The sequence below is a fragment of the Xyrauchen texanus genome, chromosome 3 (assembly GCF_025860055.1).
Source record: "Xyrauchen texanus isolate HMW12.3.18 chromosome 3, RBS_HiC_50CHRs, whole genome shotgun sequence".
Classification (NCBI taxonomy): domain Eukaryota; kingdom Metazoa; phylum Chordata; class Actinopteri; order Cypriniformes; family Catostomidae; genus Xyrauchen; species Xyrauchen texanus.
The window spans coordinates 48117534-48261712 of record NC_068278.1 but is presented as its reverse complement, the minus strand read 5'-3'; the positions used below and the strand labels follow the sequence as shown (position 1 = coordinate 48261712).

Sequence of the window (144179 nt, the reverse complement as noted above, 5' to 3'; positions counted from 1 at the left end):
GGGCAGGGAATTATGGGAATTGTAGTTTATGACAATTGACTAGTGAAACACGGGGCAGACAACAAGGGATCGTGACAATTTTGAATGATCATTTATCAGTTCTTAAAGGGGTCATGACATACTCTTTTTCTTTTTTTCAAAGTCAATCAGAAGAGAATTAACCAATTCCACAATAAAACAACTACATATCAGGGTTCACACATAACGCACATAACGTGAATGGAACTGGTTACTTAAGGTTTTGCGATTGGGTTAAATAATGTTTTAACTGCCCCATCCTGCAATAACAGTTCCTTTGCAAAGTTTGAATCATATTGTGACTAGTTTTGCAAGCAATACATGCTAAAATTAGCCAAAAACGCATACAATCCACACTGAAATGTTCTGAACACACAAATGTAATACAATCCATGGTGAAACAATCCTGCACTGATGCGATCAGAAAGTGTTTAGCCATCCTTTGCTCTTTTCTGATGTTCGGATGCTTCAATCGGCCAAAGCAGAGATGCTGGTCTTCACAGGTACGACATCTCACAACTCCCATGTCTGTTTACATTCAGGATGGCTTGCAGTTCTCTCAGCCAGTGGATGAGTATTTAAATAGAGCAGAACAGATGCTTCGTTAAAATTTGTGTTTGTACCACTCTTAAAATGCAGCACACATCACTGTGAAACTCATCAAAATGATCAAAGACGTCCATCTAGTGAGGGGTACTCAATAGGTGGACTCTGGTCCTCATCCGGCTCGAAGGACAATTAAATCTGGGCTGAGATCTAAATCTTTTTGCTAGTTATCTGACACCTGGCTAAGTGTAAGTGTAGGCGTACACGCACGGAACAGGTAAAGCACGCTCAGCGCTAACGAGAAATATTTCTCAATAAATCTTACACCTGGCTAAGTGATTGTGTAGGCATACGTGCGGAACGGGTAAAGCATGTCCAGTGCAACATGCTTATTCCCATGCTGAACGTGCTTTATTTCCACTCACACACGTTGCCTCTCCCTGCTGCAGCACATAAAGCCTGAACTGAACATAGTTGAAGGTGTGGTTATTTTAACAACAGTAGCAGAGACACCGCTATAAATACTGGCATCTTTCTCTTAAACACACTGCAGAAAACAAAAATTAAGCAAAGTGAAACTATCTTCATCTGTCCGATGTGTGATTCAGATGGCTAAGCCAGGTTTGTTTTAGGACAAGTTAATGTGCTGCATTTAGACTATAATGTTTTTTTCTGTCTAAATTTAGCTTCATTGATCAGCATGTTAGCCTTTCATAATAAACAAACAGATTTTTGTTTTGATTTTGTGAAAATTAATCATAGATGTCATCATGGTATGGTTGGCAAGGAAAGCCTATTTATACTTAAATTAAGCAAACAGTATTTTTATGCTTCACTGTTGTTATGTAAATTGTTTTGTTTGTTTGTTTGTTTGTTTGTAGATCCTCAGTTTAAGAAAAATATAAAAATGGTCCATTCAGACTTTTACATTTTTATAAATGTTCTCTCAGGGGATATCCCTGAACCTCCATACAGTATTTATTCCACATCTATTTTTGTCCTTGTTAGACCCATTTTTCCAGTTGTCCCACTACTGACTGTAGTGTACACCTTATGAAATCTGTATGAAATCTTAAAGCATTGTATAGCCTTCATTCCTCAAAACAATGATTGACTGATGAGTTTCTAGAGAAAGCTCTTTCCTTGTTTCCCATTTGTACCTAATATTGACCTTAAGACATGCCAGTCTGTTGCATACTGTGGCAACTCAGAAACAAACACCAATACAATGTTAAGCTTCATTTAACAAACCAAATAGCTTTCAACTGAGTTTGATTTAATGGCAAGTAATTTTCTGGTCCCAAATTTGCAATTTAGCATGATTACTCAAAGATAAGGTGTTGCACTGATTGCTGATGGAATGCGGCCTGTCTAGATTTGATCAAAAATTACTTTTTTCAAATAGTGATGGTGCTGTTTTTTACACCAGTAATGTCCTGATTATACTTTGTGATCAGTTGATGCCACTTTGGTGAATTAAAGTACTAATTTCCTTCCGAAACAGCAGAAATCTGTACATTATTCCAAACTTTTGGTCACCAGTGTGTGTGTGTATATATATATATATATATATATATATATATATATATATATATATATATATATATATATATATATATAATTTATTTGATTTGGTGCCATCCTCCAAAGCACTTTATGTTATGCTTTCTCTGATTCAAAGCATTGTTTACCGCCTTTTCATTCAATACTGAACATACATTTCGAAACTTAAAAAAGTGGTTGACTTGTGGAGATGTGCATTCGTAAGGAGAGAAGCTTGGATTTTCTGTTCCAGTAAAGGTAAGTTAATATATTTATAGAAAATCTGATTGTTTGTTATTGATCCCAAGTCACTGATACTAGGTCATTGTTTCTGGTTAGTCTGAGGCTATGAAGTGTTGATCTGGCAATCATGTTTTTCTTGTATTATTCTCTGTCTGTTTTATAGTTCTAAAGTTTGGGCGCAGTGTCCGTTTAAAAAAATAATAAGAAGAATCTTGTCTGCCGTGTCAATGTTACATTTGCCTTGTGCATTCAGGTTAAGATTGTTGTCTTTGGTGGTCAGATTAGTTAATTACTGCTGCCCATTCCATTCATTCTGAACTGTGGGAAGAGTGACGTGTGAGGCCTATGATATCAAAACATAAATCCTGCTAGTAACTGGCAATCATTTTATTTTATTTTTTTGCTGTATGTCAAAAAAAGCTATTCTGGCACTATGGTTCATTGAATGATTTAATGGACATATACATGCTCAGTCCAATATATGACTGTGACGGGGCGGAGGGCTGGGCCGGGTCATGATTTTACACACCTGGTCCCTTATCAGGCTAATCAAGCCTCCGAGAGGTTTTGGCCGACTGCGGACGTTGGTGCGACAAAGAATGTTTACAGGCAGCTGTCCGTCCTATGTGTGTGTTTGTGTCTTTTGATTTATTTCTTCATTAAACTATTATTTATATTGGCAAGCCGGTTCTCGCCTCCTTTCCTCTGTTCCCTTTCCAATGACAATCCTTAATTTGTGTGATGTGACCAATATTACTGAATTTAAAACAATTTGGTCATGAAGTTTGCCACTGTGACATAATTGTTGCCATTGACTGGTGGGTTCTACGGCAACAATGTATGTCTATAACATTTCCACGACATTACACTCAACCGTATAATGTGTTTTGAGCACAGCGTTTAGTAATGTGTATTAAAAATCTTTGATGCTTGCACAGTCTCAAAGCTCATGGCACGTGCCTGATATATATAGTATAGATGCAATATAATAAATGCAATTTCAAGACATATTTATTGATGGAATGGATGGATTTATACATTTTTAAATGTGACCAAAATGATGGTAGGTAAAAAAGAATGATAAATATAATTTGCATAGGCAACATCTAGGCAACATCTGTGGTATCCAGTAGTTCAGTAGTATTTTAGTTGAGATAATATTTTATTATGTTTGATTATATAGTGCATTATATTTTATCTTTAGATTTAATATTGGATCCAGTATTATATAATGATGTGAGATGTGCTATGTAGTGTGGTGCTGTGTTGTGTTGTGCTGCTGTGCTGAGCTGAGCTGAGCTGTGGCGAGGGCCAAGCTCGGCTCGTCACGCTCTGCTTGTCTGTGTGCACAGGCTCCTGATCTCTGATAACCCAGATGTATGCGTATTCAAATGGGAGCAGCTCCAGGCTTCCCCTTGCAAATAAGGGGCCATCCACATGTATTGTCACACAAATTAAAAACGGACGTTTGTCTGGCGGATAAGAGTCTGTGAGAGGTGGGTGTGTGTGTGTCTGCGTGAGAGAAAATGAGAGAGGGAGAGTGAGAAAGGTGTGGACACACTCCAGTCAGGACTCTTTGATGTGCATGCCCGTTGTCCTCCTCCACTGAACCTTGCTACTTCCACTTCTTCCTGCTGCTGTCATCTCCGTCCCTTTGGGATAAAGGAGGGGGAAAAAAGACAGAAAGTGATTTTCTCCACACCGCCACCTGCATTTGAGAGCCTTGAGATATCTGTTTTTTCTCTCTCTCTTTCTGAATAAATCTTCCCCTTTTTTTCCTCTGTTGGCTTGAATCTTCAGCCGTATAAGCCAGTTTGATCCTTCCCAATAATAAAAGTATTCCTGGCCAGTCTCTGTGAAAATGGGTTCAGCACTTTAATTAACAGCGCATTCAGAGCTCTGAATAAAAGCTTCGTGAACACACTCCTGTGTGTGAGCAAACACACACACACACACACACACACACAGTCCTCTTTGGTCAGGTCTTCTGTCAGTTCATATGACACTCGGCAGTGAATTTGATCTACATGTTTTTCTAAATAAGGAGGTTGGGCTGTCCTGCAGACAGAGTTTGAAGTCCACTGTCTTTGTATGCATCTATCTCTTGTTTTCTTTACCCTACCCTCAGGTAATTCTTAAATCCCACAATCTCACCCCTTCCTTTATGTGGCTGGTATCTGTGTGTTTCCAGCTGTGTGTTTGTGGAACATCTCTAAAGCTGGCTATAGTATAGTGGACAGAACCACCTGGACACTAGCAAGACGTGTCATAGAGATTAGACTAGGCAGCAGAGGCATATTTCATTATGATATACCCATTCCTCTCTTATTGAATAATGATGGTGACAGTTCATCCAATGTATACAGCATTTAAATGCATGTCCTTTTACTGTCATCTTCACTCCAGCCCTTGACACCCTGCATGATTTGAATGTTTTCTCACCCCTGTTCAGGGGGGCTATTTCCCATGAACAACTTTTGTGGAGCATTGTATTGAGATTGGCGAATTAAATTAATATTAGCTGCCAAAAGTGTGTTGTCTCAGCACTAAATCAGTGGTGAATGTTTTAATGACAAACTCTGCACTACCTAGAGGGTCATTGGCGTCTTCTTTTTGGCATCACACATAAAGCACTTTTCAACTACTGGGCTGAACGAGCATGGTTTTGAGCACGGTGAGTAAAGGTTCCATTAGCATTACCTCTTGAGCGCGGTTCTGTTCAATATGATTTCAAAGCATACCTGGCCTGGATTTTTTAACAGTAGCTAACTGTAGGACAGCTGGTGGAACGGATTTGTGGCATGGCAACTCATGATTGGTGAATTCCTAAGTCAATCCATTATAATCCGAAACAGATCGGTACTAGCCCAGATCAGAACGGAATGGCATTGCTTGGCCCGATGATGGAAAAACAGATCAGCCTCAGATTGATTCAGTGACCGTCTAATGCATATTGTATATTGACCAAAATCAAGCTATAGTCAGATTGGCTGACCTCTGGGTGTCAGGTGCACAAGTTTTAACTGGGTAGCTACATTGAGCGCTTTTGAGGAAAAAATAAATCGCCAGATCTACCGATATTTGTGACATCAAATCTTTGATATTCAGTTATTCAGAGTTTTGTTTTAGACATTTTGTAACAAGTAAACTAGATACAGTTTTTACAGTCACTTTAGAGATTTGCTTTTCAGCAGTCACTTTCACAAAGACTCAGCTTCATCCTCTCTCTCTCTGGACTGGGCCATTATCTCCCCTGACTCTTACTGTGAACATAGAAATGGTAATTAGTCACAATTCATCTCAGGTGGATGTACTTACCACTTTCTCTCTCCCCAGAAGGGTGCTCGACCATGCCCTCACCTCCACACTGCGTTATGTCTGTGAAATAATCTGTACTCATTACTTTTGGGTGGACAAAAATGTCTACAGCATTATGCTAGTCTATTTTCCTGGAATCGTCAATTTTTGAATTTTCTTCACCTAAATGGCACATGAAACCACAACAGACCTTAGTTGCTCGCTTAGCATGTCAGTCAGGCAGGTTCAAAACCTCTAACTTATATGTAATTCCAACTTTCATGTAAAAACTACACACAAACCACAAGTAAAGGCTTTAGTTGCCCACAAATGTCACATAGAATCATGTTGAACTCATGTTGAAAGGATTCTCAATGGCTCGAAGCTAACAATGTGCATAACTTAAATTTTTGAGTATACTACAACTGTGTATGTATTTAAATTATTTTCATCATAGATAGCGAGCTGTCCTTTGCAAATTTAGGTGCAGGAATCTAGGAATTCTAGGAATCATTATAGCTGCTGTTGGGTACTGACTCGTGTGTGGGCTCTTTTTTATGGTAATTATTTGGTTTCACCACTCAAAGAGTTCACTGAACTGTTCCTAATGGGAACTCCATTTTATCTGATCTGTTAAGAAACTAGGCTTGTGCCACAGTTAAGTCTTTATGTTATGCTATTAGCCTTGATTTCTAGGTTGTTTGTTTATATGGTGTAGTGACAATAAATAGATTTTATTTGATATTTCATAAACAGGGTCCTGACCCTTTATGACCAATTATTTTCTATGACTTTTTCCAGACCTTTCCAGTCATTTGTGATCACTGGATTTTGATTCAGACCAGTTTGCTAATAAATCATTTAGAACAATTTGTAAACTGTTTAGACCAATTTAAAAGAACAATCACTCCAAACCACATCACTTAATTGGACTTCACTAATTAGTTTTACCCTAGACATGCTCTGCACAAGAATAATATATAGCCGAGAACAAAAATAATAATAATTATATATATATATATATATATATATATATATATATATATATATATATATATATATATATTATTTTTTCACTAAAGAGATTTTTGTGACTCATAAGATTTCTTAATAAAGCCCTTGAAGGAGGACTATTTTGATCAAATCATCTTTCATTAGGCAACCGACTGAAAATGTAACAGAGACAGCCACAGTCAGAATCAGGCTTGACATGAAGCACAAAATAATAAGATGCCACTTCCTGGGACCATGACCCACCGCACCTCTCTGCCAGTGACCCCTCTCTGCTCAGAGACCACAAAGACCATGAGGTCAGATTTATGAAAGCACTTAATAGAGTTCCAAATGGGAGGAGTATGTAGATGTAAACATGCCAATCACAGCAAAAGGTGTATAAACCACCACTGATCTCACAAAGACAATTGTTCCAGCATCCCAACTTTACCTTTAATTTCCAATCTGGGCAACATTTCCCAAAAGCATTGTAAGCCTAAGTAGATCGTAGAAACCATTGGTAATGCAGTAAAACCCTTAATATATACTCACTGAGCACTTTATTTTGAATGCTTTGGTCCAAATAAAGTGCACAACATTGTCTTCTGCTGTTGTAGCTCATCTGCCTCAAGGTATGATGTTTTGTGCATTCTGAGATTGCTATTCTGCTCACTACAATTGTACAGAGTGGTTATCTGTGTTACCATAGACTTTCTGTCTGCTCAAACCAGTCTGGCCATTCTCTGTTGACCTCTCTCATCAACAAGGTATTTCCATCTGCAGAACTGCCGCTTACTGGATGTTTTTTGGTTTGGCACCATTCTGAGTAAACTCTAGAGACTGTTTTGCATGAAAATCCCAAGAGATCAACTTGAAAAAGCAGGTGTACAAGTGTTCTTAATAAAGTGTTTACTGAGTGTAATTTTGCAAAAATATTACCTCAGTCATGTAGTTTTCATGAGATCAGGCCTTTCATTTTATAGGTAGTTAAATCTCATGTTTGCGCCCATTTCCAAACAGAAAGTCATATCTGTTTACTTGTATTGATAGTACATAAGCACACAGATATGTATAATATAGCTAATGAGCATTTGTGTAATGGTTGTTTAAAAAAACTTAAGGCTTTTAATGGATTGAAAACTTCAAATGAATGCAGTGATATTATGATTTATTAAAGTAATCACAAATAATTGCATATATTAATATTTACTCAGAAAATCCTCCAAATGAAAATTATTCAAAGACATTACATTATTGTGGTGTTAATGTAAAGCATTCATGGTAGTTCCATTGTATTCTTTGAAGCACATTGCAGTACCATGTAAACAATGTGATGTTTTGGTACATGTGTACAATTTATAACATGATATAAATATTTCTGGGTATTACTATCTGATACCATTATTGTACCATGCTATCATCACATTACATACTTACTAGGGCAACTCCTCACTCAATCACTGGCAGTTTTGAAGGCTTTCCACACAAAATATCCCAACTGCAGTGTTGATAGCATTAGTAAAGTAGGCTCTATATACTGTATGTGCTGTGTGTGGTTTTACTGTTGCTGTGGTCTTTGCAGGTCACAGCGGTGACGTTTCAACACTAATGGCATAAACACAATTAACCGATGAGAGTGTGCATGACATAAAGCCATGCATCTCAAAACCCCTCTGCAATGTGTGTATGCGTGCTTATGGGAATGCATAACAAGCTTGGCCCTCGGTGTGTATCGAGAGGCTCTCAGCAGAAATGTAGCAACAGTGGTGATTTATCTTACACTAACCTCACAGAGTGGCACACAATACTGCCACCATCTACATGCTGTGTTTATGTTGCTGAAATACAGCAAATTGCCAATAGGCAGCCTGAATATACCACATGTAAACAACAATGCAAACATGCACATTTTATTTCTCTATAATAATAGAATGTATCTACAGAGATGTAGAAACAATAAGCAAATGCTATTTGAACATTTGCAAACATTACAAATGCACTTTCCCTGTTAGCCTTAGCAACGGTTTAAATTGCATTAGATATTAAAGGGATAGTTTACACAAAAATAAAAGATTCTTACATGATTTTCTCACCGTAATGCTGTTCCAAACAAATATTACTTATTTTATTTCCATGGCATACAAAAGTAGATAGCAGAATGTTAGGGATTGACAGCTTCAGTCTCCTTTCACTTTTATTTATAAAAATGTATCTTCTTGCGTTCCATGGAGGAAATAATGTCATTCATTGAGTAAATTACGACATAATTTTCAGCTTTGGGTGAGCTAACCCTTTAAGATTTGTTTATTAAGTTTATTTTTTCACCTCATTGGCACGCAAAATATTTGTTCTTGTTTTAAGCCATATGAAATAGACAGATAGATAGATAGATAGATAGATAGATAGATAGATAGATAGATAGATAGATAGATAGATAGATAGATAGATAGATAGATAGATAGATAGATAGATAGATGGAAAACAGACAAATATACGGATGGATGTATGGATGGATGTATGCTGACAGACAGACAGACAGACAGACAGACAGACAGACAGACAGACAGATAGATAGATAGATAGATAGATAGATAGATAGATAGATAGATAGATAGATAGATAGATAGATAGATAGATAGATAGATAGATAGATAGATAGATAGATAGATAGATGGAAAACAGACAAATATACGGATGGATGTATGGATGTAGACAGACAGACAGACAGATAGATAGATAGATAGATAGATAGATAGATAGATAGATAGATAGATAGATAGATAGATAGATAGATAGATAGATAGATAGATAGATAGATAGATAGATAGATAGATGGAAAACAGACAAATATACGGATGGATGTATGGATGTAGACAGACAGACAGATAGATAGATAGATAGATCGATCGATCGATCGATATTCCTATTATCTTTCATAATTTTGCTTCTTAAGAAAATGTATGTTGTTTAATGTATGTTTAGAAATTATTATTATTATTATTTGAAAACAACACAGAAATCCCAGCTCTGAACTTACTCTAGACGTTTGCTTGGAGCTTTCCATCATGGCACGCTAGCATTCAGGAGATTGTCTGCGTCCCATATTTCAGACAGTTTTCTCGGTAAAAGGGCTGAATGTGCGAGCGGGCCTGAAGGAAGACAAAGCACTAAACTCTAAGGGTTGTTTATAGGGAGTTTAATGTGCTCTTCCTCCACACCATTTCGTTTGTGCTGTCTGTCAGAAACCTGGAGCACTTCAGTTTGACACAAACTAAGAAAGCATGACGGCTGCGCTATTATATACGCACATAATCTCCTTCCTTCAATCATATTATTTATTATATATATCCATATTTCTCACAAATCACATTGCAGCCTCTATTTAGTAGAGCGAGAGAGAAAGCGAGAGATGGAGAGATGGATGGATCGAGATCCATTTGTCCATTTTACACCTCTCAGAATTTTCGTTCTATGTCTCTCCCTTCTAAAATAATAGTTTCAACCCATACAAAACATCACTGAATCCTGTTTGCCTGAATTATGCTCCCCTAACCTGCCTGTAAATGGAAAACCAGCAATGCACTGAAAAACACACATTCGATCTGATTTCACAGGTTAATTACATTGTTTTTTTTAAGGATGTTTTTAAGTTTATTCAGACAAACAAATAATGCTCATCATTTTGCAGATAATTAAATGGACCTCGACTAAATGAACGCCCCCTCCTGCACTTACCCTCCATTTCCAATGAAAAAGGGTTCATCTTCACAATGTTCAAGTGTTCTTAACTTTGACAAGTGTCATTTTAAAAAACATTGTTGTCATGGCAACGGCAGACTCATTACAGTTAATTCCCGAATTGCTAACTGGAGCTCTGATTGTTCAAAATTACCTCAGGGATGTGGTTAACCCTTCAGATCATGCGGCCCATTAGTCGCTACTATTCATAAAGGCCTCTAATTTAGCACAATGCTCTTTAAATTCACTTCTTCACCCCTCCTTTTTCTCCCATTTTCTACTGGTCCCCTTGCATCCCAAAGACCCATCAAGCAGTTTGTAATCAAGAGGCAGTTGCCATGGTAATTAATCGTCGACTTTTCTTTCAGCAGGTTTTAGAGAGATGGGGTTTGATGTTTGTTTGTTAATGGGCCGGTAAACAATAGGACTGGAGTCTTTTGTAATCACCTTTATGGATTTTTCTGCAAAAGGCTCCATCGCTTAGACTAAACCCGCACTGTTTCTGAGAGAAGAGGATGATGGACAAATCTGATTTACAGAATAAACATTAGACCTAGACCATGTGGACACAATTCTGATTCTATTCATTTTCAGGACATTTGCAGGACTATTCTCTCAATCAACTTTTTTTATTCCCCAAGAAAGTATTGGGACTGTGTTTATTTTTGGCCTTTTGCATCTATTATGGTAACAGTCAATATATAACAGGAAGTGATGGGGCGAATAGGAGTCGGCCTGTTTATACCTGGTATTAAGATGTGTTTTAGGTAATCTGAACAATCATCACAAGTGGACAGGTAAGATACATCACCATTTAATGTACACTTGGTCGTAATATGCATTTCATTTGACCACTTGGGTTCGGATTGCAAGGGGAGGGTTTCATGATGGCATATATCACTCATTATGTCAGTGTACCTGTATTACTGCATGATGATGAAGGGCAAAAGAGTAAAAAGAGAAAAAAAATGCACAACATTTTCGTTATATTTGTATTTCATCTGAGCAAACATGAACTTTCAGTTAGAATTCTGAGTTATTTTAGTGGAGTACCCGTACTACATGTAGACATTTCATTAAGTTTTCGCTTTTTCAGATTTTCTGCTCGGACTGTTATTTCCAGCTAAATCTTCAACTAACTGGAAAAGTTAAAAACTCTTGTTTTAGCGCAGCGGTTGATTGACAGTGCTACTGTTCAAAAGGATGAGCGTTTACTAGGCTTGGAATCAATGTCTTTTTCACACACCGATAATCAGAATATTTTTCTGATGATTATCGATATATATAGAGATTTTTCAAATATAAATAGGACTACCCATTGCACAATTGTCTGTGTTTTCAAACCTATTTCTCAAAAAAACTTTGCTAAGGTGTAAAAGGCAGGGTAAATTAAAGGAGGTTTCACACGAAGGTATCTGGCAGACGACATGGCACTTCTAAATCTAAAATTCGAAATAATTTCTTACTATGAAGGAACATACACAGTGCATAGTTTTCCATTAAATTGACCCAAATCATTATCAAAGGCCAAATATTATTATCTCATGAACTACACTTTCATTCTTAAAATATAAAAACATGCTTAACTTTTGTGTGTATGAATCCTATGCAAGGAACTCTAAAATACCCACCAAATGTTGTGATACCTGTGCCTTGCATCCTGTTTCAGTAAATGTTATATTACCCCTTTGCAGTCTCCCAATGCTATTATGCCAGACATTCGAAAGAAGCCCAACTAAGTTATTTGGAAACCATGCAAACTAATTTAAATGTCAGCTAATGTTAATTTATTGATGGTTCAAAAATATGTAGATAAAATAATGTGCCAATCAATAATGTATATATCAGTATTTCAGTAGTTTACTCTATGAGCCCAATGTGGTTGAAGTGGACAAATCTCAAAACTTAGTAGTTTAAAAATAAAGTAGTTTATGATGTCAACGTGACTCACCTCGGTTCATAGCTTCATGTAATCCACCCACTCCTTAAACTTTGATAGGTTAGAACTGTAAAAAGCGACTCTGTAGCGACCCTCTTAAGTATTTGCACTATGGTGCCACATGATTTTTGGGGAAAACTTTCACAAATTTAGTACATTAAATATCACATTATCCGCTTATTACATTGACCAATGTGAGTGAAAAAACTGAAGACGGGTAAACAAAGGAGGAACATTTCTGCAATAGGAAAAGAGTGGATTGTGCCTCTTGTGCCAAAACTGAGACCTGCAATGCTTTAAATGAATTGCATTTGGACACATTTCAGATCATAAATATGTGTGAAATCAAGCTTGTGTAGCTAGAATCATCTGCATTAATAACTGTTTCGAACCATAGGAATCATTCAAGAACTTTTTCAGGCACATAGGAACTGATGTCACAATCAGGCACGCCCCTGTGTGTGTGTGTGTGTGTGTGTGTGTGTGTGTGTGAGCATGTATTTATCACTTTGTGGGGACCAAATGTCCCCATAAGGATAGTAAAACCCGAAATGTTTGACCTTGTGGGGACATTTTGTCGGTCCCCATGAGGAAAACAGCTTATAAATCATACTAAATTATGTTTTTTGAAAATGTAAAAATGCAGAAAGTTTTCTGTGAGGGTTAGGTTTAGGGGTAGGGTTAGGTTTAGGGGATAGAATATAAAGTTTGTACAGTATAAAAACCATTATGTCTATGGAAAGTCCCCATAAAACATGGAAACACAACTGTGTGTGTGTGTGTGTGTGTGTGTGTGTGTGTGTGTGTGTGTGTGTGTGTGTGTGTGTGTGTTTTTGTGATTTACGAGGACAATTTTGTAAGTTACAAACTGGTAATTACAAGGTTATTATGCTATAAATGTGATTTATGAGGACATTTCTAGTGTCCCCATAATTCAAATCGCTTAAAAATCATACTAAACAATGTTTTATTGAAAATGTAAAAATGCAGAATGTTTTCTGTGAGGGTTAGGTTTAGGGGTTGTGTTAGGTTTAGAGGATAGAATCTATAGTTTATACAGTATAAAAGTCATTATGTCTATGGAAAGTCCTCATAATGATAGGTAGACCAACATATGTGTGTGTGTGTGTGTGTGTCTGTGTGTGTGTGTGTGTGTGTGTGTGTGTGTGTGTGTGTGTGAGAGAGAGAGAGAGAGAGAGCCCTTTGAAGCACACACAGCTCAAAGGCCAGGGAGGCAATCTGAGAACTTCACAAGCACAGGATAAAATTGCCTTGAACCCAGAGGTGCAGGGAAAGAGCAATTTGTGTTCCATCTGTTCGGGTACTACCTATTAAGGACATGGGTGCTCTATGCCTGAAAGTGAGAGAGAGAGGAGAGAGAGAGAGAGAGAGAGAGAGAGAGAGAGAGAGAGAGAGAGAGAGAGTGCAAATCCAATTATTTCAGTGTAGTACCACACTTTTCATTTTGAGGGGCAGAACGTCTTTGTTTTGTTGTTGTTGTTGTTTTCTTAAAGACCAAGCCTCTGTCATGCTCTAGACAGGAAATCCTCTCACACTCTATGCATTATAGTGCATAGGGTATATAGTATAGGTCAAGAATAAACTGTCTGCTCAGTTGCCATACACAAAAATTGGAACCGGAGGAGAGAGACACAAGTGAAGAGAGAGAGGCAGTCCTTAGTATCGTTCTTAAACCTTGTGAACTGCCCTCCAGAACCAACAGAGAACCAACCTTCCTACCCTAAACCTTAAATCTAACCAATAGTGTCAGAAAAAGTTCATGCAAGATAATAATAAAAAAATGCAATTGCTGAAGCAAACACTCACTTTTGTGGTGTTTCTTTGACACTTTCTGACCATGTGTCAACACGGGCTCTTCAGGAGTCATACCCCTGTCCTTTCCATCGCAAGTACAATGCTTTATTTTTTTTAGCTACCATGCAATTTGGTCAAATTTTAACAAGCTTGTAAAGGTAGTTGGTTATGTAATGCAAACATGAAAATATATCACATTACAAGTCATGCACTGTTGTAAAAGGTAACGGGGTGAAAAGTAAGAGTTAATAAACTGATAATCTGGCCTTTTACTCATTATTTGTGTAAAAGTAAATAAAAGTAATAGTTGTATATTTCACCAGGAAACTGCCTTGATATGTACAACAAGCCATGTAAAAATGATTAGGTATAGTAATGTGATTATATGAGACCACGTTGAATCTAAGGATTTGATACTCTATTAAACAAAATACACTCCTCACAAACACTGGGTAAAACAATCCGATCAATCTGAAGAGAGCTATTTTTATGACATACAGTGTTGGTGCATATGTAGACTGTTACATTACTTACTATGAGGATCCATTTTAGTTAGGATGTGTCTTAGATCAACATGATCACACAGGAAGTCAGCATGTTGTTTCAAAGAGTTCCAGTATACTAGGATCGGCCACATTATGCTGACTCACTGACAAGTGCCATCTCCGATCATCGGCTCCAGCGTGTTTTCCTTTTCTTGTGGTGCGACTGGAAGTGCATTGCATCAACAGAATGGGAGACCCAGGTTGGAATCCCACAAAGTTATTGCGTTTGCATGATCAGTGATGAGCGTAATTCGGAGGTTGCATTTTTTTCCCTCTAGCATTACATTTTTACTCCTCTCATGGTTTGGAATTTGGGTTGGGGGGCTCAGTTTATAAAATATACATTCCTCTTCACTGTATTACAGCCTGTACAGCTGAAAACAACAGCCGCCCCCGTGGACAATAAACCCAGTAAATGGAGCTCACACATGCCCATATGCCCAATAACACTTACCGCTTTGGCCACTTAGGGTAGTGTTTTGAATTTTTGCTAAAGAAAAGTCAAACAACTGTTTCAGATTTCACTGTGTGATCAGTCTGCTTAGAAGGCAGCAGCCTGTGTAAGCAATAGACAGCAAGCTTTTTTGTCATTAAAGATTTCTCAGACATTAGTGATGTGAATGGATCGGTTCTCTTAACATTTTACCCTCTTTTGAATTAACATATCACTAGCCAGGAGGGAAGTAGGTTGCCTGGGCAACGAATTTCGCCATTTGCAATGGGATCAGAGTTTCAAACTGTGAGGATAAAACCTTTAGCATTGGGTAAAAGACAGGCCTAGATGCTCTTACACCTGTCAGAGCCTCCAGAGAGAAGGGAAATCGAGTGGTGGAATTGCTTTGGCAGTTGATTACGTGGCCTTAAAAATAACTGAGAGATTAAAATGCTGCATAAAGTCACTCGCCTAAAATAAATCTTATTTTATCTGATGTGACTGTAGAGTTCTGGCTCTTTTCTCAGTAGGAAGTCTCTAACGATCAGTGATGGAAACAGAAAAGACCTGAAATCCAGCGAGTCTTATATTCGTCTGGTCGTCTGAGCGAGCAACGCCTCAGACTTCTAGAGATTCTGTGCTAATCAGCCGGTTCTCGCCAGGGAACAGTCACTGATGAGCGGCACTGCAGATTAAAATGATGCATGATTGTAGATTGCAAAAATCTTAAAGTGTCTAACATTATAGCTCAGCTGCACAATAATTCCCCACACCCCATGGTTTGGAGGCAGCCAGACAGGAAATGCTGTTTTTGGCAGCGTCTCCAGTCCAATCACAGTCACATAATGACAGTGACATTCCTCACCTTCGCTCAGAGGTGTGGGTGTATGTCTATGTGTGTGTGAGTTCTCAGCAAGAACCCAATTAAAGGATGTGGGGGGAAGGATTCCTTGACCCAGCCCTGTATTAGTGAATGACAATAGTAGCATTGAGAGAGACGTGTCTCCTGACAAACTGATTTCCAGGTGCTAAATAGCCTGCAACACCTTAACTCCTCAGGAAAGGAGGAGAGGAGGAAAAGGCTGGGAAAGAGAGAGGTGGGGGTCTAGTTTAAAGGTTCTTTATTGGCATGATAAATGTTTGTACATTCGTATCGCCAAAGCATATACAGCTTAACTTTATACAAAGGAATATAGAAATGGTGAAGATTACAAATAAAGGAAAAATTAGAATAAAAATAATAGTAATAATAATTTTTAAAAAAATAATAAGAAAGTGCAATAGTCAAATTGGAAATAAGTTGAGTGATGGAGACACAAACTCAGGTCAGATCACTCATTGTTTCAAATAAAGTAGATTTCCATCCAACTATTTTTATGCACATTTTGAAATGGCGCATAAGAAATCCTCAATGGAAATGCTTGAAACGTGACTAACCTCTCAAAATTAGCTTAAAATTGTATGCGCTAGGAGGAGGTGGATTCTTAGAGTTTCATATTAGTTAAAATGTGCATTAAGGTGATGGAAAAAGTTTATTCACAAAACATTGACGTATTTGACCATTCGTGTACGTATTAGGAGTGTGCAATAGCTTGATGTGACTTTCCCAACTAAAGGACAGACCTTGGCACACAATTCTTCAAACATAGCTCTTGACATTCAGAAGTGTTTAACCCACAGCTGGGCTTTAAAGTGTGTCCTCACAATCTGCCAGAACAGTTTTGAGCATGTGTGCTCCCAGGTGTGCGGAGGTTGGTGGCATGCGAATATTGCATCCATTTCAGCCTTCATTATATCAGATATTACACTTCTTCTGCGGCATCTCCGGCAGCATTTAATAAAGCATGGTATAATTGCTCCAATCCTGCAAATAAAACTCCCCGAAGCAAGGAGGTCGTTCAGCTGCTCCAACATGGCAAGACGGCTCCCTCAAGATAATGCGTATGTAGTAGTGGATAGAAACGCGATACAATTCTTATTTACTATAGTCGAACAAATTTCGATGGGAAACCATTGTCTGTTTCTTGCACCTTAAAAGCTTTGAGTGAGGAAAATATCTGAAAAAAAGTCTTTAATTAATGATCAGCATTCCCATCCACCATAAAAGTCAGATCTCGACCTGCACTCATTTAAACATTAAAATATTGCCACCTCAAGAAGCGTTACGACAGCTTTGATGTCAGTCAGATGCCATTGGCTCTTGTTTGTCTTGTAAATGTAACTAAATTTATTGTGACAAAATTTACCTGCCTCTTTTTTATTTTTTATAAGTGGTTGGGTGTAGGAAATAGGATAGTATAATGGAAATAAACTAATGTAGTTATTAGTATAAACATATTCGGTTAAGCATGTGTGATAAACATGAGATTTTCGCACCTATGACAGAATTATCCAAATTGATGTGAGAACGAAATGACAAGGAAGTTTTCACAATGGAGGCAAAAAGTAGTTACAGTGACGTCTTTGTCATGAAACTGCCCTGTCTATCTACTTGAATAGAGAAAGCCTGACATCTCCAAAACTGTTGGATAACATTCAAATAACATATTTAAAATCATCAATAAAATCTGACAACAAGGGCATTTTAAAGTGTGTTCCTCAAAGGTGCTGTAAGCAATTTTAGCTTTTATAAGAATTTCCACAAGCTGGACTGTTGGATTAGCCATGCCCCCGCTTTCCAAAATCCTGCACTCCAAAGATAGTAAATGAGCTTTGAGACCAATATCAAGCAGAAATGGTTGTTAAAAACAATAGCAGCAAAACCAAAGCCCTCAACTGACAACTGTTATGAGCAACATGGCATAAAAATGACATTAGGTCTCAATAATTTGCTGCTGCAACAACACCATGAGAACGTGCAAAATGATTGACAGGCAGAAAGCGTCAGAGACAGCAGCCTGCAGACACATTTTAGTTAGTCTAGTGCTGTCACAGAGACAGGTAAGATATCTCACAACACTAATTTCATTAATATCTTTCAGGGAGTAGGAAAAGTCTTTGGATACCTTTGCATGAAAACAAATTGCTTACATCACCTTTAATCTCAAATCAAGCAAAAAATACCCCACAATTGGTCAGGCTGGCCCATCTAATGCACCTGCGCATTCTCAAGTTAACTGACAAGCAATTTTTGTATATAAAATGTTATTGGCTCTTAAACAATAAGGTGGAACTTCTAGTCCTACATTTATTTGCATACGAATGACCAGTTTCATATTCATAATGTCACAGCTTGAGCTCCCATATCAAGAAGGGCAGTTTTAAAAAAAATTGTCCAAGTTTCAAATGTGTGGTCTGAGATATTAAGAGAGGCAGAGGAGGTGCAGGAATGTGGACGGATAGGCGATTAGCAGCAGCGGTGATTTGCAAGGAGGGTAGCTGGCTGCTTCTAGTGCCAGCTTTGAAACAAATGGTGTTTTAACGCAGTAATACAGTAAGACTGGAGAGATAGGGATTTGCACACAAAGACTGACTGCCAGATGGGAGAGGGAGGAGAGACAGCCAACCTTTAAGAAAGCAGAGGGTGAAGAAAGACAGCAAAATGGCAAGTTTGATTATTAGATAGGCTGCCCAGGTTTAGGAATAATGGAACTTCAAGAGGCATTAAACAGGGAGATTTTCAGGTCAGAAATGAGCAGGTGCCTCATTGCAGTGTTTTGGAGATGGTGGATGTGAATATTGAATACTGTCTCTGCAGCTGAGAGAGGGAAAAAGAAAGAGTGGTAAAATGAACATGTACAGTACATTGAAAAGAAAATGGGGGATGGCATTAGGGCAAATGGAGTAGCAGACAACAAAATTGCATTGAGAGGAATGTAATGCATGAGACTGAGAGTGAATGAGAGAAGCAGGCAAACTAATGGGCACATGGAGACACCAGCACCCCCCCCAATCAGCCCAGAGCCAAGTGACACAGTGAACCATGGGGAGTGGAAGAGCAAGCATGGAAATGAGCACCTGGAGCTTATTTATCTCAAAACTTCTTTCATCTCACACTTTTTATGGCATAACAGGAGCTTACTAGAAATAAAACCACTTTGTGAATCAATTATGTCCCTGGAATGGTATCTGGACTACTTAAAGCTCTCCATCCTGTAACTTTACTAATTGCACAGCACTTCTTTCAGCTGGGCTCCCCCTTTAGTACTGATTGCATGTTACTTCTTTCTCTCTTTCAGTTTTTTTTCTATTGGTCTGAACTGCCTCTTATTTGCCTTCTCAATAAGCACATACAGTATTCTCATATATGGGGCAGGTAGTTAATAATGCACATATTTCTGACCAAGTGTTTCATACTGAAAGCAGAGAGACTGTGACATTTCTTGATTTATTCAGGTGCAAACCTATTCTAAGAAAAGCATTCTAATAAAACATAATTTTGAGGTCATAAGTTCACAGGTTCCAAGAAAGAATACCGCCTTTTTGTGGTTCTGCTAAAAGCCTATTTCATGAATGGAATTAATAAAAGTTCCATTTGATTGTAATCTGACACACAATTTATACATTTAAAAGAGTGCAATGAGCATAAGACTACCTAATTTTTGTCTCAAAAGGCAAACTGTAAATAAGTTGAACTTTAAATTGCACAAAAGTCCATTCAGGAATCCTGCATTGACGACACAGGGGTCTGATTATGAGCACTAGAATAAGAATTCTTCTTGAATGTGATCAGACTCCCATTTCATGGAGCAGGAGTGGATACTAATAGGCAAAGCAGGGCAGAATGTTCCTCATTTGGACTCTGAATCTCTCCTACAGTAACAGTCTCTTCCTGCATCTATCATTTTTAAAAACTGAAAAATAAACAGCGAAAAAGATGATGACGCTCTGGCAGAGAGAGAGAGGGAAGGAAAGAAAAAGCACTTAAAATCCCAAATGGCAAAGAGAACCTGTCAGAATTAATGATGCTGCATGAGGTGAGAAAGGAGGTGCGAAATTGGTCAAAGCCGAATCTTCTCCAAAATCACACATGATCAGTCTTCCTTTACCTGACTTCAGTGAGGGACAATAATGATGCACTTCAAAAAACACATGATCATGGATCATAATAGTTGAGAGGATTAAATGCTTGAGATAGCTTAAAATACATACATGGACTTACAGTATATACCGTGATCCCCAAAAGTATTTTGACATTTAAGTCATACTTAAAATGTATGAATTTCATTGCATTGCAAACCATGTGTCATCTGCAAACAAATGCTGTTAGACCAATTTCTCTGGATATTTGTACCCTTCTGGTCCCAAAGTCATTGTAGTAGATTTAAAAAATCAGTTCCCCGTCTGTCGCTCATTTCAACGTTGTGTCGAGTGAAGCGACATTAGGGGACTTTCTTGAAGGCCTCGGTTACCCCTCTGAACTTGAAAAGGCCAATGCGAAATTGGCAGACAGAATTTGCATGTCCCTCCCCTTATACCCTTATACCATATGGGTATAAAAGGAGGGAATCATGCATCTGTCCATTCAGATTTCTTCTTCAGAGCCGAACGGTTGTGCGATCAGTGAGCTGAGATCACTTACTGTTCCACTCACCTCTGCAGAGCTTACGCTGTTGGATCTATGGTGCATATCAGCGGCTTTGTCCTTCTCTGCATGGCAGTGCAGCTTTGCCCCTGGGCGCTTCGACAGTGCTGCTAAAAGAGAATATTTGTTTATTTGTCTAAAATAGCAAATATGCGGCTGGCGTTGAACGTCCTTTTCAGGACGTGTCTTTATAAAGATGCCCTTCCGCCCCTGTGTAGTTCCTGGATGCGGTCGATTTCTCTCCGCTCCTGACAGTCACAGGTGCTGCCTCATGTGTCTGGGCCGCGATTACACTGAGGCGGCACCTGTAGGATGACTTCGTCACTGACCACTAAAGCCTACAGCGCCACTGAACAGGCCGCCTCCTCCCTGCATGCCATGGCCCTCCTGCAAGTTCACCAGGCCAAGGCACTCAAAGATCTGCACTTGGGTAGCCCTGACCCCAAAGTGTTGCAGGAAATGAGCTCTGCGACTGACCTCGCCCTCAGGGCCACAAAGGTAACAGCGCGGACACTCAGGCAGGCAATGGCCACCTTCGTGTTTCAGGAGCGGCATCTATGGCTGAACCTGGTCGAGATGTGTGACGTAGACAAAGCACGCTTTTTCAATGCCCCCGTCTCCCAGCTCGGTCTATTCGGCAACACCGTTGACAACTTCGCCCAGCAGTTCTCTGCAGTGAAGAAACAGACGAAGGCCATTTCCCACCGTACCAGTGCGGGCCGTGCTCCATCTGCTCACCTAGGGCGTCCTCATGCGGCTTCCAAATGTCAGGCAGCTCCACCTCAACCTGGGCCCAGCTCTCAGCCCCAGCGTCGAGCACCCCGCAGGAAGCACACTTCCCCCGTCTCCCAAACGTCCTCGAGGACCCAGAAGTCTCCCAAGCGTTCCTGAGACGGATGACCCAGGGAACGAGACATTTGCTCTGGAGCTGGTAAGCAGACCACTCCATTCCCCGGTGGAGGGCCGGGAGGAGAATCTTCAGTTAAAGTTATTTCTTTTGCTGCGGTACCCACATTCTCAATAATAGAGCAATTTCCTCTTTCCCTGGGTCACCTGGCCCGCAAATGCCGTTCTCACGGCAACCCGGTGCCACACTCCAGCAGTCCCGGCACCGCAGACCTCTCGCCTGCTGCCCCCCGCCCGGCCGGTTCTGATGAGTCCAGAGGACGCCTAAGCGGGACCTGCTCCTCAGTCACTAATTCGCCCCCTGCTGGACTCGTACGTAGAACTCGGGAATGCGGAAAGAGGTGATCACGTGCGCTCTTTTTCTCCAGGAGAGTCCACTAGATTTCCACTCCCTGCATGTTCTTCCTCCCTAGCCCTCTGGTCCTCGAATTCTGCGGAGGAATTCCCTGACTAGATCCACTATGGGTACTAAAATTACTCTGTACTGGAATAGGTGCTCCACAGGATGGGCCCTTGTGGATTAATCCCCCTGTGAGTATTTTCCGCGGTACGGTATTTTCCGCGGTACGGTCTCCCTACGGGAGACGTTGTGTCCCCCTGGCCACGATGCTGAAAAAAGCAACTGCTTTGGCCGAACCTTATTCTCGGCTCCTCAGTGCAAAACTTGAATGGACAGACGCATGATTCTCTCCTTTTATACTCTTATGTCCAGGGGAGGGACATGCAAATTCTGTCTGCCAATTTCTCATTGGCCTTTTCTCAAGTTCAGAGGTAACCGAGGCCTTCAAGAAAGTCCACTAGTGTCGCTTCACTAGACACAATGTCTCATTCCCTCCACCAGGGAATGGAGATTACAACAGTAACCTAGATGCTCCCCTCATGTTCAGGGTTCCCATGATCATGGAAAACCTGGAAATATCAAGAAATTTTACAATTGTATTTTCCAGGCCTGGATAATTCATGGAAGTTGATCAAATCTTAAATGTATTGGAAATTACTATAGCAAATGCATTTTTCTAATTTTCCTCTCCTCTAAAATTACAGTATCTCATCACCTAGATATTATACTCTTCAGATCAAATGGGTTTTTGCACAAAAAAAACCTAGACTCAGCAAATGTACCAGAACACATATGTCTCGAGATGCATTTCATATATTGCCTTTGTTTTTAACTGGCACAGCATCTAAAAAATGCGCCATTCCTGCATGTGACACTGAAGAAAACAGGTCAATATTTAAGTCCTTTCTTCCTATAAAGTCTCCTCCCTGTCCAGTAGGTGCCGATATTCATGAAGAATGTGAATCGACAAAACCAAAGGAGAATTTGGAATTAAAAGTGGACATTGATAGTAAAAAAGGACTTAAATATTGATCTGTTTATCGCCTACACCAATCATATCTCAGAAGATATGGATTAAGCCACTCGAGATTTATGGATTACTTTTATGCTGCCTTTACATTCACTGAAATATTCTTCTAAAAATCTTTGTTTGTGTTCTGCAGACGAAAGAAAGTCAAGCACATCTGGGATGGCATGAGGGTGAGTAAATGATAAGATAACTTTCATTTTACTAATTAAATGTCATTTGGTGGATGGTATCTAATTAATTTTTAAGAGTCACTTAAGTGTCTAAATACATTTTGGTGTCTGCAACTGTAGGTACCCACCATAAATTGTACCCATAAAATACTAGTTAATTTTTATAATTAATGTTAACCATTCTATAACAACAACATTATGGCTGCTGTCAGACACAGAGATCTCTCATGTTGTCAGGCACACTAATGCTCTGTCCTCTGTCTCTGAGTGCCTTTAAAAAAGGCAAGCATGATGTTGACACATGGCTTGGTGAAAAAAGCCTGAAAGGCTTGTTCCTGGCAGCTCTGTCCAAATCAGCTGTTGATTACAGAGACAACTGGCTATTCTCTGGTGGCTTCTGTCAAAACACTTGGTGTCTGAAAGAGTCTTTTCTGTGGGAGGACAGTCTCTGTGCTGTGATCTTTTGTTCAGATCTCTGGCCATGCAGTTGCAGTGACTTGGGAGTCGTTTTGCATAAGGGGATGGAGCTTTAAAAACATTTTAACTGCTTTATTTTCAGCCCAGGTGGAAGAATTACCCTTCACATGCATAGATAAAGGTAATCCAGGCTGAATATACCTTTCCACACAGGATGGTCTTATCTCATCAATATCCCTTCATTATCTTGCCTGGATCACACCTGTCCCTTTGTTCTGCAAAGGAAAGCCGGGGGAGTAAATCACTTTTAACAGATTCTTCAGGTAAGCAGACCCACCGGAGCCAGCATAGGCCTTCACACCCAAAGATTTAACACTCACGCAAAGCCAAAATCCTCTACAGTGCAGCTCTTCAGTTATACTATCAGGGAACACCATGTCATTGTCCCAATAAAACGCTGTATCTCCATTTTCCATCTCAAATGCAAACTTAGCCTATTATAAAATGTCACTCTAACCAGAGCAGCATATAACACCATCTTCTTCTCTCTTGAAAGGGTGTTATTAAGATAAAATAATACGTTAAAAAGATTAGTAGCAGTGGAGCTATTTCAATATTGAGAGACTAAAAGCACAGTGGTGCCTTACACCCTGTCCTAACCAGGTGTGATGCAAAGTTTCCAGCAAGAAGTTATTTGTCTGTCCACACTAAACTAGAAAATGCTGGCACATGCATTTAAAGGAATATTCAGAGTTCAATACAAGCTCAGTCAACAGCATTTTTGCATAATATTGATTACCATAAAAATGTATTTTGAAATTCAATCTAAACCAAACATGATATTACAAGCAGAATTCAATATAATTTAACAAAAGTTACCAAGGTTTTTCATGAATGAACAAGGCTAGAGGAAATAATATACAGTTGAAGTAATTTAGTGTAATACCTGAATTAACAGAGTTTCAAATGTGCTTGCTTAGAGATGAGATGAGCTGATTTTTTCCAATTTATCCAGCAAAATTTTATCATTACTGGACACGTTGGCCAGCACTAAAACTCTGGTGTTCAATGGCCACTTCAATCATGTTAAAAGCACTGTCTAACTTTGTTTTTCATGTGCTTCATTCTAAATGTTCCCCTGCTTTGCTACATTGATAAAATGCTCGGCAGATGTTTTAGCATAATAGTTTATTAAAAGGGCCATATAAAGACACGGGTTAACGGCATTAAAATTGTGGTGTTAAAAGAATATTGCATTAACGTTTGATTAACACGTTAACTTTGACAGCTCTAGTTTTAAAAGAACAATTAATATAAGTGCTTTTATACAATTATAAGCTTAACATTTCTGCCTTTAAACCCTCCAAAAATGGGTCCCATTCACTTCCATAGTAAATGCCTCACTGTAACCTTGATTTTTTAATTTCTTTAAGAAAATGAAAGGACGAGTCAAAATCAGTTTTGTGGTAATCAGCATTATGCCATAAATGCTGTCGAATGAGCTTAACATTTATTGAACCCGGAATTTTCCTTTAATGTACAGTTAGTGGAGCAGAATTTTGGACCAATAAGATTTCTCAGTGGGCAGAGTTAGCTAGCATAACATTTTTGTCTGCTTTTTAAAGACAAAAAAAAATAAAATGTGCGACATTGCACAGCCAATCAGAATGCATTTGAAAACTACAGTAGCCCAAACGCCTCAAGGTTGACGTGTTGTATATTCTGAGATGCTATTCTTCTCACTGCAATTGTACTGCATTGTCTGGCCATTCTCCGTTGACCTCTCTCATCAACAAGGCATTTGCGTCCACAGAACTGCCACTCACTACTTTTTGGGGGGTTTTTTTGGCACCATTCTGAGTAAATTCTAGAGACTGTTTTGAGTGAAAATTCCAAGAGATCAGCTCCATTACCCAAACCAGCTATCATGCCACAGTCGAAATCACTGAGATCACATTTTTCCCCATTCTAATGGTTGATATGAACATTAACTGAAGCTCCTGACCTGTATCTGCATGATTTTATGCATTGCACTTCTGCCACACGACTGACTCATCAGATAATCGCATGACAAAATAGGTGTGCAGTTGTTCTTAATAGTGTACGTTTTCATCATAAACTGTAATTCAAGGTAAATTATACTTTTACATACATATTTTACCATAACAAAATTACATGTATTGTCTTAAAATATAATTTCAACAGTTTACAATAAAAGTACATGTATTGTTTTGGTAAATATACATTTTCACCATTTACTATAAGGTAAATCATACTTTTTACAACTAATGTACAATTTTTACCTTAAAATTACATGTCTTCTTTTGATAAATTAAATAAGATTTCAATAGTTTACAATGAAAGTTCATGTATTGTCTTAAATATAATATCACTTATAAGTATAAAAACATATTTTAACAATATTTGAATGTCAAATTGCATGTGTTGTCTTGTTAAATAATGTTTTTTAAATCACTTAACAGTGTTTTACTGTAGAATTTTTACATTCTATTTAAAAAATTTTAACAGTGTAAACATACAGTGTATTAAAGTAAAAATGTATAAAATGATTCCCTTTTCAATGTGTTATTGCTATTGACAAGAACACCATATACTCCACAGGTTACATTTTCCTCCCAATAAATGTGTTCAAATAAAATGCTGCTCACAAACACTACAATTAACTGTACTTGTGTTGCTGATCTCCATGGAAAACATACATCTCACTTTGACCTTTGCTGTTGTGCCTGAGGCCACACAGCAGCAACAGCCACATGCAGAGGTTTGTGTGTGTGTGTGCATGTTTATCCTGCATTGTGGGGACCAAATGTCCCCACAAGGATAGTGTTATGTATACCTTGTCTTGTCTCACTGTTGCCCTTTGTTTGTCCTTTTTGTCACATTTGTAGTTCCTTAGTTTTCACTTTTGTCACCCTTGTAGCTCCATAGTTTCCTTGTTAGCTTTCGTGTTCTATGTTCATTGTTTTCACCTGCCGTCGTTAGTTTGCCATTGGTTTCTGTTTATTACCCTGTCATCTTGTTTGAGTTCTGTTTGTTCATTGGCTCCCGTTTTCCCATGTTCATGTATTTGTACCCGGTTGTTTTCACTCCCCTCTGTCAATTGTTGAATGTTGTTAGGCCTGGTATGTGTTCCCTGCCTGAGTTCTCAGTGTGATTTTCATATTGTTTAAGTTTCCTGTTTTCCCATTGTGGGTTTTTTCCTTTGTGTTTATTTGTTTGTTTGTTTAATAAAGTAAGCTGCATTTAGATCCACTCTCCTCGTATGCCTTCGCTGCCTCCATTCGTTACAGAACGATTGACCGCAAATGGATCTAGCGGCTTACTGCAAGGAGCCTGTGCCCACGCCTTCCACAGTCAGCGAACCTGTGCCCACGCCTTCCACGGTCAGCGAGCCTGTGCCCACGCCTTCCACGGTCAGCGAGCCTGTGCCCACGCCTTCCACGGTCAGCGAGCCAGCGCCTGTAGCCTCTACCGTCCCAGAGCCAGCGCCTGTAGCCTCTACCGTCCCAGAGCTCCGCGGCTCATCCTCCTACGGCGTCAGCCTCTCGAGGCCCCCGAGCCTTCTAGGGCTCCTCTTCCAGAGTTTCCCAGGGCTCCTCCTCTTGAGCCTCCCGAGCCTTCCAGGGCTCCGCCTCTCAACTCTCTCAAGTCTCTCTCCGGGAGCCTTCTAGGGCTCCTCCTCCCGAGCTTCCCAGAGCTCCGCCTCTCGTGCTTCCCAGAGCTCCGCCTCCCGAGCCTCCTACGGCTCTGTCCCCAGAGACTCCAGAGCCTTCTTGGGCTCCGCCTCGGCCCCGCCGTCCGCAGCTCCGCCTCCTACGGTGTCAGCCTCTCGAGGCCCCCGAGCCTTCCAGAGCTCCGCCTCCCGAGCTTCCCAGAGCTCCGCCCCTCAAGCCTTCCAGGGCTCCGCCTCTCAAGCCTCTCGAGCCTTCCAGGGCTCCGCCTCTCAAGCCTCTCGAGCCTTCCAGGGCTCCGCTCAAGTCTCTCGAGCCTCCCAGGGCTCCGCCCCTCAAGTCTCTCGAGCCTTCCTGGGCTCCGCCTCCCGAGCCTCCTATGGCTCTTCTCCCCGAACCTCTTACGGCTCTGCTCCCAGAGACTCTAAAGCCTCATATGGCGCCGCCCTCCTCGGCTCCGCCTCCCGAGCCTCCTACGGCTCCGCCTCCAGAGCCTCCTAGGGCTCCGCCCCCAGAGCCTTCCAGGCCTCCGCCTCCAGAGCCTCTTAGGGCTCCGCCCCCAGAGCCTTCCAGGCCTCCGCCTCTGGAGCCTCCTGCGGCGCCACCTCCATCGGCTCCGCCTCCAGAGCCTTCCAGGTCTTCGCCTCTAGAGCCTCCTACGGCGCCACCTTCCTCGGCTCCACCTCCCGAGCCTCCCACGGCTCTGCCTCCTGAGCCTTCCTCGGCTCTGCCTCCTGAGCCTCCCACGGCTCTGCCTCCTGAGCCTCCCACGGCTCTGCCTCCTGAGCCTCCCACGGCTCTGCCTCCTGAGCCTCCCACGGCTCCGCCTCCTGAGCCCCCCGAACCTTCCTCGGCTCCGCCTCCTGAGCCTTCCTCGGCTCCGACTCCTGAGCCTCCCTCTGCTCTGCCTCTTGAGCCTCCCACGGCTCCGCCCCTGATCCTCCAGAGCTTTCCATGGTTCCGCCTCCCTTGGCTCCGCCTCCTGAGCCTCCAGTGCCTCCCTCAGCTTCGTCTCCAGAGCCCCTCTCCGCTCCACCTCCAGGACCTGTCCCTGTCCTGAGGCTGCCTCCCAGGCCTCCAGGACCGGCCCCTGTCCTTCGACTGCCTCCGAGGCCCCCCAAACCTGTCCTTGCCCTGTGGCCAGCTCCCAGGCCTCCTGAACCTATCCTTGCCCTGTGGCCAACTCCCAGGCCCCCTGAACCGGTCCCTGTCCAGTCCCCCTTGGACTGCTGGTCTGCCCTCTGTGCCCCCTTGGATTGCCTTCTTGCTCTCGTGTCCCCCCTGGTCTGCCCGTCTGCTCCTGGTGCCTTCTTTTATTTTGTTTCTTTTATTTATTATTTAGGATCGTCTGGAATCCGATCCTTTGAGGGGGGGCTCTGTTATGTATACCTTGTCTTGTCTCACTGTTGCCCTTTGTTTGTCCTTTTTGTCACTTTTGTAGTTCCTTAGTTTTCACTTTTGTCACCCTTGTAGCTCCATAGTTTCCTTGTTAGCTTTCGTGTTCTATGTTCATTGTTTTCACCTGCCGTCGTTAGTTTGCCATTGGTTTCTGTTTATTACCGTCATCTTGTTTGAGTTCTGTTTGTTCATTGGCTCCCGTTTTCCCATGTTCATGTATTTGTACCCGGTTGTTTTCACTCCCCTCTGTCAATCGTTGAATGTTGTTAGGCCTGGTATGTGTTCCCTGCCCGAGTTCTCAGTGTGATTTTCATATTGTTTAAGTTTCCTGTTTTCCCATTGTGGGTTTTTTCCTTTGTGTTTATTTGTTTGTTTGTTTAATAAAGTAAGCTGCATTTAGATCCACTCTCCTCGTATGCCTTCGCTGCTTCCATTCGTTACAGATAGTAAATTTTGAGATGATCTACCTTGTGGGGCCCAGCCAGTGGAAATGGCTTATTAAACATAAGAAATTATGTTTTTTTTTTTTAAATGTAAAAACGCTAAAAGTTTTTTGTGAGTGTTAGGTTTAGGGGGTAGTGTTAGGGGATAGAAATGATCATTAGATCTGTATAAAATCCATTAAATGCATGGAAGTTTGTGGAGAGTCCCCACAATGATATTAAAGTGTGTGTGTGTGTGTGTGTGTGTGTGTGTGTGTGTGTGTGTGTGTGTGTGTGTGTGTGTGTGTGTGTGTGTGTGTATTTATCACTTTGTGGGGACCAAATGTCCCCATAAGGATAGTAAAACCTGAAATGTTTGACCTTGTGGGGACATTTTGTCGGCCCCCATGAGGAAAACAGCTTATAAATCATACTAAATTATGTTTTTTGAAAATGTAAAAATGCAGAATGTTTTCTGTGAGGGTTAGGTTTAGGGGATAGAATATAAAGTTTGTACAGTATAAAAACCATTATGTCAATGGAAAGTCCCCATAAAACATGGAAACACTACGTGTGTGTGTGTGTGTGTTTGTGTGTGTGTGTAATACCTGTGACCCTAAATCCGACTCCCTATTTCTCAATCTCATCAGATCACATCAGCAGCTGTTAGCTTGATATCTATTTGCCCTTGCCCTCATCCGTGCTCTCCATCATCACAATGCCCTCTCACTCTCAATCTCCCTCTCTCCTAGTCTCTCTCTCACTCACTCGTTCTCTTTCTGTGTCCTCTGACCATCTGACACCTTTCGAGATCCTCCTGTGTTGGCAGACAGCGCACGTTTCACCTGGCAGCGGAATTCAGTAATCCAGCCCTATCGATGGCAGATAAATCAATGTTATCTCTTTTTCCCATGCCTCTGTTTCCATCGATTTCTCATGGTTACCTTGCTGTTTGTGAAGACTTGAATCTCGCTCAATTAAACTGCCTTACTTCGCCCAAGGAATAAACTGAAACACAAGGATTAGGACTTCACAAATGACAGAGCACGTATTATTCTGAGTCAGATGGAAAGGACAGCGAGATGGAGAAAGATTAAGGAAGAGTAAGAGAGGGTGGCATCAGTTCTGATTCATTCCACAATTCAATAAAAAGAAAAACCTGTGATTAAAAGCACAAAAAGACACCACTAAGCACTCTCAGAGCAGGAATCACATTAAAACTTTTAATTCTCCAGTAACAAAATATAATATTACAGCAAACCATGAGATAAAAAAACAAGTCAAAAACCATATGTGCAGTATGTCACTTTAATATGTCATTTGATGCATAACATGCCCACAGGCTTTTTTTAAAACATTAAGATTTTAGATTACAATTATTTGAATGTGTATTTAACATTTTAGATAGTTTATATTTTAGATGCTTTAACTAACTGGTCACTTTCTTTGAAGTTTTTTTTAATGACCTTTATTGTAGTTCATTTTAAAGGGATATTACAGGTTCAGTACAAGGTGGGCTCAGTTGACATCATTTTTAACATAATGGGGAAAAAAGGTTTTTCTTTTTCTTTAAAATAAAAATCCCAAAATCAAGGTTATAGTGAGGCACTTACATTGGAAGTGAATGGGGCCAATTTCTTGAGAGTTTAAAGGCAGAAATGTGAAGCCTAATTTTATACAAGCACTTAAATAACTTTTTCTGATTAAAACATGTTTATTATTTGAGCAGTAATGTTGTTTAAATGGTTGTTTTTATGGTAATTTGAGTGTTTATGGCATGGTTAGTAAGTGATTTTATCTCACAAATATCATGTTAACATGTATTTTGTTTACATCTTGAGTATTTTAGTATTTTAACCAGTGGTGGGACATGCATTTAAAGTCTAGGCCTTCAGTGTGATTCATGCCATTAAGAAAACACAGTTTTACAATGAATAAGACGCCGTATGCCTTTGGGCATCATACATTATGTCGCAGCTAACTAGTAATAACAATTGACATTTTAAAAACACATCCACGCATGAAAGCCAGAACTTGAAACGACGATTAATGCTCAAGCAAGCCTAATTTTAACTGCAGCATGACTGTTTTGTGAAATAAACATCTCACGAACAGACATTAAAAAATTATAATTTTTCATATGAATCTACCAAGGAGGTCTATAATACCTGGAAAAATATATCTAATAATATTTGCGATTTAAATGTTGCATGCAATTAATTTCGTTTCTTCAGGGTACACGGTTATGCTGCGTTCCATTCAAGTTGGATGTGGGATATTCCAACTTGATATCTCCGTCCATAAATGCATTCCATTCCCCGATATTCGGAAGATATCATGAAGATATACAAAACTGCAAAGCTCCTGTTAGCTTAGCAGGGGTTTGACTCTCAATATGGGGCTTTTCCACTGCACGTTACAACTCAACTCAACTCAACTCTGCTCGCTTTTTTGGGGTTTCCCACTGAGGATAGTACCTGGTACTTGATACTTTTTTTAGTACCACCTCGGTCGAGGTTCCAAGCGAGCCGAGCCGATACTAAATGTGACATCAAAATCCTGCAGATCACTGATTGGTCAGAGAGAATTGTCACTACCAGCGTCACTGGATTTCCGACACGTGACATCAACCTGCTAGTTTTAAAGTTAGCAACAGCGATAACAGTATAATTGTTTGTGCGCGAAACCATGGCATGGTCAATAAACAAGGTGCAGACGGTCCACTCGATAGCGATGAGCGAAACAAAAAGGCTCTCAGGAAGTGTCTCAGCTGTTGGCCGCACGTGGCTACCACCGGACCTATCAAAAGTGTAGGGAAAAGTAAAAAATGTTTTAAAAGTGACTACAGAACCATCAAGGAAAAGTAGAAGTGGTTCGACCAAATGGACGCTATCTAAACCAGTGAGCGATGGGAGGGAGAGTGCCCTGGACTCAGCCACGATTCATTTTGTTACGTTAACTCTATACTCTGCTAAGCTTCACTTTCTTTAGTTGACCAGCTACTGAAAGATTGCTTCTAAAACAACCAGGCCAATTTAACTGTTACACTTGTGTAAAATCAACATGCAACAACTGCTTTATGCAGCAGAATGAGCTAGTAGCTAATAGCTAACAGTTATTGTTTTGGTCAGTTTGTGTCATGTTTAAGATGATGTCAAGGCAGTAGAGGTGGCGCAACTATAACCATCATCCTATAATCCCACCCACGTCGAGGGGCACTAAACTGCAATGGAAATGCAAACTCAGAAAAGTAAAGTGAGTAGAGTTGAGGCGAGTCGAACCATAACGTGCAGTGAAAAAGTGCCATTAGAGATGTCTCCTAGCAACCCAACTGATAAACAATGCTGCAGCGCTAGCATTTGTGCTACAGGTGTATGATTATCAAAAGAGATTATAATGATTTATACACATTTCTGCAAGCGTTTGTTAAACAAGCTTTAATATCATGCAATGTGGAAACAAACTCATTTATCGATATTGCTTAATAAAGTGAATGTTTATCACTTACTTTGTATATCTCAGAGTGTCGACATGTTTGTGTGACATCATGCACCTGCATATCGGCGAAATCGGAGTTGAGAATTTCTGCACGAGCCTACAAGTTGTAATTCTGTCTTAAAGATGCATTCCATGCACTTTTGTAGTAGGAAGTTGGAAAATCCGACTTTCCGAGTTGAATGGAACGCATCACTACTTTTCAAAACTTGATCCGACACTGAATGCTCGAGCAGCCTTAATTTACACTTAGACAACTCCTGATGTTGCTATAACAATGCAAACAGCACTTACCAATTTACTTGAAGTGAAAATCAGTCCTCCTTTCCTGTTTAATAAATTTAGCAATCACACGGTCAGGCAGAACATCTGGTGTTTTTAAATCCATAAGGATCTCTTTCTCAATGGCAATACTAACAGTGATGGACAGTCGACTGCTCAGACAGCTTGATTTTATGCTCTTCGCTTTCAAATTACATATCTCACCTAAAGCATGATTGCGTCACTCAAGGCCAGCTAGAAGGCCTAGACTGGGACATATCCTAAATATCACACCCACCAAGAACAAATACATCAATCTGATTGGCTGATGAATCTGACAATTTGACTTTAGATACCTTTTCATTTGCACTGTTTAGAATTCGCCACTGATTTTAACACAGTGTTTCACAAACTTTTTTGCTGTTAGTCCCCCACAGCACCAACAGTAAGGCTCAAGGACCCCTTCACTGACACAAAACCAAAGATATGTACCAAAGGATAAATATTATTTAAGGGTATTATTAATAGGATGGGCTCTATAGCAGCTTCAATTGACCAAGGACCGCCCATTTAGACAGAAAAGCCATCTAAATGACATGATAAGCGAACAATCACAGTCAGTTTTGTCATTACAGGATGCTTAGGGGTGGGGTTTAATGTCCTTTCCGTTCTTTACAGTCAGTTGTTAATCAAAACAACAACAAACAAACATTTAAATCTAATAAAGAAGCTGTGCGACTTGTTTTAAATTGGAATGTAAATATTGTAAATAATGCAAAATTATGCATGTAAACAACATAAAGGCAATGCTACAAAATACTAACAAATTGTATGTAAACTTCTGTTCCACTTTTCTAATGAAAGAAATAAAGCTAAAATAAATAATTCTATTATTCTGACATTTCACATTCTTAAAGTAGTGATCCTAACTGACCTAAGACAGGGAAAGTTTTCTATGAATAAATGTCAGGAATTTTGAAAAACTGAGTTTAAATGTATTTGGCTAAGGTGTATGTAAACGTCTGACTTCAACTGTTTGGCGATTGTTCAGGATTTGGGTCTAATTTTATGGAAAACATGTGAGTTGGGCTCAGTGGTGCAGCAGAAATTTGAGCAGCCTCCAGAGTCGTAGGTGGGCCCGCCAGCAGTGGCAGCAGCAGTGTTCGTATATTCATAGAAAACAACTGTTTCGAATTTTAGAATGCGCCATGTCGTTCACCAGTATCGTCCAGTGTGTGACCCACTTTACAGTCTCTTCAGTGGGTTGTACTGTTGTTTAAATTGTTTTAAATCATTCCGCTGATGAACCATTGGGGGAAAAAACATAATATATATATACACTCACCTAAAGGATTATTAGGAACACCATACAAATACTGTGTTTGACCCCATTTCACCTTCAGAACTGCCTTAATTCTACGTGGCATTGATTCAACAAGGTGCTGAAAGCATTCTTTAGAAATGTTGGCCCATATTGATAGGATAGCATCTTGCAGTTGATGGAGATTTGTGGGATGCACATCCAGGGCACGAAGCTCCCGTTCCACCACATCCCAAAGATGCTCTATTGGGTTGAGATCTGGTGACTGTGGGGGCCATTTTAGTACAGTGAACTCATTGTCATGTTCAAGAAACCAATTTGAAATGATTCCAGCTTTGTGACATGGTGCATTATCCTGCTGGAAGTAGCCATCAGAGGATGGGTACATGGTGGCCATAAAGGGATGGACATGGTCAGAAACAATGCTCAGGTAGGCCGTGGCATTTAAATGATGCCCACTAAGGGGCCTAAAGTGTGCCAAGAAAACATCCCCCACACCATTACACCACCACCACCAGCCTGCACAGTGGTAACAAGGCATGATGGATCCATGTTCTCATTCTGTTTACGCCAAATTCTGACTCTACCATCTGAATGTCTCAACAGAAATCAAGACTCATCAGACCAGGCAACATTTTTCCAGTCTTCAACTGTCCAATTTTGGTGAGCTCTTGCAAATTGTAGCCTCTTTTTCCTATTTGTAGTGGAGATGAGTGGTACCGGTGGGGTCTTCTGCTGTTGTAGCCCATCCGCCTCAAGGTTGTGCGTGTTGTGGCTTCACAAATGCTTTGCTGCATACCTCGGTTGTAACGAGTGGTTATTTCAGGCAAAGTTGCTCTTCTATCAGCTTGAATCAGTCGGCCCATTCTCCTCTGACCTCTAGCATCAACAAGGCATTTTCTCCCACAGGACTGCCGCATACTGGATGTTTTTCCCTTTTCACACCATTCTTTGTAATCCCTAGAAATGGTTGTGCGTGAAAATCCCAGTAACTGAGCAGATTGTGAAATACTCAGACCAGCCCGTCTGGCACCAACAACTATGCCACGCTCAAAATTGCTTAAATCACCTTTCTTTCCCATTCTGACATTCAGTTTGGAGTTCAGGAGATTTTCTTGACCAGGACCACACCCCTAAATGCATTGAAGCAACTGCCATGTGATTGGTTGATTAGATAATTGCATTAATGAGAAATTGAACAGGTATTCCTAATAATCCTTTAGGTGAGTGTATATATATATATATATATATATGTTAGGCCAACATTTTTATTGTTTACATGCATAATTTTGTATTATTTACAATATTTACATTTAAATTTAGAACAAGTGCTAAAACAGCACTGTCTCTTTAAGACTACAGTTTAGCACATATTAACGAAAGTGACATCGCACAACTTCTTTATTTTTATTTTTTGTTGTTTTGATCAACAACTGACTGTAAAGAACAGAAAGGATATTAAAAGAGATATTATGACAAATGGATTGCATGGATCTCACCTTTGAATGTGCATTAAACATGTCTCCATTGATCATTGAATAAATATTGGGGGGTGTACTTGCTTGTTTTGATTATTGGTGCGGGGGGGGTTACCTCCCCCCATCCCCCAAAATCTACACCAATGTTAGTAAGGAATATTAAAATAGTCTTATGATATGCATTTTACTATACTAGATCTGTTTGCAAGAACTTTAATCATACGGTCATTTCTCACTTTAAAATGCATCTTTTCAGCCAGTGGGAAATTACCCAGTGTAATATGACATTTGACACATTTGTTTTGTCTTGCGAATAAATAATTAATTAGTTTTATGTGTACTCACTGCTGGATACATTCTTTATTGCAAATTGCGTCCATTCTAATCAACTTGGGCAAACATGTGCAGAATGTTAGTTGAGTCATCTGCTTATACGGAATCAAAAGATAAAATGCTCTCCCACATGCATGTCGTAGCTGAAGCACAATTGATTACCGATGGCTTGTTCTCAGAATGATTGCATGGTTATTAGGTAGGAGAGAGTGGAAATGAAAGAAAAACAAGCTTATGTATTATTAATTCAAGGGTTAGGATCAACATTACAGACTATAAAATTCAAAACAGCAGAAGCATTCTGTTCTATTCTCCTTAATGCTCATATGAAACAGACTGACATTGAAAATAATTATTTTAAGGCAAGATGCAATAGGATGATCTGATGGGGAGAAGCTGAAGACCTGATGGCCTAAGGAAGGATTTTGACAGCAGACTGCAGCTCTGACTAAAGCCTTTCCTACCTTTCGCATTTGAAATCAACCCAGCAGAATCTCTCACAGCCTTGTAATATAATATTATATGAATTAATAATATTGATATGAGGTTGCAAACAGCACTGCAAACAGTGCTTAATGTTATCGAGAACCTAAAAGAGAGTGAATTTTCCAGTCAAAATGCATGCACTTCAAAAACACACACACCAGCAGAAATGTTTAAAATGGTTCATTCTTCTCTGCCAACTCTTAGCAGTCAACCGCCATAGTTTTGTCAGTTAAGAAGTTGATGTGTATTGTGGTGTGACCAGGGGTGTTTAGAGTACAGAAAAATCATACTCAAATAGAAGTACTGTTACTTCCCAAAAAATTTAGTGTGAGTAGATTAAAAGTAGCTGTCCTAAAAACCACTCAAGTAAGAGTAAAAGAGTAGCTCATTTAAAAGTACTCATGAGTTGTGAGTATTGAGTACTGAGTTGCAAAACCAACGCCCCATTACAATGAACACTCTATGCCAACTTTTAAAATACATCACTTATCTATAATAAGCACTTCATGAATCTGATTACAAAAAATAAAAGGGAGACATGATAACAGATATGAAAAGATTAAAAAGTAATTTTCAATACACTGATCACCATTTTAAATCATAATGTATGAAACAATAACATTAAAATCAGTTTATGTGTAGGGTCTAAATTTCCCTTAATGATGACAGAGCGTTATTGTTGTGCATAAAACTTGTTTAAACAATGCAAGGAATGCCAAAAAATGCTTAATAATCACTTGGCACATTATGTCCTGCACAATAGAGGAGGTAGAGCAGGCGTGGGAAAAGCTGTTTGGTACAGGGGCTACATCATGCTTAAAAAGGAATAATTCACCCAAATATGAAAATTCTCTCATCATTTACTCACCCTCATGCCATCCTGGATGTGTATGACTTTCTTTCTTCTGCAGAACACACATTAAGATTTTTAGAAGAATATCTCAGCGCTTTTGGTCCATACAATTAAAGTTAATCGGTGCTAAAATATTGAAGCTCCACAAATCACATATATCAGCATAAATGTAGTCTAATCCATGTGCCTCCAGTGGTTTAGTCTTCAGAAGCGAATTGATAGATGTGGTGAGAAACAGATAAATATTTAATTCCTTTTTTACCAATTCTTCTCCCTGCTCAGTCAATCTCCACTTTAAATTTCACTTTCTTCTTGTGTTTTTGGTAATTTAAATTATTTATGCATATCACCACCTACTGGGCAGAGAGAACAATTTCTAGCAAAAATTGACTTAAATATTGATCTGTTTCTCACCCACACCTGTCATATCAATTCTGAAGTCATGTATTAAACCACTGGAGTTGTATCTATTACTTTAATGCTGCTTTTATGTGCCTTTTGGAGTGTCAAAATATTGGCACCCATTTACTTACATTGAATGGACCTACATAGCTGAAATATTCTTCTAAAATGTTTTATTTGTTCTGAAGAAAGAAAGTCAGACAGATGGCATGAGCGTGAGTAAATGATAAGAGAATTTTAATTTTTGTGTGAATTATTTCTTTAAGTAGCTCATGGGGGGGCCACATTGTCCTCCTTTTCAGATACAATTTTCCACATTGATTTAGTTCTTGTATCTTTTAAGCCAATAAATTGTTTTGTTCACAATTTTCTGAAGTTTATGACTGGTGGAATGTTCAGCTGAAATATTGCTCTGCAAATGTTGAACTTTTCTATCTTAATAAAGGCTAAGCATAATTATAAATTATTTTATCATCTCTACTTTCCTGGTAAATTATTATACCAATTAACACACACTCTATATCAGGCGGCAGTATTATAAAAAACGAACAATCATTTCAAAAAATATAATTATTAAAAATGTCACTGTTTTATTCTATTACATTAATACTTTTAATGCTACCCAAGTTATTCAGCCAAAAGTAATGAGTGGTTTTCTTATTTCCTTGTTAATGTTGTTTGGTTAATAGCCTTTATATTACACAGCCTACTAGACAGTGCTCAATTCGGTTACACGTACACTTCAAGTCCAACATTTTGATACACTTTTTGTCCAACTGTTTAAACTCACTTTAGATATAAACGATTGTGTTTACATTAAATCCTCAACAAGACGAGCATTGGCAGAATTATAAAGTGTATTTGACCATTTAGGCATGTAACTGCATTGGTGCTCTCGGAGCACACATGCATGTAAAGCGTTCAAACATTAGCCGCCTGTCAATCAAACAGCACGCAGCTACAGACATCATGCAAATAAAATGTCAATCTTTTATATTTAATCTAGATACACCAACCGCTATTGATGTAATGAACATCCCTGTTCTAGTGTTAAAACATAGGCTAAATATATAAAACTACTCAAAAGTTTGATCAAGGACATCTATCTTTTTTCCAATAAACATCTAGATCATTTTATTGCCCAGCCCTATTGACAACATTGCATTAATCTCTCACAGCAGCCCAATAATCTCAGTGATACATAGTTAAATTACAAGCTACGTTATAGACACACAGAATCTAGTAAGCAGAAATATTAAATATACCTCTATGTTTCTTCAAATTAGAGGCAGGATTAACGATGATATCTGGCTTGAGTAAGTTAAACTCATATGACACAGTCAAGCAATTGGCCTTTTCACTGTGAAAATCACTTCCAGGTGCGCCCGAGGTGTTCAGATGTAAACTATGCTTGAGGCATTCTCCAAAACTATAACAGTTGGCACCAGATCTGCAGCTGCCGTTCAAGTTTTTTACGTGTGATTTAATTTGACGGGAGTCACAAGACTCTCCCTAGCCAATAATGTTGATAGATAAAAATAAAATCAGGATAGGGAAGTAACGAACACGGACGGTGGGAAAATAGCGGAGTAAAAGTACTGTTACAGCACTTCAATTCAAGTAAAATATAAAATGTTTAAACTACTTAAAAAAGTACAATTCCTGGGGAAAATAGTTCATTACAGTTACCTGAGCATTTGTAAGTCGTTACTTTAGCTGATAGAGTTTAGGGGTGAGTGTAATGGCCTGCTTTTTAGTGCACCCACCTCCCATGCTTGAGACCCCGGTTCGAGTCCCATACGGAGTGGGTAGAACAGGAGTGTCCCACTATACTCCATCTAAAACTATTTTAAAAAGCATGTGCTAATTCTTTTATAATTATGATATATATTAAATTAGAAAGCACATGGAATATTTGTCCTTTTAATTGTCACACAGGATCCTTTAAAGGAATATTCTGCTTCAATAAAATTCAAGCTCATTTGACCGCATTTGTGGCATAATGTTAATTATGTGCCGAAGGGGAGAGTGTGGTCCGGCCGTGAGGGTGCATACCTGGAGCTGAGTAGCTCAATCAGTGGGAGGAAATGGGGATGCCAGAGAGAGAGACACACACACACATGGAGCTGTGTGTGTGTGTGTGTCATTGAAGTTTGATATTATGTTCCAGTTCAGTTTGATGTTACGTTATTATTAAAGTCTTGATAAATGTTGATCCAGTTCCTGCATCCACCGTTCCCAAACCCTGTTACACTAATGTAATGCAGTTCAGGATGGGCAAGGAGGAGGCAGCAACTGGCTGAACAGTCAATGTAAAGTTTAATGATATAAATGAACTTAAAACAACATAATACATTAGGACACACAGACACACATGCAGCACGGCCACGTGCATCTTTCTCTCTCGAACCGGCATCTCTGGCTGCCCTTTATCGTGCTCTCCTACTGATCAGCTGATTCGGGGAGAGAGACGCTGCCCTTCTGACCATTCTGTCAGCCGGTGGTCCACCCCTCCTCCTGCGAACCTGGGGGAGAGACGAGCGGAGACAGAAAGATAGAGAGAGAGGAAAGAGAAAGAAGAACTTGCTCACCGGCTCCTGGACGCACTGTCGCCTGGTCCTCAACCACTCCTCCACCATCTGGCGGTCGCCAGCTCGCTCCTCCCCGGCAGACGGCAGTGAGTCCTCCGGGCCCTGCATTCCTCCTCCCTCCTGGGTTTCGGCACCAATGTAATGCGGTTCAGGATGGGCAAGGAGGAGGCAGGAAATGGCTGTATGCTTTTGTGGCATAATGTAAATTACCACAAAAATTATTTCAACATCCCTTAAAAAACATTAAAAATCTCTTTCAAAATCCACTTTTTTCTTTAAAAAAAAACAAACAAACTTGAGGTTAAAAGTGAGGCAATTACAATGGAAGTGAATGAGGAAAATTTTGGGAGGGTTTAAAGGCAAAAATGTGGTTTCTAATTTTATAAAAGTATTTACATTCTTCTGTTAATACTCATGTATTATTTGATCTGTTTCACTTTGTATTATATTACCCTGGGATACGATTTAAAAAATACATAAAAAAAAAAACTGTTACTAGGCTTCTTACACAGCTGAGGGAGTGACACAAACTTTGGTCTGTTTCTCTCTTCTTACTGATGTTATCCAGCTATGTGTATATTTTATCCTCTTTTGCAAAGCCGTGCAAGCATAATCATTTATTTTTTCTTTTGCTGTTGTAGCAAAAGAGGTAAGCAAAAATTTAATTTAGTGTGGCTGTAGTTGGCTTTAGTATAATGATAATATAAAAGCCAATATAAAAGCCAAATATTTAATTTAACTAACATGTTGTCTTTATATAATATCACACTAATTTTCTCACTGTAAAATTGGGTCTTTAGACATAAAAATATAAAGCTGGCTTTATGTTTTAGGAAGGGGTCCCTAGCAAGGATATCATCATATTTAGGTGTCCTTGGTATCAAAAAGTTTGAAAACCACTGTCCTAATAAGCGCACTTTCTAACTTGACGTTTGGTCGCTGATAGCGTAACCATGGTGGCAGCCCTCAATTACCCATGATTGGCCGATCCGTGGGAATATTTAAATCTGACCTGTGCGCTGATTGGCTGATGGGCGGTCTGTGGAGCTGTGAGAGTCTGCACCGTTCCGGGTTATTGTCAGTCTCGGCAGCTCGGCGCAGGGGTGAGGTGCATTGCCTATGAGCGTTCCACAGAGCTGCGGAATATAGACGAAATAGTGATTTAAATAGATTAATTCTTGGCTGGTGTAAATGTGAACAAGAACCTTAGCCTTTGGAGTCCTTCAGCGGAATAATTAAACGGACATTGGAGTTGATCGCGACCAAAGGTTTCTGAGCAAAGGGATGAAGAGAACCGCTGGAAGCGAACGGTGATTTCTCTTCTGCGGGATTAAACGGCGTATATTCAATTCCTGCACCTGCTCTTCAATTAAAGGAATATCTTCTTAAACACCACCGGAGCTTTTCATCACATACCGAGGAGAAAATTATCCCTCTTGATTGTGTAAGCCAAAGTCAGTTCGCTGTTTGGATTTAAGGACATTACCAAATCTGAGTTTATTTAATTGGCAAAGCACTTATTTATTTACCGGATTCGTGTCAGCTGTGGTATTTAATAAGATGTTTTTACTGGAATTTGCAATTTCCTACTAAACTTTAATCGGAGATTATTCCAGCAAGTAATCGGGTAAAAAATCCTGAGCGACGGAATCATTTGCGTTCGTTCAAAACGCAGTTAACGGACTAACGGCATTTTTCAGGAACTGCTCCGCATTCGTCTAGAAGTAAGATCGAATTCAGTAAAAATAAAAAGAGGAAATCTGGAACTCCACCTTTTATAGAAAACAACGGAAAAGTGCCCAACGATCCTGCAAAAGAGTCAGTTTTTGGATGACGTTTACCTTTTTACGCGCGTGACGTAAAACGAAGAATAAACTTATAAATCGACTGAAGATACCAGGGAGTATATATTTTCCATTTTATCTGAGGACTTTTTTGTTTTATTCCTTCCCTCGTTCCCAAAGTCCCGTCGGCAAGAACCTGCATGGAAATCTAGTCAGCACCACAGAGCAATTTATGGTAAATACTTTCCCTTATTCATAATTTAATCTGTAATTCATCTTAACGCGAACAAATGCATCTATATCAGCTTTGTTAAAAAGTAGGCTACTTTGCTGACACCGCTTTCTCATAATTGAACGTCTTTTGTTTTAGAGAGAGGCTACACTACAATCAATAGTATATATAGCCTAACAAAAATGGACCACGGTAACTGTAGTTTCTGGTACTTAAATTGTTGTTTGTAGGTTACTGCGTAATCCTAATGAAGTAATCGGCCTATAGGGTCTCATTCAACCACTTTAAGATCTTTATGTGGATGTTATAGTTACAGCAAGTAAAATCCAATTTATGCTAAATGCGTGACTGTAATTTGTTAAGCAGACTGGAAGGCAGTAGCGTCTACTTTGAATGGGGCTGATTTTTAGAAATGATTAGCTTCATTTAAATAACGCTCTGAAGTGATATCGGAGGCGTCCTGTTGGGTCCTTGGCCGAAATTCAACCTTTGTTTCACGGTTTTAACTCAAAGGAAGTGCGGTAAAAATTGAGGTGTCGGGCGCTGGATGACACCAAAACACGCTATGATGTTTAAAAGTGTGCTGTGCGATTAAAGCCGCTGACTGAGGCGACAGGAAGAATGCTCTTAAAGCATAAAATCTGGTTACAACATGAAGACAGGCGAGAGAATCTGAATGAAAGGTGTGAAAGTCTTTGACAGAACCCTCGCATCCTAGTTTCTGCACTGTGTGTGTCAGTGAAATATGTCTTAATCTCTAAATTTGAATTGTGCTATGGTTGAAGATCTGTGCTGATAAGTGAAGGGTTCGTAGGTTTGAACCCCAACCTGGTTGGTAATCCATTAACCGTCACCAATGTGCCCTTGAGTATGGCGTTTAACCTCAGGTTGCTCCAGGGAGACTGACCCTGTAATAAATGCATAGCAAGATATTTTTGTATTAAAGCAAAATAACTAAATAGTTGTATGGCCTTTTGTTCAAAGATGCAAGCTGTCCATCTGGAAGGTGAGGTTGGTCGTCAACAGGTTTTCATGTAAAGCTATTATCCTAACAGTCGGCTGCCAGCTGTTCCTTCTCCATGCATCGCTTCCATCGTTCCCAAGAAATGACGTTTTGCATATTCTATCCCTTTGAAATCTAATCAGTGAATGGTCTTTTTAGGGACACTGGCTAAAGTACAGATTATAGGTTATATTTTGGCTTTGAACACAGGTCAGTTGGTCTAAACAACACCCCCATTTTTGCAGACTTTCTGGAATTTAGAAGAATAGTTATATTGACACATGCACAAAAAAAAAAAAAAAAACTTTCCTGAGAAATGTTGCTGTATACAGAGAACAGCGTATCGTTGTCTTTAAACAACTCCTATTTGACAAAAAAAATCCCCAAGAACTGAAATGTTTTCTGCTTTTACTGTCATTTACTTACAAGTAGGCCCCCTTTTAAATGAATATCATGGGTTCAATACAAGTTAAGTTTAATCAACATCATTTGTGGCATAATGTTGATTAGCACAAAAATGTGTTTTGACTTGTACCTCTTTTCTGGTTTACAGTGAGGCAGTGAGTATTTTAAATTTTGGACCTATTAACTTCCGCTGTGGAAGTTAATAGGTCCAAACTTTAAAATACTCACTGTTTCTAAAGTATAGCTGCAAGACATAAACAATAGTGTGTGTTAACATTATTTTAGCATGATAAAATTGCCTACTAACCTTTTCTGTATTAAATTTTGTAACATTGTAAACCCGATAACCCTTAAATAACACTAAAAATGTAGATTTATACATCTTTACATCTCAAATAATGCATGTTTTAACAGAAGAACTAATGTTAGTAGTGCTTTCATAAAATCATAAAAAATCAGCCCCTTTCACCTCAATTTGCGTGCCTTACTGTAACGTAGATTTTTGCTGGGTTTTTTTTATATAAACCTCGGACAAGTCAAAATATTATGTGTTAATCAACATTATGCCACAAAGCTGTCGATTGAGTTTAACTTCTATTGAACCTGGAAAATCGCTTTAAAACGAAATTACAGGTATCTTAAAATTGCACACTATGTAGTTCATCAAAAGCTTTAAGTTTAGATCAGTGTGGACCTGTTTAAAGGTTGTCTGTCAGAAAGGAGTTTAATTTCCCCCCATGCATTACAAAAAGTCTCTTGAGGCCAAGTCCCCCACTCCCCATTATTTCTCTGCTGCTCTCACTAATGTGATTGGCCCCCTGCTCCACAGTGGACGTTCCACTCTGCAAGTCATCACTCTGGAGGCTTAGGGCTCTGGCTTTTAGCTCGGATCCAGCATGTGGCCTTCCTCAGGGCCTGGCAGCCTCATTACCCCAGCAGAGTCCCTCACTCTGAGGGCTGCAGCTCCCTCCACCCATGGAGACAGCACCTGTCAAGGAATATGCTCACCACTCTATTGAATAAAACATTCGGTGATGTACGAGTGGAAAGGTTCACCTCCGGGGGCCAGAGTTGCCTCATTTCCTACTCCTGCTGCACATCCGTGACCCGCTGAGCAAATTGGCCCGGTATTAGCTCTGCGGCTCGATCTCGCCTAAACAAATAGAGCTTCCAGCATAATGCTAATCTCAACTGAGCTGAGTGTGTGTGGGGGAGTCAGGGAGATAACTGGTGGGAATATGGTATGGTCTAATATTTAGGTCACTGAATGGCCTTACTGTAGTTTCTCATTTTTCTATAGTTTATTTAATTTTTTCTTTTTGTCAGTTTCTTGTTGTTGTTGACTTTGTTTTTAGCTTCTAACTTGGTCACATTGGTGGGTACCTGGTAGAATATTTGTTTTGAGAAGTGGAGTGTTCGAATCAGACTTTTCCTCAGAGACAACTCTGTGGTATATTATAACAGCAGAGGTAGCCTTAAAAAAGGATTTGCAATAGAAAATTGCTGTCAATAAGTTTTGCAAGGACATCATGCCCTGAAAGCCATCCATAAATGTTTTTTATTGTATCACCATCAGCAATAAGTTTTGGCTTGATATAGAAGTGCAATTCAACCTCCACCAACTGTATTGAATGAGAAATATCTTAATGAGATTAAATCAAGAGTGAATTTACAGAGGTATGAAGTTGAACTCATACCCGTTTTACAGTTTCTGCTTCAGCAGCAGATGTTGATGGATAGTTTAATTTTGTAAAGATATTATTAAAGAAGCGTGCACTGTTCATTTGAATATAGAGATAAATGTGCAGATTGATTGATTGATGGCCATGAGCTGAATCACTCAACCGTTCTCTTATTAAAACTAGAGCTAAGGGAGAGAGTGAGAGTTTCTCTCATGAATATCGTTATACTTGTATAACTTTAATTTCCTGCTTTTTATATTTATCGGTATTTTTCTATTTTTGTCCCAGTAAGATTTTCTGGTCCTATTATCGAACCTAAAGCATAACTGGAAGACAGTAGGATATTTCTCATTGGAAATAAATAACAGAAAGGAAAAAACTCCAACCGGCACACAGTGCTTTTTTCCCCCATTCTTCTACCATAAATAAGCTTTTCAAGTAACACCGCTTTTGGAACAGCACATGGCCTAAAACAAATGCTCTTGCAAAATACCTTTCCTTTTCCTGAGGGATTTGTGAAACAGTTAGATGGATGGATTGGGCAGGACATGGTCCTTTAACTTCTCTCTCTGGAGTGTCCTAACAGTGGGTCATTAGGTACCAACATCTCTCTCCCCTACTGCTAGGGACACAGTCTCACTCACTCACATGATAGTTTTGCCCCATAACAAGATCAAAGTATAATATCTTAATGTATAGGGTTGGGAACCCAGAACCAGAGCAGGATGATTTTCATTACTTTTGGTTCCGTTAATGGTTCGCAATAACCTGCTTTCTGGTGTGCGTGTAAATGTAGTCATTGTTTCCTGTTTTACCATTCAGCAGAACTGTAACACCGCTATTGAATCAGCAGTGCAAAAGCACAGCCAGTGTAGAGCGATTCCGGAACAAATTAATCTTTGAGCGATTCTTTTGAATATATAGCACGAAACCTACAGTGTACAGTGTATACACAACAGACCGGTGTAGTGCAATTCTCAAATGTCATTTACCATGTCCAGCAGTAAATCAAATAAGATATTGTATTGAAAGAATGGAAACTGCTAAGGAACTGGAAACGTTAAGAGGAATCGGAACCGGAATCATTTAATTCCTTATGAGTCCAATCCTTCTGTACATAAGCACATTCATTCAATGTAGTTTCTTTTGGTTCATGGAATTTTTGCACCCCCTAAACTTAATTCCTTCAAGATTGTTTATTTTCTGATAATGTGCAGCAGGTCATTGCCATCTGAACCCATGGTTGCTCTGTTTGTTTTTTGAGGTTCAGTTGAATTTTAACGAGTTAGGGGAGGGGGTGAGGGAGGACCTGACGTGGACCTTGTCCCAGATTCAGCCTGTCAAAATGGCATCCCTGATGTCCACGCAGTAACATGCAAAAAAAAGTGTCTAAACTTTCTGGTTCCTTTCACCTTCACTACCAGAATGGGACTCCATCTTGTGCTGTTTTGAAATCACTAGTACTTTAAAAAATTAATAGACCAATTTACTGCGGCAGCTGAGAAACATAGAATAGAAAAGAATGTCAAAAGAAAAATCTCTTTGTTAGTTGTGAAATTGCAGTGAATGGATTGTGAAAGCTCCTGTCTCGCTGCTCTCCTACAGAGCTCCTCCTGCAAGTATTGAGTGTAAAGGAGATGCCATTGTTCCGGAAGAGCTATTATATCTGTGCCCCTGGTAATCCGCAATTCCTATCCTCTATCCCCCACTCCAGTCTCCAAGCCGTTCGTACTATGCTAATGTTGCCAACATCTGTTAACACGCAGCACCTGTGGTGGAGACTGTTTGATTTTCTGCTTTTCTCCCCTGTTGATACATAAAAGGCTCAGCCCACATTGCTTTCATAGGTGATATTGATTAAAAGTGTTGGGAAGAAAATCTAAACGTGGATATGTTGTCAAGATTCACCGCTCTAAATGGAATTTCTGGATAACGAGTATTGTTGTTGTTTACTTGACCGTTGAGATGCTGCAGTTTCAATTTCGGCAGCTTTGTCCTCATCCAGATAAGATGCAGGCTGCGGTTTGTTGATTTGATGATACTGAGATCCTCCCCCTTTGACACCTCAGCAGCTTCAAGGAGATGATGATAACACCACTTATTCAGCATCTTCTTTGCCTTCTAAAGTAATTCTTTCAGATAGTTTGGCCTTCTAAGTTATGTTAAAAAAAAATCTCCTCCTCTATTACTCACTGGCAGTTTGAAGATAGACTAAAGCGATAGTTCATCCAAAAAAGAAAATTCTTTAATTTACACATGCTCATGTTGTTTCGGAAACCATATGACTGACTTTTCTATCTGGAACACAAAAGGAGATGTTAGGCAGAATTACTGCCTCATTGCATAGAAAAAGGTGCAATGAAGGTGAATGATGACTGAGACTAAGGCCATGTCCACACTTATCCGTTTAGGATCAAAGTATGCAGTTATGGTGAGCATTTTTGAAATGTAGAATTAGGAAAAATGCTGTTTAAGTGAGGATGAGAGTCGTAAATGTAGCAAAATCGATGCGTTTCAAACTGAAACGTTACTGTTGATGTGCTCTAATATACTGCCTATACACCTATGACTGTGTGGCAACACATGGCTCCAATGCCATCATTAAGTTTGCTGACGGTACGACGGTGGTAGGTCTGATCACTGACAATGATGAAACGGCCTACAGAGAGGAGATGCACACTCTGACACACTGGTGTCATGAGCACAACCTCTCCCTCAATGTCTGTAAGACCAAGGAGCTTGTGGTGGACTTCAGGAGGAAAGACAAAGAACACAGCCCCATCACCATTAATGGAGCACCGGTGGAGAGAGTCAGCAGTTTGAAGTTCCTCGGTGTCCACATTACTGAGGAACTTGCATGGTCCGTCCACACTGAGGCTGTTGTGAAGAAGGCTCACCAGCGCCTCCTCTTCCTGAGACGGCTGAGGAAGTTTGGAACGAACCACCACATCCTCACACGGTTCTACACCAGCACTGTAGAGAGCATCCTGACTGGCTGCATCACCGCCTGGTATGGCAATAGCACCGCCCACAACCGGAAAGAGCTGCAAAGGGTGGTGCGAACTGCCAGAAACATCATCGGAGGTGAGCTTCCCTCCAGGACATCTATTACAGGTGGTGAGGCTGTTGAGAAGCTTTGAGGATCATCAGAGACTCCAGCCACCCGAGTCATGGGCTGCTCTCACTGCTACCATCAGGCAGGCGGTATCGCAGCATCAGGACCCGCACCAGCCGACTACATGATAGCTTCTTCCCCCAAGCGGTCAGACTTTTGAGCTCTTGATCTCTCATGATCAACAATCAGCATTGCACTTTTTTAATTATCATCTTGTATCACACACTGGACTGTCAAATATATTCTCCCCAATTTTATATATATATATTTTATATACCCTTACCCTTATTTTTTATTGTATGTGTATTATATATTGTAAGTATTGTTTACTGTACATTTGTATATTGTGTTGTGTAAGTATGTGTACATTTGTTATGTAAATTGTGTTGTGTAAATATGTTGTTTATTGTAATTGGTACTGCTATGTTATTCGGATTTGCACACAAGACTTTCACCTACTGTTGCACTTGTGTACACAGTAGTGTGACAATAAAGGGATTTGATTTGATTACATCTCCTTTTTGTGTTCAACTGAAGAAAGTCAGTCATACAGGTTTGGAACAACATGATGTTGAGTAAATGTTGACAGAATTTTCATTTTTGTGTGAACTATCCTTTAACACAATTCTCTTTTATGGCTTGACTTTAAACAGTTCAAAAAAAGTCCAGTCAAACTCTGTTTGAGCATCTGAGGGATTTATTTTTTTTATTTCTTCAGGGTGAAGGACATACCTGTGGACATGTTTGTCAATGAATGGCTCTTCGTGCAGAGGAAGAATGGCAGATTAAATGGTGTATGAATTCAAATCCACTTCTGAGCCTTTGAAAAGACGGCCTTTGCTTCAAAGCTAATCATACTAGAGAACAGGAATCATATCAGTGCCACTGTTTGTAAACGGACCACAGAGCTCCTTTGAAGGGCAAATCATTCTTCCTAAAACAAATGGCTGTGTAATCGGCCTCCTGGGCAGATTGATTTCCTGCTGGTGACAGAGGGAGAACTGCTTGGAAAGTGGCCCTGCAAGCTGCTCCTAAAGTACTAAAAAGTTTGCCTGGGCATCAATCATTGCGAATTACGGGTGTGTTTTGAAATAACTTTTCTAGAGAATTCATAGTGCATCCTGTTCCCTCTTGTAAAAGGAATAGTTTAATTTCATTGAGTTACTACTACTTGTATTCAGTTACAGACTTCACTCCCTTCACTATTGTGTCTCTGCCAGATAATTCACTGAAAAGCTTTCAGAGCAGCTCTGCTATATGCTTTTGCTGATGCTGTTGTTCTTTACCCCATTTTTGCAACCGATTTGGGCAATATCCTGACTCCAACTCCCGCACCCTCCCATGGTTCATTTCATCATTGTGGCATGCTGTAATGAAACCAGCACTGCAATCCAAGGCTGTGGTGTTAAGACTATATTTCTGACCATTTCTTAAAGAGTTAGTTCGTCCAAAAATGTAATTTTTCATCATTTACTCACCCTCATGTTATCCGAACCTAAGTTTTGAAAGAATGTTCATGCTGCTTTTTTTTTTTTTTGTTTGTTTTAAAAAAAAAAAAAGCTTGTAGGGACAAGGTACTCAAACCTAATACTAAGAGCATCTGAATGCTACTGAAGAGGAAGATTATCAGTGAATTTTTTTAACATTTTGGCCTTTCTCGTTCAAAGCTATCGTATGGCTTCTGAAGACTCGGAACATGGTACACAAGACACATGACCACATTTATGGCGCTTTTTTGTGCTTTTTGGAACTTAATGCTTTCATTGTATGGAAGAGTTACGCAAGCATTCTTCATAATTATTATTTTGTGTTCCATGACAGAAATTAAGGCCACATCCCCACTACACATTTTAATATGAAAATGCTTTCATTTTGTGTCGTCTTTCCTGTTTATGCCTCACATCCTGTTTTTCTATCACCAAAAACTGAATACAATTAAGTGCATGCGCAATAAATTTGAGACATAAGCATGTGCAATTTTTATACTGCAGCAAACTGCAATTTTATCATTTGTTTTGGTAACAATGTACAATAAGGTTCCATTTGTTAACATAAGTTAACATAAGCTAACAATGAACAACATTTTCACAGCATTTATTAATCATAGTTAATGTTACTTTCAACATACACATTTTAAAATTCAAAAGTTGTACGTGTTAACATTTAGTTAATAAACTTTGAACTATCAATGAATGATTGTATTTTTACTAACATTAACAAAGATTAATAAATGCTTTAAAAAATATATTGTACATGAAATATAACTTTTTTATTTTTACATTTAGAGCTCTCTGATGTTTAAATCACCATTCTTATCGGTGCACATCCTTTATACACTGATGAGATCTCTCTTATCAGAATGCAGTGGGCAAAAAAAGGTACCAGAGAAATAATCAAACCGAAATCTAGAAAGTGAAGAAAGAAAATCAAAAAGGAATAAAGAAATAACTGACGCTATCATCGAACACTTATGCAAAAACGTAAAATGTTTCTGATGCATATATATATGCATAAGGCCAAACATTTGCCAAAATTGCTATTAAAATCTTAATCGTAATATCATAAAAAAAAAAAAGAAATTGCTATTTTTTTTTTTTTTTTGTTCATATTGCACAGCCCTACTTTGGAAAACATTTATGTTATGAAACCGAGATCAAAGTTTTCAAGCAGAACAGGATTAGTGTGGATTGTCATATGGGTTTGGAACGACTAGAAGGTGAATAAATGATGGGAGGATTAAAAATTTTTTGGGTGAGCTATTCTTTTTAGAGAAAAACGGCCTGTTGTCTGTCCTGTGTTGATTTTTTTACATTTGTACCCTGCGTTTACATAGGTGTTATGTCTGTCAAGGCTCGAACCCCATAGCTTATCTTGGATCACTATCATGCTCCTGTCAACCCCTAAACTGTCAATCCTCTTATTATAAAGAACGGTTCACCTGTTTGTACTTATGGACCTCACTGATCAGACATGACACATGCATAAGATATGGCCTTACTGCAGCACATAACAAAGTGGCTGATGTTCTCATGGAGTGGAAAGTTCTACTAATCCCTCAGGAGGGTTTGACATGCTGTGATGGAAGTCAAAGCTCAATTATATGTCTTTCAGTTGTTCACCGTTCCAATAGTATATCCTCATTATTTAGACTATTGAAAGAGACATAAACGGCAAATGGGCTGTGAAAATCAAACTGTTGTTATAACTGTGTTCGAAATTATTTTGTGGAGGTTCAATAATTAGACATATTTTTGACTGTATTTACTAGTAAGTTTGTCTGGCAGACGGAGTGACTAAAATCAGACTCCCTCTGTGCTCCTGAGTCTTATTTTTTTAATGTTGTAATGGGCAGCCTTTAAAGTTGGGAAAAAATTGCATGCTTGTGTACACTGTTCCAACATATTAAAGCTAGTCAAATGTAGTGAAAGCCATAGACTGCGACCTGTTTACAAATCCTGTTTAGTTTACTGGCAGAGAAAATGGGTTTTGTTATGCGGTGTGGTTCAAAGTTTAAAGTATTTAATTATGCTCTCAACCATGTCCGAAAATAAAAATTAAAGGAGCGAGTTTATGCTCCCTTTTGCACATTCAAATTACACAAAGTGGATTTACGTAAATCAAGGTGGTCAAAACGAATACCACTGTCATTGCATTGATTTGGATAGCCCTCACACACACACACAAACACACTCACACGCAATCTGTTGGTACAGGCTGTTTCCCCATAGAGGCGGTTAGTCAACTCTTGTAGTGTTGTCAGAAGGTAATGAAATTTCCACAGACTGCAGAAAACAATGCCTACAGCCTCGGCCGTGTGCGATTAGCAATCCCACACCCCCCACCATCGGCTTCACACTGTGTGTTGGGAACGCAACGGGGTGTAATAAAAACTTGAGAGATTTGTATCACGATTGCCAGGCCTAGACTTGGAATTGTTAATGATGTTAATGGGTCAGAATACAAAATCTCATGACCAAATATCCCTTCGATAAGTTTGTACCACTTCAGTGGACTTTTTTGCCATGTTAATATTGTTTAGAGGCAGTGGCAAACACCAAAGCACACGGCGTAATGTAATGCCATTATTGCTGTACAGCACTCTGCCACTGTAGGCTAGTGTTTCTGCCATCTTCTGCCAATGTTATTGCACTTGTCTAAAAGTTCTATACCAACAATGATATTAGGCCCCCAGGCGTCTACTTTTCTGCATGCCTTCCACTGCTCGAACACAGGATGAAGACTGGACACATACACGCACACACTTTTTCAACCAAAGCTCCTGCTTTATTACCTCCTGCCTGCTGCTGGAATTGCTTTCCTCCCTCGAGTGAGCTGGGCATAGGCAGCTTTATTGTATTAACCTATTTGTGTGTCAAGAACGATTGCGCCACTCTTTATCACTGTTTGTATTTGGGGGTTGACAGATGAACGGTCACCTAGCTCTCCTCTGGGGGATAAAGAATAGTTGCTAAGCAATTTTGGCCACCCCCCAACAACCCTTCATCCATAGTAATCACTTTTATCTCTCAAAAATGTCATGTATAAATATGAGTCCACACAAATCCTCGAAAAACCTACATAATGGCTCTTTCATTTATTTCATTGGGCGGGCCTATAAGAAGCTGTTTGATCACAGACCACCTGTTTGCTTCCAGACTAATCAAAATATATCTAGAACTGGATTAATTCTGAGTGGTTGGTCAGAGCTGTGGTATGGTGGGTAGCGTGTGTGCTGCAGACTCATCATGCTATGGTGCTTGAGGTGGGGTTGCTTTATGTTGTTTCCTATTACCCTTACCTCTCTCAATGTTCTATACTGTCCAAAAGTTTAGATATTTTTTCAGAACCAATGTGCATCTACAAGATTGATGCCCTAGTGAAGAGTTAACTGAAAACTATAAGGCCTGGAGGGGTGAAACCATGCATCAGATACATTTAACCGGGTTAAGATTCAACTTTATTATCATTGTGCAGAGTACAGAGCCAATGAAATGCAGTAGTTTTCACATATCCCAACTAAGCTGGGGTCAGAGCGCAGGGTCAGCCATGAAACAGCGCCCCTGAAGTTGATAGGGTCAAGGGCCTTGCTCAAGGGCTCAACAGTGAACCGTGCTTCAGATATATTTAACCGGGTTTAAGGCATCAGCGCACAATATGTAGAGCGCAACGGTGCCCATCCACATTTTAGTATGTCTTGCTTCCATATGTATTTTTCTCTATAGGGATTTCATAATGCAATTCTAAGCCATGAAATAAACCAACCAGCTCCAAGGTGAATCACATCATTACAAACTTCGATTTGAATCAAAAAAAGTATTTGAAAATCAGACCAAAAGCTACAAGACTGTGTAATTCATGTTTTTAATGAGGGAAAGAACTACAGTCCCATAAAGCAACGTGAGTGATGTTATTGAATTAAAAATGATGGAAAAACTTGTGCCATTTGCAATGTGTCATGGAAGTGGCCTGTCGCTGCACTGCTCTTTTGCTAAAGGTTTGAAAGTATATGTCACTGTGGAACAACAATGGGTGTTTTCAAACCGGGATGGGCGTATTTCAACTCTCCAGTGAAAGTAGGGAAAATGTAGAAGGCAAATCGTGGAAAGTGGTTAAAAAACTCCCATTCTGGTTTGAAAATGACCACTGATAGGGAAACACCTGTTTTTGTTCTGCCTATACACAAGTCTCGAGGTTGGTTTGCCATGATTCTCTGATTGGTGGATTTTCCACCTCATCATGGATAATTAAGTACTTCAGGAATTCTTCCATTAAACACAAATTTTTTTTTTTTTAATGAAGTAGAAATGCCGTGGACTGATGGCTTCAGCAGAAGCATGGACCATTAATGAATAACCTTGAAGCACATGGTAGGTCTGTCTGTAAAGGTTTATAAATTATTGTTAATACTCCGTACCCCAGTGGAAAAAGAATTAAAGGGATTTTTACTTCTGGAACCAGACTGTTGCACTCTATTGAAGCATGTACATGACCCTCTAGGACCACATCTTGGACCACTGTCCTTTTCAATTATAGAAGTGCAGAAAGCCCCAAAAAGTGAGAAATGCTGAAAAAAAAACAGAGAGTTTGTAGGTTTAGAATCTAAAAAACCTGTTTTTCTCTGTGCTGTTACATTATCTGTCTTGCAATGTTGATCCGTTACTGCTTTATCTAAAAACCCTGATCGTACATCTTCCTGTCAAACTTTGGTCCTTGCTATGACAACAGCCTTGAAACTTGCTAGGAAGCTAGAAGAGAGCATTTTCAAAAGAGCTTTTATTGTTTATAAAATCCCATGTTTGCTACCTCTGCTGTATGCATGATTGCATGTACATGTGTGTATGTGTGTGCGTTTTTTATGTTACCATCTGTGTCTGACCCCAATTTACACACTGCATTTTCCTGGAAAAAGTCATTCATGTTCTTTTAGAGTTTCAGTCGTAATTTGTGTGCGGCCAATTATATTTCTGGCTTTGAAGACTTTCCTCTCGCTTCTCCAGGTTGGGACGAAAATTAATTTTGAGCTTCCCGAGAGCCTCAAAGCCCAAATTAGTTTCTGATTTAAAAAAAATCAAGGACTTCATGCTTTTAATTTTACATTTCAGTTTTGATTCCTTTTGGACTTAGACTTAATTGGAGTTTGAGCCACTGCAATGATGCCGAAAAACAGATTCAATAGTTTTTACTGCTGGAAATTTTAATTTGTGGCTGTAACACGGACTGTTTTGTTTTTAAGATTAATTCTGTCTAGTTCGGAATCAAAACACACTTCCAGAACTTGGTAATGGGTTACTCAGTTGTGTTGGTCTGTTATCTGCCTGGTGTTTACATTACTTTGCATGCACAAGTTATTTGTTATATTGATGGGTAATTATTAAAGGATATGGCTTAATTATTGATAAATATCAGTCAGAATCCTCTGATGGTTCCAAGTTCATTGCTTTTATTTTCTTCTTTAAGCTCTCCAGGGACCCTTAATTGCAATTGCATAAATAAATAGATTGGGTGTTGATATAGAAGCAGGTCTGATTTTAAAGGAAGCCATCATCTCTTTTGATTTGTGTTCCAGGTGATAACAAAACAATGTTTCAATAAAAGCAGCATGAGTGCTCAACGAAACTGTAGCTGTTGGATTTCATTTTGGAAGTTTTGTATGTGTTGTGGAGTTCTGTCTGCTCATCTTGTCCCTCGCTCAAGCGGCTCTGCACCGATTCCATGAGATCTGTCTGCGAGACCGTCTGTGACAGCTCTGCTGTTCATGGAGTCAGAATGCAGACATGCTGAAAACACAGCATACACGTTCTAACCTCCCATGTGTGCCTCTGGAACATCTGTCCAGCTGTCAGCCTGTCTTAGCCAATCAGATCCTGCTTTGGGCAGTAGCTGTGGAAGTGTAGCTGGAGGTTTGTGTGTTTGTGTCTGAGGAATATGAGAGTGTGTTGGAGCATTGCTCTTGTGCTTTTACACCAAACATGCACACACTCTCCCTCTGTGCCTGTTAACCAATAATGTGCAGAGATGTGAACGCCAGATGGTACCTAATTTTTCTCTGCTTTTTTTATTTGTATGATTTTTTTGTATTAAATTCAAATTGTCAACTCCCCTTATTATTTATAAGGGAAAGAGTTTGGCATTCGACATAATTATGTTAGCAATAAAATCAGTAAAGTCAATCTTTTTTCCTCCGAAGTTCATTTTAATGATTAAGTTGAACTGAAATGATGAAGTTGTTAATGTTGGGACCATGAAAAAGCAATCTTTGACAGTCTACAAAACTGATTTTAAAAGCATTGTGAAAAAAGGCAATACTAACAAAATACTTGTTTTTACTATAAAGAGCATGTAAACAAAATGTAGTAATGATAAATTGATGAACCACTTTTAAACCCGTTCATGGAATCAAATTGTTCAATTGCATTGAAAAACTTCAATGACTCTGACCTATCAGTTGTAGTGGCATGTGCTTAAATGATTAACAAAATATTTATTATACTGGAAAACGAGTCACATCAACAAATAATTTTTTGAATCTGTTCTTTGAAATGAACCCATTCTAGTTTCAAGTTCCTCTTAAGCTATGGTCACACTATCCAAGTTTCCAGCAGTTTTCAGTTGTGTTCCATAAATCAGTCATAATCTGAAACGTTTGAGAAAATTCTGTTGATGGGTGTCGCATCCTTGACCATTAGTAAGTTGTTTCAAGTCAGTTAGTGTGCCCAGTGGCATAATCACAGAGTGTGTTTTATATATATATATATATATAATGTGTATATATATATATATATATATATATATATATATATATATATATATATATATATATGTATGAGTAAACGATTTTATCACACTAAAATAATTTTTCGAAACTGTATTTTAGCATTTATGGACTGTCCCCATTCACTTCCATTTGTAAGTGCTTTACCGGAACCGCGTTCGATTGAGTTTAACTTGTATTGTACCTGGAATATCCTTTAAACATTCTTCCCCCTCACGGTAAGAAGAGCCATGTGCGCGACTAGTTCTTAACATGCACTATCTCTTGGCTGTGAGATCATAGCTCTTTCTTGTGACTGCCTCACTGAGAGACTCCTGGTCTGAAGCTCCCATCCTTCATCAGTGGCACAGAATGACACTTCAGATAAAGGAGGAGAATTCTATTTATGTCTGCCTGTAAACAAAGCCCCAGTGAGGGAGAGCTAATGGCCTGGAACTGACGAGAGCCTGCAGGGATATCTTACTCTCCTCCCTCCCTCTCTTGCTGCTCTTGTCACCCGCTTTTCTCCTCTCCCTCTGGTCGTGGTGGTAGGGGTGTAGTAGATGGAAGAATCAGGCTGAAAGGAACCGTGTTGAAGCAGTCAGTGTTCTGATGTGAGGAGAAAAGCTTTCAGGTCCTCTGTCAGAGAGAGAGAGGAAGACCAGAATCCGAGAGACCGGAGGGAAATTTCTCTGGGAAGAGACTGTGTAGCGAGAACAGCTGTTCAGAATGTACTCTCTTTTTCTTTGGCCCCATCTCTAGGTTCAAATCCACTGCACATCAAACATTTAACACTCACTTTTACATCAGTTTCTCTAGATGTTGTACCAGTGATTTATTTTGTATTTTTTTTAGAAGCTCTTTTTGATCTTTGAAGCCCTTCAAGTTCTCAAAGATTGGCATAAGGAATTTAATTTACCATGACATATGGTTGGGATCGCATGCTTAAAGTATAATTTTGATTGGTCCCACATGATTTTACCAAACTCTCACATTCTTTTTTTAACAGATTAATTGCCATCTTTCTTTATAAATTATGTTTGATTGATGTTTCCTACAAGGTGACAGCTGTTGGTTATAGGGGAATGCTTGATTGATCCACACTGATGGAGCAGAGACAAGCCATGAAGTTCTTTTATTGAGTGTCACTTACGACATGTCTTGAAATGGCAGACTCATTCTGTTCTTCATCTCTCTTGCTATTGACAGACTTGTGCCGGGTATTGAATCTGGGATTGTTAAGCAGACGTTCGATAGCAAGTCTTTGTTATGATTGAACGGCTGAGACACCATCTTCTCAGCAAATCCTGAATTCCGAAAACTTCTCCCCTCCCTACCGCTTCACGTCGATACGTTCGCTAACCCCGATGACAAGCAAAATGCTGGCACTCATGACTTTTTGTTTTGTCATTCAAATTCGTCCCATTGATGTTGACAGCCTTGATTGACAGGCAAAATTCAGAGAGTAGCGATAGCAATCAGTCCTCATCAGCTGTATTTGTGACCATGGACAATAGTTTCTCTTTCATTTCTCCCTGGTTTTCACACTCCTCCCCCGTCACAGAAAACTCAGACGATTGCATTTCTGTCACGACAGAGGGCTATTAATCTTTTAAATCCGAGCCAGACCTGAGTAGCATTGTGTTCAGGAAACTGAGAGCTCTCTGTGTAGACCACTTTGAAAGGGCAAATGGGGGGAACGGAACAGGTTTGTTCTTTTGGTAAAAGGAGAAACCAAACACACAATATTAGAAATCCAATCTTTCAGAGATTGATAGACAAGCAACATGCAGATGGTGATCTGATTATGAAATCAGGCTGGCCGCTTTTACCTGATATCCCTTAGGTCATTTGCTTGCTCTCGCTCACTCTCATCTGTCCTGTTAGTCCGTTTGGTGTCACTGGGTGTATTTTTCATATAAGCCCACATGACACTTTTTAACCTTTATTTTATTAGAGGAAGGTCATTTGCGCAGTCTCTGCTCTTTTGAAAGGTCGTCGTGCTGAGGTCATGGGTTTAGGCCAGAAGATACAGAATTGCTGCGGTCAGGCACCCCTGGAGCAAATCATGTGAGTTCATTGCTTCGCTCAAGGGTTAAACAGCAGTGGAAAAAACAGACACATTAGAATCAGCACACTGCTTTTTAATGTTAACGTCACATGTGTTCTTTGAGGAATGTGAACCAGTAACCCTCGTGTTACCAAACTTTGTTAACTAGATTTTCTGAAGGAAATGTGAGTGGAGGTTTCCCACGCAAAACTCGCCACCACAGAGCTTTGGTTTTGAGGGTGGTTGTTAAAATATTTTGGGTGGTTTCTAGGGCATTGATATGTGGTTTCCTACTGGTCCAAGTCAAAAGAGCCAATCCACAAGTCTCTATGATATTCTAGTCTCCAGATATGACTCTGGTCCCTCCTTCAATGTAAGTCTATGGGAATTTTCCCCTGCTGTTTTTATCATCTGTACAAGGCATACATGTTTGTATGTCAGAGCTCTTAAATTATTAGTGGTGCAGAAGTTACCTGTCGACGTACTTGGGGTTAGGGATTTAAACCATCCCCTTACCTCAAGTATGAATAGTAATTTGCTGTGTCCAAATTTGTTCATTCCTTAAAGTGCATTCTTCAGTTATGCAGGTGAATCCTGTGACCCGAATGTATGACATGGTAACATCTGTGAAAACAGTTTACTCTGGTTTTGTTAAACTACAGTTTAAACTCCGGGAAGGATTGTCACAATATCAATATTTCAGTATTTGGTTCTGATACCAGTGAAATTTCAGGATACCACAGCAAAAATGGGCATTATGCTATTTAAAAAGTTAAATATCAATGTAAATAATAAATGAAAACAATTGCATGTTTTCCTATCAAATGTTTCTCAATTATGTAAACATAATTTTTTTAATTTATTTCTTAAGCAGGGCCCAATGAAAATCTCTTCAAGTCTAATCAAATTAATTCATAAAACCTTAATCAAATTAAAATAGAACAATTACTCCATTGCATTTTTTTTTATCAAATGAAGTGCTGCTTTGAAGATCCACACAGAATAATCTAAAACACAACATTGGTCTTATTTTTTGTCAAATAAAGTGCTTTACAGCAGAGCATCACAGTATAAATGAACAACTTTTATTCAGTGCAGAAGCACTGTTGTTAGTGAGATATTGCTTAAGTATGATGATGATGATGATAATGAGTACAATTATAGAATATATTCAGAATGCTGCAAAATAATTTGATTAAACATACCTGTTGTATGTTGTAGGTCATCCGCAGGAACAACTACAACACTACTAATCATGTCTAGACAATATAATTTTTTTATGTTTTTCATGTTAAATGGCAGACAGTTCTACTGCTTTTAACATACTATGTAGTAGGGCAGTATGCATATTCAGATGCAGGAAATACTACAGCACAACTAATAATGTCCAGACAATATTATTTTTTTATATTTTTCATGTCAAACAGCAGACCGTTCAGAAATCAATGCTAACCTTTCATGCGAGTACTACCGCATGGCCACTGACACTGTTTTTTTTTCTTCACAAAACCAGCAGGCAGTCCTGCCGAAAAACTCTTGCTGTAAATGAAGTGCCATCTGGTTGGGGGCTTAAAAAGTGTAAAACTAGTGAGACGATGAATAAACAGTATTTTACAGTTTTTTGTGAAGGAGAGTTTTTAATGTCAGTTCAAACATGCTTCTTTTAATTGGTTATTTGATATTTAGAAGACACTTTTAATTCAAAGTGACTGAACACTAATTGCAGGAACAATTCCCCTGGAGCAACATGAGGTCAAGCGGCTCATTCGAAGTCGAAATGGTAATCGGTTTCTCTGGAACTTTCCATTTTATACCTTCCTGGAATCACTCTGTTTTGTCTCAATGTCCTCGGCTCCCCTCGGCCCCTTTCCTCCAATTAGGGTGAGGTGTTCAGGCCCCCACCTGGGAAAATTCGATACGGTGAGCGGAGAACTCGAGACAGAGTTGGCTGGCCACAGTGGTGCACAGCGATGTGCTTGCTACTCGATAGTGGTTTCTCCCACTGACAACTCCAGGATGAAGCTCCATTTACTTTCCAGAAAGCATGTTTTTACCATGCAGGACTCCCAACCAGGGCAGATAAGTGGGAGCTGAACTTCTCATGCTGTGTGTCTCCATTGGTAAATAAAGAGTCATTGTAACAGTGTATCAATTTATTTATCTGTGTTTTAGAAACTTAAATGAGTAGAACAAGACAGGTTATTAGTAATGCTTTCTGATCCTCTGCTGCATGTGGGCTTTGATATGGCTTATATGAAATGTTTGAAGACAACATGAAATGGCATTAAAATTAAGCTAAATTTAGTTTCCATAATTTGATGTATTCCCTAGTAAAATGGAATATTCAGCTGCAAATAATGTAGGAAAGAACTTGATCTTTATCTGTCAGTATTTGGTTGGATGGTGAAACCTTGATGTTCTACACCAGTATGGAGGCTATAATATTTAGGGGTTCAAGCCTGGAGTGCTGAAAACCCTGTTGTATTTGCTCAGATATTTAGAGGTTCAAGCCCGAAGGAAAAAATTGTAAGATATATTATTATTTCTGTCCCCTAAAACTGATCGTGCAGACCAAACCATAGCACCTAGGGACATCAAACTTTGGGGAATGGTAGTATGGCTAGCCATACGCATGGACTCATCCTGATCAGCCAAAGATGTGCGCTAAAACAAAAATTCCCCTGAAATATTCCCATTTTCTCAACCTCCATGCAACACACGAAACAACCTAATAATGGTTTACCTTACAGCTGTTGTAAATACCTTCTGCTATCAATAAGCATCTCTCCATCTTCTGATAGAACATCTGCATGCCACCACAACACTGAAGTGTTACAAAGAACAGCACCAAAACATTGTGCACTGACAATATTTCTTTATTTGGAAATGCAAACTCATTGCAAAAAAACATAGGAGAGGTCTGGACTAATTAAAACAAATTGTTCATAATTCACATGTGTGTAAATGGTTGTATATTCTATTAACCTGGTTAATGTGACATCACTGTATGGCCGCGCCACCATGTTTATGCACAAAATTCCATGTACCTTCAATGTGCTGCGCTGTGGGATGCAGCAAAAGCCAGTGGAAAATTGTGTTGCTTTTTATAAATCTTGTAAAGATGATACTGCTGTTTAATTACCAGAGGGAAAATAAAAAAATTATTTTTATAAAGTTTGCATAAATAATAATTTATTTTTATTTTAAGTGACTTGGCTTCATATCGCCAAAGTCAAGCAAAGAGTACGGTCTTTACACATTTATTCAGACATGTCTGTTATCTCTGCACGTCTACTATATATATAACCTAATCTAGTCGAATACAATTTAACTGGAAATACACATTCATAACACCTAGACTGTATAGAGGTATGTCATAATTGTAACGCATTATAATAAATAAAAAGCTCTATAATATGAATGTGTGTGTGTGTGTGTGTGTGTGTATATATATATATATATATATATATGTGTGTGTATATATATATATATATATATATATATATATATATATATATATATATGTGTGTGTATATATATATATATATATGTGTGTGTATATATATATATATATATATATAGTACATATTTAATGTGTACACTAATATAAAATCAATAAACCACTCACACCACCAGACTATGTGAAACACTAATATGTCATGGTGTGTTCTTCATGAGATGAAAGCAGTTCTTACATTCATAGGGATGGGACCATCACAGATGTTTTGTAATATTTTTACCAAATCACAGAAGAAAACAAACATTTGTAACATTTTCTTTTTGGGGGGGGGGTCAAAAAAATCCAAGATCAAGCCAGCCTGGAAATTGGTCTCCCCAACTGGAATGCCCAGTTCCCAATGTGCTCTTAAGACGAATGCCACCGTGTCTGAGACAATCAGTGTATTTTATCACGTGTCATGTTGAGCGCATTACCACAGGAAGCTTCACACTATTTTTAATTTTTTACAACTATGGCAGCTGATGTCACTGAAACAGGTCAATAGTATTTCACAAATACAACTTTTCCATATCATATGCCAGACCTCTTCATTCTGAACAACTTACCCTCAAATGTCATTGTCAAAAAAATTATTTGTTACATATTTTATATTATTTAATCATATTGGTGTGGCCTCTTCAAAGAACCCTGTTTTCACTACATTTAGTGAGCATATGAGGAATATGTTTTTGAAAAAGCATGCAAAGTTTCATGAACATCAGGAATAGGTGATGCTATAACAGTCAAAAATATTAAAAACACTGTATTTTCCAGATGTTGCTGAACATTTCATTAATTTCTCTACATTTTAGGTGCTTATTGGCTGTCTGAATAATGCTTCATATATTGTAACACATGCACTCTAGTTGTAAAGTATATTGTATTAGCTAGAAATTGCTATTTGTGAGTTCAGTCTCTATAAAAGAGAGATTTAAACATTTAATTTAAATAAAAATAATAATAAAAAAAAATGTTTTTTAAAATCCAGTAATTACAAATGACTGAAAAGTCTTGCAATTTAATTGGTTTAAACATGCAGGAACCCTGGAATTGTGTTACAGGTTTACCTTTGGTCTTTATCAACATCTTCCCTTTCTTTTAACCAAACAATTTATTTGTCTAAATATTTGTGAATTTTCCCAGCTTGCCGATAAAAAGGCTGTTTGTTTAGATGATCCGCTGTCTGTCAGAAATCGTCTCATCTCTGCCAGCAATGTTTATTGTCCATTACGTCCAAGCAAACACTGCCACCGCTGATCTTGTTTGCTCTCCACACAACATGTCTTTGCTATGTCTGGATCATAAATGTCCATTCAAAGCTTTAAAATGCCTCTGCTCTCCCAAGCTCCAGACACTTGCTGCAGCTCAGCTGTGTGGAAGCATTTCTGCCCCCCAAACTCCCCACACTAACGCCCTTGCGGCTGCCCAGGCCCTGCTCCCCGTATTCAGACATCACTCTTGACTTCTCCAGCCATCCCCCATCAGGGGATGGATGCAGCAAGCGGGGAGGGTGCGAGCTGTTTGATCAGTAGCTTCTCCATCTGTTGGGCCTGTGGCTTGGGAGGGTGGAATTCATTACCATCTGTGGGGTGTATGGAGGGGACTTGTTGCCGGATTCTGCCTTAAATGGGGGCTCAGGGGCTGCGGTGCTTGGGTGGGGCACCCCCCCGCCGGTTTTGTCCTGGCTCCCTCATTGGCACACTGATAGCTGGCTGGTGTGTGTGTATAGAGATGAGAAGCATCTATTGTGTCATTCCACAGGCTCCCGGGAGACAGGGTCACCTTGTCCCCCACACAAACTGTGCCCTCTCTGGATATTTTGGCTGTGTGTTTTATACAAGGGCCAGAAACCCAGGCTCTGAGCACATCTATCTCTCATCTCACCCTTTTCAGATCCCCCCCTATTGAGAGAGAGAAAGTCTGGAGCAGGGCTTTCAAAAGGGGACATCTGAGACAGTTGCACAGTTGACATCATTCTTCCTGTGAGACACTGGAGAAGCACTGGATACGACTGTGCAGCTGAAATCTCCATAAACTGTCCTTTTAGAACAACTGAAGGCTGTGTATTCAGATTGTCAAAAACTGTGCTGCCCATTTAGGACATATATGATTAGAAAACATGAAATCAAATGTAACCCTGTTTTGGTATGCAAGTCTAACTTCCCAAAAACCGGTAAGTTTTCAGTTGAATTAAAACATTTACATGACATTTTAAAAAGACTAATTATTTGTTTTAGTGTGACTGAAATTGAAGTTTTAAAGTGCATGTAAACATACTGAATATGTTTGTTTTTTGCAATCAAATCCAATGCTTTGGCTTTGTTATGTATAGACTATATATATACTATTACGTTATGTTCCCCCTATGCTGTATTCAATCTACTACTAGTTTTTCCAAATAAGTTAAGACTTTCATATAGGCTGTGTTTTTATGTGTGCCAAAATTCAGCTTGTGATAGCAGTTGCTTTGCCTTGATCAGTGCAATATGACAAGGACTGTGGTCCTTGGAGAGACTCCTCTCTGATTATTTAGTGGCATTGGCTTCACCTGAAGGACTGATAGAGCGGCCCCAACTTCTCTGGCTGAGGGACTTGCAGCTTGAGGTCTCTTAGGGCCACTGATGCATTATTTCCTTTTTAATAGATGGCCCATGGAAACAAAATGTTCCAATCTGAGACTGTTTTTCTGAAGTTACTATCAAACTGACAAAGATAAAAAATAAAAAAAAATGCATAAAATAATGTAAGGAGGGTCAAGTGTGTGTCAACATTCTTATCTGTTTCTCTCTTATCAGCTTTGTCATTTCTTTGATCTCAAACGGCTCACATATATGGCTGACGGTTCACAAAAACTCCAGCTACAGCATCTTGTCGCGTAAATCTCAATTATTTTCAATTCAGCCATCGGAGGCCACAGCGCTCCTAAACGATCCTTTATTACCTCATATCTAATTGTGTGGCTCATTTAAGTAGCTAATCAAAGAGACTCACATATCCAGCAGCAAGGTTATGCCTGAAATCTTTCAAACAACTAGCTTGATGGCAAATCTTCAGTATCTTCAACTTTTGTGTCATTATAGGGACTTGTGCTGCATTCACATCCAGTTTGAATTACTGTAATTATGAGATGGCAAGATGAGATTCTAATGTTGTTGAGGGCATGACAGTACTTAATTACATTAAAATTATAGTTTACTTGAGTGGCTTAATATGTCTTTTGAAGCGATACAATAATTTTGGATGTGAAACAGAATTTAGCTCTTTATTTACAATATGCTCTGTGCATGCATCAAGCGCGAGGAAGTGTAATCAAGTTTTTCTCATGAACGCAACAATGAACTACTGATGTTTAGTGTATAAGGAGTTACATTTTTGTATGTTAGTTACCCAAATCCATTGGCATCGCTTCATTAGACCAGGATTAAATCACTTAAGTCCGATTTTATGTTGCCTTTATGTCCTTTTTTGGAGCCTGAAAGTTTTTGACCACACTGACACGTTGAATTTTATGGATATTAACACGTCATACATTTAGGAAAATATCTTTGTTCAGCAGAAGACGTCGTAAGCGTGAGTAAATTAGAATTATCATTTTTGTGTGAACTATTCTTTTAATTCACCCTTGAATTCCCTAAAAAATATTGAAGTGCATCGGGGAACAATGGCTTTAATGAAAAGACATGTAATATGGTATCTACATGTATGGTATATAACAACGGTCAAGTGGGAGAAGTTGTTGTTTTCATAAAATTCAGATTTGTACTATTCAGCACTTGTAATTAGGAGTTCATCAAATATGTGAATGTAATTTACTCAAACTTGTAATTAAGGAATTTCAATATGATGTGAATGCCTCTGCCCATATGCCAACCAAGTTCACATCTTGCATGCGTCATTAATGCAAATCCAATATTACTTTAAAGGAAGAGAACACTAATGCTTTATCTCAATTTTACAGACATTGAGGTTTTTCCTGCAAAAACCTCTGTATTAGCAACTAAAAGTCCAGTATTGCTTTGCCAGCACAGCCTGACACAGGACTGTGCTCTTCTTGGTGTTCCCAGAAGAAGCCCTTGATACTTCTGTGTATCTGTTCCTCAGCAAGATTGGTGAAGAGAGAGAGCTGTGGTGGTCACAGAAGTGTTCGTTTGCTCTTAATGGATGCCAGCCTCGGAGCCTTAATCTCCTCAAGCCAGCCTGGAGCTAATTTGAGACAAGGCGGATGGGTGTTTGCTGTCTCTAGGTGCTCTTCCCACCTCGTCTGCTTTTATCACGGTGTTGTAGCAGCCGAGGTTTGGCGAATAGAGAGAGAGGTAGTGGAAAGGGACATCTGCCTTTTGTGTCTCCTGGGTTTTCCACCATCTCCTTCTTTACTCTCAATTAACAAGATGTAAACAGACAGTGTTTGTCTTTGTCCACACTAAAGAGTCAGCCTTAGCAAGTGTGTGTGTGTCTGTGTGTCCAAATAGACACGCCTCAAAAGCTCTTTCCATCAGGTGGGGTTCGTTTGAGTGTAGGGCGGCTTTCAGTGCGGGGGAGAAAACTGCAGTGACAGCACAATGAATAAATTGAAAAAGGCTTGTATAGTAAATTGTCTACCACTGGTGACAAAGATTTGATAGGAGCATGCGGGGGCCACCGATGCTGCTGTCCCAGAAGAGCTGTGAATAACTGCCCTATCTGCGCGCTGCTTAACACACCGGCCTCGCGTGCATGCTTAAACATTTGTACACTCTGAAATATTTTTACTCTGCACAGATCAGAGCTCTGGGAATGTCCCTTCAGTGCTAATTTCGGGAATGGTGACATCCAGAGGTTTGTGTTTCTTTTTCTTTTTTACTCTGTTTCTTTTTGTGGGGGGGCATCCAAAACCGACAACTAAAGGGACCGTGGAAGTCAGCCAAACTCTGATGCACTGTATTATTGTGTTTTGCTGATTGAACGTAAGCGGCCATCAGTAAGCTTTTGTATAGCACTTAGCAGTGTTTGAGGGCTGTTTTGTCCTCTTATAAAGTTTTTAAACTCCATTACAGGATTTTCAGGGTTATTTCCACCATTCCTGGGTGTCTGATTATCCCTGAAAGTTGCGATTTTAATATGCTGGTAAGGACCAAAAATCTGCTTAATCTAAAAATCTGAAAACACTTGAAAACTGTGAGAAATATAATATGGGATTTGAAATCCTAGGGTTATTCTATACGGTTTGATATCAAACCTTAAACAGGTATGCGCACAACACTTGTGCGTACTGGGTAAGCCAGTAAGAAAGCTGGTTATGGTGTTTACATGCAACCTGGATTTGGGGTAATGGGCAGAATTCTTTGTGTCTATCGGTTAAACTGTTTATGCCCTTACCCAGACCTTACCTTGCACATTGCCGACTTTTTAAGCATAATCGATGTAAGATCATACATGTAAACACGCTCAATGACACCAAATAATTAGCTGTGGTCACCAAGGTGCTAGTTGTTTGCTAGTAGGCATCCTAATCGATACAGTTGCAGCTCCACTGTTTGCTCTCCCAGTGGTAATTGCCAGATTTCATAATTTGCATTAAGTTGAACTCCGCTCCACTTTTTTGTACCACCAAAAGTCTCTGTTGAGCATTTTGCCTTAAAATTCCAAGTCACTTTGAAAAGCAATGACTTCCGGGGGCTTCAGATCTCTGTGTTTATGCTGTTGCGGACATAACAAAATGTCACGCTCCCAGGCTTTTATGATTTCTTAGTCTAATTTCTTGTCATCTAAATTACAATTTAGAGTGAAGGCTGTCAGAAATCAAGTCCATCAACTGTGGATCTGTCTTCTCTCTGTTAGAGGTCCCTCAAGTCCAACTGTGAGGTCCAATTAAACCGAAAGGCCATTCATAGCTGCCTTCGACTCTTGAGTTTGTTTGTGTGTTTTGTTTGGGATTTACTGAGCACATACATATCCTGTGTGTGAGCTTGCAGAGACTGTACTCTCTGTGGCTTTTGCTTTCTTTGGCCTTGTTTTTTCTTTGATATACCGGGTCTTGTTTGGTCCCTACAACCAATTATGCAGCTATAAAAAACAATTAAAGAGAAACAGGCTTTTATAATTTAATCCTAAATTAATAGATTCTGTTAAATATGCATGAGCTTGACTTTATAGATGAATCTGGAATTAATGTCTATCAGAGACCCGACCAGGAAGGCACAGAGGAATGGGGACAGGGGATACAGGGAAAGAGGAGAAGAGATATCTTATCATTATTCAAATAGGATATTATTGCAGAGGCAGACTGTCAATGGCCAGACGGGATGACTGGTTTAATCATTGCAAATATTGAGCACATTTACTATGGCCGGGCAAGCTGAGACGCTGAAAACGGATCCAGCAGTCTCCCGGTTTGTCTCTCTTTTTGAGGACGAAGGTTGGGTGCGTGAATGGGAGGAAGATACGCTTTGAGCTCTGGTTTGTTTTTGGCCGGCCGTGTGACAGCTTAATGAGGAAGTTAAGGAGCATGCATTGGAAGGTCAGAGACTGCCGATCAGAGAGGGAGTCGTATATCTCCACACAAAGTCTCCTGACCCATATCCTGTACACTCAATCTGTCAATCTCTCATCAGCTCCGCTTACCCCACAGACGGGACACACATGGACACATACTGTGCTTTCCACACAAACAGATCCTTTCTTTTGGTCTGTTTACCGTAAATTCATTGGAACAACCCAGGCAAAACACTTTTCAAGGTCTTCACAAGTGTGAATTCCTGTGCCACACCTGTGAACCACCTTTTTATTTTTTTATGTAAATGGTAAACTGAAATGAAACTACATCCACACTAATGCATTTTCGTTTGAATGTATTTTCATTGGAAAGCGCATTGATTTGGCTACGTTTAGCTACCTCTCATCCACACTAGAACAATGTTTTTCTACAACGAAAATGGAGAGTTTTGAAAATGCCATTTTCAAAACAATGATGTTTGTAAATGCCAAACGGAGATTTCAAACAATCTAGGCAAAACCCCTTTGAAGGTCTTCAAAAGTGTTGTGAATTCCTATACCAAAATGGACACCTGCAAAATGCCTTTTTCCCCCATTATTTCTCATTTAAACTAGAACTGTGTCCACATTAATGCTTTTTCATTTGAAAGTGTTTTTGTTTGCTAAATTTATGCATCTTATCCACACACCAGAACTGCTTTGAAGTGGGTTTCTTCTGTGCGATGGGATTAAGTTAATTGCACATTGAGTTCTGTGTGGTGGAGAAGGTCAGTTGCCAGTTCTTAACTTCCAGCCTGACACTGCCATTAATCCCACAGTGGCAAACAGACTCTGCTCAGTACTGCTTGCAGGGAAAACACTTCATCTCAAGGAAGACTGCAAGGAGAAATAAAGAAGCTTATGATATATTAGATTATTTGGTGGCTGAACTTTTGCCTTGGAGGTGGGTGTGCTTTTCTTCTCCAGAAGTATTTGTTGGTAGTGTGTGGCATATAGGCAGAATGATTGAACGTTTCCGGTGGACAAGATTAGAGTAGACCGTGTGCCTAAGGACAGATCACAAATCACAAATGAGAACTCTTTAAAATCTCAGGTTTGTTTTCTAAAACGTAATGAGTCTGAATGGAGAACAAATGGAGACTTGTGGTTAAAATTCTAGTGCTGTTTTTCTACTGAGAAAAAGACCCCAGTAATTTCAGAAAAGGTCTTAAAATTGTGCTCAGTTTCCCAAAAATCCCGTGTCTGCAGTCAAAGTCAAAGATTTCAGTATCTACTCAAGCATTTCTGATTAAATTCTTTCAAGACCAAATTATTTGGGCTATGCTCACATACATTTTCTAGCTCTGTAATCTCATTTTACAAATTGCAACCAATTTGTTTGTGTTTTTATTTCAAAGGAGTTTTGAGAGAAAAACTTGATGCAAAGAAATAAATCAGTGTATTTTCAAGTTTGAAAATACACATGCACAAATGAAATTTGAGAGCTCTTGAGGGCAAGATTTAAAAAAAATTGTTTGTGAACCATTCCTTTAAAACTGTGATGACTCCTTTAAGTGTGCGTGTGTGTGTGTGTGTGTGTGTGTGTGTGTGTGTGTGTGTGTGTGTGTGTGTGTGTGTGTACGCGTGGTGTGCGTGCGTGTGTGTGTGGAGTGTGAATCCACCAAGCAGAAAGCTAAAATGCAGATTAAAGGAGGGCAGGAGGCCCGCAGGCACGATTTAGTGATAGCTAACCCCTTTAATACACAACGCATATCTCAAATTGCGTTTAACAACCGACTCAATCCCATCCCTCGTTTTCAACAGAAATGCATATTAATAGATTAGAGAACGGTTTTGTGGAAGTGTTCAGCAGTTTAAACTGAGGTTTAGTCTCCCGCTGGTCTATTTTATTTTATTATTTTTTGAAGTCAGTGTCCACATCTTCTTCTTAGTGTAATTTAATCCAAGGTTCTTTGGCTGTGGGCAGCATCTTCCTTCTGTTGAGATAAAGGTGTTTTCTTTTTAACTAATCCTCAGATTTCTCTGCTCACCGAGATACAGATCACTCTGCTGGGTGAAGACAATTACCAGCCTGCTTTTTCATGCTAATGCAATCTCTAACTAGATCTCTTCCCCAAAATGTGGAGGAGAGATCGGATGAGATAGGGAGATGGAAAGGTTTTTTTTTTTTTTAGATTAACATTTAATTATGTGCAGTTCCGCGTCAACTAAGCGGAGGGTCAGGAAAGGAGGGCAGCGCACAGTGGGAAAAGGGCAGGCGGTAATTTAAGATGCTGAACTCTGCTTAGGGACGTGTGTGCCACGATGAAGAGAGGGAGAGAAGGTCATAGGGCATGTCTCATCATAAGCAGGGTTTTGCATGACTGCACCTATTCTTGAGTGCTTGCATGAGAGGTTTAAGGCCTTGTGTTTGTTTTGTGGTAGGATTTCATGACATCATCCACGGAATAAACAGTGTTCTTGAATAAATGGATCGGATCAGAGAATCTGTCACAAAATAACTTTCCAAGCTTCTCTTGTGACCTCGTGACCGTCACCCTGTTGGTGTTGTTTTTGTGTCCTGTTCAAAAGTTGCATAAGAGACTTCAAGGCTAAATTCACATCGCAAACCAAAGTGCCTGAATCCGATTTCAATTCATTCAATTCAATTCATTTAGGTCAGGTTGTTCCCATGTCTTTTTAGCTGTGGCGTGTATCTGACACTTTTCGAAACAGACTTAAAACACCCAGTCCTGGCATATCCATCATAATATCATCAACAGAATACATAATATCAATATAACATGGCTCTATTTCTGAATTACAAAAGCAAATCGAGGGATAAAGTGACATCAGAGAAGTAATTTATGTATTGCAAATCTTTCCTAATTCTCAAATCACTCGACGAACCCTTCAATCTATATAAGCTAATAAATCTCAAATCAATATTTCATGTCAATTTATTCAAAACATTTTTGCAAGAAGTCTTGTAAAAAGTGGGATAACGAGCACTCATATGGTCATTTTCACATAATGAAGACCAACAGAACTCCGACACAAATCGGAGGTCAATATATCAGAGTCCAGTATTTTATTCTTCTCGCATATAACAATTTCAACACAAATCAATATTTTATGTTAATTTATTTATTTGGAAGGTAGCTGTGTAATATGCCGGATAATGTATAGTCAGTCGGTCATTAGCACAAAATTAACCCCCTTCAGGGTGATACCAGTCCCGATTACCCTGTCAGGGTTTATTTTTTTATTTCGAGCAGCTGAATGTATATAGCGCCTTACTAAGCATTCTATGCATTAGCATTAACATTTTAACTTTCAGATTTGATTTACCTTTCAAGGGTAAATCAAGTACGTAATTATGCTACATTTCTAAACAGATTGTGGTAAAAAAATCACATGAATTCTGAATGATTGTTCACATTGAAATCATATTGCCAAATTTAGACACATATCAGATTTACACAGTAAAATTAGACTTGTGCCTCATTGTTCTGCAGTGTTCACGTAGCACATGCAAGAAATCTTCGAATGACTACAGATATGACATTCGGTTGAGTGTCAGATCTGAGAGTTAATGACTTCACGTTGCGAGACAGTGTGTGTTTTTTTAAATGCTCTGCTTTTTATTTCATTTTGCAAAGCAGCTTTGTCAGCTGTGCCTAAGTCTGTTTAGTTCAGGAACACCTCATATAGTGATAGAAGGAGATAATGACCAATGATGGCAGCAGTGTTGAACTGGGACTCCTTTCTTTGAAAGCTTCTGTAAGCACAAGCTCTCACACGTGTTTTTTTTAGCAGTTACCTGTCTAAATGGGGACACACCACAGACTTCTATTGTTTTTCTATAAAGCTTATAGTAATCAGTAGAGTTGGGATACTCAAGTTCAGACTCAAGTCCGAGTAGCGAGTCCAATTTTAACTGACTTGGACTTGTCACGAACTCGGATGCATTTTTACTCTGACTTGACTCGGACTCGAGCCTTTGGGACTCGGGATTTTTGCTGAGTCCATAGCATTTGATTTGTGATGCAATGAACAAAATAAATACATAAAAATAACGAAACAGAAATAAATGGACACTGTCTGCAAGTAGTTTTAGCACCCCTGATGTCACAGACGTATCCAGAGTTTGTTTCACCATGTTGAGCAAACACACCTGCAGAGCAGCACACTCAGTCAACCAATACACTAGAATTCTTCTACGGAGACTGCTGTATAACATCGATTAACGAGGTGGCTGGCATGACGAACACATAAAGGCAGGTATGTAGCCAATGTACTGGAAACTACAAGGCAGTTTCGCACAGCACAGGACCTGACAACTGGTAAAATCACATGCAGAGTTTGTGTAGCCAAGATGGCGCTCGCATCGCTGTTTCATCATGGTTAAGAACTTTATTAAGTCAAGTCACAAACATCATGTCTCTCACAGTTTACTAAAGCAACATGTAAAAATTAAGAAAAAATGTATTAATATTGGGCTCTTAATCTTTTAAGGCGTAATGTATCCGCACATTTGGGCATCTGTAGTCTCTTGTGTTCCACACAGTGTCAAGTCAAACTGGTCCTTGATGAATTAACTGTAACTTTTTAAATAGTCGGGGAAAATATGTTTTATTGCTAAAGTAGACGTCAACTCTGAAACAGATAAACAGCACCTATTTATTGTTTTTCTATTTTAAAAGCATTGACAAGCTGCTTAAAATATGTACTTTTATAGTTTTTTCCTCAATAAAACGCACAATGAAATATGAAGTTATTTTCTCAGTCAGCGCAAATACCCAAAATAATGCAAAAATGTGTTTTCAACAATGAGCTGAAAGAAGCCAATCCATGTCTTAGCGCAACACGTGAAAATGTAAGCAGAGTGTTTTCTGAATATTCATTTTCCACACGAGCACAGAGGAAAATCAGACAAGTGTCACATTCAGACAGCTACACTGCACTTTTTACATAGTGCAAGCACTTAAAGGAATATTCTGGGTTCAATACAAGTTAAGCATTCATGGCATAATGTTGATTACCATAAAAATACATTTTGACTCGTCCCTCCTTTTATATTAAAAAGGCAAAAATCGAGGTTACAGTGAGGCACTTACAATGAAAGTGAATGGGGACCATTTGTGAGCGTTAAAATACTGACTGTTTCAAAAGCTTAGCCACACAAGACCGAAAGGATATGTGTGTAAACATCATTTTTGTGTGATAAAATCACTTACTAATCACTTACACTTATTTGTGTAAAGTTATAGCCAATTTTACTGCTTCATTGCCATGATGATGTAATGTCAACCAACCCTAAAGCGACTGTAAAAATGACTATTTAAACAACTTTACAGCTCAAACAATACATGAGTTTTAACAGAAGAATTATTGCACGTGCTTTTATAAAATTGTAAGCTTCACATTTCTTTGTTTAAACCCTCCAAAAATTGGCCACATTCACTTTCATTTCCCCCACTCTCTTTCATTGTAAGTGACTCACTGTAACCCAGATTTTAGGCCTATATGGTTTCACACCCCTTTCAGATAGTATGCATATATACAAGATAAAACATTATATATTTTATGTAGTTCTGCCCTTCAAAAGCTACATTACACAAATTATCCTGTTCAAAATTTTGCATCCCCTTGGTTCTTGTGTTGCCTTCTTGAGTGTCAATTAATGTGTGCACCTTTTGTAATAGTTGTGTATGTGTCCATCAATTATCCTAAGTGTCAAAACCTGGATGCCTATATAATTTAGTCACTGTTGGGAAGAACTCTTAATGTGCAGAAGATGCTGGGAAGCCCAAAAATTTACAAAATTTTTCTTAAGAAATGTGGGCAGCTTCACAGCTCAGGACAAAGCAGGGACTCATGAACAATAATTACACAAACAGTCATTAATCATAGAGGAAGCAACACACCACATTAAATAGTTTGCTCTTGATTCAGTAGCTCTAAAGCTCGCGTGCAGTCTGTCTCATGAACGCAAACAGGAGATCAACGGTCAGTGAAGAGTTTCACTTAATACATCTGATTTCAGTTTATTTATCCCCAAACCTTATCATATTCCTTCAGAACAAGACATGAGTCGCATACAATAGTTTGTTAGACTTCTGAATTAAACATATATGTTCTTTTGAAGCTTGAAGAATTGGTCACCATAAACTGCCATTATGTGACATCACTTATCTGTGTGTGTGTGTGTGTGTGTGTGTGTGTGTGTGTGTGTGAGCGTGTATTTATCACTTTGTGGGGACCAAATGTACCCATAAGGATAGTAAAACCCGAAATTTTTGACCTTGTGGGGACATTTTGTCGGTCCCCATGAGGAAAACAGCTTATAAATCATACTAAATTATGTTTTTTGAAAATGTAAAAATGCAGAAAGTTTTCTGTGAGGGTTAGGTTTAGGGGTAGGGTTAGGTTTAGGGGATAGAATATAAAGTTTGTACAGTATAAAAACCATTATGTCTATGGAAAGTCCCCATATAACATGGAAACACAACATGTGTGTGTGTGTGTGTGTGTGTGTGTGTGTGTGTGTAAGAAAAAGAATGAAAATCATATGGAGTTATAACAACACGGGTGAATAAACAATGACTGAATTTTCATTTTTAGGTGAACTAGTCCTTTTAGAACCAAGGGAATGTAAACTTATGAACCGGATCATTTGTTTAAATTCTGTTACCATTTTGTCTTGTGGATTATATGTGAGTATCTGTTGTCAAATTGCTTCTTGAAGGTAGTACTAAATATATTTTTTCTTTATTTTTATTTTAACGATGCATCAGGATTTTAGGTGCACCAGCAGTGCATGGAACTGCCCCATGTTTTCAGTGAATTAACAATCATGCCCGTGTTAATTTGCCCTAATAATAGCAGTGGGCTTTACCAGTGTTTTTGGATGTAACATACACAGTCAAGCTGTGAGATGTAACTTCTTAGCAAGTGCTAATTATGACTGTGTTGACTCATTATTTTCCCAAACCAGTCGGCAGATAGAGACAAAAAGAAATCTCAGTAAATATAATTTCTTTAGATAGGGATCATTTTAGATAAAACTAAACTAAATTGCAAACTAAAAAACTAAATTAAAATGTGAAACAATAATAACTCTGGTTTTAATGACTAACACAGTTTTCACTTTATTTAGTCTATGTTTGAGTGGAGGGGAAAAAAGCAAGAAATAACTGAAACATCAACAGAATGCAACAAGAAGTGTTGGACAGTTTTGTCTTCATCATACACCTATAGCATATGGTTTCATTCATTATCCTAACCCTCCACTTTGAAGTCTGTTCATTAGGATACTAATAATAAAATGTATATATGAAATGCAACAAAGGTGTTTTTGTTACATTTGTATTGACAATAGTTTTTTTTAGTTGTGAAATTTAAACAGTAATCTTAAAATATATTTTACGGTTACAATTTGAATTCAGATTCATGAACAGATTCATTTGGACTCCGACTGTTATGGACGGTCTTGAGTCCGACTCGGCCCCGTTTGGATTTGGACTCGAGTATTTAAAGACTCGGACTTGACTCTGATTCGACTAAGGTGGACTCGAACCAAACAATAGTAATTAGTAATATAGTGTATAGATAAAACCTAACCCCAACAGAGAACTTTATGTGTTTTTAGAATAAAAACACTAACAAAAAACATTTAATATTTGGATTGTTTTTTCCAAATGAGAATATTCCAAAGGGAGGTTTTGTAAGAACATACTTTTCTCCAAACCATAGCCAAGGATGTACAAACAGTTGAGATCAAATCATTTCTGAGTGTAAAAAAAGATTTCCATCATCATTTCCTCCTTTAGCGGCCACCTTCAGACACATAGCTACACAGGGGCGTCAGACCGCGGGAAACGATGGACCTGAGAAATGGGCCCTCACTGGAGGGTGGCCCTCAGAAAGGATTCAATTATATTCCATTATATTATATTTTGTTATATATATATATATACACACAAAACAAATTATAATATAAAGTTGCAAGGCTCTGTTTTCCACCTGTAAAAATGGGGAGTCCCCTATAATCTGCCTTGTCTCCTCCCATGGTAGCGACCCCCACCCCCCTCAACAAAGTGAAAGTGGTCTGATCCATCACTGACATGCTGTCCAAACTGAGTTCATCATTATGTCATTTGCTTAGTCCATTAATGTATCTACAGAAATTAATCGAAAATCTGACATTCAAAAGAAAAAGGAGCGGAGAAAAGAGCGGGAAGTAGCAGAATTGTTTTTCCAGAAGAAAATTGAGCCATACATCTCAGTGTAGTTAGCAAAATGAACACCTAGCATGTGCCAAATGCGAGAAAAACAATTTTGGGGTGAGAAAATAAAACGTGAGAAATATTCACCAGGTGGTAGGTAACATTATTAGCAACTGCATCATTACATGCTTTTCATAACAGTAAACAACAATCAGATACTTGCTTAATAAAGTGTCTTGCACGATTCATATCAAACTGTCAACATCTGCCTCATACATCTTTATGCATGTAAGCAATAAACCTAACAAATGTATATGCAAAATAATAAATGCAGTTTCAAGACATTTATTGATGGAATATAATGAATTTGACCTTTTTTTCAATAGCTAAAATGCAACCAATATGATGAAAAACTGAAATTTGTAAAATGAATATTTTCAAATTGTACCTAGAAGGTTACTTCTAACCTTTCATCATTAACAGCTTGAGCTGAGAAATCATTTATTTTATATTAAAGTTAAATGGAAATTGTAACCAAAATATACCTAGAATATGGAACCTTTTCGGACCCTGTGTAAGCATAAGTTAACAAGTTAAGACTTTCTAAAACTATCTTTGAGGAGAAATGTCTGAGAAATGACCGAACAACCTGGCACTCTTCTCATTTCAGAAATGTTATGGTGATTTTGGCAACAAGAAAACTCATTATACATGTATAATTAATTTTGCTAGTAGGCCAGATATAATAATATTTGAGTTTGTAAATAAAAAGCTGTGAATTAGCACTGTTATATATCCATCTAAAATGTTTATAATGTATATTATCCCCACCACAAACCAAATTGATCTGGGGCCCAAAATTTGGTACTATACCCCTGCACATGCATGCACATATATTGCACACATACCCCATCTCACACTCACTTTCACTACCCCATGTCTCTCAGAAGAAGTATGATAACGTGGGTCTTTATCGTACATTCGTGTGATAAGGAAGGTGCCGGATATTTTTCTGCCACTTTGGACAGGGCTGTTATTCGCGCTCTCTCGCTTTCTCTCTGATTATTTGACAGAAAACTGATTAACTCAGAGGAGAGGAGATGTCTTATAAGGCCATGTAGAGGCATGCACATGTTTGTGTGCGTGCATTGCGTGTGTGTACAGTGCTATGAAATGTATCCTGATTTCTTCTGCTTTTGTGTATATCTCAAATTAATTGTTTAAAAAAAATGCTAACAAAATCTAATATAGAACAGAGGCAATATGAGTAAACACAAAATAATTTTTTTAAATTATAATGTTATTTATTGAAGCAAAAAGTTATCTGATACAAACTGAGCCTGTGGGAAAAAAGTATTTGCCTCTTAGTTGCTAAATCCCCAAATCTATGATACTACATTCATAATGGGGTTCAGCTGGACTAGACACACCAAGGCCTGATTACTGCCAGCCCTTACATGAGTCTGGGAAGGGTTACAAAGCTATTTTAAAGGCTCTGGGACTCCAAAGAACCACAGTGAGAGCTATTATCTCCAAATGGAGAAATCTTTGCACAGTAGTGAACCTTCCCAGAAGTGGCCGACGTTCCAAAATTCCTCCACGAGCACAGCGACGACTCATCCAGGAAGTCACAAAAAAGCCAGGACAACATCCAAGGAACTGCAGGCCTCTCTTGTATCAATAAAGGTCACTGTTCATGACTACACTATTGGAAAGACACTGACAAAAATGGCATCCATGGAAGAGTGGAGAGGCGAAAACCACTGCTAACCCAGAACAACGTAAAGGCTCATCTGAATTTTGATGATCCTTGATGATCCTTAAACCTTTTGGGAGAATGTTCTGTGGACTGATGAGTCAAAAGTGGAACTGTTTGGAAGACCGGGGTCCCTTTAAATCTGCTGTAAATCAAACACAGAATTCCACAAAAAGAACATCACACCTACGGTCAAGCATGGTGGTGGTAGTAGTGATGGTGTGGGGATGCTTTGCTGCTTTAGAGAAAATCCTAAAGGAGAACATCTGGTTATCAGTCCATGAGTTGAAGCTCAAGCGCAACTGGATCATGCAGCAAAACAATGATCCAAAGCATAGGAGTAAGTCCACCTCTTAATGGCTAAAAGAAGCCAAGTTAAAGTTTTGGAGTGGCTTAGTCAATGTCCTGACTTGAACCCAATTGAGATGCCGTGACAGGACCTTAAACAGGCAGTTAATGCTCAAAAACCCTCCTGTGTGACTGAACTAAAGCAGTTCTGCAAAGAAGAGTGGGCCAAAATTTCACCACAGCATTGTGAAAGACTGTTCTCCGGTTATCAGAAGCATTTGGTTGCAGTTGTTGTTGCTAAAGGTTCACAACCAGCTATTAGGTTTAAGGGGGAAGTTCGTCTTTCACATGGGTGATATAGGATAACTTTTTTGCTTCAATAACAAACATATATATTTGAAAACTGTATTTTCTGTTTACTCTGGTTGCCTTTGTTTTATGTTATATCTCGTTTGAAGATCTAAAACAATTTAGTATGAAAATAAATAAAAGAAATCAGGAAGGGGGCTAAAACTTTTTCACAGCACTGTATGCATTACAAGACTGGATGAGAAAATTCTGCCAAAATTCAGGGTTTTTCAGCGCATTGCTGGGGATTTACTTGCTTACTTGTCAAATGAGCCCAACCGCAAGTCCTTATGATATTTTGGTCCCTTGAAATGGCTCTAGTCTGTCCTTACGTGGCAGTCTATAGGAATTGTTTTTTCATTCAATAGCAAGCACTGCTAATGATTTTGAGCACTAATGTGATTGGTTGTTTTTGATAAAGCTACTAAACTCAAGATGTCCATGCTCAAAACATGTTTACAAAATGTCATGTATAAGTGGGTCATCACATCAATCTGTCTGCTCAATAATAGGTTATGGAGTCCAAAACTAAATTATGACTAAATGAATACAGTATGTACCATTTACCAAACAACTGCTATAATGCTGACCATTAACAGAGAAGAGAGTTGTGCATCTCTGTATGTGCATTTGTTTCATCTATGCAGTGTTTGTTCAATATTGCTCCCATTCTGTTGTCTGTTATTGGTTTGCCATAACTGATTTTGTTTCAGTGATTATTGAAGGTTTCTAGGTTACTGTAAACTACTGTTTTGTGCTTGCAAAATGTATTTTTCCACAGTAATTGATTGTTTCTCACTCAATGGTAATGACTTGTGCAAAATTGAGGTCAGCCGGCCTGCAAGTGCATTCTGGGATACTTGATTGTGTCCTCGAGAACGCTGACATTGTTGCAGTTTTCATCAGAGCTAAAGGGGTGTAAAACTCTTTGGCTTCAATACTTTTCTATCGATTTGAACTATCAATGGTACATTAAGCTTTTATGCATTACTGCTGAACATCTGCGTGTTTTTTTACTCTGCCAAACGACAGCGGCTCATCTTTCAGACTTCAGCCCCTCAGGCTGTGATCAAACGGCACAACAAACAATGAACAAAATACGGCATGAGAAGACACTTGAATATTCACACTAACAAATGAATGCCTTTGGGGGTGGGGGTGTTTGTGTAGAATAGGCCATTGTTTTCATCTTGTGTTAATTTTAAACAGAGTCCCCTGTGATGTGAATGAGTTCATTTGTGTGACAGTGTGATGGCAAGTGCTGTGCTTTTTGAGATTAGATGCACTTTTTTGCGGATTCTAATGGTTTGTTATTTCTTCTTAGGGATGGGAATGAAAAGGAATTTAATGCTTCTAGTTCCGATTTCACTTAATGGTTCTTATTTCATTTGGACATTCAAAACTTGTGCATCAATTTAAGAATAATTCTGCAACTGCTCCGACAGATGTACAAGTGTTTTTGATTCACTAAACAGAAACGGCTCAGAAGAGTAATTTGTTTGGGAATCTGATTGTACCGGAAGCGGTGTATGTTTCGTGCGGCAGATTCAAAAGAATCTGCTCATTTGAGTAATTTGTTCGAGAATCGGTATTGGAAATACACTGGTAGTGTTGTGTGTTTCACACTGTAGATACAGTAGAGGGCAGCACTGCCGCTGATTTGCGCTGCGGGAAACACTGTTAGAGTATTTTGCTACATTGTTCGGTCCGCATCGGTGGAAAATTGCATCTAAACAGAAAAGTAAATTTTAACTTTTTTTTTTAAACAGCATTTTGCTATATTTTTGTTATTTTATAATTATTATGTAGGCAGTTTTAAATGATAAAATTAATTGAGAGACTACATGGATTATTTGTACTTTGAAAAATTCAGTTGTCACACCGCAGGGCCAGGATAAAACTAACTATTGATGTATAAAATAAGTTATGCATCAATTACCCATTTATTTAAACTGCAACTTTTCAACCTCATCAACTTCTACTTGTTTTGAATATGAATATTATAGCACTCTTTGTTGAATGATGCCATTTCAGTGTGTTTAAAAGAGGAGAAACCGCAGAGAACGTAGGAAAAAGGAGTTGAGACTTTTGTTTGCTTTTCATTTATATTTAAATGCCTGTCGTTTCTTTTCAGAATCAAACAGAAATAAGGTAGCTATGCTAGATGAATGAGAACTAACCTTCTGAATGTCTGATTTTGGATGCATTAAGTGACTACATCAGCAACAGCTCTCTCTGTTCGCATGGAAAAACTTCACAACAGCAGTAATCTCATACACACACACACACACATCGCTCAGAGTTTTGTCTCAGCGGTCAGTTAGCTGGTGCTCCAGCCACCGATGTGACAACATTAATTTGGGCTATTGTAGCATGATTCAAGATAAAAGGCGCAGTCTCGCGTGCTGTGACAGAGTTAGACTTCATCGTATTATCATCCAACTCCTGCATACGGCCCGAGTTTTGGCTTGGAAAGCAGAAAAGGAAGAAATGACTGCTACAATATGTTTGTGTACGCTCTTCGAGAAGCAAAATATTCGATCATCCACGTGTTTTCACTTGTTCACAATACAATGAACTGTGTTTGACCCTGGAATGGAGACGGTACTATAGCAGATGTGGATATTGTTAGTGATTGAATGAGACTATGTGTTTGTTTGTTGTCAGCAGGACTGTTTTTCGCTCTGGGGGTTTTACGTCCTCTCCTGCATGTGTGTCCAGAGGCTTGTATTGTTAGGGTAGCATAAGTGTGTGTGTGTGTGTGTGTGTGTGTGTGTGTGTGTGTGTGTGTGTGTGTGTGTGTGTGTGTGTGTGAGCGTGTATTTATCACTTTGTGGGGACCAAATGTCCCCATAAGGATAGTAAAACCTGAAATTTTTGACCTTGTGGGGACATTTTGTCGGTCCCCATGAGGAAAACAGCTTATAAATCATACTAAATTATGTTTTTTGTAAATGTAAAAATGCAAAAAGTTTTCTGTGAGGGTTAGGTTTAGGGGTAGGGTTAGGTTTAGGGGATAGAATATAAAGTTTGTACAGTATAAAAACCATTATGTCTATGGAAAGTCCCCATAAAACATGGAAACACAACTGTGTGTGTGTGTGTGTGTGTGTGTGTGTGTGTGTGTGTGTGTGTGTGTGTGTGTGTGTGTGTGTGTGTGTGTGGCGCGCGCGTACATGTGCACATCTACATGCAGTCTTTTTTTTTACAATTGTTGGATTTATGTCTCTGAGTGTTGGCCCGTCTGCAGATGTCTGCACTGAAGGTTTGTTTGTGTTTGTTTAGCATTGATTGTCTTTGTTCTAATGTATAATGTGTGTGTGCGTGCACGTGTGCAAGACTTGATGTGTTCAGATTTTTTTATGCTTTTGTATTTTATTATTGTAAGATATATTTTAACATAAATTAATGAGTTAACATTTTTCAAATGTTAAATTGTTTATGTTTCATCCTGCTTTCTGAAGACTGGTAGGAAATTATTAAATTAATTAATTAATTAATTAATTTTATTGACAGTGATAGTTTCCACTCTAGGCAAAGTACAGTAAGGCAGTATATCCTGTAAAGCTGTTTTAAATAAATGTTTTGGTGAAATCCATTGTACAAATTAATTTGAATTGTTGAAAATGTTTTGCCGCGGGTTTAAATCCAGATATTTAATTTTGCAAATATGTTGTCTTGCTGATGTTTTATTCATAAATAAACATTAAAATGTATAGCTGCCTATATATTTTAGAAAGGGGTTCCCTCACAAGGACATCATCATATTTGGGGTGGGGCTGGGTGAGATGGCAAAAAAAAATTAGGATTAGATTTTTTCAACTTTTAAATGTACTCCAACATGATTCAAATTGTATGTTCTTTATTAGAATGCAAGGCAACCTGGTTAGAGAAATCTAAGTTATTTTCATTATAGGAAACAAATGCAACACAAGGGGAAGTTGTCAACAGTGTGTACATGTAAAATACATTCAAATCTAATTAACCCATATAAATATTAGAATAAGCATAACTGCAAAATAATTCTTAGCCAGTGTAGGTATTTATTTAAGCTAAACTATGTTCAATATCTACAAATGATCAAGTTTATCTAGAAAGTACTCACTGTATATCAAACAATTTGTGTGTATATTCATAAACCCTTGCAGATAGAGATGCGCCCTCTAGCGGTTCACACTGAGCAGTGCAGCAATATAAAATAATTTAGCATTACAACTCTCAAAGTTTTTCTAAATGATCGCTTGCCAAAGTTGGCTATAGATGCAGGACATTTCAAAAACGTCATAGAACAAAGCAATAATTAGCGATCTATCTGAATCATCATGGCAAAAGTAGTAGCAGATGTTTGATTCTCCCATATATAGCCTCTCTATGATTTGAAATTAAGTGCCCATAACTGTCACAAAACACAATTTTTAAAATTATTGTGTCAAAATTCAAATTCGAATTATTTTGAAAAAACGCCCTGCCCTAATTTGTGGGTCCTTGGCATAAAAAAGTTTGAAAAGTCCAGTGTTAAATAAGTCTGACAAGTTTTCCCCAGATGTTTTCAAAATCTGTCAATTTCCCCTTTTGGGGACCTCCTAAAACTATAAATTATTCTAATTTTTTAGATATTTTATTATTAATAAAATATTGTATTATTTTGTATTGTAGAATTAAAAAATAAAATTAGGACTAGGATTAGGTCTTGAGTTAGGGCTAGTCTTTTGTAATTATAATAAGCTGTATATAAATAAAATAGACATCAATGGTACTATTCCTCCATTTACATAGCTTGCGTGTGTGCGTGCGTGCATGCTCAGTTTATAATACAGTTTTTTACAATCGCTATGACAATTTTTTCAATACTTTTAACAAATTTCCTAAACTCTTAACGCACCAACACACCTACAACACACAATTGGCAAAACAATTAATTTCATGCTCAAAATCACACATTGTAAACTAAACTCCAACACTAATTTTCAAAATACAATAATACACTAGCAACAATACACTATGTCTACCAAAACACTGCAAACATGTCTCAAAATCAAATAATTTTTCAAAACACTAACATACAGTATGTTCTCGTCCAACAGGAAGATTTAGTCAATCATAGCTCAATGTCATAAAAACACAAACATCAGATGGAATTACAGAAACTGCATTATTTTATATGTGTCAGGTCTTATACAACAGACAGTATATTGTATTGATCATAGATTGTGTTTTGCACTGCAGTTTCTTTTGAAGCCTCTCTACATTTTTGTTTTGTTGGGTTTAGGTCTTTTGCTGCAGAAATTCAATAAAAAAAATATGTTCTTTGCTCACCATTCCTTTCAAAAGGAACTTATATAATTGTTTCATTTGAACTCTGTGTTTAGCTAGAGTCCGAGAAATGCCCTTGCCCTTGCCCTTGTCCCACTCCTCTCCCTTGTCCTTGTCCCATGCCTCTCCCTTGCCCATGTCCCACTCCTCTCCCTCGCCCCACTCCTCTCCCTTGTCTTTGTCCTTGTCCCACTCCTCTCCCTCGCCCCACTCCTCTCCCTTGTCCTTGTCCCACTCCTCTCCCTCGCCCCACTCCTCTCCCTTGCCCTTGCCCTTGCCCTTGTCCCACTCCTCTCCCTTTCCCTTGCCCTTGTCCCACTCCTCTCCCTTGTCCTGGTATACGTCTTCCTCTACCTAGTGCAGACATTTTTCTTTCTTTCTTTTGTTGCTCTATATTGTTCCCTTTCCACAAAACATCAGCCCAAAAGGTCCTCTTTTACATTATACCATATGGTCATGCGATTGAAAGAACCTCAACACCTGAGTGTGTTTCCTAGATGGGAATCAGCTGTGATTTATATATTTCCATAATTCAATCAGCTGTTTCTCAGTAACAATAGAATAAAATACAGGGGATATATTTGTGTTTCAATTCACAATATAAACAGCTGTTTACCTTGACTTTAGCCTGTAAGGTTAGGTTTAGAACGTGGTGTTATCTGTTCTGACATACAGTGTTAAAGCATTGGTCAATTTGGCAGTAAAAATCCATTGTTTTGGTGTTGTTTGAGCTTGTGTGTAAAAGAAGTTCAAGCATTTTAAATTTGTGTTAATTGTATGCATTTTGTGTTAAAGCAACAAGAAATGTGTTAATAGTATAGCTTACACAGACGGATGTAGTGCTAACTGTGTTAAGAGTTTTGGAAAATTGTTAAAAGTATTGAAACATCTGTCATAGCAATTGTAAAAAACTGTAATAGATGCAGGGTTACAGAGGATTGCTTTCTGTGTGTGTTGAGTGTCTTAAGTGTATGTGCTTGCTTTGTACTAAAGTTAAAGGGTCGGGGACTCTGTTTGTCCTTCTAATGGGCTCTTTCATTGCTTTCCATTCAGCAGTGCAGTGTGTGTGAGGGATTATGGGGAACTGTAGCGGCTGCTTGTTAAAGCTGAAGAAAAGGGTCTGGGTTAGTCGATTGGATTAACTTGTTTGGGCTTATTAAGAGGGGAGATGCACAGGCCTTTTAAAAGCACTGCACGGGGCTCTGTCTCTCTCACACACACATTCGCTCGACCTGGCAGTTCACTATTCAATTATGGTGCGTTCAGTGCTCAATTCAATTATGGTGTCGAGAGCGTCAAATCGACCGGAAGTCATTCATTTTCTATGGCAGCCAGCATCTCTCGGCGGCGAGAAGCGGCGCGGCGAGTCTTGGCCGGTGTGGGCGTCAGAGGAAAGTTCAAGTGCAGCCAACATTATGGTAATGAGCTTTGACGCGGTTCGGCAGCAACCTATTGGAATATAGAAATGCTCTGCTCTAGCGAAGTCTAGAGAACACAACCGTGTAAACTTTGGTTCCCACCAAACAATAGTTCCGAAGACAAAATGGAGGAGAAACTGATTATTGCCTTGGCGGGGTTTCCCGTAATATACGATCAGTCCCTGTTTGCTTACAGGGATATAAATAAAATAAAAAAAATGATGTGGGGCCAGGTGAGTTGATGAAGTGGATATTATGGTTTATATAATATTATATAATAATATATAAAAATATTTAATGAGGATATACACTACTTGTGATATGTGGTCAAAAAGATACCGGTCGACATGTCTGGATGTTTTGTGGCCCCTTTAAATATAGTTCACAAAACCAAGCATTCTCAACGAACGTTGCCGCCTATTTCAAATTCGTCAGAGCGTCCACAAATTTTCAATAGCGTTGTTGGCAGGGCAGCCAGAGTGAATTTTGACGCTCTTGCCAGCTCTGGTCTGAACGCACGGTTAGAAAGAGAAGCCCCCCTCGCATCTACCCCCTTCTCTCTGTTATCACGGACAAATGCAAACCCTGTCTTTCCTTTACATTAATGCATATAGGCTCCCTATAGGGAATCTGTGTTGGTTGTAATGGAAGAACCGCCTGGATTTTATAGACAGGAAATCAACTGTTCTCCTCTTTCGCCCACCATGCCTTTTCTCGTATATGCTCCTCTATTCTTTTATCCTCAACTAGACCTCTTTTTGTTGTCACCTTCCCCTCACTTTTCAGTCCATCGATCTCGCGGCTCTCCCACAGAAGTGCATTTCAGAGAATATAGAGGCCTCAGGCCAGCATGAGGTTAATTCGTCTATTGGAGATCTCCCCATGAACCTATATCTACCTGAACTATATATTGTTACAAACTCAAAAGCACTTTCATTGTGGAAACTGAATAATGCACAGTATTGCCAGACTTCTTCGACTCCATGTCTTAATTTGGGGATATCTGGGTAATTTTACACTACGCTCGACTTTGAGCATGGGAAATTATTTCAGACACCTCAACGGACATGTCATGCTTGAGGGCTTCTGTTTTTAATAAATAATAAATCACATATGACAAATATTATATTCAAAATGTTGAAATATAGCCTACAATCTACTTCCGGTAGCAATAAAAACACACACCTTTTAAATATTTACACTCTGTGTTGATCCAAGAGGGTCAGTCTGTATCATTTTGATGTTCTACTGGTTGTGGGTCCACTGATTGGTCATGGTTATGTTCAATCAACTTAAACTTTCGTGTGAAGCATCATGAAACATTTCTTCAATGAGCCCCGTGTCCAGTCTCCCCCATTCAAATGCGTTTCAAAGTAAGTTTACTAAGATTGTAGTGTGACTGCAGCTAAAAGTATACTTCAGTGTTCTGTTTGCTGGTTTTTAGTTTTTTGTTTGTTTGTTTGTTTTAGTCATAGTTTTATTCTTTGGATAAAATATCTTTCGTCATGTCATATTCATTCATTTTAGTCAATTTTACTCTAGTCTCAGCCTCAGACGACATGCCACACTGTCTGTGTGCTAACCATCTGACGATTTAAGCACACAAAATTGGAAATGCTTTCTCAGTCCAGTCAGACCGAATCTGATTGTCTGACCTCTACAAGATTTCCGAGATCTTAGTTTGCACTGGTCCAGGTGGAAGCACGAGTGGAGTTCATACAATGTGCGCTTTTGATGACTAAACAATCACAGAATTTGCCCAAGAATGCCAGGTTAGTAACACTCTTTTAAAGATATTCAACATTTGGTTTGAGGCACGTAGTAGAAAGTAAAGCAGATGTCCATGAGCAGAGCTGTATATTCTGCTTTGTTTACTTAGTTATGTGTGTGAAATACTCTGTAATGAGGTTCTGTGCTGTACTTACATTCGCTACACATTTTCCCATGAAGTTTTTTTATTATGGTATGAGCCAGCTCCAATAACCCCGCCCCTAAAAATCATGAAATGACAAACCAGGCTGTGACTGGTCGCTTTACATGTCAGTTAGATGGATTTTTCCTGCCCAAGTTGGGTGGTTCTTTGCCAATGTTAACTGCGATAGACCACAGACCTTTTCTGTTTAAGTCAAAGGTATGGCTACGCAAGACTAGATTTACTGTGACTAAAATGGCATATAATTTTAGTCAATAAAAACAAATATTTTGTTGATGATAATGTGCAAAATGACAAAGTTTCAAGCTGACTTTTTCAGCTACCACCATGATTTCTGGGTTTCTTAATCTTATCATGGTGCCAGGGTTCAGTCATATCTTCTAGAATCAACCTCACTATTTTCGAGGCTTAAACCCCTCTAGTTTTAACTGATAACATACCTTTATAACAGTAAATTAATAATGTGGTCCATTCTTGTATCTCAGGTAACACACACTAGAGAAATCTTTCAACTGTTTGCCATTCATCGTGCTGAGCGGGTACAGCTATCGAGCGTAGGGAGACAACAATAAATGTTGCATCTATAGTGATGGAGTCTTGCGCAGGTGGAGGTTTCATTGCCTTTGCAGTTGATTTATTCAAGTGCATTGATAATCACATGTTAGCTGACATAGCTGCTCAATTTCAAAGATGGTGCCTGTGTACTAAAAATAAATATTAACAGATAAACCGACCAGTCACTCTCATTTTCTGCTCAGTTCCACATCATCTGCTCGCATTCACATGCAGATTTCTGAAAACATAGTCTCGGGAAGGCTAATCCATTTCCCTGCTGTGACAGAAAGCCATTGATGAGTGCAAGCGCGAGATGTTTACAGAGTTGTGATCTTTAAGTAACACAGATTTCTCTCATGTCAATAAAACATAGCGATTCAGCAGAATCTTGGATTGCGTGTTTTTGGTTATCTGCAGTTTGAGGTTTTGTTCCTTGTGAAAGTCGGACTGATGAGATGGGTGTTTGTAAAGGGTTGTCAGGCCTTATTTCTTGCTGAGCTGTTTCAGTTTAATCACCCTGCCATTGACCGCTGTAATTTGCACAGTTGCCATTTGGTATGACTTGATTTAGCCAAATAGGATGTGTTCCTGGATCAACATACTTTATTGGTCCTTAAGCAGCGTTCCTATCAGGCAATCAGCTCCCTAACCCTGACCCAACTCCTAACCCAAACCAACCTCTAAAAGCAGAGGAATGATAGGTTGGTATGAATGTTGTTCTAGCCTAAAATGTGATTGGTTGATCAAGGATGCTGAACGAGGAATAAGTTCTACTTGGGCAAGTTAAGCATTGCACTTGTGAATTAACACTAACAACATTTCTGAATATGTGCACTTTTGCTTATTCCAGTGCAGTCGTACTACACTTCGCACTCCATTCACTCCCATTCAAACACATCCGAACACGGGAGACCGGAAACACAACCGTATGCGAAGACATTTTGTATAATGCTGCGTACCAATGCTCAAGCTTGGTGAACTCCGAATTCGTACGACGAGAGGACATTTTACTATTAGTAAACGTCACACTGAGCTCAATACAAAGAATACAAATTTTAAAGCTTCATGTTTTATTTTTGCAGGAAAGTGAGTAGACAATATATATATATTTTAAATTATATTATTAAAATAATTATTGTTATTTGTGATGCTGTACTGTATTTACTTACACCAGAAGTCCTCCAGTGTGACATCATGTCCTGGTCTGTAGCATTGTACAAAAAAACGTTGTATGCTCAAAGCCTATGTGACCACACCTTTAGCCTCAAAAAGTCATTCTGGAAAACACACCCCACAACAGGAGTCCTTTATACCCTAAACAGTGGTGAAAAATAGTCCAAATGTCTATATTAAGTTCATGAAGTGACTGTAAATGCTTGATGACTTAATGACATCAGATGTGTTTTCAGTAATGACCAAAGTACATGTTGCTTGCACATTGGTGATAAAGTCAAAGTACTGAGCAAGGTTGCTGGTTTGAACACTACCAAGGTTAATTCTGAGTTATCATTGTACCATTAACCTTAGGCACTTAACCGCAGATTACTCCATTACTGCACTTAAAATGCCTTTGTTCTGTGGTAATTTTTATCATTTAGTGCATCCCAGAATTGGGTGAAAGGTGGTCTGAGTGTCTGCTAGTGGGCAGCAATGCTGCCAAAAGCATAGTCAGTATTACACATTCACCAAAGCTTCTGTTTCCTATTGTCTCCTGCCTGGCAGCTTGCCCCTTTCTCTCTTCCTCCTCTGGAGCGAGGGAGCAGAAGATGGAGGGAGGCAGATAAGGAATGCAACCAGTGATTTATGGCCCAGAGGAAGATTGATTATGCCCGTCACTGGCCCTGATGTGCGCTTGGCATTTGCCCTCAACCCGACTCATCAGCATGTTATACACACACATACAATATGGACATTTGTACTCATGCACACCAAGCAAACACTCAAGCTCCTGTAAATCGCCTCTAGCCCTTTAGTGGAAACTGTCTCTCAGCTGTCTCCATCTGAACTGCAGACTCATTTTCTTGTTTGTTTTTTACCCATCATTTCATAAAAACACACATCAGCACCTAAAAAGTGTTTCTCCCAGGTCAACGGTGGGGTTTGTTCTTAACGTGTTTTGGAATGGTGAGTGGGGCTTTATTCTTTCCGGTGATGGAAGGATGTGATGAGCTGTTGACGAATGGGTGTTTTGGGATGGCCAGTAGATGCAGCAGGTGTGTGTTTGTAATTCAGCCCACAGAGCCGAGAGGCAGCTGGAGCCACATTAAGCCTCCACCTTACACACTCCTCTGTTTGTGTGTCCTCCTCCTGCACTTTCTAGGTGTGTTACTTGAATTTAGTAAAGATATACATGTCAGAGGTGTGGCTTTGTAGCTAGTGCACATGTCGATTCACATTTTGAGCAATGCTGTTCCTGCTCATGCGGGCGTCATGAGTTTGAATCTAGCTTGCAACATTTCCTAAATCCAACCCCCTTTTACTCTATCATCTCTTCTCTCCTTTACAATAAACATTTTATAAATATACAAAAGGTTATAAAGTGTGTGTGTGTGTGTGTGTGTGTGTATATAATTTTTTTCTCTTCACTACAATAAATGTAATAATACAATTACAAGTAAAAATATAATTTTAGATTTTTACAATATATTTGATCTAATTATGTTACGTATTACAAAAAATTAATACAATAATTTAATTTAAGAAAATCCATTTATCAATTAAAAAGTAAACTACATGAATAAATTCCCAAATGGCCATTCCTAACTGTTGAGATCTAGTTTCCCCATCTAAATCAGCAGACAGACAGACTTACTGAGACAGACATACAGACTTCCTCTGGTGTCCCTAAATGGCCATTCCAAACAGTTGGAGATCAGGTTTTCCCACATATATCAGTGTATTTCCTACAGATGTTTGTCAGTATTTCCTGTAGTACAATGGTACATCACTAACAAATCGAAATTTGAATTTTTCTGCAGGTCGGCCTCGGAAAACCAGTGGCTGTAGAATCATACCTGCGTCTGCGCAGTCATGCTGGCCTGCCTGCAGAGGAGGCAGAATCCTGCACCCCAGCACGCCACGGCTGCCTGCAGCAGCAGCAAGAGTCTTGAGCCAGTGCAACACATCAACCGCAAATGTAAGCAGCAAAAAGTATCGCAGTGTCCTTTGTGTAGGTGAACATACTCTGATAATTGAAGTTTAGATTTCAGCATTTGACTATCATTTTGGCACATTATCTGTTGTATGATTATTTTTTAATTTTAAATGACATTGCTGGTTGAGAGCAGACTGGTTTGTCTTGCTGATTGTCACTGGCACAGTGTATTAGAAATTATGTCATTCTGAAGAGCCAGATCTCTCAGATTGAATAATTAAATCTGACTCTGCAGTTACATGCTGACGACTGAGGATGAATTAAACTAACTTTGACCATAGACTTTTCCTTCATACTGTATTCTGTTGACACAGGCTATTTTTTATTTTCAGCATGATAAAACACATTCATGACATCAGCCTTGTAAAACCCAAAGCTGTTTTGACACCCTTATTACTTCTACAGAAGTAATAGGCAAACAGAATTTCCAACTGATTTTATGTAACATCTCTCTCTCTCTATTTACTGATCTGTAACTACTAGATCTCGCATCAATATTTAAAACATTTGCAGCCTTTTTATCCTCATAGTTTAGAAAATGCATTTAATCAGCAACAATTAAAAAGACTTGACCACAGAGGTTCACTAATAAACCTTCAAGGTTTTAACTCAACCCTGGCCCTCAGTTAAGCTAAACATTTACAGCCTTGGATGTCCTTGCAAACACAAACAAATTTGCTCATTAGCCATATGTGGATTTCACACACACACACACACACACACACACACACACAAGTACTGTAACACATGTAGAACAGATCCTGTGTATGCCTGTGTGTGTGTGTGTGTGTGTGTGTGTGTGTGTGTGTGAGAGCGTGTATTTATCACTTTGTGGGTACCAAATGTCCCCATAAGGATAGTAAAACCCGAAATTTTTGACCTTGTGGGGACATTTTGTCGGTCCCCATGAGGAAAACAGCTTATAAATCATACTAAATTATGTTTTTTGAAAATGTAAAAATGCAGAATGTTTTCTGTGAGGGTTAGGTGTAGGGGTAGGGTTAGGTTTAGGGGATAGAATATAAAGTTTGTACAGTATAAAAACCATTATGTCTATGGAAAGTCCCCATAAAACATGGAAACACAACATGTGTGTGTGTGTGTGTGTGTGTGTGTGTGTGTGTGTGTGTGTGTGTGTGTGTGTGTGTGTGTGTGTGTGTGTGTGTGTGTCAGTTTTCATGTATGTTCAGGGTTTACAGACCAACTAATCTTGTTCTGACAGGCTCCAGTATTAAAGTGTTTTGGGGTGTTCTGCTTTTAGAATGTTCCATATGCCTTCGGTTCCATTTGTTGACATGGCAGTATTAAACAGGCAAATGAATATGCAAGGTCTATCCACTAGCCCTTAGGTTCAGCTCTAAGCTCAGAGCTTAAAGGTAATAGGATGGCATGTTCCTTCTGCTGCTCACTGATCAGTATGGCATCGTTCTACTTTCTTTTTCATATGCAAATAGGAACAGAAGGAAAGGACACTATTTTATACAGATTTTGAGCAAAAGGACATCTGCTGCCTTTGTCAGAGATATTTGTGTTGAGAGGACAGTGAAATTGTTATTTTATTATTATAGATTATTGTAGATTAATTGTTAGAATAGTCTCCATGTTAAGGGAAGGATGGATGGATGAATGAATGGATAGATGATGGATGCATGAAAGGATGGACAGATAATTTGGAGAAATGGATTGATGGATTTATTTGCAAATTAATGGATAGATGATTGGTGGATGGACAGATGGATGGTTGGATAGATAGATAGATGAATAGATAGATGAATGTAGGGCTGGGCGTTATAGCCAAAATTGTTATCACGATAATCTTTTTCATATTGTTCAATATCGATATTTATCACGATATACATTTACACATGGCACTTTCTTTTTTTTATGTCTTTAGAAATTAGAAATTAATTCTAAACAGTGAAAATAGTCTCTACAAAACTGCACAGGGGATCCAGAGACGGCCAAAGCAGTGGGGTCTGACGGATCTTTTACCAATTTGACCGTCTTTTACTGGTTATCATTTGAAAATGAATGTTAAAAGATCATCTGTTTGTTCTGAAGCAGTGACAGCAGTCCAGTATTTGTTGGAATATTTTTACATTAAAATTAAATATTTGTCATTTTTCTTTAGATTCAGATACCCAAGTATGGGGCATAGAAGCCCTTGTGACTGTGGAATGATGCTGAATGTGGGTTCAGGGGTGTCCCGAGAGAAAATATAGAAAACATTTTTTAAATGTAATTTTTTTTCATACATTTTCATTCAAGTGAGTGACTAGTCTACCAACTATTAATTTTAGTCTTTCCTTATCCATTCCAGACATCTAATTAATTTTCACAAAATTAGAACAGAAATCGATTTGTTTATTATTAAAGGCTTGTAACATGCTGATTAATAAAGATACATTTAGAAGGGAAAAACGTTATGGTCTAAAAGGTGCTTTGAAACCATGTTAACTCATGCGGCACTTCAAGATTACAGCACAGAAAGATCAGAGCTGCTGTCCACATCACTGTTGTTCCGTCCGTTGCCATGAAGTTTTGTGGTGCGGATGGAATCAATCCGGTGTCCGACGTAACCTAATTGTTAGCAAGGCAGCTAGCATAACAAGTTCATCCAGTCTGACCATACGTTACCACTGGTGCGTTGTGAGCGAAGCTGAGAGAGTTTTCAATTAATTCCTATGAAAGCCGAGGGTGGTGGATCGTAGGATTGGCAGCGGTGCGGAGCAAACTCTCTCCTAGCACTGTGAGCGGATTTGAGCAGATTTCGTCAGCCCCAGTGGAACCGCAGCCTGAGAAAGCCGAACTGCTTGTGTTTTAGCGATATGCAGTAAATATCGGAAATTCCTCAAAAGCTTATCGTGGATTTTCTTTATCGTGATATATATCGATATCGTTTTATCACCCAGCCCTAGATGAATGATGCATGTCTGGATGGGTGGGTTGTTGGACATGTACAGAAAATTGACATATGGATCAGAAATGAACCCATGTTGTAAAGTGGAAAATGTGAGGTTTGTTTGAGAGAAAAGAGAGGCAGAAAAAAAGAGTGCTAAAGAGAGAGATGGAGACTGCCATGGCAATCCCTTCAATTTTAGCTGTATTTAGCCACTTACTTTCTGGACTTATAATTGAGAGCCAGTCAGTAGGGTTCTGGGTCTGAAATCAATAGAAAAAGAGCAGATTCTTATTCCCTCCATCTCTTTCTTTTTCACACAAAAACTCACTCCTCCTGGCCTCCTCCATTTGCCTTTGTGTGGAAGATCACCACTGTAGAGCAAAAGCTCATAACAATATGTAAAAGATCCCTGTGTGTTTGTAATTGATAAAAGTATCTTTATCTGTGCTGTGGTTTTGATATGGACTGCACCGTCTGGTCTGAGGCTGCAGGGTAGACAGATGTCTAGTTGGACAGACAACAAGCTACTGTCTGAAACCGGATCCTTGAGCATCAGACCAGCAATCTGGAGACTAGGAAAGTTCACCCTTAGATATTTTCAAAATTGATAAGTCGACTAATCCCTTGTATAGCCTAATTTGGCATGACATTTTTATTAGGGGGTCCTCACATATGATGTTTAAAAAAACATTCTCACATTCAAAAACAGCAAGACTGGGCACAACAGAATGGAACAGAATACAGGGATGTCGAGATGCGTTTAAAAGTTTTTAATATTTTTTAACTTGATATGCCCTCTTAAACATGTAACACCCAACGCGACACTTTAGTTGTTTGACAGCCAAAAACGTCCATCTAAATTGGCATGACTGCAGTGGTGAACCTTTCAGAGACAATTTTACCAAGCAAACTGTCTAACACCTAAAGTATAGCATGCTAACGTCACAATAGAAACAAATGGTCAACCCCACTAATCGACATGTTGTTGGATGACTAGTCAACTATTGGGACCCATCACTACTGGAGATGATGGAAGAAGACCATTAAGGCTAGCCTTGTTTTTCTACACATGCGGACAGTCCTCATCTTTAGGCGTTGTCAGTACATGCGCCTAACGTTGACGGTGCAAAAATAATATCACAAAGCAGTCATAGTGTGCATGCGTCCGAAAGGGCTTGTGGTCAAGAGTATAGTTTGAAAGACTGAGTGCTCATCATGCATGAGACTGAACAGCACATGGGAAATGAAGAGTACCCTAGCTTTTACCTGCTAGACAAGATTGGCTTTTCTGTCCTTTGCTCAGCTTCAGCATGATCGGGTGGTATTAGAAATAAGGAAAACATTCCCCCTCTGCATGCAGATGCTGAGTGCCTGCACAGTTCATTGATGCAACTCCCATTAAAAATGCCTCATACCCTCAATAAAAAAGGACTTAACTGGCTCCAGCATCAGCTGCGAGTGCTCGGATCGACCAGCCAGGCAATCAATTTCCCCTGAGTGCATGGAGCTTAGTGGGCGAAACGAAAGAGAGAGAAGGGCAGATAGGAAGTTGGGAGATAGGAAAATGGGTTGTTTTCATTATCACACCTCTTTCCCTGTCTGTGCAGAAAGAGAGCTTGAAAAAATGAAAGCGAGTTGCAAAGTAGAGGTAGCATGAGATGGAGGGGGTGTAGAGAGTTAGACAGAGCGAGAGTGAGAACGACATGCTTTTAAAAACCTGTTGACTGCCTGCGTTAAAAATATCGTAGTAGATTATCTTCAGTGAGGAGGCCTTCTGAGTTTTACTCCTAGCCAAGAAATGAAAAGAAATGGAGGCATTAGTTAAATTATAAATCATAGCTGCTTGCTTTCAGCATGCCTAAATTCTCAGAGTATGTGATGGCACTTGCAGGGCTTGTCATTCCTAATTAAATTTCCCTGTTTGGGTGACATTTGTAGCTGTCGTCCAGCCCTCCACCAGTGTCTGTCTGCCAGGAGCTTAGACAAGTCTGGCCAAGAGAGCAGATCCCCCCTCATCAGAACGGACCCTGAAGACAGGAGCACTGGAGCCAGCCACATTAGAGAGTCTCTACCACTGACCTCAGTGCGGGATTCTGGCTGTTTTCGGGTCTTTATTCCTTTCACTATTTGGTTCTCTCTTTTACTTTGTTTTGTGCTTTTTTTTTCATGCTCTTTCCACTCTTGCTTTTTTGCTCTTTATTGTACTTTTTCTTTCTTTTGCTCCTCGTTGTGCTTGCTTTCTCTTTCTCGCTTGATTTCTTGCTTTGTTTCTTGCTTTTTTTCACCCTTTTCATGCTTTCTTTTTACTTTTTCTCTTTTACATTTTATTTAGCTTTTTCTTTCTTTCACTGTGCTTCCTTTCACACTTTTTTACTTTTTTATTTATTTTGCTCTTATGCTCTTTCTTTAAATTTTTTTCTTTGTTTCACCCCTTTTCATTCCTTATTTTGCTTGTTCTTTTGATCTTGTGTATGGTTGTTATCGAGAACCATTTAAAAAAATACCGGAACCATTTGATTTTCATGACTTCCGTTAAGGGCTCCTGAAATTTTCTGTAGGTGCGGAAAAATACACTGGCAGTTTTCCTTTAGTGCAATTCAGCAGCAGCACTGCCCCTTACTGAATCTACAGCTTGGAATACATAGTGCTATCAGTGTATTTTGATTCCTGAACTAATGACTCTAATGATCCAGTTCTTTTGAATCAGTGCTTCCAGTATTGTCCAATTCTCTAACGAATGACTAATGATCAGGTTCTTTCTAATCTACTGCAAGGAATATACAGTGTTTCCGGTATAGTCCGATTCCCAAACAAATTACTCTTATGATCCAGTTCTTTTGAATCTGCAGCGCGAAAAATACAGCCCTTCCGGTATCGTCTGATTCCCAAACTAATGACTCTTATGAGCCGGTTCTTTTGTATCTGCAACACGAAACATACTGTGCTTCCGGTATAGTCTGATTCCCGAATGAATGACTCTAATGATCCAGTTCTTTTTAGCGATTCAAAAACACTTACACATCAGTCAGAACAGTTACTGATGTGCAAGTTATGAATTTCCAACTCGAAATTAAATAAAAACTGTTGTTCTTATTGAAATAAGAACAAGTCTCACAAGCCTGAAGTACAACATTGGAGTATTATTTTTCATAATCGACTAGTCGATCGGTTGCTTAAACGAATAGTCAGTTTTAAGAATAATAATTTATAATTAAGCTCAGTTATATTCACGTGATGTTCAGACACTGTATAGAGGGATATTCGGATGCTGAGTGCAACACTTCAAAATGGTGGCTAACGGATATTCAACAAATAAATAGGCTAAATAACTATAACACCTTATTGCACAAAATTATCAAAGTAAAAAAGAATTAAGAAAGGCTCCAATACGGTGCAGCATAAAACTGCTTATGCGCATTCTAAACGCAAATTTACGTGCTTCAGTGCGATCCTTGCTGTGCATTCAATAGCGCATAACTGCAAGATAATATTGCGGATACATATTTAGTTCACAACACATAATTTCTCCACAACACCTCACAAATACGGGAATATTACTCTTGAGTAAAGGATTTCATGTCCGACAGTGATCACCTTGAAATTAATTGTTTATGTAGCACTTTGCTTTAACAACAGACCATAAAAAGATTAAACCTAAAGCAGTAAAGAGACAACACTTCTTGCAGAGGAGTAAACTGTGCTGACTGTTATTCGCTGTTAAGCACAGCAAGATATCATCGTGCAAAAATGCTCACTAAATAGTGGCATCTCTCAATTAATTCTCCCATTAAAACCACCACCACTAAAAACATTTATGTTATTAGTCTACCTCACTAATAAACTAGTCAGTTGTTAGATGACTAGTGGATTAGTCAACCACTCTGGCACATCCCTCCTACATTTCACAACTGTCTCTGGAACTGTTACTGATGTCATGTAATTCAGACCTGCATTACTGACTGCATGTTTATGTGACAATGTGTAGTTAAAATACAGAACAATTTTAAAATATGCTATCACATTTATTGTTTGTTTAGAATTGTTATTTAAATTATATGTAGGATGAATTATTGTATCGCATTTATACTTCCTTCTACAAGAATTGTTTTAAATGTATTTCTGATTTGTTACATCTGCTCTGTAGAAATTTAAATGATCTAATCATTTGGCAACAGACATCTAAGTAATAAATGCAATATAATAATAATAATTCTTCCACCAAAGTACTAAAAGTATTGTTACTGAATCCGCTAATGAACCAGAATCATTGAGAGGAATTGCAATCTGAACCAGAACCATTATATTGCTGACAATTCCTATCCCTATACTCTTGCGTTTCTTTCTTTCTTTCTTTCGCTTGCTCTTTCACGCTGTCTTTGGCTATTTGTCCTCCAAAGGGATACTCATCTGTGTAAGGTATATCTCTCAGTATTGTGATTGGACCCGAACCATTCCTTCTTCCTATGCCCTGATCCTCAACCAGGTTTGGTGGCTAATCAGATGCACATATGGCACTGAGTCAAAATGATCAATCCGGTAGAGGAAGATTATCACCTCCAATGGCCTGATGGGAAGGATTTCATCCACGTCATAGTCAGTACCATGCTAACTTCCGACAAGACAACAGATTTGGACCAAATCTTAAGTTCTTACATTAATGGAAAAAAAGGCTTGTGTAAAGGTAATGAGATGTTGGCCACCTACCAGATTGACTTGGTACTGCAGTGCAGTGCGCCTTCAGTCCAGGAGAGAAAGCAAAGCACGTTTACTCTGAAATATTTAAACATGCTTACGGGGGCAGCTAAAATAACAGCTTTTGCCCTCATTTCCTTGATGCCCTGCAGACATTGAGCGAGAGTAAGACTTGGTTGGAATCAGCATTCTTTGACCTTTCACATGGATTGAGCACTGTCCTCCAAAGGCTGTTTGGATGGAAAACAATTTTTCTCACCTTTTTTCAGTTGATTGACAGCTGCCCTCTCAATAATTATTCCTTCATCTGTTTCACCCTCAGGCCCTGTGTCTCCAAAAATTTGATTTACCCATGTACATAATCTGACATTTTCCTCTATTTCATGAGTCTGGTGTTAAGAGATGTGTGTATTTTAGTTGGCCAGGTCATACCCCCACTAGCACTGTTTATGTTTTTTTCAGAGTTTTAGTCTTTTGACGAAAATGTCCTTTAAAATGAGTCAATATTTCATCATCTCATATTCATTCATTTTATTCAGATGAAAATGACGACATAACTATACATGGCCTACTGTCCATGTTGTGAAAAAACTGAGCTCCTAAAATAATAATGAATAGACTGAAGTATTAGCTACTTATTAGAAGTTAGCCTATTGTACCCTGAATTCTTTAGAGACTTATTCATTTTCCTTGAAAGTATTTTACATTTCGTGTTTCTTACGTAAACAGTGTATTCACAACGCAAGTTACGCCATGCAAATGATGCATATTCTGACTAGCGCGTCATTTAGTTCAAGTTCACCTGTTCATTCGCTTCACTGTGCAGGATATAGACTACTTTAGTGATTAAAATCATGTATAAATAGGATGCATTTGAATTAGGTATTGAAGCAGTTAATTTTGCCTGTGTTCAAATCACACAGCTCAAGTGGAAAACCCCAATTATTAATGGGTTAGATCAATCTATATCTAATATCTTGTATATATTCTATATATGTTTCTTCTCCTTTTCGTATCTTGCACTGTTAATATCTTGAAGTGTCATTTTTATATATTTTATATATATGCTTTAATAAAATCGTTTAATTATCGTCATGATGTGCCTTTTTCGTCTCGTCTCAGTTATCGTTGACGAAATCAAATAACTCTTTCGTCAGTGATTTCGATGACAAGATTAACACTGCCCACTAGGGGTGTAATGGTTCGACTTTCTCAAGGTTCGGTTTGTATCACGGTTTAAGGCTCACTGTTTCGGTACGGTTCAGTATTTGCTTTGTTCAACAACAAAAAAATATTGTTACCAAATCTAAAGAGTAATCTATTTGGTAAACACTTAAACAGATTTGCCCTTAAATAACAATCATTGTTTTACAATAGTAACCATAGTTTATCCATGGCATTTGTAGAAAAATCACAGTAACCACAATATAAACATGGTTACTGTCATGGTTACAATATATAGTAAAGTCATGGTTACTATATAGAACTGTCGATGTCAGTGTACATGATAAATCATGTATCAATGTATTGCTATACGGCATCATAATGCCATTAATCAAAGCGCATTATTGAAGCTCGTGATAGCTGCGCAACGAAAAAGGAAGAACTTGCTTGCACGTTTTAACCCCCACGCGGATTATTGACATATATTACCAATATACAGCACTCGTGTCAAGTGATGTCTGCAAACAGTCCCTTTTTTGTAAACGTCTTTTGACCATCGCTGTTGTAATTGACTGCAAAAAGAAAATGTTCCCAGAAAGGAGAAATGCAGGGGCTTCTCTATCAGCATTTCATTTTCTCCACTTGCCATTTTAACTACACACAACGCTTGCAGAACAGTGATGTCATCAAGTTGACCCACGTGAAACACAGGTGGAGCTTATTCATTTAAACTGTAGATCCATTCAGGTGCAGTAGTGGAGGTTGTAACTGTAGTCTGTTTGACACTTTGTTTTCTTGACCAAAACTTGTGCTCCAGGTGCATCATTAAACGTGAGGTGAACCAACCGTGTTGCCAATGCTTCCGAAATGTGGGTGGCAAACGGTACGGTTCCGTTTTTCAGAGAACCGTAACACCCCAACTGCCCACTAGAGTCTATATTACCCATGATACTCTGTATGTGTAATGTGGGGATGTCCTGCCAATCAACATCAAACTGACCTGGTTTATCAGAGGTTTAACATGTTTGTTTGCATCTCAGCTCCAATCCTCTTTTATACCTCCAATGGCATAGATTGGCCATTTGCCTTGCCAGCATCCTAAAGACACACCCAAAGGCTCATTTCCAGACACTGCTGGGGACCCACCAGCCTTTTCATTCTTACAGTGCATGTCCTGGTGCTTGGTTGCCACTTTCAGAGAGGGCAGGGCAGGGTTTGAAAAGGGGACTTGGGACGCTAGCGGCTGTTGTCATGGCTTTGGCAGACGTACGCGATATGGCCTTTAAACTGGCATGTGGGCCTCCCAGGTGCACAATCAGGTTGGAAAGATGGATGGAGGGCAGAAGTGGAGGTAGAGTTGGAAGGATCCAGGGCTCCTAGAGTAGCTGAGGAAATTAGATAATATTTGGAGACTGACCTTCCATCAGGGCCCAAGAGATTGAGAGGGGTCTTTCTGTCATTCTGTCTACTGTATCTATATGTCTGTCTGTCTGTTTAGTATAGCCATAAATGTATTTAAAGGAGAGGGTAATTAGTGAAGAAAATAAAAAGTACAGATCTTATTTTGATGATGTTTGAGAGACGGAGAGCAAGAGAAAGGTGTAGTGCATGATGTGCAAAATAACATGTCTGCTCCTTTGGGACCTTTAACATAAATTAGAATAGCCTTCCTGACACACTTGCTCTCCTCTGGGTAAAGCATCTGTGTGCATGCTAAAGTCTCTCTGGCATATTAGCATCTGATGCATTAGTATTAATGATGTGGTGTGCTTGATTGGGTTTTTTGTTCTCTGTTCTGACATGTCTCTATGGTCTAATATTGTCAGACACATTGTCAAAAACAGACAAAAACATGTTATATATAAATAAACAAGGATTGTATATGAAAATAGATCTTGTTTGTGTAGTGCAATTGTGATCCCTCCTGCGATTTGGATGTCTAGTGAGATTTTTACTAGGTCACTGATTATAACTTGTCATTGGAATATGTGGTGCATGTGAATGTGTGTTGTTTAATATTCATTTTGAAGCAGTGGAGGCCTTGTTTCCTAAATGAGAGAGCAGAAGGGTTGAGACTTGCTCCAGGCTAGCTGCAGGCAACCCTCTTTTTCTATTTACCTACAAACTCACACAGCGAGATCACCCTCGTACTGTCAGGACACACACACATTCATATACAGTATATAAACACAAACATGAAGACCATTTCTTATTTTCTTACTGTTATCTACTCCTGAAATCTTGTTAATTCATAATTACCAATAGAATGTTCAAATCTCTCTACCACACATTGTGCATTTGTGAGCATATCTATGAGTATGTATGTGTGTGTGTGTGTGTGTGTGTGTGTGTGTGTGTGTGTGTGTGTGTGTGTGTGTGTGTGTGTGTGTGTGTGTGTGTGTGTGTGTGTGATTGTTTTTGAAAAAGTTTTTCTGATACTAATCAAACAGTCAAGAAAGAGGTCATCTTTTCAGAGATAAGCAAAATTGAATTTGCTTCTCAGCTCACATTTTAAAATATCTCTTTGTTATCTTTAACTCTAGCAGCTTGTGATGTGAGATTTTTCTTGATGGAGGAACATTTGTTCTCGTTCAGCTCGTCTGTTCTTTCAGTTCTATTTATTTGTCTGCCTCAAGAACTATTTTATTCCAAAACAACAAGGAAAGAACATCACCAGCGTCGAAGAATGAGCCGCTACATTGGAATTCCATGTGTCCATTAATCCCATACAGCTGAATATTTAATTTAGGGCTCATAACTTCAGTTTACCGCCATTGCAGCAACCTTCTTTTCGTAGTCACTCTCCCAGGAAGATGTGTTCAGATACAACAGAGGCCTATCTTCTTTGTGGACTCCAGCGGTGCATGAGGGTAGTTGAGCGATTCATTCGAGTCTGATGAGTCTGGTGTTTAAGAGTGAAATGGACCATTTCATGTTTTGGTTTTTCGTGGGTGGCTATCAAGAGACCTCCGTGTAGAGAAACGCCCACACACTCTGTTTGAAGGTTGTTATTGAGACTGAAAAAAAAAAAAAAAAACCTTCGTTAGACTCATAATGATTTAAGTTATCTCTGTTGAGAATATTTGATTATCTGATTTTGGTTTGTTCCCTAATATCTAACATCATTCAAACTGTTTTTTATTAAGAGTGATGATTTGTAAAACAAAACAGACAACTGATAATTGTTGCCGCATGACCAGTGTTGGGCAGGCTGCTCAAAACATTTACCAAGCTAAGCTACCAACTACTCAACAAAAAATGTGTTTTAAAAGCTAAAAGCTACACTTCAGAGAAAGTATCAAGTTACACTACAAGCTACACAACAAAAATAGCTGGCTAAATTTAAGCTACTTCATATATTTTCAACCAGATGCACAGAGCATACTGTCATAGACAAAGCATTTAAAAGACTTCACATGATGTTGATCAAAGCCATGGTATAGCATAGTACAGTATAGTGCAACACAGTATACAAGTATGCAGTGTGGTGCAATATAATATGCATGTAAAAAAATACCATGCACATGTAATCATACATTTATATAACATTGAATGTACATGGTGCTTCAAGGTAATTCAAAGAATACCATCATACTACTACATACTACAGTACTTTTCTATATGACTACCTTATTCTTATACCACTGTATTAACATGGTGCTATCAGGTAATGGTACATGTCCAAAAACATGGTTATGCAATGGTGCTTTTTTATGTCTTTTCATGTAGGCTACTAAGTTACTCCTTTGGGAATTTTGGGCTGTCTAGCCATTTGAGATGTTTGATTTCCTCCATAGCGCTTACGGCAAAAAACTCAAGTAGAATGTAGTGGTTTCTTATACAAATAGCCTGCTGAACTAGCGCACACTTGCATAATCCAGAGACCAACAATCATGTGAAACACAGCTGCGCATCAGATAAAATGCATATTTAAAATGCGACATGAATGTCATTGAATTTGCTTAAGTCATTGAAAATTGTAAGTGCCTGAAAAACAGTTTCTTCAATTCTCGCAGTCTCACGTGAAGCTGCACTACCTTCCTCCTATCACTATTACTGGTTGTCATATTTCTACTGATATTTCCGTCAATTGAATAAAAATAACTTTTTTGTAAAGTATAAAATATTCAAGGAATTTGTCTTGGTGCAAGTGTCAAATACAGACAAAACATTTTAACACAAGTCGAAAGAAATTTAATCTAGTAATCTAGAACTAGTAATTTTAATGGTGATTAACCTTAGTGTAGTAAAGGTTTTGGCAATAAAAGTGAAAAACATTGCATTTTAGCCTCCACACCCCGGTCAGAAAGCCTGCTCAAAGTCCATTTCACATGGAAATTGGTCACATAACGAGAGTAAAATAAGTTGTGAATGTAGTTTCGTGTTAACTTAAAAATGTGCAAGGTCAAAAAGGGCCAAAAATTGAGGGAATGAAAGCAGTCAGTCAGTCAATATCAGTCAAACAGGCCCTGTTTACTGTGTGAAAGGTGTGAAAGGGTGATTATTATGAGGATGATGCTTTTGTTGAAGTCTCCATCACACTCTTTGATCTCGAAGACTGATCCTATGGGCAGATATCCCTTAGATCTGGACAAAATGTTGTGAATTTCTTTATATATTAACATAGCATAGACTAAGCTTTTAGGATTCTCAGAATTGTTGATCCTGAGCTGAGGCGCCCAGAGTTTGTCTTCAAAGCATTTTTAAAGCTGTTTTGAATTATAGTTGCTTTGGTTTTGTCCACCACTTGAACAAACCGAAAGTGGTATGCTCTTTTCCCATTGTGATTTGCTTGTTTTTTGTTTGAGCTTTTTCATTTGCCAACGAGCTGTGTGGCATGGAGTGTGAGGGAAAACAAAGTCACCCAGTTCTCATCCCACAATGCCCCTGACATGTCTGCTGATGGTTAGCATTCCACACAGTCACGAAGAGGATAACACTCGCTGACTGCTGTCGCTGTTGTTGCGAATGATGAAGAGGTGCTCTCAGAGGCGTTAGGAGGAGAGCGAGTGGATTTCACTCGCTGCTACAAGCTCTGAGGATTTGTTATTTATCTTTCTTTATAATCTCTCATACATAGCACTCTCCTCAACACTAGGGCAGAGAAAAGCCATTCTGTGCTGAAAAAACAAAACATGCACAAAAAATCCCACAAGCACAGAAAAAACCCACAAACAACAACGACAGAGAAACTATTACAATATATACTGAGGTCTACATTTAAGAGTCACATTAGTTTCAAACACTTCAGCTTTCATTCTATTCAATTCGGTTCTATTCTGTTTTGTTTTGTTCTAAAACAATACAATAATTGCAATATATAGAACAATATTATTGTCATAAGAAAGCAGTTAGATCCTGCAGCTTTCATTCTATTCTATTCTTTGACAATCATTATAATATTTAGGTGAATGTTACGGTCATTATAATCTTGTATCTTTTTGGCTGGAAGAAGATTCAGTGTTGTCTCCTTTCCCACGCTGTGTGTGTATGTTTGTGGAGTGTGTGTGTGTGTGTGTGTGTGTGTGTGTGTGTGTGTGTGTGTGTGTGTGCAGGCAGCCTGGCCCTGCTGGCCCGATGCAGGCAGAGAGCAGACAAATGCAAAGAGACACTTGTGTGTGTAGAATGGTATTTGTAGTGACGCTTTGACCGCAGATAATAAAGTGTTTGCCCTGAGGTGATTCCAGTCGGCAAGCACCCCAATGAAACTCGCTTACTCAGAAAAGAGAGAGAGAGAGTGCGAGAGAGAGGCCAATGAGGTATGGGAGAGGGATATAGTGGTGAGTAAAACAATTCTGGACCATATCCATACAAGTGTGTTTCATTTCGTTGAATTAAAATTTTGGAATTGGCTTTTAAATGGTGTCATGCCGGAGATTAATACAAATTAAACTTCTTGCGTCTTCGGGTGGATATTGCCTAAAATGTTATTTCCTCAGAGAAGGTCTTAAGTATCGCGCACATTATTCACGTGCATTTTAATTTGACTTGGAGCCCTTGCGCTTATTAGCTGTGAGATTCACCTTTGATTGGGAACTCGCTGGAATCATCTGGGAATTAGCTAGTAACCCGAATATGTTTTGCCAGTTCACCCGGAGGAGAGCAGGAAATTAATTGATTAAAACCAGAGGCAAGTGTGGTCTTTAAAATATTAGATTAGATTTTGGATAGCTTTTCCGTTTCTGATTAATCTGGCAGCAATTGTTTTATTTATATTTGTTGTGAAATGCTGTCATTAAACCTTAGTGACTGAAACCATTTAGATTTGTTTGCACATAGAGATGTTCAGTTTATCTGCCAAAATTAGTATTTGTTTATTTTAATCTGACATTTTTAAGTATAAGGACAGGATACGAAGCTGACAATGTGAGGGCTTATTCTTTTTCCCAATTCATACATTATCTGTCTTTTTTCTAAGAGATATTGCGAAAGAAAAGTTACATTTTTGAGTGAAATTTTTGATTTAAGATAAAAATTGAATAAAACTTTTGGAAAAAACTACAGACAAATCAGAAGAGAATTATAAATCTATACTGCACCTAAATACAATTCAAAAATGTCTGTATCAGTGCATCCTTTTACAACTTTGCATAGTTTTTTTTGCACTCATTCTGTGTGATCATCCTTTGCCCATTGTCACTAAGGAATTTAGTTATTTTACCTATTTTTATCAACTGATGCATATTCAGATCTCATCATCTCTTCAGAGCTCTTGGCTGTTCTAATCAGACAGGCAGATCCACAGATCGGCTCTATTATTGTCATTAGTGTATATGTGTGTGTGAGATACAGAGATCTGAACCCGAGCCTGTGGTGCAGGAGGTCTGGGGGAGGAGAGTCGCATTCTTTCAGCTCTCCACTCAATTAGAGCCGGAGAGGCACACAGAGGCATGCTGGGTTAATTGTAGAGATTCAAACAGCTGCCACATTCAGGGTTCCATTGTGCCGACAACGGTTGTTACGGCGAATGTGGGCTTGGGTTTATAATCGCTGAGTAATCAGTGTGAGAGAAGAGCAGATGACACGTCCATTAGCAACAGGCAGGTATTGTTTAGAATACAACGACACCAAAAGCCCTTCGTGCTCTCTCTCTCTCTCTCTCTCTCGTTCCTGCTCTGTCCCACTTTTCTGAAACCACTCTGATGCTGACCGAGAGAGAGAGAGTCATAAAACCCTTGTTGTGTTGGTGTTTGTGGGGAGTATTCTTACTGTCTGTCTTAGGTAATATGCAAGATTACTATTAGTGTGTTCCAAATCATAGTATGGTGACAATTATACATCCAAGTATGCCATTTTGGCACCTATGATTCATTGGTTTCAGCATGCTATAATTTGGAACACAACAATTGTAATCTCATATACTACATTGGACAAATGGATGTATACTTAAAAAACAAAACAAAAAAAAACACCAGATATAATGTGCTGTCCAGGCACCTTTGATGTACCATTTTTACCATACTATGATTTGGACCACACTAATCATAATCTTACATTTTACCTGCAGTATGCATACTCTCCACAAACACCAACACATCCAGGGATTTATGTCTCTCTCTTTCTCTCTCTCTCTCTCTCTCTCTTTCTCTCTCCCTGTCAGCACCAGAGAGAGAGCACGAGGAGCTTCTGGTGTCATTGTATTCTAAACAATACCGGCCTTTTGCTAATGGTTGTGTCATCTGCTCTTCTCTCACACTGATTACTCAGCGATTACAAACCCAAGATTTTCAAAGTATGTGTTGGTCTGTCCTATGTAGTATGCAAGATTCAGATTAGTGTGCTCTAAATCATAGTAACTTGAAAATAGTATGTCAAAGGTGCCCTGTTGGTGTACTATTTTTGGTGGATTTTTTTAAGTATGCATCCAGGATCCGAAATTAACACCCGCCAAGCATCAAATGCACGTACATGTTCTATTTGGCTGGTGAATTTCACAGCTTTACACGACACTCTGGCGGGTGCTTTTTAACTTTCTATCAGTTTGTGTCAGCTTATAAAATAATTTCAGTTTGTGTCGGCTTATAAAATAATTTTACACATTCCAGTTTTTTTCCTCAAGGGGGCTTAACTGCAGGCCTACAGTCAGTAAGGTCACAGGTGTTTACATAGAACAGCTCTTATTAGCAAGTAGTCCTACTGCTCATTGATATTCTCAAAGGTAGATTCAGTGCTTTAATCACATTATTATATTTAAGCAAATTTTTGATAGATCAACACTGTTTGAATATTTTGGGCATTTGAAAATGAAGTTGGCATTTTTCCAACTGTAATCGTGCATATTAAAAATGATAGCGATGCTCGTGTACTGAAAGCTAACAGACAATACACGGTAGCTCTCTGGCTTGGTGAGTGGGGCTAAGCAGATTTCTTCCACATTCTGCATCACTGGATATGCACCGCTACAGGGAGAAGTTCTTTGTTCGTCTCTTACTCCAAAGTTGCAACACGAACAACATCTCAGATGTAGATACTTGATAGTTCAGTAGCAGTAAATCTTGAAGCAATATGAAAGCAATAAGAGCGTTCATGCCCAGGGACTGATTAACGACTGGGCCAATGGGGCTAGTGCCCAGGGGCCCTTGGTTGCGCGATCTAGTTTGGTGATCCCCCCGCTCGAAAACACTTAAATTGCTACTGTATCTACAGCTTGAGATGAGACATAAAGCGCTAGCTTTAGACTGATTCCCAAACATGTGATTCTTTTGAACTGGTACTTTTTAGTGAATCAAAGAGACTTTTGAATCAATTGGAGCTGACTAAATTAATTTAATCAATCAAGTAAACCAGAACTGTTACTGTATTATATGTGTGTGTAACATGTTCAAGCTCAGAGATGGAAGGAAGGAGATGGAGAGCAGGGATGCAGTCAAGTAATGCTCTTTATTGCTCTGCCTTCAACACTCTGCTTGCACTCTTTTCGGCGCCTTTCTCAGTTTAATCAGATCAGTGTAACAAACTTTTTCAGAGTCAGACTCTTCAGCTTCACCACAAGTACTTTGTCAACATAAACTTCTATGAATCTTCAGCTTCACAATAACATAAAACACTCAATAATTCAAGCCAGTCATTGGTCATGCATGTCGTTCTCTCTCTCTCCCGTCTGGCGTTGACGCGGTCGTTTATATGCCGCTCTCCCCATGCTCACTGGAATTAGAGACAGGTGTTAGACATAATTTAGCACAGGTGCAAGCGCATTTACTGCTTCTCTCTCTCTGGACGGGTGCTCGACCACGCCCCCGCTGCCACAGTGTACTTAAGGCTCATGAGTCTCACTCGTTCATATGACAGTAGTGATGTAGTTTAAAATACAAATGTAGTTTTTGTTGTATTAAAATTGTGAATAAACAGATTTTTTTTTTTTTAAACCGATGTATTTCATAAATAATAAAAACAATACAATTCTTTTAAAAAAACATGCTTACACTATTGTTTATTTGTCTTTTATGTCTGTAAAATCCACTTGTAGAATGCAATTAAAAATAAATAAATATATAAATTTGAATTGTTTGAATTTTGAAAAGTTTTTTCATCTTCCAGCCACCTTGGCTGGTGGGCTAAAAAGTTAATTCAGCAATACATCGGCTAAACCTTTGATTCTGTGTTTGTTTTAGTTGTGTATTGTATGTTTCTGGACTATTGGAGCACTGCATACTTTTTACACTTCATAGAAGTATACGAAATGGGATTCAGCCAATTCTTTCAGAAGTTTTCTGAAGAACGATCTGAGGCCCATATTTAAACTATAGAATATGTACAACACAACGAGAGGTACCTATGTGCAGTGGAAATACTCTGCTTGGTTCTACATTGCCAGTGTCAGGTCAGGAGTCTTACACGCATATACAATTGAAGTCAGAAGTTTACCTACAGCTTAGCCAAAAACATTTAACATAATTCCTGACATTCCCTGTCTTAGGTCAGTTAGGATCACTACTTTGTATTTTAAGAATGTAAAATGTCAGAATAATAGTAGAGAGAATTATATATTTTTAGCTTTAATTTCTTTCATCACATTCCCAGTGGGTCAGAAGTTTAGTATATGGTAGCATTGCCTTTAAATTGCTTAAAGGATCTCACAATAAATTGCTGCAATTTTGGCCCATTCTTCCAGACAGAACTGGTGTAACAGAGTCAGGTTTGTAGGCCTCCTTGTTCGCACACGCTTTTTAAGTTCTGCCCACAAATTCAGATTGAGGTTAGGGCTTTGTAATGGCCACTCCAATACCTTGAATTTGTTGTCTTTAAGCCATTTTGCCAAAATTTGGTGGTATGCAACCAAGCTTTAACTTCCTAGCTGATGTCTTGAGATGTTGCTTCAATATATCCACATACATTGTCTTCCTCATGATGCCATCTATTACCAGTCCCTCCACCCCCATGCTTCTTTGTTGGCATGGTGTTCTTCGGCTTGCAAGCCTCACCCTTTTTTCTCCAAACATAATGATGGTCATTATGGTCAAATAGATCAATTATTGTTTCATTAGACCAGAGGACATTTCTCCAAAAAGTTAGATCTCTGTCTCCATGTGCACTTGCAAACTGTAGTCTGGCTTTTTTTAATGGTGGTTTTGGAGCAGTGGCTTCTTCCTTGCTGAGCAGCCTTTCAGGTTATTTTGATATAGGACTCGTTTTACTGTGGATATAGATACTTGTCTACCTGTTTCCTCCAGCATCTTCACAAGGTCCTTTGCTGTTGTTCTGGGATTGATTTGCACTTTTCGCACAAAACTAAGTAAATCTCTAGGAGACAGAATGTGTCTTCCTAAGCGGTATGATGGCTGCATGGTCCCATGGTGTTTATACTTGTATTATTGTTTGTACAGATAAACGTGGTACCTTCAGCCATTTGGAAATTGCTCCCAATTTTTTTCTGATGTCTTGGTAGATTTCTTTTGATTTTCCCATTATGTCAAGCAAAGAGGCACTAAGTTTGAAGGTAGGACTTAAAATATATCCACAGGTACACCTCCAATTCAGTACACCTATCAGAAGCAAATTGTCTAAAGGCTTGACATAATTTTCTGGAATTTTTCAAGCTGCTTAAAGGCACAGTTAACTTAATTTATGTAATCTTCTGACTCACTGGAATTGTGATATATAGTAAATTAAAAGTGAAACAATCTGTCTGTAAACAATTGTGGGAAAAATTACTTGTCATGCACAAAGTAGATGTCCTAAACAACTTGCCAAAACTGTAGTTTGCTATTATGAAGTCTGTGGAGTGGTTAAAAAAAATTGTTTTTATGACTTCAACCTAAGTGTATGTAAACATCTGACTTCAACTGTAATGCCCAATGCCAGAGTTGATGGCTGTTAGGTCCCCATCTAAACATTTATGTAGGCAACTCCTCTGCTTTAATAAGTGAGGCTTTGCAAGGGGTAAATGCTTTGAACCTTTTGGAGTTGCATTGCATATGTGTATGTTTCTCAGAATCAGTTCCTGTTTTTCTGTGCCTTGCCACAACCCATATTTGTTGAGGCAATGTTGATGTTGTTTTGTGTGCATTCATTGTTCTGTTGAAACCCAGTGACTGTTAAACCCTTTCACTCCCGCTTCTGCAGGCATGGAAGACACGAATGGACATTTCTGCATTTCTGCATTCTTTCACCATTCAACCATCACTGATGCTTCACATATTAACAGTGCTGAAATATTCAACATCAGCTATGCTTCTGTAATCTGCTAATCTCCATGGGAGGTTGATGTTTTTTAGTGATTAATTGAAAATGCGACTGGAAATATTCAGTTATTTTGTGTCACAACTTCTCTTTCATCTCTGCATCATTTCCTGCAGAAGCCTCCCTGAGGACTCATGCACACATCTGGCCTCTCTCTCTCTCTCTCTCTCTCTCTCTCTCTCTCTCTCTCTCTCTCTCTCTCTCTCTCCAGTCAAGGAGTCTTTATTGACAAGATTGTCAACAGTACTTGTGGTTCCCAATTGGACAAAACAGGAAGTAAATAGGGTGGATAATTTACATACAAAATATGGTATACTTAAGGGATAATGTACAGTCGGCCAGTCGTTATCACAAAGTCCAAATAAATTGTTGAAAACCAAAATTTGAAAATGACATTTTGTGAAAATTACTTACTACAAAACTCTTTGCCAAATAAGTAAATAAATTGACGTGAAACATTTATTTGAGTCCAGGATTATTTGTGTTTCCACATTTTCTACAGCTAGTCTATATTCAAAGTATGTTCTTAGTTCGTAATCTTGACCAACCTATATGAAGATTCAGGTATTTCCCCATTCAGGTAGATAGGTGATGCACTTTCATGACTGGAAATAGCTTCCTGGAAGCATTCCAAAGATGGCTGCCAGTGGACTGACTTGCTAGAAAGACTTCTTGTCTTTGGTTTGTCTCAGGCAATGACCACACTAATACTTTTCTATTTGAAAATACATATATTTTTTTATGTTTACACCTGTTATCCACATTAAAACATTGTTTTCCTCCAACTTAAAATGAGTGTAACACTTTCGATTTCTGCATACCTTAGAAAATAATGATGTCTGTAAACTCAAAAACAGAATTTTTTAATTAAAACGGATTTGTGTACATGTGGCCTTAGTCTGGTGCCTCTGATGGTTCTTAGGTATTCAGCCTTGGGAGTAGTCCTCATTAGTCTCTTTTTAAGGAACTTTTAATTTTCTCTCTTTTTACCTTGATTCGTTGCTTTCAAGAACACATTTATAGCTTGTACAGCCAATTCTACTCTTTTTGTAGGTCCTCCAATTACAATTCTTTCGTCCCACTCTTATCCTTCTGATGCCCCCTTCCAGCACACACACACACACACACACACACACACACTCTTGCTGCTAATTAGGGTATTGTTAATTGAGTATTTAGGATTAAATACTCCTCTACACTGCCTGCTTGCTCAAGGGCTGTTCAGTGAGCGTGAAGGACACACGTCACAGTCTTCTTCACTCTGTCTGGCCTTGCCCTACCCATATCCCTGGCTGACCTGAGCCTTTCCTAGGCTCGCTTGCCCTAACTTATCTTCCCCATGATGGGACATCACCATTCAGACTTTGCAGGTATGTTTTTCTTGTGCGATTCTGCGGCTTGATTGTGTCAATGAGATGGCATTTAGAGAACTGCTGTTCTGACACACGGGCACTCAGTGCCAGCCACGAGTGATTAAGGACAGAGGTCATTCTACTAATTATCCCCCTGCCATCCTGCTTCCCGCAATCTTCCCCTACTGTCCTCTCGCTCTCTCTCTCTCTCTCTCTCTCTCTCTCTCTCTCTCTCTCTCTCTCTCTCTCGCTCTGTGAGTGCTTTGTGCCTGGCAGGACTGGATCATTTGTCCGTATGCCAGAATAGAAAAGGCATGAGTGAATACACTAGCTGAGGACAGCACTAATATTAGAATGCTGGTAAACTTATGGCATCAAAACAGCAAGTGAATGCAATGGATCATTTCAGTAAAAAGAAGACAAATAATCAGTAATAAATGTACAGGACAGGGGCCGGGTGTAATTCAGTTTGTTCTCAATGTGTTTGTGTGATTGAATGTGCGCGCACACACACACACACACACACACACACACACACACACACACACAGAAATAGTAGTTTCTACTCGGTAGAGAGAGAACACGGAATGGCTTCCTGCCTTCCTCGGGGGAAATAATTAATCCGTACAAGGCTGTCGCATGTCGAGATGAAGCAAGTGTGAAGCATTTTGCCCAGGAGGCATTGCAGACTGTTGCCCATGCAGACACCTGTTAGAACTTCTGCCCCACATTAACATACAGCAACCACAACACACCTCACTCCACTGAGCCGACATGTGTGCTATTGTGTGGTTTCATGCCTGTCTATTTACTGGAGTGTGTTTTGTTTGCGTCATGTTTTCTGCAAACTTGTCTCTTGTGTGGATTTGTTATTGAGTTTATCGTGTGAGTGTGTGTGTGTGTGTGTGTGTTTAGGTGTGAGTGTCTGTGTTTAGCACAGGACGCCATCTGCACTGTGCCCGCAAGTGTGATCAGAGATATTGAGCACCAATAAGTCACACAGGTCTGAGCCGATGAAAGATCTCACACTTGCATACACTCATTCAGGTGTTGGTCAACGTGACAGATAATGTTGGTGTAATATCTGGGGAAGGTGAAGTGTAATGTCAAGTGTTTTGAAAGTCAGATGGTGCATTTGTTCATCTGGTTCTTTCTTAAGGTCATGTCTGCATGATAAACAAAGACTTTATGAAGTTTATCACTTATAACTGACTTAAAATCAGGGTTCCAAATGAACTTTTCACCAATACTGCCAATGGCGGGTCAATTGGGTAGTCTTTAGATGGTGTATGTCTTTGATTTGAATCACGTCACATAAATCAGCAAGGGTCAGACTATCATTCCTACTAGTTTAGTCACCAAAGTATTTTTTTTTACTGCCAATTGATGCTTGGTGTGTGTAAACTTATTGGACTCTGCTTATAACCTAACCAGGAACTTGACTTTAGTTTTTTCAAGAAATAGATATATAGAATCACCCACAAATCAGGCAATGAAAAGCAGTTAGTACATTTATATGCACTGTTATAATCGAGCTACATTGGGTTTTTGCTTAGTTGAGCTATAATCTTTGAATGTCCAGTATATGTGACAACACATTCTGGAATATTTAAGTTTGCACATCAACTTTACTTTCCAACTTAGATCAGGAAATAAACTTGCTTTATGAATGTGAAAAAATGGACATGGAAAAAGGAAAAGCCATCTAAAACAATCTGAAACCTTCAGTCTTTGATCACTGAGACATCGGAAGGATATCAATTTAGACTGCTTGATTGATTGACTGTGGTGAATGTTTGATGCTTCCATTGATATCCATATTATATGATATGAAACGCTGTAACTGTGATGTCTGTAACGCATTATTATTTAAAGTAATAAATAGGGGAGCAATTGTTCATCGTACTTAACATGCACACAATGCTGAGTCCAGGTATGGTCTGATTAACATGTGTACTGTATATGCTGGACAAAGATGAGCTACAATTGCATTATCTAGGGCTGTTAGTGTTTGTAAGAAAATATCGGATTGTAACATTTCATTCAGACTTAGACCTGGTCAACACTAACACTTTTTCATTTTAAAATGCATCTTCTTCTCTACGTTTTGGCCTTCTGTCCACACTGAGATGGCGTTTTTGTCAGCGTAATCTAAGCTTTTCAAAAATGCTTTCCCAAGCAGAGTATGTGAGTGGAGTTGAGCGGCAACAATTTCCCCTCACTCCGCTCCAGCTCCACGCCGTGTTGTCCATTTCCCGCTCCTCGTTCTCTCCGCACTCCTGGGTTGTTCGCTCCATGGCAAAATTAGCGCCTAACTACCTCTCCTCTGTAAAGTTATTTCAGTATGCTTTTTAATATCACAACCTTCCATGTAGAATGTGTATTAAATGAAATAAATACACAATACTAGAAGAAAAGTTACAATGTGCTTTATTAGAAAATTTATATTATAATATATTTAGACGGCAATCGATTAAAGTGAAACTGCGCAATATTAATTAATTGATTTGTTCAGTTGGTGTCGTTAAAAGTTAAATTCTGTTTATTGTGGGACATAATAACCTACAGTTAAGATTGAGATGCATTAGATTAGAATGATTATTTAAAATATTTAATAGGGGATGTATGTATTACTGACCTTTAGATTTTCTCTCCACATGTGAACGGATTATCATTGTGATTTTTGTACACGTCTTTTAGGATTTCACGACAAACATTTGATCGTGGCAATCACCTCCCCACTCATGTTCTCCTTCGCCATCCCGTCAATAATTTTCATTGCCAGTTGATGCAAGAATAAAGAGACAATGCACATGTAGTTAAGTCAAGCTTTACCGCAAGCTTAACTCAATAATAGGGAGCGTTAAAACAGAACGCAAAAGTAACCTTCACGCTGGAGGTCGAACACTACCAAGTGCTGCTAGATTTTAAATGAGTATTTTTTTTTTTTATCACATTCTTTCTTGTTATATCAAAAATTCCATCTTTCGTTCATGCCAATAGTGTTTAACATTGCTTAACACGTGGTGAAGTATTGCATTAAGGTCTGTTAACAGGTGTTTTGCCCGTGATGGATCATTAGTGGAGCGCTCTTTGAGCGAGAGAAAACGATGCTCAGATTTTTTTTAAGACCCGCTCCTTGCTCCGGGCAAAATCATGCTGCTCCACTCCCACTCTGCTCACATACTCTGCTCCCAAGTTGCTAAACTGCCATCTTCGCATTGTAGTGTGGACAGGGAAAACAGAGATATCTGAAAACGTTGTTGTCATGTGATGCAACCCAAAAAATCAAGATGGCGGCCCATGTTGTAGCGGTGTTGTTGTGCCTGCTATCCACTTTGATAGTGTTGTTCAAGATAAATGTAACTTTGTATAACCTTCACATTAATGTTCCTTTAAAGGCGACGGGAAGTTTACTCTGAATAGCTGTCTGGCGAAGGGACACGTGGGCAATTGTGTTTCAGACTGTACATGGGAAAGGGATTTTTCGCATGCGCAGTAAGGGGATTAAATACTTTTCATACGTTTTAGTGTGGATGGAGAGCATTTTGAAGACAGTAACGCCGTTTTCAGATGTTTCTGGATTAATGTGGACATAGCCGAATGTGTTTCCATGACCTAAAAAAACACATTATTGTTAATGTCTGATTGAAATCAAACTTTTAAAAGTCTACATAAATACACTGAGGGATGGCTACTTCAACTCGCCTGTCTCTCTCTCTCTTCAACATTGTGCTCATAGCTGCAGTAATAGGTAGAGGTCTTTGTGGGTTGAGCAGCTCTCTATTGGCTTGAAAGGCCTCTAATCCCTGTGGCCTGTGAAGTGTGAAACCCTTTGATGACAGGTCAGTTGCTGGAATCTTTTGCCTGTTGACTAACAACAAGAGCAAGCTACAGAGAGAAAGACAGCAACAGCGGCTTTAGCCATTGTATGAAAGAATTCAACAGAGCAATTTAGACACAGAAAATATGGACCTGTCACCCAAAAACACAGTTGCAATAGCATTAGCTGTGCTTTAATGGTAATTAGCACGTTTTTCGCAAGATGGAATGAAGGTATGAGAGATAGAAGGCTAAGGGGTAGTGACATTGCAAAGCCTGGTTTCTTAATTAAACCATATGATGGTTTATAACCCCCCCCCCCCCCTTACCTAAAGGACATCTGAAAGTGTGCTCCTCCATTTGCATATGGACCAGCTACGCTGCTTTGAAATCCACTGGGTTGTTTTCCCTTTGGAGCCAAAGAAGTGAGGCAACTGTCAGTCTAGTTGTATTGCATACACACACACACACACACATGCACAAAACCTCCCCACCCCCACTTCTGTGCTAGCTGTTGGGGAAACATCAAAGTGCTGTGGCGCTGCTGTCACAGAGGGGGGTTGAAAGTGTCAGCCCCTATGCTGGCCCTGCATGGGCCGGACAGATGCTCCACAGCCCCATTTCATCTGACCCATATAAAACACCTCCAATTAGACTGTGACAGTGCAAAGATGAGCAGCCTTTCATCCGCTGCCCAAGAAGATGCCAACTAACGTACAAACTTTAAACATTCTGCAGACCTCTGTAGCCTCAGGAATGCTTTAAAAAGACTCATTAGACATAAAAGAGCTAGTTCAAAACACTGAGTCTTTGGAATTATTTTAGGTAGAGAAATAGGTAGTGGCTGCAGAAAGTTATTGGGATTTTCAACATTTTCACAGGTTTGCATCTTTTTTTTATTTATGACATTTATTCTTAAGAACATTTATTCAATTTAAAATATGATGCTAAAGTAATCTAAAAATATTTCTTTTAGAAAGGAATATTTCACCCAAAAAACTATTTCGGTCATCATTTACTCATCCTCATGTCATTCCAAACCCATATGTCTTTCTTATTTGCAATGCTATATGACTTGTTTTTTATGTGACAAGCCTTCTGAAGACATTTAATAGCTTTATGTGGGAAACAGACCAAAAAATTAATCATGATTTACTAATAACTCTTCCTGTCTGCTGTAGCTCTGAAATTTAATTCACAATGATGCATTTATAAAAAGCCACTTGGGTTCCAAGACACAAGAGGACCAATGGCATTTTGTGTCATTGACGTCAAACCTGTTGTCAATGTAGCAAAACAATAATGGTCTTGTATTACAAAACAGACATTTTAGAGACCACACAAATTCCAGATAATTTCAAAAATCTTGTTAATGCTGATTTACTTGGTCTTTGTGCATTTGCATTTTATTACAATAAGCACAGAACTGCTAAATAGATTTTTATGTGTGTTTTATTTACTCAAGAAAGCAGATTTGCATGTGGTTTGACACTGTTACTCTGAAACATTAACTGCTTAAGTTAGTTAAATTGACTCTGATTAGATATGCAACATCACTTTTCTCATAGCAATTTTTTTAAATGTGCCATACGGCTTAGAGCACATGGAATGTGTAGATTTAGCTGCTTGAGTGATTGACCCATGCCAGCTTGGAAGCAGAAGAGGAAAGAATGTTTGAAGTGTGACAATCTGAAATGTGACAACTTCCTCACAGCTGGATCCCTTGAGTTTTGGAAAATCGCTCTGACATTTGCTGACGCTGTCATTTGTGGCAGTTTAATTTTAGTCAGAATGATAAAAAAACACCCAAAAAATATATCCCTTTAAAATATCATTTTTGTGAGGGTTGGTAGTCATTTGTGGCAGTTGATTTATCACTTGTAAATTGAGTGCTTTGCCCAGCTTCCCCTCTGCCTTTTTGTAGCACTGAACTAAGTAGCCATGAAATTGCCTGAATAATGTCATTTAAATCCAATCTCAGCACAGCCCTTCACCTCCGCTCATCCTCTCTGCTGCCTCGCGCAGCTTTTTCTCCTTGTTTCACAACTTCATTTTTTTATATTTATATATATATATACAGTATACAGTATATATATTTTGGGGGCTTTTTGCCACTTTTATTCATAGACAATGTTGAGATTAAACAGGAAGGGGAGAGAGAGGGGGGGTGGGGGATGTGTGAATGACCCCATCCAGATTTAAACACTGGTCTCGCACGTGAGCACAACAGCACTGACTGCAAGGCCACAGTTCTGTCGTTTTTCCAACTCCAACCAGAATCTCAAAGCCCTGGATTTCCATGAATAGGTCAGATTCTGGGTACTTTGATCAAGTCCAAACAGAGTCCAATTAAAAAGGGCACTTTGTCTTGATGTCTGAAGACAATTAAAAGTTTAGGCTTATTAGATTTTGTACTATTTCCTGCCCTGCCTGACATGCGGTTAAAGACCTCACTTTTTAATAGCAGTAAGCCAGTAGCATGGTTTTTAATGGAGGTCTCAATCACTTTTCTTTTTTTTTTGCTGAATATTATAATTTTTTAAATAGAAAAAGTAACACAAAGATACATAAAGATGGACAAGGTTAGGGAAATAATACATAAACCAAGTGTAACAGTTTAGAATATTTATATTTAATCAGTAGTATGTCTAAATAGTTTGTCATAAGCCCACAAAACCCCCTGGCAAATTTGTAGAGTACTCCTCAAACAAACCAAAAATAAATAAATAAAAAGGTAACTTACAAACACAAATATGCCTATGTCACACAGGGAGGTACAGCAGCCACACCCACCCAGCCAGTCCTGTCCAAAAGTCCCCATGCCCCAGGACCCCAGAGCGGTGCGCCACACCCCCCTCAAAAGGTCGTCAAATGCCTACAGCCTCTACAATAGCTATATATTCTTCCCCATCTTCATCTTCCTTTCTCTCTCTCCCCTTTCTCTTCCTTTCTCTTTTCCCAGCAGTCTCAGTACATCTGAGTTCCACCCACCAGGTGGCTACATGTTTCTTGCTTTTGCACCCCGGAAAGTTAGAGGAGAGTTGAAGTGTCTCCAATGATCAGGGAGGCTTGAGAGACTGAGTCAAAAAAAAGCATTGACCCCCATGAAGGCAACACACCACACCAAGAGTCAAGGGTACGGAATCCCAATGAGGCCAACTAGTGCAGACTGTCACTATTCCACCAGTTCTTTAGGACAGTACTTAAAAGAAAGTATAGGACCAAAAAAAAAAAGAAAGGTAGATACATATACAGAAAGTACATGCATATACATTGTTCTCATATTGACACTTTATTCAAATATTTTAATAGTATTTAATAGGGTGTGCAATCTTGTAAGGCAAGTGAGGTTTGTAGATGTACGATCTCCACTATACCATGGTGCAGTATAAAGGAGGAGTACTATTATGTAATATAATGTAGTATTTAATATATAACAATACTGTATATATTCAAATATATATAATAGGATAATATAATAATGTGATGAGATGATAAAATAACCATATACAATATGATATATTATAAACCTTCTAATATAATAGAATGGCAAAGATTATGTAAACATACATATTGAGATTTGTGTAGATGGCTATTTTCTATATTTTTAAATATAGAGAACAATAAAAATTTAAAGATGGGGAAAAAAGAAATTTTCATATGTCAGATTTACATGTATGCAAAACGTAAAAATAATATTACAATATTTTAAAATAATTACCAAAGTCTATAACGGTTAGCAGTGATTATGTCCTGGGTTTTCATGGCTAACAGGATGATACTTTTTCATCTACTGGGAAAAAGTTTATAAAATTGGTACCATATTTCAGAACAATTATTTGTACATCAGTTTGATGTAGCAGCTATTTTTTCCATTGATAAATATTCTAATAATAGATTTAAACAATGATTGTTTAATTTTCCAATGTTGTAAAATAGCTATGTCAAAGCTATATACACGGATCAGCCACAACATTAAAATCATCTGCCTAATATTGTGTAGTTCCCCCTCGTGCCTCCAAAACAGCACCAACCCGCATCTCAGAATAGCATTCTGAGATGATATTCTTCTATATTGTACAGAGTGGTTATCTGAGTTACCATACACTTCGTCAGTCAGTACCAGTCTGGCCATTCTCTGTTGACCTCTCTCAACAACAAGGCATTTCCATCCACAGAACAGCCGCTCACTGGATATTTTTTTGTTTGTTTTTGGCACCATTCTGAGTAAACTATAGAGACTGTTGTGCTTGAAAATCCCAGGAGATCAGCAGTTACATAAATACTTAAACTATATATTTTTTTTTAAAATAAGTAAGAAATTATTTCCCCCTAATTACCACCTTCCATGTCTCCCAAATTAGAGATGCTGAGATATTAGTGTTGTCATTATCTTAAATAAAGAAAGCCTATTCATCCCTAGTGAATTTATCAAAATTGGGATCTTCCAGTAGTAAGGTGTTGAATCACCAAGTGGGGGAATTTTAGCACTAAAAGAGTCGATCGGAAGATTTAGCGATATGGGTGCATGGTCATTAAATATTAAAGGGTGTGTTTTGGTGTTAAAAAACTAGTTATGAATTCCCAGTGGGCAGAGTTTCAGAGAGAGGTAATGTAGGTCTGTCTCTTCATTTGGAGATTGGTCTGATTGAATGATTGAGAAATTGGCCAGGCCACGGCTAAGACCTACTGGTACTACTTATAAATCTCAAATGTTTCAGTGCAATTAAACAAGCCTTTTATCCTCTTTACTTTGTGCTCGTTCTCCTTTCCATCTCCAGGGGTAACCCAATTTTGAACAAAAGGGAGGCCACATTAGTTTCACAAAGCACTGGTTTAATAATGCCTTGGGTGCCTGATTTTGAGTTAAAAAAGTGCTATTTATCCTGGAATAAACCTCTTTTGGAAGAGAGAGAGAGAGAGACTTTTATTTACTTATGTTCATAATGTCCTGTTAAATGTTTTTTTTTTTTTTTATATTGTATTGTGTATATTGTTATATTATATTTTATTTGATTCATTACCTGGCACCTTATATTAATTCTATCTTTATTGTTATTTGTTACTATTTTATTATTATTATTTGTCTTGTCATTATCTGTTTTTATCTGTATCTGATTGTATGTAAACACAATCATGCCAATAAAGTACTTTTAAATTGAGAGAGAGAGAAAGAACAGGGCAAGGAATTAAATATAGTTTCTATAGGGAGGTAGGAACATTCAGTATTAACAACATTGTAAATTATGTGGCTGAAGTTTTTACAGTTAGCTTTATGTTCCTAGCAGCCACTTTCTTACCAATGCAGGTTACAAGAAAACTACACAAATCAGGTTAATGCCAATTACTACACAGTACAGAATACAGTACATAATGCATGGGTGTATGTCATGGAAGGGCCTAGTTTTCTTTAAGGAGCATGAACAGGCATAACTGGGCAGTTGTTGTGAAGTGGTCCACCAAGAATAGCAGGTCATCTAGGGTGACAATCCCAAGAGGCAAAGACTGTTTGACATTCAGGGAGAATGATTTGATGATTTGGTGATGGAGGTTTTGGCTAGAAGGAAAAACTTGAGGTGATGGGTTGACATCCAGAAGTCAGAAATGTGGAGACAGAAGCTCTCATAAAGCTAGACACACATGTTTCAACTGCTATGGATTGGGTTGCGCAAACAAGTACAGAATATAGAGTGCCAACACAAAAGGAGGACTTTTCAAACTAAAGTAGATGGCAACCAGAAGCTATCAATCTCTAAACAAGACAAAAAAGGTGGTCCATGCTTCTGTTGCGCTATATTTCAAGCCTTCTAAATCTGAATCTTGATATCCTTGTGTTTTTGCCTTGCAGGTGAGCTGACTATCCCCATGCCTTCCCCGCGCTACCCAAGCACAGCAGAGCTGGATGCCTATGCGCAGAAGACGGCCAATAACCCACTGTCCATCAAGATCTTCCCCACGAATATCAGGGTCCCTCAACACAAGCATCTTAACCGGACTGTGAACGGATATGACACCACTGGACAGCGCTACAGCCCCTACCCCCACTTCCACACTGGAGGCTACCAGGGTCTGCTGGCAATCGTTAAAGTCTCATCATCATCCTCATCATCCTCAATATCCTTATCATCTTTTGTACCCTCAACAAAGGGCGTTCTCAAAAACTCAGATGGCAGGAGGACTAAGCTGTCTCCGGCGCAGATAGCAGTAGCGCCTTATCCACCTCCAAACAGCAGCACTTTAGGTCATTGCCATGGACATAAAATTTACCATGCAGGGCCTCACAAACCCCCAGAGGCCACCACTCTATCGGTTCCTCCCAATGTCACTGTGGCTGGCTCCGTGATCCCTGTGGCAGGGGGCCGAGGGTTGAATCTCCCTCCTCAGTCAAACCTTCCCTCCATCCAGAGCATCATTTACCAGATCAACCAGCACTGCCAAGCCCAGGCTCTGCAGCAGGTGTGTCAAAACGGGATGTCTACGGGCGCACCGAACCCCAGCCCATCCAAACAAGAGACCATCAACTCCTCAGGGGGGATTTACGTCACTAGTGTGGCTCCACAGGGAAACATGGCCTATTCTGGGACGGTGTTACCAGGGCAGAATGGGGAGGTGATGAAGGCTGCAGTGTATCCTGAAAGTATGGACTATCTGCTGTGGCAGAAGCAACAACAGCAGCAGGCAGTGTTGAGGATGTACAGTGGAGGAAGTGGAGGAGGAGCTGTCAGCAAGTCGCCCGAAACTTGCGCTCCAGGTGCATCTATCATGCTGGGTGGGGCGCAGGTATCCTCTAGAGGTTATCCAATGACGGCCAGTACGAGTGGCGGGGGTGGACTTGACAAGGTCAGCTCCTCCCCTTTGAACTGTGTGGGCATGCATGGGAACTTTTCCGTTGGGCAGTACTTCGCCCCTCCTTGGAACAGTGTTCTAGTTACACCAGACAGTGACTGCTACAACCCTCAAGAGCTGCCTGGAGCTACCACCACAACTGCACCATTGACAGGGCACAGGGAGCTAGGATTCCCCCACCGTCATCAACATCCTCATCACCACCACCACCACCATCATCATCACCCTCCCATAGACAGCACTGGGGGGTTGTGCTGCAGTTTGCCCAGTAAAAACCCCTGTAATACGTCAGTGTTAAGTAGCAGTCTGCAATCACTAGAATACCTGATCAATGACATCCATCCTCCCTGCATCAAGGAGCAGATGTTGGGGAAGGGATATGAGACTGTGTCTGTGCCGAGACTGTTGGACCACCAACATGCACACATCCGCCTCCCTGTTTACAGATAAGAAGAGACATACCGGGTGGCAGTGGGTCAAGCTGACCCATTTAAAGACCTACTGGAAAGTCTTTAATCAAAAACTACAGATGTTCCCATTGCAAGTTGCCTAGATTTGCAGTGGAATTTTTGTGATACTGCTCTAAGCAGACTGGGGAAGTCTGGATCAAAATACAGAATGAATGCTGGAAAGCCTCTCGGCTTAGAGCTGGGAGAGAATGGCTGGCTGGGAAATGGAATGTTGCAAGATCCTAAATGCAGATATGCAGATTATGTTGTACTTTTTTAGTTTTTTGGCCAAGAGGGATTTTTGGTTGTTTTCAAGTTGTTTCTTTTTGTGATTATTTCCTTTTAATTATTTTATCAGGCTAATAAATGTTTTATTTAATTTTTTTGGATGCGAATCAATGGAAATGAAGTAAATTATATTTGCCTCCTCTCCTCCCGATATAGCGAGTAACTGATTGGGATTAGCATGATGAAGATGATGGTCTTAAAGTTACAGTATTTATAAAAGTACATAGCTGAACCTGTTCCCACAAAACACTGTAAAAGGGTAAAGGTACACACATTTCAGAATTGCAGAGACCAGCAAGATCAGTGCTTTTAGGTGAAGTTAATTGGTGTTTCATTGAATTGAAAAAATCTTAGCAGTAATAATTAGGGTTTTTTCAGAGAAATTGTTCTGCTTGGGGTGTGAAATCTTAAAGTGAAAGTACAGGGATGTTGAAAATTAGAAGTTTGAATATAATGTATTTAAAGAACTTGAAGACTTGAACCTATTTTTGTTGTTTTATATATTTGTAGTATATAATATGCTTTGGCTGCTAAGGGAATAAGAGTGTAAAATGCTTAGGGTTTTTAATGTTTCATTTTGTTTTGATTTTATTCTCCTTTGGCTGCAGTATAGTTTCAGCTGTTCTCATGATTTAATCACCGTTGAGAACAAACAACATAATCAGCTCATTTATTTGCCTACACTGGATTCCACACTCTCCAAATACACAGATTTAATGGTTACAAAAAAATTGTTGCTCTGCAATGAGACAGCCCTCAAGTTTGGGCCTATCAGGCTTTTTGGCATGTCTTTAGATGGAACATCATATAAACACATATTATACTTAAACAAATCTGATTTCAAATTCTGAAAATAAGCTGTCTGTTGTCTTCAGAGCTGAAAGTTTTGATTGGTTGGGGAACAAATTGCCTCCCTCATTTCTTTGAATTAGCGATGTGAAAGCTATTGCTAATAGTATTGCCACACTCAAGTAAGCAAAAACCTGAGGGCAGCCGACTTATCAAAGGTGTCACTTGACCATTCCTCTTTTTGAATTGATAAAAACAATCATTGTGGTGCCTCTCAAACAGAGATGGAAGGAGAGAGAGTGAGATGTTTCTGTCAGCTCTGTAGTAGCGGTTTGAGCAGGGTTTAGGCCGCTTATAAGCTTTGTCTCGACACTGAAATATTTGTTCTGACTGTGACTTTCCTGTGAATGTACTGCACTTAGATTACTGAGAAGACTAATGCCTTGTGGGACAGAGAGGGGTAAAATAAAGAAACATTTGATGGGCACATAGTCCACTGCGTTAAATGAGCATTTCTTTTGTCAGTCAAATCTCAGCTGTAAATTGAATTTAGAAATTCGAGCGAGGTGACTGTGGGGGTTTCTGTTGGAGGCAAAAGCTGGCTACAGTCTAGATTTATGAAGTGCAATTATTATGACTGTATTAACAATTTCGTTTTTTCTGAGCTGACACCAAAAAAAAATGTAAACTACAGCAGTGTCTACATTCCCAATGTACCACATACTCATTCCCTTCTTGTTTTGAGGTGCGAAATAAACTGATTTTAAGAATTTATTGAAAAACCCACATGTTTGTTTTGACCTTGTTTTTATTCCAAAAATATTTCCTAAAACCAATAAAAAGGCACTCTAATGGACACTCTGGACTAGTTCGAAATGTGGAAAATAAAGTTTCTTTTAACTGATTACTCATAGAAATCTCTAAAGTAACACACTTTTGGGCTTTTTAGACCTTGGTTAACGCAATCCTGGATTATTTTTTGACCTTCATATTTTGTGATTTCAAAGTACATTCGCAAACCGGTGTTCTGATACGCGTTCTTTTCTGCTATTTAAAATCTTTTGATTTAAAAAACCCTTGATTTTACAAGGGCAGCACAAAACCTGTATTAATAACTGTTTATCCATCTGTAGAAAATGTCACTTCATCACTCAAGATAACACATTTGCTGTCACTGTTTGACATTTTCCGTCAGGATGCCGCACACAGTATGTGGAAGTTTTACAACTGTTTAAAGCACATTAATATTTAAAGCAGCAAACATTTTTCAGTTTATGATTGGTTGTCTGTTGCTAAACAACTCGCCGTAACATTCAAGCACCACATGTGTTTCACATTGTTAACCTTTGGCACCACATTTCAGAGTTTTACAAAGTGTAAACATTGCTTAACCCAATGTTAAAAATGGCCTTAACCTGGGGGTTAAAAAATAGTAGTGTGAAAAGTCAGTCCAGTCTCATTTTAATACAAGAACGTAAAAACAATTTGTCCATAAACACAACTATTAATTATTTTTCAAAACGCATTCCTCAAAAAATATTTTACTGAGTAATAAAATGTGTAGCTTCCCGTGTTTCTCTGCTTGGAACTTTGAAGCTGAAAAAATGTTTATGTTGTCAGAGAGCCGCTAAAATACTTTGCTACATTGTATCTCCTCTGAAAACAGCGAAACGCTAGTGTTTCTCCTCAGAGATCCTGTCTTTGTTGAGTACCCATGTAAGAAATGATTGTTTTAGTCAGACTGAGCAAGCTTGGAGTGTGCCGTATTGATCTGCTCTAGATTTGTTCTTAAAAGTGCACCGTTCTCTTTGAAGACAAACAAGGGGACCTGTATGGAATACATGCAGTACACCTGAACTCAGACATGCATGTTATCAAGGATATCACCGCTTAACACTGCACCGATGGACTAAAAGTTTGAAATTATGTAAACTACATGGCCAAAACTATGTAGATACTCTATGGATCTGTGGTTATTTGGCTATGTAGTGTATCTTCATGAAGAAGAATCGAACAATTGAATTGAAATGATCAGGAACCAGGGAGTAATCGCGTTCGCATAATCAGTGAAGCCTGTGATTTACATTTTTACTCAGATGCTGGTTAGGTTTTGGGGGTACAGTTTATACAATATGCATTCCTCTTCACTGTGTATTACAGCCTGTACAGCTGAATAAAACTTGCTTCACAACTCTCTTTTGGTGCCTTTCCATGGCCATTGCACACAGAAATGTTAGTGGTGAACCTCCGGCAAACCTTTGGCAACAAAGGACAATTTGCCGCAAGTTTGCTGCAAAGCTCATTTGCATATGAAAATGATCAGTGGTGAATCTGGCAAATTTGCCATGAAATGGCTTCCATTTATTCAAGAATGGCGTTGGTTAAGCCATTAACTGATTAGGCAGCAAGTCAGCTGCCTACGTATTCAGTTGCTGCCTGGATATCCCAGGTAAAAAGTGTACAGAAGTATTTCAGCTCATGTAGGTTTATAGAAACCAGGGTTGTGACAGTCCATAAACATTTCCGAGTGTATGCTGTCTTTTTTTTCCAGTGTGTAGTTTTTGCCAGCTTGAAAGATGTGCCTGTGATCACATCCCTCTGGGCTTTCCTCTCTGCCTCCCCACTGCTGTCATCCTTTATGTTCTATCTCTGCTGTGTTAATGGATTTAGGGAGTTCTCTGCAGCAAAGGACTCTATCTCTCTCGCTCTCTCTCTCTCTCGCTGACATTCTGCCCTCTATATCTCAGAATACAGTCTTTATTTTAATTTATTTGAAATAAAAGGAATTAGTTAGATGCTGATAATCCTGATTTGCATCTTGCAACTTCCACTGGGTCATTTTGAAAGACCAGTGTTGGGTGTAATCCAAGAACAAAGTAATTATTTACTGTAGTCTAATTACTTTTAAGTATTTTTTTTTTTAAAAGCAGTGTAATGCATTGCATTTTAAATTAGTGTAATCAGATTACAGTTACTGGCTTTCAATTAATTTATTTACTTTTAGGTACATTATAGGGTTATGCTTATTTCAAATGTAATATTTATGTAAAATACATGAATTGTGGCCTGTAACGAGTCACTGCGAAGTAAAAATTATTGGTGCTGAGTGTATGACTTTTGTGTAACCATGACCAAGGAAGAAATATAAGCATTATTTTGAATTTGTTGAGGGGGAAAGTAACTTTGTTTTTAGTAAGTAACTAAAGTAATTAGTAATGTGGTTTCTTTTTCAATTATGTAATTAGTAAAGTAATCCGATTAAAAGTTTAGAGAAATAATTAGTCATTTGTAGTGGATTTCTATTTTTAAGTGTCAGGAAGTATTTTAATTGTCAACAAACGATTAGCAAGCACTTTTTAAACCAACCAGCTAATTTTTTGGTATCACTTTTTCATGTCTTAATGAACAGGGTTGGGAGGGTTACTTTTGATTGTATTCCACTACAGATTACAGAATGCATGCTGTAAAATGTCATTTGTAACATATTCTGTTAGATTACTCAAGGTCAGTAATTCAGCAATTCAAAATACTTTGGATTACTTCAATCAATCAAATTGATCATGTTTTAAGGATTTTTTAAATATTTTTTTACAGGAAAACAGTACAAAAATGATTATCAAGAATATGATTTTTGCCCTAATATCAATGAAAAAAAAAGAGATTATTATCCAACGTGAATTTTCTTGATTAAAAAAATATGATCGTGCCTGGTAACATGCATGTAAAGTGGCTAGAAATAGCATTTTAGCTTAGCGTAAAGTTGATAATTTACACAAAGTTTATTTATATTTCTTGTGCTCCAAACTTACTTCAAATGTACTATCTGCTCGTATGAATGTAACACATCATAAGAAAGTGTTTCACCGCTGTTCAAATGCACTTTGGATCGCATCATTTATATGGATAAATGTTTTCCATCTGAAAGGACTAAATATAAAATTAAACAAATGACAATAAAATTCAAAGTAATCTCTTCAGTAATCAAAATATTTTTTGAATGTAACTGTATTCTAATTACCAATTATTTAAATTGTAACTGTAGTGGAATACAGTTACTTTTATTTTGTATTTAAATATGTAATCCCGTTACATGTATTCTGTTACTCCCCAATCCTGTTTATGAATAACAATACACATGGTTGCTTAACATGAGATATTTAAGCAATATGGCATAAGCCAAAGTGCTGTTGTACTGAATACCAACATAGCTGTGACATGGCCATAGGTCACAGGTGGTAATTATTTTATACAACAGTTCTATAAACAATTAAATATAGAGTAAATGACCTTTCAGACACACAATTATCAATTATTTACACTGCAGTTCCAAAGAAGGCAAAGCAGGATCATTTGTGAACACATAGACCTATTTTATATTAAATGTACAATCATTTCTAATCAGTTTAGAATTATATAATGACTTATTAATGAGAAATTTTATATAAAGGTTACCAAGTTTTTTCTTCATTGGTGGGCATCTTTGTTGCTGAGCTGGCCCAAGCCCTAATGCAAACATAGAGACAGATTGGTGTCAGGAACAATAGGCCTCTTAGCATCCCTTCAAATAATAGCATTAGACCCCATATAGAAGCTCTCAGAGTTGAGTCCTCTCATCTTCTTTGGCTTTAAGAAGGCATATGGGCCATCACCATCTGCACCTGTCCTTTGAAGCACCAACTCATTGAGTGATCATTTGTCTTTCAAAAGGGATTACCTTGAGCTAACTGGCATTTTGAAGTGCAGGTTGCAGTTTTAAAAGAAGGTAGTCTTGTGAAAGAGGAAGAGAAAGAGACAGAATGTGTAGGGGGTTTAATGCAGCCCTGGAGCGTGAAGTCGTCCTGGTTGGTAATCAGGATAATTGCAGCATTTCTAGCGTTCTAGTCTCCAATCTCGGTGTGGGTGCCTCTGTGGCCCCCTGTGCAGATTGGCCCGTCAGGCACCTTGAAATGGGCCACTGCAATTCCCTACTGCAAAGAGAGAAAGAGTTAGACAGCTCCACCTCAGGCCTGCTTATAAGACATACTTATCAGATTCACTTAATGAGGAGTATAAAACTGATGGAAATATGCTATTATGACATTAAAGTCACAATAAAGTAGACTCTTTACTTTCTTTACTCACATTCCTGGACTTTTAAGAATTATTTAAGAAAACTTGTTTATCTTTGGAATCTTTCATCAAAATGCTACTCTCCTTTTTGACAAAAATATAGCCAATTTTGGTTAACCAATAGCCAATTAGCTATTTACACATTGTTTTGAATTACTGTTGTATGTAAATCCTCCACAGTAGTAACCCCACTGCAAACTCACATACAGGTCTGGCTCCATTCTGGTATGGAATGCCCACTTTCAATAGAGCACAATAGTCCCTACCTGCTTTTTTTCCATAAATTTTTTACAAAAGGATTTAATAAAATCCTTCATAAAAGAGTTCTAAGCCATGAAGCAAACCAATCAGCTCCAAGGTGAGTAACATCATTATAAACTTTGATTTGAAGCAAAAAGTTCCTACTCCCTGAGAGATATTAATTAAATAATTGTAGTGAAATAACTAGCTGGTCTCTGTGACAACTATAAACTCTATAAACAGCAAACAAAATTGTGTCCATGGGCCGCAGTCTCTAACGCTTTCTGCCTGTCTTTCACGTTCTCATAGTATTGTAGTTAAAGTTGCAGCAAATTATTAAGGCTTAATGCCATTTTTATCCCATGTTGCTCATAATAGTTGTCAGTTGAGGGTGCTATTTTAATGCTGTTGTTTTTGACAACCGCTCCTGCTTTATATCGGCTTCAAAAGCTCATTTGGTATCTTTTGATTGTGTGATTTTGGAAAGAGGCTAATTCATCGATTCAGGTTGTGGTAATTTGAGACCGGCTAAAATCGATTTCAGCACCTTTAACATCTCTCATGAGGGCATGGACTATAATCCCATGAAACATTGTGAATGATGCCATCAAAACATTATGGAGAAACGAAACTATTGTTAAAAGGTTAATAACTGAAACATTATACACTCACTGAGCACTTTATTACACCTGCATATTCATGTGATTATCTAACCATCCCAATCGTGTGGCAGCAGTGCAATGCATAAAATCATTCAGATACGGGTCAGGAGCGTCAGTTAATGTTCACATCAACCATCAGAATGGGTAAAATATGGGTATGTTATATCAGGGATCTTGACAGTGGCATGATTGTTGGTGCCTGATGGGGCTGATGGCTTCAACAGCAGCATATACCACTGATTAACAACTTTGGAGCTCACGTCAATCTTTAAAGGTTTATAAGTTATCGTTAAAAATCTATTCGCCTATGGAGAAACTGAATGGGATTTTTACTTGCTTTCGCTCTATTCCTGATGGATAAAATCAAGTTTGTTGAATATCCTTTTTCACTTGGAAATATGCCATATTACCAAATTGAACTAGGCTGCAAGTGTCGTTTCATGCTGACTTTAAGGTGGCTTGACTGGAGAAGCAGATTTAATGGACTTTGCATTCTGTCCTCATTTGGATTCAGTATAGAATTTTTTGTCTTTCAGCCTCACTGCTTCACTGTCCTTCTCGTTATGCCCACACACCTTGACATGCTCAGACACTCTAAAGGGACTTTGTAGTCACTTAACCATTGAAATGGCAGAGGGGGTCAAAGCATCCCATTAACAGATCCAAATGTGGGCTTTCATTCAATACCCTGTTTCTCTCGAGGGGTCTTTATTCTCTCTCTCCCTCTCTCCCTGTCTGTCGCACTCTCCCCTGCTCTGTCTTTCTGTCTCTCTCATTGTAATTTAAATAGCTAAACCATCACTTCTGTTCTTCTCTGCTGGTTCAGTTCTACAGTCATTAATTAGTTAATCTTTGCTTCTGTTCAACTGTCTGGGGAATGTTCAATTCTCTGGCTTTACTCTACCATATGGATTTCATCTTCTATGGCTCTGTCATGATAAGGTAAACATGATTAGAGTGCATTTTCACAGGAATAGTTTATACAAATACTCCCCGTACATCAGAGGTCACCAATTAGCAGACTGAGGTCCCAGAACTGGACCCATTATTGGCTCCACCTGTGAGTGTGAAAAGTTTTTAATAAATACATACATTTTTCATTCTTCTCCCAAGCAGTGACAGCTTAGAACAGAATGTTTTCTGCAGTGTGATATGCTATACTTCACCTTAAACAATAAAACATTTTTTTTTAATGATTTAAAAAATAATTTTTAAACGTTTAGTTTTTTGGACCTCATTTTAAAGGTATATTCTGGGTTCAATACAAGTTAAGTTTAATCAACAGCATTTGTGGCATGACATTGATTACGACTAAATTTAGATAATTTAGACTCGTCCCTCTTTTTATAAAATAAAAGCAAAAATCTGGGTTCCAGTGAGACACTTACAATGAAAGTGAATGAGGCCAATCCGTAAACATTAAAACACTGGTTACACATTATTTTACAGTGTCTTTGTTACAGTATAATTACACAAGTAATTACTGATTATTACTAATTAACAACGTGTACTTACGATAGGATAGGATAAGGGTTTGGTATAGAGTTAGTTGCTTGTAATTATACATAACTGACTGTTATTACTAGAGTCAATACATGTAATATGTGTAACAAGGACACTGTAAAATAAAGTGTTACCAAAACACTATTTCTAAAAGTATAGCCACAAGACATAAACAATATGCACGTTAACATGATTTTATTGTGAGAAAGTCACTTACTAATCATTTCCGTGTAAAGTTATAGCCAAATTTACAACTTCTTTGCCATGACGATGTAATGTCAACAAACCCTAAAGCCCTAAAATGACAGTAAAAAGATTTACAGCTCAAAATAATATATGAGTTTGAACAGAAGTATTAATGTTAGTGCTTTTATAAAATTATAAGCTTCTCATTTCTGCCTTCAAAGTCTCCAAAAATTGGACCCATTCACTTCCATTGTAAGTGTATCACTGTCACCTTGATTTTTGCTTTTTTGTAAATAAAAGGATGGCTGAGTCAAATTATTATTATAATTTTTTTGTGGTAATCAACATTATGCCACAAATGCTATCGATAGAGCTTAACTTGTACTGAACCCAGAATATTCCTTTAATGAAGAGATTACATCAAATATTTGTAGTTCTAAAAATGTATTTTGTCATCCTGTATGACCATTTATGTGAACTGCACAACTGTTTTTGTAATAATTTAACTTAACAACTATTTAACATATCATATATATATATATATATATATTCATTATATAAATTAATATTACATTTAAATGTAGTATTAATTAGATAATTATTTAATATTTATTTTTATACATTATGCAATTATTAAAAAAATAATTTATTTTTATACATTATTTATAAATATATTAATATTTATTTATTTATACAATTATTCCTAAGTATAAAATCTTATGTCGACTACATTCATACACAAAAATCCCGGATGTAGCAATGTATCAGTATCTGCTGCTCTTCTTTACACACAACAGTCGGCAGTTAATATGGCAGTTAAGGCAGCTCCGATGTGCTTTCGAGTTTTGCTTGAATGTAATTATGTTGGCTTGAAAAAACAATATCCCAAAATTTCCAAGAGTATTTCCTCCAAGAGCTTTCAAGCTACAAACACCAAACTCACCACAGACCTTCAGACTGGTCTGACTCGGATTGCTATATCTTTTCTTACTGATCAGACTTACGGTATTCCCGAATCAGACTTCTGAACTAGACTGATTTTAAATTGACTCCCATTCAAGGTGTGAAAACTGTTCCCTGTCATAACTCCTTTAGAGGATTCAATCTACTTCCTATCACTCCACCACTCATACTTTCTATCACTTCATCACTTTCTTTTCTATCTTTCCATCACTCCACTCTTTGTATTCTTTCTTTCACTTTAACACCCTAGCAACTGCATACAACCTAGCAACCATTTAGTGCACCCTAGCAACCAAAACCCATTGACTGCCATTCAAAATGGCTAATAGGGATGTCTCCTGATCAGAATGTCACAGAGTCTTCAGGTTTGACTCAATACACTCAGTCCAGCAAGTAGCCTTTTTAGGATCACCCTGACAACTTTCTAGAAACCAGAAGGACTTACCCTAGTAACAGTATAGCATGACACATATCTCTGCACCACATCATCATAGAGACTTCAACTTTTGCTTATTTGACTCAGACCAGCAAAGATCCTTTAAATATCATGCTGGACAATACTTAGCCACACCCTAGCAACCATTTAGTGCACCCTAGTAACCAAAACCCATTGATTTCCATTAAAATGAGCTTAGATGGATATCTCCGGATTAGAATATCATGAAGACTTCATTGTTGGCTCGAATAACTCAGGACAGCAAGCAGCCTTGTTAGTATCACCCTTGAAACTGCCTAGCAACCAAATGAGCTTACCCTAGCAACCAAGTAACAAACATATATCTCTGCAACAGAACATCATAGACACGTCTGATTTCGTTCATTTAACTCAAGATAGCAAGGAGCCTTTTGAATATCACCTTGGTAACTGCCTAGCAACCAGATGGGGTTAAACTAGCAAACAAGCAACAAATCACATTTTTATGCACCAGAATATCATAGAGACTTCGGGTTTCTTTCATTTAACTCAGGGTAGCAAGGAGCCTTTTGAGTATAACCTTGGTAACTGCCTAGCAACCAGATGGGGTTAACCTAGCCACTAATTAACAAATCACATATCTCTGAACTAGAACATCATTGAGACTTCTGGTTACATTTATATAACTCAGGGTAGCAAGGAGCCTTTTGAATATTACCTTGGTAACTGCCTAGCAACAAGATGAGATTACCCTAGCAACCAAGTAACAAATCGCACATCTCTGCACCAGAACATTGTAGAGACTTCTGATTTCGTTAATTTGACTCAGGGTAGCAAGGAGCCTTTTCAGTATCACCTTGGTAACTGCCTGACAACCAGAGTAGCAACCAATTTGCAATTTCAGTAAAACAAGCAAGAGGTAGGGTTGCATAGGACTTCTCGCAGCTGGCTGTCTATCTGTATGATGTCCCTTCTATCTGTCTGAATGTATGACCTTCAAACTTCCAACTCTTCAAACTATTTAAACTTTCAGACAAGGCTTTGTCAAGCCAACATTAAGTTTGTCTTCAAAATCTTCTATGTAGTGTTGCATCTGCATTTTTATTCTGGACAAAGCAGCAGTTTTTGGAGAAACTATTTTGGATTTATTATTCCTTTCTTTCACAAGATAATATGGAAGAAATATTCATTAAATTGCATTATTATTTAAATATTCAATTTCAGTTCATACCCATACAACATACAGGCTCTAGAAACAGTATAAGTTTTAACATAATAGTTAACTTAATTAGTTTTAACCTGTGCTTTAAGGAAATCTTGAGATGTCTGGAACTTTAATTGAATACCCCTGCTATATATTATCAGTGTCTTAGCTGAAGTCCCATGTGCACTGCAAACAACCATGCATCAAAATATTTTTTTCATCATTGGGATGAATTGAATGGCATTTCATCCCTGTCTATCTGTATCAGTGTTATCTACATCTTGATCCACGTCTATGTCTAGGCGAGTTCTCAGCAACACTGGTGGCGTTGTGCACAGCAGGCCATTGTTACACAGCCAAGTATTTGAAGGGCACAAGCCCTGTGGGAGAGAGACAGGAGCCAGTAACAGGGGGAGAGATATGGCAGCACAGTGAGCATGATAGAGAGCTAAAGCCCATAATCCCTCTGGTTCAAACTACAACTGGTCTTACCGCTTTAGTGTGCATGTACGTATGAGGGCAACAAACAAGGCTCGCTGATAAAAGCCATCCCTCTCCTTCCTTATCCATCTTTTGCAAAATAAATAAATAAACAAACAGATAGGGGAAGGCAGAAAAATGAAAAATAAGGGCAGCTGGTCTCACTGCAGAACTCTTGCACTGCATCTAGAATGTGGATTGCACAGTAGGTCTTGCCCCCATTCTGGTTCAAACTCATGATGAGGTTCATGTCAACCAAACATTCTACCAAATATGTTTAAAGAGCATTGCCTCTAGTACAAAATATACAGTATGTACTTTTATGGAAAGCTGCGCTTCTGATCTGGCTGCTGTCCAACACACAAACTGTGCATATAAAAGAGAAATACAGGCTCTGCTGATTGATGGCAGAGGCCCAACTGCATCTTGAATAACTTAGCCCATCTGAACCTAAAGTTCCATTGACAATATAACATTGCTAGATGTTTTTAATGTTCCATCAGTATTTTGATGTCGATATTAGTGCTTTTCTAGGGCTATGTATAGTACAGTACATATATTATGCACTACATGCATGCATATTGGAGGTGAAGGGAAAGTACATACTTTTGAGTGTGCGTTGCTTATCAGGACAGACTACAACATAATTAAATTGTTTTTCGATACCACAGAATGCATTGTCGCATACTGTTTCCATCTGCATGTAAGTGTAAAGACTGATCTGTTGAGGTGGAAGCATTTTGCTTAATGCATTATAGTAGAAATTATTACCTCACATTTGTTTATATAAAATGTTGAAATTTTGTTCATTTTTGGACCAAGATTAATGATTAAAAAAATAAATAATTAGGGAAAAATAGGGCTGAAGGCACCCTTTATGGAAATGTCCTTCTTTTCAGGTTTTATTTCAAGTGGATTAAGACATTTGTATTTATTTTTTCATTTTTGAGATAAGGGGGCTATTTACCCCAAATACAATTTTTTCACTTATTGCACAATTATTGCCCTTTTTTATTAATATTTATTCACCTTGAAATTAAACTAAGTATTTTTATATTAAAATAAATGTGACAATTTCAGGGATATTCTCATTAGCCACACTTTAAAAGTTATTAAATATTAGCTCAAAATCAACTGTAACAGATTTTCGTATTTGGATCAAAAGTAGGATGTGGGAGATTGCAAGATCCAATTCAAAAGGGCTTTATTTCCCACAGCTTCACAGTCTTTATATACTCCAATTTTCAGTGGTCACACCCAAATTGATGCTTTTTCAGCACAATACAGATCACACTCAGGAACACTCCCTGCAGCTCTCTCTCTTTTTCTCTTTCGGTGTACTGGACCATCTTTTATCTCCCCCGACTCTCACTGTGAACATGGAAATGGTAATTAGTCACAATTCATCTCATGTGGATGTCCTTACCTTCATGCAGTGGAGCCATTGCAGTGGTCCGAACAGAGGGTGAATGCTCATCCCAACAAATAGTAGTGGAGAGTGAGGACTGCCCACTTGATGACCAAACACTCCTTATCTATGGTGCTATACTTCGTCTCTCTCATAGAGAGATTTCGACTAATGTACAAACATTAGCTTGGGACAGAACACAGCTTGGGACAGAACAGCACCCAGCCCCCTGTCCGATGCGTCCGTCTGTAAAATAAATGGGAGAGAGAAATCAGGGGAATGCAGAAGCGGCCTGCCACAAAGTGCAGCTTTTACCTGCGTGAAAGCTTGTTGGCATGACGCTGTCCACTGGACCTGGTCTGGGGCTCCCTTTTTAGTGAGAGCAGTCAGCGGGCTGGTGACGTCAGAACAATTAGGCACAAACATTCGATAGGATCCGGCCAGCCCCAGAAACTATCTCACCTCCTTTTTGGTCTTGGGTCTTTGACAGGTCACAATCGCTGCGGTTTAATTAATCTGGGGTCGCACCTGCCCGTGACCCAAGTGGAACCCCAGATATCGTACCTCCACCTGCCCAATTGCACACTTCTTCGTGTTTGCTGTGAGCCCAGCTCAACGCAGCGACCTCAGAACCGCCCTTGAATCCTGCATATGCTGTTCCATATCATTACTGTACATAATTATGTAATCCAAATTAGCAGCGCATATGCATTGTTTGGTCTGAGGACTTGGTCCATAAGATGCTGAAACATAGCCAGGGCCCCAGTCATGCTGAACGTAAGGGTCAGAAATCAGTGCAATCCAAACGGTGTACAGAAGGCCGTTTTCTCACGGAACAGCGGTGTTAAGGGGATCTGCCAATATCCCTTTGTCAAATCCAGTCTCGAATAAAAGCGAGTCGAGCCCAACCAATCAAGCAGTTCATCAATACGAGGCATTGGATAAGCATAAAATTTCGACAATGTGCTGACCTTTTTATAATCCACACAGAACCGGATCAAGCCATCACCCTCAGGCACCAGAACCATCGGGCTAGCCCAATCACTGTGGGATTCTTCCATTACACCCACATCGAGCATGACCTTTAATTCTTCTCATACTACTTGTTTCTTATGTTCGGGTAAGCGGTAGGGACAACTACATACCACTACCCCTGGGGTTGCCTCGATGTGGTGTTTTATGAGATTAGTGCAGCCGGAGAGAAGTGAGATCACATCAGATAAATTATTTTGCAACCCGGCAGCCTCTTTACGTAGTGACGGCAAGAGGTGGCCTCCACAAGGACTGTACCGTGGGTGTACTGATTGGCTTTTAGGCCAAGCTCCTCCCTCTCAAGAACTACCGTTGCCAAGGATACGACAATGGCAGTTTTGGAGTGACCGGCGGATTCACCAGCTGACATTCGCGGCATGTCGCACACCATCGGCTACCATCCCTGTGAATGCCTGGCCAATAGAAATGGGCCATGAGACAGCTTCGTGTTTTCCCCTGTCCCAAGTGACCTGCCATTGGAGGATGATGAGCCACATGGAACAACATTTCCCGACGACTCGTTTGTACAAACAACTAGGTTGTATCTTGTTTTGTCTGAGCATCCTGCTTCACTTGATACAACCGATCATTTATAATTGAAAAATACGGATATGTGAGTGCAATGTGTGGCCAGCGGGATTTCCCCTAAGGGCTGGGGAAGCCGATGCTTCCCCTTCACTTACATCATCCTGACGTGGAGCTTACGTAAACAGCCCCGGCTCTGCCTCTCCCATCAACATTACACACCCCACACCATCCCACTGGATTACTAGACCCATTCACACACAACCCTTTGAACAATTCGGGAAAAGCGGCCAATTAGTACCAACAATTAGTGGCGGAAGCTAACCACAGCCTCAATGTTATGCTTTTGACCCTGAAATAGAATCGTGACGATCACTGCAGATATCCCCATGCACACACCTCACCTTCAGTCAATTATTTGTATCCAGTGCCCCATTTTGAACCAAGCATTGATGAATGGAGGTTTGGTTCAAACTGAACACACCAAAGCTTAGTATGTTTGGTATGTCCCGGCTCGATTGGGGGCTGTGTCTGTGGAGTCTGTGGAGTGTCAGTGGTCCAGATCAACGTCCCCACATCCATCACTGGGCACTGTTTGCGGACGTGTTCTGACTCCAACTACAACAGACTGCCCCAAACCTCACACCCACACCAGTGGTGGCAGGTTCCCCCACCTGAGAGGAAGAATGGGTAGAGCCGGGGGAGAGAGAGAGACAGGAGTGTTAGTAGACCCCCGAGCCCAGGGTACCGGTCTCGGGAGATTGTTCCACCATTTCCGGGGGAACAGGATAGGTCGGAAAGAAGGGCAGGGGGTGGAGGAGGGGAGAGAAGGGGGCTCGCTAGCTCCCAGGTAGGCCGCTAAATGTTCTTCCGCCAACTACACCGCTTCATCCAGTGATGCAAGTCGGTGGCACTGGACCCACTCCACAGTTCCTTTTGGTAGTTTGGAGATGAATTGTTCCAGTACCACAAGATCGATGACACCCTTGGAATATTTGGGCTCCTCAACCAGCACCCACAGCCAGCAGGCGTTGCAGAGCTGTTGAGCGAAGGCAAACGGGCGGCCGTCTTCACTCAGTGTCAGGATTTAGAACCATTGGTGATGTTCTTCGGGACTGCGGCCAACCCACTGCAGGATGGCTTTCTTCAGCTCAGGGTACCTCAGGAGGTTGTCGACCAGGAGTTGTTGGGCCACGAGTTGTGCCTACCCAGTCAGCAGTAGTAGGAGGGGGGGGGATTGCCCATTGCACCCATGGCCATTCCAGAGCTTGGGCCGTGTGCTCGAAGAGCTCCAGAATGGCCTCTGGCTCATCTTACGCCCCCATCTTTGTCAGCAGCACATGGGGGTTCGCTGCTGCCAGGGTTGCACTATTCCAATATTCAACAATAATAACAGCAATTAAGATATCAGCAATGTGCCATAAACAATCCTAGTTACCATAGTTATCCATCCATTACTTTGTAAAAATCAAATCAAATCAAATAAATAAATAATAGAAATTTTAGAAAGAAAAACTGTGATCTGGGCACCAGTGGCATTTTGTTTTCAAAGTATAGTACTGAAACTTGTGATGCACTAACTCTAATCGTGTGTATTGTATGCAAATTGGGACCCAGAGTCCAACATTACATTACTATGGAGATATTTAGTGTGTCATGTGACATTTTAATGAGAACATTAATGGTACTTCTCATCTGTTATCCCATTGATCTCTCTCTTTCTAACCTCTTATTCTGGTATCTACAGTAAAATCCACAATCTTTTTACAGTCAAACTACACTCCTCACTATAATGTAATGTTAGCCAGCTGGTAAGGTAGCTGTGCAGTTTGTACACCTCAGTTTCCCTGGCCTCAAGACATGCACTAGCGACTGATGCTAGGGTCTGTAGCCTTTAGCCTCCTTGTTAGCACGCCCGTCTCCCATGCTAGAACCCCGGTTTGAATCCTGCTCAGAGTGGGTTGAGCAGGACCGGTTAGAAGAACACTAGGAGAACAATTGAATTGTTTGCTGAGTTGCAGACTAAAAGATGTCAGCGTGTACTTCACTAGCCTTTCCTCTGAGGAATAGCAGTGAAACTGAAGATAGCTGAGGCAGAGATGAAAGAGAGAGGAAGGGTGAAAGAGCTTTGTATTTGTCGCTAAATTGGATTAAAGATTTAGCTGGCATCATTTGTAGTAAAATATGCAGAGTTAAACGCTGCTCAGAAGCCTCTCTCACTCAAAGAGCTTTAATACCGAAAGCGAACAAAGTGCATTCAGCCGGGCTGAACACAATCTCCCCTGGATGAGCAGTTTCCTTTTAATGTTATCATAACTACAGTTTACTGCACTTTTGGCAAATTTCCCTCCCTTTGAAAATATTTTATAATGGCACCGTTTCTCTCACTGTTTAATATAAGAGGAACACTTGATAGCCATTTTTATTTCCCACTAATTGTTTTATTGTTTTGTGCTCACACTGAGAATACATCTGTGATTAAATTGAAGCAATTCTACAATGTTTTAGCACATTAATGGAGAATGTGTGGATAACAACAAGAGAAAGAAAGAGAACAAATCAAAAGCTTAAGACAACAGAGAATGCAGACATTCTGTGAATTGGCAAAGAAACACTTTGTTTTTAGCCTTTGAATTAGATCTAATATGTTAATCTGAAATATTGAAGGATGAAGACAAAGAGGGTATGAATGAATAAAATGGCTGAATGCCATCAGTTCAGCTCCAATAATAATCTCCCCTCTCTTCTATTAATAAAAATTATAATATTCATAATCATAATGAAAGAAGTAGATGGGGAGGATGCCTGAAAGAAAAATATGGATGTCCTCTTTATTTTTATGTGCTTATAAAAAGGCATCAGTTTTTCCAGATCAGTCATTCAGTTATATTAACACATTAACAGCAGACAGAGTTCATTACAGACTCACTCCAGAGCGGTCTGACCCAATTTTAGCTCTGATCAGATCAATCTGTTTGACCTTTGTCATGGAAAATCACGATGAATCTCTCTAAGTTGTAAGAAAGCTCTCGGAGTCTTGAGTTCCAGATGCCAAAGTTGTAGTTTATTGAACACCAACAAACACGAGACCAGTCAGCTGTCCGTTCTGACTGATTATCCTAAGTTCTCAGTTATATACCTTTTTGTTATCTTGTTACCCACTATCTCTGACTAACAAGGTCACTGCCTTGATTCTTTCCCTCGCCCATCTATTAAAAAGAAACATATATCCTCGCCTCTCTATTGAAAAGAAACATATATGACCTCATGTTACAGTTCATGGACAGAGTACATCAACTCCTAGAAATATCTGCGTAAACAGCCATGTCCCAATCACATACTTTTTATCTTTGGCCTACATTTCAGCGCATCCCCACAATGAGGCAGCCATGTTTGCCCATACACATTATCATTTGAAAAACACCAGCTGCAAAGATATCATATATTCAGCTTATTAGAACAAGACACCATTCATATAATAACTGATTAAAAGTATCTTTGTAGGAAATGCCTCCTGTATTTTACTGAGGCACACCACAGCCGCAAACATACGTGCCAGCACACAGGAAATTCACCAAGGACTCACATCAGAATACTATTAATTAACAGAATCACATTTTGTTTTTGAAGAAATACACCTGTTTTTCAAGGTTATACACCATACCTTCTGTACTGCTGGTCTTATAGCTTTCATTTTCCTCCATCTTTGTATCTCTTTTATCTTGTCTTACACATTTACATCATTACATCGTGGCTAGCAACATTACAGAGACTGTGCCACTGACCTCTGCACTGGACTTATATTTTCTTTCTTTCTTTCTTTCACTCTTGTTTTCACTTTTCATTGTTTTGCTTTTTTCTTTTGATATTTAATAAGCTTTTTTTCTCACTTTTTGAACTCTTTCATTTTTTTTCTCTTTATCACTTTTACACTTTCCTTTGCTCTCTTGCTTCTCTTTTGCGTTTTCACTTTTTTCATTACTTTCTTTTTCATTCTTATACTATTTGTTTTTTCACTCTTTCTTTCCTTTGCTCTTTCGCTCACAAATTTTTAAACTTTTTTCTTTCGCGTTTGTTTTCGCTTTTCATTTTCACTTTTCTTTAGCTTTTTTCGCTCCTTTCGCTTTTTTCTTTTGCTATTTGTTTTAATCTTTCTTTCTTTCGCTGACTTGTTTTCACTTTTTCCTATTCTGCTTTTTATTTTACTATTTATTTTCCTTTTCTATGACTTTTTGCTCTTTTTAGCTCTTTCTCTTTTTTGCTACTTTTTCTTTCTTTCTTTCTTATTTTTCCTCAGTGATTTTATAAACTTGTATTAATCTCTCTCTGTCTTTCTGTGTGTACACATAAATGTGTGAAAACTGCAGAGAATATAAAAATAGAGAAAGAGGGAGGCCGCGGGGTACATGTGTGTGGTTAGGAGGACAAATGCAAATAATCAAGAATGCGGAAATGCGGCGTGAAAATTCAACTGTGCAGAATTATTTCACAAATCAAACTTCAAGCACCCAAAATTGTGCCATCAGCACTCCACCCATAAGCTGTGCAGTGTCTGACTTCATTACAGCTCATGAATGAGGGTACAGCTGCACTTGAGTGTGTTTGATTAACTCAATGATTTCTGACTTAATCAGTCAGAAGGACAAATTCAGTGAGCAGGAAGGCTTCTATCAAGCCAGACGCACTCACCTGCACACAGGCATCTTCCTGCCTTTTAGACAGCAGCAAATTAGTAAACTGACTGCTGTCAAAAATGAATAATTGGACTATGTTT

The 144179-nt window shown here is 38.9% G+C and overlaps 1 protein-coding gene across 1 annotated transcript; it reads left to right on the top strand.

The window, feature by feature from the left end:
• Window positions 1-41325: 41325 nt before the first annotated feature.
• LOC127625182 (protein FAM222A-like) lies at window positions 41326-126464 on the top strand. The gene is made up of 3 exons (XM_052100293.1): window positions 41326-42247; window positions 91520-91677; window positions 123155-126464. Exons 2-3 carry the CDS (start codon window positions 91572-91574, stop codon window positions 124600-124602), a joined length of 1554 nt encoding a protein of 517 aa, XP_051956253.1. The 5' UTR covers window positions 41326-42247; window positions 91520-91571; the 3' UTR covers window positions 124603-126464.
• Window positions 126465-144179: the final 17715 nt, after the last annotated feature.

Bases quoted from the DNA above. Each gene is read 5' to 3' on its own strand.
- LOC127625182 (XM_052100293.1), top strand. From the start codon at position 91,572: ATGCTGGCCTGCCTGCAGAGGAGGCAGAATCCTGCACCCCAGCACGCC. The intron at 91,678-123,154 runs GTAAGCAGCAAA...TTTGCCTTGCAG, and splicing joins GCAACACATCAACCGCAAAT to GTGAGCTGACTATCCCCATG.